The 144179-nt window shown below is 44.2% G+C and overlaps 1 protein-coding gene across 3 annotated transcripts; it reads left to right on the top strand.

Annotated features, from left to right (window-relative positions):
• The first annotated feature begins 26008 nt into the window (after positions 1-26008).
• On the top strand, positions 26009-141399 carry mtmr12 (myotubularin related protein 12). Of its 3 annotated transcripts, none has more exons than XM_085973703.1 (17): positions 26009-26276; positions 64646-64703; positions 70860-70999; positions 72856-72928; positions 75973-76109; positions 78258-78351; positions 86949-87090; positions 93192-93267; positions 101860-101966; positions 111594-111724; positions 114415-114493; positions 117325-117395; positions 117660-117829; positions 127271-127441; positions 133523-133681; positions 134478-134534; positions 136136-141399. In XM_085973703.1, the coding sequence occupies exons 1-17, from the start codon at positions 26208-26210 to the stop codon at positions 136715-136717; spliced, it is 2316 nt and encodes a 771-aa protein (XP_085829829.1). In that variant the 5' UTR covers positions 26009-26207; the 3' UTR covers positions 136718-141399. The 3 variants fall into 3 exon arrangements, with proteins under 3 accessions (XP_085829829.1, XP_085829834.1, XP_085829841.1); XM_085973715.1 differs by lacking the exon at positions 26009-26276 and adding an exon at positions 26278-26352; XM_085973708.1 differs by lacking the exon at positions 134478-134534 and having other exon boundaries at positions 26011-26276.
• Positions 141400-144179: the final 2780 nt, after the last annotated feature.

Below are 144179 nucleotides of genomic sequence, written 5' to 3'. Positions count from 1 at the left end.
TATCAAACACACAGCCGATTTTAGTATCATCTACAAACTTCTTAATCATACCCCCTATATTCAAGTCTAGATCATTGATATATACCACAAAAAGCAAGGGACCTAGTACTGAGCCCTGCGGAACCCCACTGGAAACAGCCTTCCAGTCACAAAAATACCCATCAACCATTACCCTCTGCTTCCTGTCTCCGAGCCAGTTTTGAATCCAACTTGACACTTTGCCCTGGATCCCATGGGCTTTTAACTTCATGACCAGTCTGCCATGTGCAACCTTGCTAAAGTCCATATAAACTACATCAAATGCACTACCCTCATCTACCCTCCTTGTTACCTCCTCAAAATATTCAATCAAGTTTGTCAGACACGACCTTCCCTTAACAAATCCGTGCTGTCTATCCTTGATTAATCTGTGTCTTTCTAAATGAAAATTTATCCTGTCCTTCAGAATTCTTTCCAATAATTTTCCCACCACCGAGGTTAGGCTGACTGGCCTGTAATTATTCGGTCTATCCTTTTCTCCCTTTTTAAATAAGGGTACCACATGTAAGATTCACAAAATTGAACATTGTCCTATAAGGGTCTATTGGCAGAAGAGGCCTTAATTTTAAAGACTGTTTTAAAAGAAGCCCAGAAAAAGGGGGCATACAAAATGGCCACCAGACCCCGTGACCAGCTTTTTGGACACTTTAAAATGGTTCCTGCAGTCCCCAGACAGCCTTTTGTGGATTCAGCCCACAGTAAGTTCTGGAAGGCCGTTTCGGCGAAAACGAAACCAGACAGAACCACATACATATGGATTGGATGCAGATCCAGTCAGATCGGCCTGTAGATAAAGGCCATCTATATGTTTACCCAGACAAAGGGAAACAGTTAAGACATTCAAAACAATACAGGGTCATTCCAGACCAGAGATGGCCGTTACTGGCCATCCCAAAGTAGTTTAAAACATAATAACTACCCCGTTGTGATACCAGCCCGCCAAAAGTTAAACAAAGACTAACCTTGATTTGGCGGGAGATAAAGGCCTCTTTTGTGAAGTATATCTGGGGACCCGTGGTAGCGATCGATGTGCGGAGAAAGTTTGAGGTGTGGAGAAAGTTCGAGGTGTTGAGAAAGTTAGAGGTTCTGAGGAGGTTCACAGGATCCGGGGCTTCAGCTGGGCTTCTACATCGGTACGGAGTTCAAGCGGAGACAACGGAGGATCGAGGTTCGAGATGGGAGGTTGAGTCAGCATCTAGCCCCGGGGTAACTGTCGGGAGATCATCGACCAACCCCGGGACGCTGACAAGTATAGGTGAAACCTATATGAAAACGGTGAACCAACTGGGCTGTGCGACAAAACCCATACGAAAATGGTAAAACAGTTGGTCTCTCCCCGCACAGACTTCCAGGCCTGCTGACATCCAGCCTGTCTGTGACCTTCACCTCGAGGAAGAAGAGAGAGTGTCGCAGCCCGCAGCGCTGACCACGTGGAGACAGGACGCCTGAAAGTATCAAAACGCAGACCTGTTTCAAAACTCTATACTTTCCAACTGGATTGGTGAACATGTTTCTGGCCCCTCACAATCTGATCTAGATAGGCTTGGGGGTGGGCATTTAAGGGGTAATTTTAACAATGAGTTGTTGTCCCTCGATGTTCCGTGTATTTCCCCATTTCATGATGACTTTTGTAAAGTATAATATGCCTGTATATATCTTAGCCAGTACTGTATTATGATTTGTTTTTCCCTCCCATGTACCTTATTGGTTTGCAGTTTGATTTGTTCCTTTATGCAATAAAGTTTCATTTCATTTCCATTAAACCTGGCCTATAGAGTATTCTCTACATTGTAGTTCCTGCCTCAAAGTCCAGTGTCTAGAACCTAAGGGGCGAGTGGGTCGAACCACTCAAGGTTTTACTGTGCAAGAGGGAGAGGCCTCTAGAGAGAGAAACCTCTGCGATCTAAAACCCCTTACACACATTAGCAGTCCTCCAGGCCTCCGGCACCACACCTGAAGCCAGAGAGGATTGAAAAATGATGGTCAGGGCCTCTGCTATTTCCTCTTTTGCTTCGCTTAACAGCCTGGGATACATTTCATCTGGGCCTGGGGATTTATCCACTTTTAAAGCTGCTAAACCCCTTAATACTTCCTCTCTCACTATGTTTATTTCATCTAATATTTCACACTCCTCCCCCCTGATAGCAATGTCTGCTTCGCCCCTCTCCTTTGTGAGATGGTTGGTAGTTGATTCAAAAAAAAGCCTGGGGTTATCTTTGTCCTCCAGGTTGATCCTGGAGTACTGAAAGAAGTGCTTGATGTGGTCCAGCCAGATCTGGTGATCCATGGCTCAACCAGTTATGCACTAGATACACTTAAGTTTGTGCCCCTTAGACATGAGGGAGCAAAGATGAGGACCATACCAGGAGAATGAGCAGGATGGGAGAGAGCGTAAGCGTTTTACTGGGGACAAAGACATCAAAGATGAAGGTGTGGGAGTGGTTGAGCATATCAACAGCTGCAGAAATATCGTGGTGAATGAAGTCTCAAAGGCTAGACAGGTGAAACTTGAAAAGTGCTGGTGTAAGTGACTTAGGGGAGAGTTTATGGGTGGATACAGAAATGGGATTGGAAGGGAATAGAATGTGGCTGGTGAGGGATACAAAAAGGTGTTCAGAGATGGCGGTTTCTGTGATTAGACGATCGGAGTAGAGAGGCCACGTGGGATGGCAAGGTCATGTGGTTGGCTGTGATTATGGGTAGGAGAGCTTATATGGAAGGAAAGTTTAAATGAGATCCCCTCTCATTCTTCTAAACACTAGCAAATACAAGCCCAATCGACCCAATCTCTCTTCATACGTCATTCCTGCCATCCCAGGTATCAGTCTGGTGAATCTTCGCTGCACTCCCTCCATGGCAAGAACATCCTTCCTCAGATAAGGCAACCAAAACTGCACACAATGCTCAAGGTGTAGTCTCACCAAGGCCCCGTACAACTGCAGCAAGACATCCATCCTTGCTCCTGTACTCGAATCCTCTCGCTATGAAGGCCAACATACCATTTGCCTTCTTAACCGCCTGCTGCACCTGCATGCTTACCTTCAGTGACTGGTGCACAAGGACTCCCAGGTCTCGTTGCACTTCCCCTTTTCCCAATCTATTGCCGTTCAGATAATAATCTGCCTTCCTGTTTTTGACACCAAAGTTGATAACCTCACATTTATCCACATTATACTGCATCTGCCATGCATCTGCCCAATCACCCAACCTGTCCAAATCATACTGGAGTTTCTCTGCATCCTCCTCACAGCACACACGCCCACCCAACTTTGTGTCGTCTGCAAACTTGGAGATATTACATCTAGTTCCCTCGTCTAGATCGTTAATATATTGTGAATAACTGGGGTCCTAGCACCGATCTCTGCGGTATCCCACTAGTCACTGCCTGCCACTCGGAAAAAGACCGGTTTATTCCAACTCTTTGCTTCCTGTCTGCCAACCAGTTCTTTATCCAAGTCAGTACCTTACCCCCAATCCCATGTGCCTTAACTTTGCACGCTAATCTCTTATGCGGGACCTTATCGAAAGCCTTCTGAAAGTCCAAATACACCACATCCACTGGTTCTCCCTTATCTATTCTACCAGTTACATCCTCAAAAAATTCCAGTAGATTAGTCAAGCATGATTTACCGTTTGTAAATCCATGTTGACTTTGTCCGATCCTGCCACTGTTTTCCAAGTGCTCTGCTATTACATCTTTTATAATGGACTCTAGCATTTTCCCCACTACCGATGTCAGGCTTACTGGTCTATATTTCCCCGTTTTCTCTCTACCACCTTTTTTAAATAGTGGGGTTACATTAGCTACCCTCCAATCCATGGGGGCTGTTCCAGAGTCTATAGAATTTTGGAAGATGACCAGCAATGCATCTACTATTTCTAGGGCCACTTCCTTAAGTACCCTAGGATGTAGATTATCAGGCCCTGGGGATTTATCGGCCTTCAATCCTGTCAATTTCCCCAACACCATTTCCCTACAAATACTGATTTCATTCAGTTCCTCCCTCTCATTAGACCCTATGATCCCCTACATCTCTGGGAGGTTATTTGTGTCCTTTGTGAAGACAGAACCAAAGTATGTATTTAATTGCGCACATTTTTGGCACTCAGTTGGATAAATCATGATCTCAGGCACATCGCATGATCACAGGCATGCTGCATGCATACCCCTTAAACTACACCTGCCAAGTGCCAACCTTCTGAGTGTCACAGTTATTATTTTTGGCATATGCATGCAGTCACTGGGTGCTATTCGCAATTCTCTAATGGGCTGAGTGAGACTGTTATGTGATATACTCTGCATTTCTTTTGCAGGGGAAGATGGTCCATAATGCAAAAGAGAGAAGCATCATAGGGGAAGGAGTGACAAATATACAGGAACAAAAAGCAAAATACGGGAGTTAACTCTCCATGAGAAACAGGCATTCAGCATAATGGGGTGCCCGGTGGGCGAATGTGTAGGAGGTAGAGAGACTGGTGGGCAGGTGGAACAGCCAGGTTTGTGCATGGATGGATTCTGCTTCCTGAATCTTATACAGCCATAATAAACACACAGGCACCATAACAATATAAGTGCACCATTAAATATGAAAGGGAGCTTACTGGTAAGAGACTACATACTACTTCTTGCTATTCTGTACTCCCAATCGATGGTACACCTTCAGATGTGGGTGATGAAATAGAGGTAGAAGAGTCATCTCACCCTGGCTGCCATCCTGCCAGAACGCTTTCACCCACATTCATTCCCTCACTTTCTAGCACCAACCCAGATACTATCACCCTGGGGGGGGGGGGGGGGTGCATAAGACTAGCAATAGGGAGATTAATGCACTGGATGAAAAACAATTCAAAAGGGGCCAGGCAGAAGAGGGACGGAGGATGAGCAAAATTGCATCTCTGAACAAAAGGTCCAGAGGATTTAGTACCTGGCTGTGGAGCCTAGGGACTGTGATCGTACAGCCCCTGCTTTCAGACGAAGGATGATGGTGAAACATTGAGGCCATGTGCAGGCATCGTAGGATGCCTTCTAGAATATGCTTCATATGGTTGGTTTGCTGGAGGAAATCCGTCATGATCGGAGGGGTTTCTTCTCACTTCAGCATTCCCTGGACAGGGTGGTAGCCCCAGGGAAGTTCTGCAGAGGACGCCACTGTTAAATGAGACCTTTGTAGGAATGTTTGCTTCATGAGAGGATGAATGCTGCCATGAAGGACTTGGGCGCCTGTATTCGGACAAGCATAGATAGTGGTTTTTGCAGCTCTGATATAATCAATTGAGTCAGCATCAGCGCGCCAGCCGATCACTGGCCCATCAGAGAATCCACCCAGCACCAGCAACTTAGCAGGCGTGGCTTCACAGGAAGTAGCTTTCTCTTCAGTGAGACAATTTGTGAAATTTGGAGATGCGACCTGCAGGACAGTAGCTGCCAGAAAGTTCTAATAAAGAGAGAGCAGCCAATCATCCCCTCGGGAACACAGAGAGCACCTAGAAGTTTACAATTAGCGAAAGGTTTTAAGGCAACACAAATCACAAAGGAAAGGCACTGTGGTGATGATTGAGCCTATTCTGTAGTGTCAAACAGATGTCATTGTAATACATTGGTGTGATATTATCTTTGTGTTTTTAATTCATGCATCATAAGTCTTGAGAAAAAGGGGGGTGTTTTGAGTGTTGAGTGTCTGGGGAATTCTCATTAAAGGTAGGGTGCATCATCATTCAATATAGTGGAAAGGTGTAGTCATGAACTGATGTGGGGTTCCGGACTTTTCCGTGATAAAGTCAATCAGAATATTAGTTCTCATGAGAAGGTGTCTCTTTTAAGAACTTTTCTAACGTTTGTCAGCCAAGGCACAGAACCATTCCCAGGATGTTTATTATTTATTATTTCCCCTACATGACAACAGTGACTACATTTAAAAAGTACTTCATTGGGTGTGAAGCACTTTGGCAAATCTGAGACATAAAATGTGCAATATAAATCTTTCTTCTATCCCTCCATTCACCATGACATTTCTGCAGCTACCGATCTGCTCAACCACACCCTCACCACCACCTTTGATACCCTAGTCCCTACTAAAACAATTACTCTCTCTCACCCTGGCCGCTCCCCCTGGTACGGCCCTCATCTCCGCTCCCTTAAGTCCAAGGGACACAGACTTGAACAGATATGGCAGACAACTTGTTTAGCCATTCACCGCCAGATCTGGCTGGACCACATAAAACAGTATCGGGTCCTGCTCTCATCTGCCAAAATTGCTCACTATTCCAGAATCATTCTGGAGTGCAAAGATAAACCCCGGCTCCTATTCTCTACTACTAACCGTCTTCTTAAACCCCTCTCCCCTGTCTTCTCCACCCTCACCTCCGATAACAAGTGGGATGAGCTCATGGACTTCTTTGTCTCTAAGATAGAGACCATCCATTCAGCTGCCTCTGCCACTTCCCTTCCTTCCCCTAGCCCACTGGGCCAAACTTCCTCTAAGGTTCCCCCCTGCCCTAGCCCTGAACTAACACCTTTCCCCAGGTTCTTTCCGATCTCGCCTCATTATCTCTCCGCGCTCATCTTGTCCATGAGACCCACCTCCTGCTCCCTCGACCCTATTCCCACCAAACTGCTGACCACCCAACTTCCTCTTCTGGCTCCCATGTTAGTTGACATTGTTAATGGTTCTCTCTCCTCAGGTACTGTCCCCCTCTCCCTCAAATCTGCCGTCATCACCCCCTCCTCAAAAAAACCCTTGACCCCTCTGTCCTTGCAAACTACCACCCCATCTCCAACCTCCCTTTGCTCTCCAAAGTCCTTGAACATGTTGTCGCCTCCCAAATCCGTGCACATCTTTCCCGCAATTCCATGTTTGAATCCCTTCAATCAGGTTTCACGCCCTTGCCACAGTACCGAAATGGCTCTCATCAAAGTCACAGATAACATCCTTTGTGACTGTGACAAAGGTAAACTATCCACCTCGTCCTTCTTGACTTGTCTGCAGCCTTTGACACGATTGACCACTCCATCCTTCTCCAACACCTCTCCACCATTGTCTAGCTGGGTGGGACTGCACTCGCCTGGTTCCATTCTTATCTATCTAAGCGTAGCCAGAGAATCACCTGAAATGACTTCTTTTCCCGCTCCCACATCGTTACCCCTGGGGTCCCCCAAGGATCTATCCTTGGCCCCCTCCTATTTCTCATCTACATGTTGCCCCTTGGCGACCTCATCCGAAAACAAAGTATCAGTTTCCACATGTACGCTGACGACACCCAGCTCTACCTCACTACCTCTTCTCTCGACCCCTCCATGGTCTCTAAATTGTCAGACTGCTTGTCTGACATACAGTTCTGGGTGAGCAGAAATTTCATCCAATTAAATATTGGGAAGACCGAAGCCATTGTTTTCGGTCCCCGCCACAAACTCCGTTCCCTAGCCACTGACTCAATCCCTCTCCCTAACATCTGTCTGAGGCTGAACCACACTGTTCGCAACCTTGGTGTCATATTTGACCCTGAAATGAGCTTCCGACCACATATTCGCAGCATAACAAAGACTGCCTATTTCCACCTCCGTAATATCGCCTGTCTCCACCCTTGCCTCAGCTCATCTGCTGCTGAAACCCTTATCCATGCTTTTGTTACCTCTAGATTTGACTATTCCAATGCACTCCTGCCTGGCCTCCCACATTCTACCCTACGTAAACTTGAAGTCATCCAAAACTCGGCTGCCTGTGTCCTAACCCGCACCAAGTCCCATTCACCCATCACCCCTGTGCTCGCTGACCTACATTGGCTCCCGGGTAAGCAGCGCCTTGATTTCAAAATTCTAATCCTTGTTTTCAAATCCCTCCATGGCCTCGCCCCTCCCTATCTCTGTAATCTCCTTCAGCTCCACAACCCCCCAAGATATCTGCACTCCTCTAATTCAGCCCTCTTGAGCATCCCTGATTATAATCGCTCAACCATTGGTGGCCATGCCTTCTGTTGCCTAGACCCTAAGCTCTGGAATTCCCTGCCTAAACCTGTCCGCTTCACTACCTCTCTTTCCTCCTTTAAGACACTCCTTAAAACCTACTTCTTTGATCAAGCTTTTGGTCACTTGCCCTAATTTTTCCTTATGCGGCTCGGTGTCAAATTTTTTGTCTTATAATACTCCTGTACAACGCCTTGGGACATTTTACTACATTAAAGGCGCTATATAAATCCAATTGTTGTTGTAATGTAACGTGGCACATCTGTTTGAAAATAGCAGCATTTTTGGACAGTGTGATGAAGTACTTCGTATGCTATTCTTTTAATTCTAGTTGATGGGGTCACTCTCCTCTTTCTGCCTGCTGCAAGGATCTATACAGAATGAGTTTGTGCAAGATCTTAATCCACATCACAAAAGAGCACAGTGCTTATCCCAAGTATACAAAAACACAAAAAAAACCACTGTAAATAAACATCTGTGTGTCAAATGTACACATATTTTCCTGCCTGTTTTTGAGTTTCTGTGCTGATTTACATTAATGCTATAAGACACAATTGGGCTTCCTAACTGCAGGGCTATTTCATATGTCAATTTCATGAAGATATATTAAATCTATTATATCATCAAATTGGGTCCCAAAGATTCAATTTCAAAATGCTTTGAAAACTCCTATGTCTATGGCTATGGCAACATCCATTTAAAAAATGTCAACATGCATCACCTGTTGCGCTAGTGTACGTGGTGCTGAGATAGGTAATTTCTCTGTTAAATGCCACATAGGTTGAAAAGCAACAGCTGATACTGTACTGTAAATTAGTACGATAGCAAAATACTGCAGATGCTGGATATCCGAAATAACAACAGAAAATGCTGGAAAAACTCTCCCAGCCTGGCCTTTTAATCTATTTCATTTCCTGTGCTTTTCCAGTCTTGACAAAGGGTTTGACCCGAAATGCTGACTCTATTTTCTCTCCACAGATGTTGCCTGGCCTGCTGAGTTTTTCCAGCATTATCTGTTGTTATTTCTGTACTGTAAATTGTTAGTTTGTGCAGTTCCAAATCCTGGCCTCCAGATGGCTCTGTACCAGTACTTTAGTCTTTCTGGCAAATGTCAGAAATATTGGTCCAGATTTTGCAGTCAGTGGCGAAGGGACGGCACTTGCCGCGGGCCCACAAAGATTAAGCAGGCTCTAGAGTGTAGATTTCCTCTTTTCTGATGTCAGTTTCAATTTGCCATCTTCTACAGGGGATCTTCTACAAGGCTTCCACCAACAGGACAGGCAGCAGGCAGACTGATTAGCTAATCAGATTGAAGAATTCTCACAGACAGCAAAGCAGGAATTAAAAAGCAGGGGATATAATTCACATTTCAATCATTGTACAGAAAGTGAAATAAAGATTGGGACATACACATGGGGTTAAGGGAGAAATGTAAATATCAGAACAAAAACTTTAAAAAAATTATTAAAAATCTGCAATTTTTAAATGTTCTTCTGAGGGAATGAGACCCCACACTTGTAAAATTAGTTTATTAGGGCCAGAGAGGTTGTTCAGCGGTAATTATGACCAATGTTCCCTCTAATTTTTATTTGGGCCACGTGGCTCATTCAAAAATCCGTGCATACACGGTTTTTTCATTTGAAAGCTGGTAAGCCGGCTGTGTGGGAGCTCCAGAGCACTGCAGGTTGCGCGGCTTAAAGGGAACATTAATTATGACTTAGTACGCCGTTAAAAACTCAATTACTTATGATTGAACAAGGCTTAACATTTTCATTGGTTTTTACAGCGAGAATAGTGTGTAAATAGTTGAAGTTCACGACAACTCAGTGGTTTCTAATGATTCTATCTGTGAACAGCGCACCCTGTGGAGGAGTAGGGTATCACGGTCAGCAGCTTCCGGATTTCCACGTTTAACTGCACATGTGTGGATGCCAGAAGTTGCTGTCTGTTATTACTGTGTAAAACTGCGAGGCTGTCAGTAATAACAGCGAACGCTGACAGCCTCACCATTATTACTACAGCAAATACCGGGCCATTACTTTGAAGTGAAGTGATGGGATCATGGTAATACATCTGAATTAAGGTTTAAGCATACAATTCATGTCAAACCAACTTCCAGCCTGCTTATTTCCTTCCCCCGACCTTTGAAAACGGCCTATGCTGAATCTTCCTTCCTATCCGAACCCCATGCCCAATTTTAAACCTCGGGCTCAGAAGAATGGTCATTGAGGTGCAAAATATGGGGGAGGGCGAGGGCTAGTCATACCGACAGACATATTTAAAATGAGTAATTAAAAGTGAAATTATAACCAAAGAAAGAATTTGAATGTACTGTAAGAATGCGCAATAATTTACAGTTCTGAAGATTAATTTTTTTTTGATTAAAGAATCCCTGGGCGTTGTGCTTTTAAATTTCCAGGGATAAAAATGGCTGTCATACCACATTGCCGAAGACAAAGGGACTTGGAAAGCAGCTTTCTGTGTCTGGAAGTAAGGTTCAATGGAGACAAAACATTACCACAGGACAATGCTTTGTTTACAAAGCAATTGAATGCTATTAGCATTTGTTTGTATATCGAGTGGATACATCTAAACTGCAGAAGAGACTTTTGTATCTTGAATGGGAAACGTTTAAGAACTGAATGGGCTTAAATCACCTAGCATTCTGGACAATAGAGCAGTTGTATTTCCCTTTTGTTTCAGCCCAGGGAGCTCCGGAAGACACATTAACCCAGTCCAACCACTCTGAGTTAGCCAATCACAGCTTTCTCTTGTGTATTGGACCCTTTGGGCGGGAATTTTGCACACAGCCCTTGCAGGGCAGAACGGCAGGACCTCACCAGGTATATAAGATAGCTGCTGAGAAGCTATCGCTCTCTTTTTACTTCGCTGGACCACAGGTGAGCAGGGTGTTCTGACTCCTCAACAAGGCAACCTAGCAGGAGTTAGGGGTGGTGATTTAAGGGAATTGCTAAGATTGTTTAAGTAACATTGTAGCCATTTTATCCCTAGTGAAGTAAGATTTAAAAATGAGCGTAACAGGGCACGCTTAGTAGAACGCAATTGCGCGGCAAAATGTTTAAAGATGAAATGTACTAATTACTCGTATGTTTAATTGCAGAAATGACCATACCAGTTTAGAGAGATGAAACTTACAAAAAGAGACAATGACATAACCCTTTTCTGGAAAAACGAAACTTAGTAGTGGTCAAGAGAGAGAGGGTCTCGTTTCTCAGAAATCACATGACCTGATGACTCATTTCCAAGAAATCAGAGGGGCCACAGGCCCATACAGTGAAAAGTGAAACTTATGTTATTGGTTACCTTGTAGAAGTTAGGCACACCTAGTTAGTGATTAATGTATAGACTTTTAAATCGATTGGACCTCTGGAGTAGGAGGTCTCGGAATATGTGTATAACTGTGTAAACCTCAAGAGATTCGGTGGAGTTGGAGCCTTGTGTTGGGACGCAAGAGCCATAGCTCCCCAGGCCTGAATAAACCGTTTTTACCTCAATTATTGGGTCTGTCTTTCTTACAACAAGCCAGTGTTGTCGACTTTGTATATCACTCAGTCCACACTTTGGGGGCTTACATCACCTGGTTTTCGCCGTCTGCAACCCCCTGTTATATAGTTTTACTGTAATTACTGTGTTCGTGTGGTATAGTTTATTCTTTTGATTGTAGTTTATTTAGGTAATAAAACTTGATTTTTCTCTCATCCAAACCACTTGTCCGTTTTAAAATCATTAATTATAAGTTCCTCCACTCAGAACTGAAGGAGGGGTAGCGATTCGAAACCACTGTTTGTAAATTGGTTTAGAGTGCAGCAGCAAAAGGCTGCTGACCAGGTGAATTACCATAAACCAGGTAAAAGGTTGGAATTGGTCAGAGCTCAGAGGCAAAGGCTGCTGGCCAGGTAATTGCCATAAACCAGTTAAAAGATGCCCCCCTTACAAATGGTGAGCCAGGTAGGAGTGGAGGCAGTTTTTGATTTAATAAGTGGTCTGGATCTGGAGGAAGCATCAGCTCTTGTTTCTCTCGTTGTTTTCAGTATGTGGGTAGCCCTGCAGATGTTAGCAGCAGCGTGTAGGCTGACCTATCTATCTATATATATAAACGGATACTTCTTTCTGTTTGTCCTTCTGTCTGTCTGTGCTTCTGTCTGTCTGTCCTTCTGTCTGTCTGTCCTCGGGTGTGCGTCTGTCCGGCTATGCGCTTGAAAGTTATATGGCGTACCTACGCGCGCGTTACCTCCGAAGAAAGCTTACGCTTCCGGGACGCTGGTAAACGTATTTACTTTTCGGTCGGACGAAAATTGTTCGCGCCTTATGCAAAAAACCTTCAAAATTAAACTCATTATCTGCTAGCATTGATTGACTGACGTCAAGGTTCGACCAATCCTGTGCCGTCACGATTGACCAATCCTACAGTACGGTCCCCTGATGGTTGGCCAATCGGTGTGTGTGTGTGTGGGCGGGACTAATCGTTTTCATCTCGGGGATCTGGCAGCCATTGTTTCAGTGCCATGACTTCAGCTTCCAGCTCAAACTACTTTGAAAGTTAGTATCTCTTTTAAAAATAACATAAGATTTACCAAAAACGTTTTATAAGTACTTTCACTTTCATCTTTCAAGGTATTAAAAGGTACAAATGTTGCCCGGCAGCAGATTCACACAGGGAGAGACAGGGCCTGAAAGCCCTTTGATCATCCAGCTTTGAAAAAGTTAGTTTCTCTTTTAAAAATAACATAAGATTTACCAAAAACCTTTTATAAGTACTTTCACTTTCATCTTTCAAGGTATTAAAAGGTAGAAATGTTGCCCGGCAGCAGATTCACAGAGGGACACAGACAGGGCCCAAAGCCTGGCACTCGATTTAAACCGCCCGGCCCAAAACAGCCCTGGCAAAGCCGGGCTCCCCCCAGCTAGTATATAATAAAACGGTATGTCTCTCTGTCTGTCTTTCTGTCTCTCTGTCCAGCTATACAATCAAAGGTTATAGAGCGTACCTACACGTGTGTTACATCAAAAGAAAGCTTACGATTCCAGAACGGTTGTAAGCATATTTAGGTTTCGGTGAGACAAAAAGTGTGCCCGCGGTATCCAAAAAACGTTCAAAATTCTGCTCATTATCTGCTCATTAGCATTGAGTGACGTTGAGGTCGACCAATCGTACAGTTGAGCGACCCGATGGTCGACCAATCGCTGCGTGGCGGGGGCGAGTTCCTGGTGCGTGCGGACGGGCCCTCCTAGAGTCGAGTGACGGGACGATTGACCAATCCTACACTTCGGTGACCTGACGGTCGACCAATCGGTGTGTGTGTGGGCGGGCCTTATCGTTCTGAACCGAGGTGAGTCGCCGCCATCTTGATTCCAAACTTTTCATTTCTTTTTCCCGCTTTCTGCATCTTTAAAAAAAAAGTTGCTTTTAAAACACATATTGTTTTTAAAAAAAGTTAATTACTTTCTAAATCTTTTATCTAATCTCATTAATTTTCCTACCTTTCCCCATTTTTGCAGGTAGGCCTCGAAGCCTGGGCGTCTGTTGCCAGCCATGCTGGACCCGAGGCAATTGTTTTGTGGCAAGCTCTTCCCACCCCTCACCCCCCACCCCCCCCCCCCGCTGGGCCCGATTCCGAACCAGCGGCCAGCCATCTTGGTAAAGGCTGGCTGGGCTCACGGCAAGCTCCTCGCGCTTGCGCTGCACGGCGCACGCGCACCTCCACACAGAGCGCGGCCAGAGGGAAGCGAGCAGGTTAGTGGGGGGGGGCGGGGCTCGGGAGGGGAGGGGGAGTGGAGAGGGTTACCACGGCAACCGGGCTCGCCAGCCGCAATCGGCCGTCTCAAGCCGCTCAGGCCCGGCCTCAGGAGGGCGGGGCTCGGTCTGACCGGGGCGCTGCGCTCGGCATGTCAGTGCGTGGGGCAGCACGGAGCTCAGCGGAGCCATCGCCGGCAGAGGGGAGAGGGTCTGCTGGCTCCCCCCTCCCTTTCTCCCCCCTCCTTCCCCCACCTCCCCCACCCCTCCCCTCCTCTCCCCCCTCCCTCCTCTCCCCCCTCTCCCCCTCCCCTCCTCTCCCCCCTCTCCCCCTCCCCTCCCCCTCCCCCCTCCCCTCCCCCCCTCTCCCCCTCCCCTCCTCTCCCGAGCCACCCCCCCTCCCCCTCCCCCCCTCCCCTCCCCATCTCCCCCTCCCCTCCTCCCCTCTCCCCTCCTCTCCCCCTCCCCTCCTCCCCCTCCCCGTCTCCCTCCCCCACCTCCCCCCTCCCCCCTCCTCCTCCCCCTCCTCCCCTTTCCCCTCCCCTTCCCCCCTCCCTCCCCTCTACCCCCCTCTTCCCCCTCCCCCCTTCCTCCTCCCCCTCCTCCCCTTTCCCCTCCCCTTCCCCCCCTCCCCTCCCCCCACCTTCCCCCCCTTCCCCCAGTCGTGCTCTCTCTTCCCCCCAGTCGCTCTCTCTCTTCCCCAGTCGCTCTCTCTCTTCCCCCCAGTTGCTCTCTCTCTTCCCTCCAGCCGCTCTCTCTCTTCCCCCCGTCGCTCTCTCTCTTCCCCCCAGTCGCTCTCTCTCTTCCCCCCATCGCGCTCTCTCTTCCCCCCAGTCGCGCTCTCTCTTCCCCCCAGTCTCTCTCTCTCTTCCAACAACAACATGCCCTCAAAAATCCCTTGGCACCGCCGGGCGCTTCAGCTAGTCATGGTATAGGTGGCTGGGTTAAGGAGGGTGAGAAGAGGGTGCAGGAGGAGGTTAAAGATGCCAAGAATCGGGAGTCCCAGCTTGAAAAATGCCAGGCGGAGGTAGAACGCCTCAGAGAGGTGTATGAGGCCAGAGCTAGTGGAATGAGGTTGCGGGAAGAGAATGCACGCCTCACACTAGAGGTCACGAAATGCCAGGCATTTATAGAGCGCCTTGTGCAGGAAGTCACAGGGGCAAGGGACTGTGAGATGAGGCTACGGGAGGAAATCGCACACCTCACCCAAGAAGCTAGCGAGGGAAAAAGCCATGCAAGGAACGAAATAGAATTCCTAAAGTACCAAATTATAGAAGTAAAGAGGAGCGAGATGAGACTGCGGGAAGAGAATGCCCGCCTCACCTCAGAAGAGACAGAGCAGGAGGAGAAGTTTAGGGAAGTAAGGGCAGCTTATAAGCTGGCCTGCGCCCTAAGGTTTGAGGAAGCAGATCATGGCCCCTGTAGGGCAGAGATAGAAAGCCTTAACATGGCTTTAAATGCATCAAAGGGGATGATTTGTCTGATCAGCCCGAAGGCAGGTCAGCTGGACTTTACTGGCAGCCCAAGTAGAACCATCCCACAGGCAGCACCCAGAATGGTGCTGGATTGGGAATTAGAGACCCCAAGACCGCAGCCCACAGCTCCGAGTCTTGAGGAGCTCTGGCAGCGAGGAGGGGTGGACAATGGGGTGGTAGGAGAACACCAGCAGGTCCCGCTAGGCAGGCGAGGACCAGGACCAGTGTACCCCCTCCAACAACAGAGGTACGGTCTGCCCGTGAGGAGTGAGCCTGGGAATAGGAATCCTCAGCCCACAGCAAGTTCGAGTTCACAGGCAAGCACTGTGGCTTGTGTGGGGGGAGGAGCCATTCATGTTCAGAGTAAGCTGTTTAAGCCAGGGAACAGGGAAGGAGAGTTCTGGGACCCCTGTAGAGCAGGTCCAGTAGCAGAAATCCGGGACAAGGGAGGCACACAGGGGATAGTTTTGGCCCCAGATGAAAGGCAGGTCCAAAATTCCCCATTTAAAGCCACCTGGGTGAAGGAACATGAGTTTGCTGTCCATGCAAGTTCAAGTTCACAGTCTGTAAAAACAGGCACTGTGACTTGTTTCCAGGGAAAAGTTGTCCAGCCCACCAATTGGAACACTTCACTACCCCAGTGGGACCCTAGTTTTGCCCAAAGTTCAAATTTAAAAGGATTATGTGGCTCAGAAATGGAGAAACAGCAGCCTGGGATTAGAAATCAGCAGGCTGCTGCCCATTCATTTACTGAAACTGCCCGCGCATGCGCAGGCGCTGGTCTGGAGACAGGAATCCCCCAGTCTTCTGAACAGCAGATTCACACAGGTGCAGTGGCCTGTTTAAAGGGACCAGCTTCCCAGCCCGCTTCTAGAGTGGTCCCCCCCATGATGTGAGACCCTGGGGGGGCAGGGATAGCGATCCCTCTTGCAGGAGACATAGGAGGGAGCTGACACCAGGTTTTAAACATGGGGGAGAAGGCTCCCAGCCAGCTGGGGCTGTGACCCAAGCTCAGGGTCCGCCAGCCAAAGTTTCCCCCATAGAGACACCCCTCAGAAGGTCTCAGCGGGTGCCCCAGCCTAAGAAAGCATGGTCACCCACTTTACAGTGGAGTAGGGCGGTCTCCCGAGCCAGGGAGAAGCCAGAGAACAGAGGCCCCCACTCAACAGCCATAAGTTGCGAGGGACCAGAGACAGGAGGCAGTCCAGCTTCGCTGCAGCCAGCAGCAATCTGCGACAGTGCCAGAGATTAGCCTGGCCGTCCGGAGATGGGCGGCATTTGTATTATAGCTTTGGTGTGAATATAGCATGCTTTTAAGGTGTATTTTAAGTTTTGTTGAAATAACTAGTTTTAAGTTTAAGTTTAAAGAGTTTAAGTTTACATGTGTGCCGAATGTTTGTATTTTTGGTCCGAGGTCGAGGGACCCGACTATGTCTCCACCTAAGGCAGCAGGTCAGTGAGACCTGGCTGCATGTCCTTTTAAGTTTTGCAGGAGATTGGAAAATGAAGCAGCCATGTTCGCCCAGCCCGAGCTGGGCATCGAATGAAGATATGGAGACAGAATGTTGGGGATCACCTTGCCACTGGACGAATCCAGGAGACCCCGCAGCGATCTTCGGGAAAAACCGGACAGGGTCCGGAGGAACTTGCCTACTCCTCCTACGGGGAGGAGATGGCCCCAGCTGGGTGGGGCACGGTCCCCAACCCAGCACTATCCTGACCGAAGTTCACTTGCGGGAGACCTCGCTGTTGAGGAGTCATGATGGGGAAGCGCGGGCGCGTTGTCTGATAGGGACGCGTTCCCCGGGGGTGGGTGGTGATGGCCCGGGAAAGATTGTATAGAGGAGGGGGAGACCCAAGAGTCGCATGGGTGCATTCGGGGAAGGGAGGGACTCACCCGGGGGCCCACGGGCAAAGAGGGTAAGTGTGGCTGGGAAGGATGAGTGGGTGGCCGGATCTGGGATCCAAGTTTGTGTGGGGCCAGGGAGAGCTGCCACACAGGCACCCATCATTTTTCTGCAGCCAGTCGAGGGAAGACGGGAGGGGGAGGGACTGGGAGTCATGGTCCCATACTCCCCGGTCTCGGTCTGTGCCAAGGTAATTTTAAACGTGAGGGGTACCCCGCCTCCACAAAAGGACAAGGGAACGGCTCGGGGCTGGCGGAGCAGGCTGGTCTGTAAATCCATTCTGCCTGTTTTAAAGTTTAAGACAATCAAAAGGGGGGTGGAAGGTACTTTTACTGCCCGGGTGGGAGGAGCAATACCCACTCGAATTTCGCGACCCATCATCGGCACGTGATGGTCAGGGTTTTATTTAAGCATGTTGTTTCAAATGTTTAATGTTTTTTTGTATCTTGTGTTACAGCCCCAAGTTGAGCAGAGGCGTAGGATCCTCTCCGTGCTTGGGATCATTTTGTGACAACGCCAAGTTGAGTAGAGGCATAGGACCCTCTCCGTGCTTGGGACCATTTTGATTACATTTTGTAATAAGTTATAATGTAAAAGGTGTTTGTAAATTTGGTTTACATTGTATAATTTTACAAGCGTGTAGGGTATGAGACCCCTTATTGAAAACTGAAGTATCTGTAAGATGCCTACTGTAATAATAATAAATAACTTCCGGATGAAGTTATGTGCACATCACTTCCTGTGAACTGTGAACTCTGTGCATACATCACTTCCTGTGCATACGTCACTTCCTGTGTTTGGACTAGTATAAATACTGAACTGCTCAGTATGGTAAAAGGGCTTCTCCTAGAGGCATGGTGAAGACTGCTCTTGTATATAGTATAATTATAAGTTGCTTAAAGCTTACTTTAAAGTTCCTTGATGTGTGAGACTCCTTTTTACATCAATTTAAGCAACTTAGTATTTACACTCACAAATACTAGACCTTCGGACAAACTCGGAGTTAAGGATCCAGGGAACCACCCATCATGGAAAACATCCTTAAACCTACTCGTCTGGACTTGGACCCAAACGCACCAGCAGCTGGCAGGGTATGGAAGCATTGGTACCGTACTTTTGAGAATTTTCTTGATGAATGTAAAGTGAATGCTTCTACTAAACTGAGGATACTTATCAACTATGTGACCCCAACAGTGTTTGAATATGTTGATGAATGGGATAATTACGATGAGGTGATCCGGGCACTTAAAAAACTATATGCCAAGACCGCAAATGAGGTCTATGCTAGACATCTGCTGGCCACAGCCCGACAAGGGCCAGGGGAATCGATTAGTGAATTCCTTCAAGAACTTCGCAGGCTCAGCATAGATTGTAACTTTCAGGCAGCCTCGGCTGAGCTGTACCGCGAAGAAATGATTCGTGACGCTTTCATCTGCGGGATTGCCTCTCCATTTATACGCCAGCGTCTACTAGAAAGTAAAACACTTGAGCTACAAAAGGCTTTTGACCTGGCTTGTTCTCTGGATTTGGCAAAGAAAAATGCAGACCTCTATCAGCTGCCCAGATCTCAATCTGCTGCAGTAACTGCAACCAGACGATTCAAGTGGCCTCAGGTGAACCCTATCATGGAGGAATCTAATCCTGATGATAATTCTGATGAAGAAGAGGAGGATGACCCCACTTTAGCAGCCTCTTGGCAATCTAGGAAGGAATGCTTCTTTTGTGGAGATTCTTTTCACCCTAGGAAATTCTGCCCTGCTCGCAATGCGATCTGCAGTCATTGCGATAAAAAGGGACACTTTGCAAAAGTTTGCCAATCAAGAGCCTCTACGAGGGCCTATCCAGCTAAGGCCTACCGAACTGCCCCAATTAGGGCCTATCAAGATGCTCCGGCTAGGACCTATCAAGCTTCCTCTCGAGCTCTCTCCCGAAGAAGCACACCTAGAGTTTCAGCCACTCTCTGTGCAACCACACCAATTACAGCTGCTTGCCCACAGAACCTGTTTCATGCAGCTACAAAAGTTTCAATTAATGGGCATACCTTAGATGCCTTAATTGACTCAGGAAGTACTGATAGTTTCATTAGAGAACAGATTGTTGCGAAATTGAAACTACATATCTTCCCATCGGACCAGGCAATTGCGATGGCTCAGTCATCACTTAATACCAGAATCTCCGGCTTTTGTATTATTGATATGACACTTAATGGTCGCATGTATCCCTCCACCCGACTTTCGGTGCTCAAGGACTTATGTAGTGATCTCATCTTAGGGCTGGATTTTCAAAAACAGCATAAGAAACTCACCATTTGAGTTCGGCGGATCCAAACCGGGACTTACTATTTCTAATATACAGTCTAAATTACCGTTTTGTGCATTATCAGCAGCTTCACTTGATGAATCCTCATTATTTGCCAGTATTCCTCCTCGATGCAAACCAATAATAACGAAATCGCGGCACTTTAGTCAGGAAGACCAATCTTTTATTGAGGCTGAAATCTCTCGACTTTTAGCAGAGGATATCATCGCACCATGTTCGTCGCCCTGGCGGGCTCAAGTCGTCATCGTCAAGAACCCTCTAAAACCTCACAAACAATGACTATGCATTGATTATTCGCAAACCATCAATCAATATACTGACTTGGACGCCTACCCATTGCCACGCATTGATGATATGGTTAATAAACTGGCCGAATACAAAGTGTTCTCAACTTACGATTTAAAAAGTGCCTATCATCAGGTACCCTTGAAGGTCTCAGATAAGCAGTACACGGCCTTTGAGGCTAATGGACGGCTGTACCAGTTTCGTCGCCTCCCATTCGGGGTTACTAATGGAGTAGCTGTCTTCCAACGGGCAATGGATGGCCTGGTTAAGCAGGAAAACTTAAGGGACACTTTTCCCTATCTTGATAACATTACTATTGCAGGTCACGATCAACAGGAACACGACACCAACCTCCAAAAATTTCGGGATGCCCTCCATCACCGTAACTTAACTTTGAATGAATCTAAATCTGTTGAGTCGCAACCGACCATCAACATCCTTGGCTACTGCGTAGGCAATGGTATCATTAAGCCAGACCCAGAAAGACTTCGCCCGCTCCAAGAGCTCCCGTCACCTAAGAATCCGGCTTCTTTACGTCGGGCTCTCGGTCTGTTTGCATACTACGCTAAATGGATTCCTCATTTTTCAGACAAAATCCAACCCTTGCTGCATGCTAGATCATTTCCATTGGAAACAGCGGCTGTTGCAGCCTTTAACCTTCTCAAAAAACAGTTGGAGAAAGCGGCTCTTCACTCCATCGATGAGAATTGGCTATCTAACAGAAGGCAGAGAGTTGGGATAAATGGTTCATTCTCAGACTGGCAATCAGTAACTAGTGGTGTTCCACAGGGGTCAGTGCTGGGTCCCCAACTCTTTACAATCTATATTAACGATTTGGAGGAGGGGACCGAGTGTAACATATCAAAGTTTGCAGATGATACTAAGATGGGAGGGAAAGTAGTGAGTGAGGAGGACATAAAAAACCTGCAAGGGGACATCGACAGGCTAAGTAAGTGGGCAGAGATTTGGCAGATGGAATACAATACTGGAAAGTGTGAGGTTATGCACTTTGGCAGGAAAAATCGTAGAGCAAGTTATTATCTTAATGGCAAGAAACTGGAAAGTACTGAAGTACAAAGGGATCTGGGGGTCCTGGTGCACGAAACTCAAAAGGTTAGTATGCAGGTGCAGCAAGTGATTAAGAAGGCCAATGGAATGTTGGCTTTCATTGCTAGGGGGATAGAATATAAAAATAGGGAGGTATTACTTCAGTTGTACAAGGTATTGGTGAGGCCGCACCTGGAATACTGCGTACAGTTTTGGTGTCCATACTTAAGAAAGGACATACTTGCTCTCGAGTCAGTACAAAGAAGGTTCACTCGGTTAATCCCGGGGATGAGGGGATGGACATATGAGGAGAGGTTGAGTAGATTGGGACTCTACTCATTGGAGTTCAGAAGAATGAGAGGCGATCTTATTGAAACATATAAGATTGTGAAGGGGTCGGATCGGGTGGATGCGGGGAAGATGTTCCCGATGATGGGTGAAACTAGAACTAGGGGGCATAGTCTTAGAATAAGGGGCTGCTCTTTCAAAACTGAGATGAGGAGGAACTACTTCACTCAGAGGTTGGTAGGTCCATGGAATATGCTGCCCCAAAAAGCTGTAGAAGCTACATCATTACATAAATTTAAAACAGAAATAGACAGTTTCCTAGAAGTAAAGGGAATTAAGGGTTACGGGGAGCGGGCAGGAATTTGGACATGAGTCTAGGTTCGGATCGGTCATGGCCCTGTGGGTAGCGGAGCGGGCCCAGGGGCCGTGTAGCCTGATCCTGCTCCTCCTTCGTGTGTCTAATTCTGTTAGATTCAGGAGATGGTTCTGTGATAGTGGATTGGCGGTTAGGATCAGATCAGCCATGATCTTATTGAATGGCGGAGCAGGCTCGAGGGGCCGATTGGCCTACTCCTGCTCCTATTTCTTATGTTCTTATGTTCTTATAGTCGAATGTGATGCCTCGGAGGTGGCGATCTCGGCTACTCTAAATCAGGAAGGTCGTCCTGTCGCATTTATGTCCAGGACCTTACAAGGTGCCGAGCTACATTATCCTCCGGTTGAGAAGGAAGCCACAGCCATCATAGAGGCGGTACGGAAGTGGAACCATTTCCTAGCTCGCCAGCACTTTACATTAATCACGGACCAGCGATCAGTCGCCTTCATGCTCGATAATCGAAAACGAACCAAAATTAAGAATAATAAAATACAGCTTTGGAGGATGGAACTGGCCTCTTTTGGTTACACCATTCACTATCGACCTGGCAAGGAGAATGTGGCCCCGGATACCCTCACACGAGCATTCTGCTCCACTATGTTGTCCTCTACTGTCATAGATGTCCATAATGGATTGTGTCATCCTGGCGTTACGCGCATGCTACATTTTGTACGATCACGGAATCTCCCTTTTTCTACTGGAGATGTAAAGAAAATGTGCTCAGAATGCCGGCTTTGTGCAGAATTAAAACCTCAGTTCTTCCGTCCCTCAGATGGTATGCTCATACACGCAACCCAACCGATGCAACGACTTAGCATCGATTTTAAGGGCCCAGTGCCCTCTTCAACTCGGAACACATATTTGCTCACCATGATTGATGAATATTCACGTTTTCCGTTTGCCTTCCCCTGCTCCAATATGCTGGCGTCCACAGTAATCTGCTGCCTTGAGCAGGTATTTTCTCTCTGTGGCATGGCGGCTTACATTCACTCAGATCGGGGTCCATCCTTTACGTCAAGGGAACTCAAGGACTACCTCTCAGAACGGGGAATTGCTACAAGCAAAACGACGCCATATCATCCCATCGGAAATGGGCAGGTAGAGAGGTATAACGGTATCATCTGGAATTCCGTACATCTTGCTTTAAGATCTCGGGGCCTACCAAGCCAGCAATGGGAAGCAGTGCTTCCGGATGCATTGCACTCTATACGGTCCCTTCTTTCTACAGCCACAAATACTACACCTCATGAGCAGTTCTTTGGATTCCAGCGTCGCTCATCTTATGGGACATCCCTCCCGTCATGGCTAACTACTCCTGGACCTGTACTACTCCGAAGATACGTTCGGACGTCTAAAAATGACCCTCTCGTAGACGAGGTCGAACTAACCGATGCCAACCCCACCTATGCATACATACGATATCCCGACGGCCGAGAATCTACCGTATCATTACGGGATCTGGCTCCCTGCCCCAGGACCTAGTGGGACATCGAGTGATGGTATTTTACCAGGAGCCTCTTGGAACCTACCGGGTACCCCTCTCCAGGATCCTGATCTGACACCAACTAGCTTGGTGCCGGTAGAACCCCGTACTCAAAGTTGCGACCCTCCCAGTACCGCGCACCAAAGTACTGATCCGCCACAGACCAACTCTGCACCTATTGGGGCTCGTACACGAAGCCATGATCTCCCCGACCCTTCACAGGGTAATCCAGGCCACACAGACTCTGACCAATGGCCAACAGCATGTAAGCGGACCAGAGACCCTCTACGACGGGAACCCAAACGGGTGCGACTCTTCCTCGTTTGGCGGCTGCGGAATAAAAGGAAGACCACAGCCTTCTAATCTCGCAGGAGGGAAGAATGTAATAATAATAAATAACTTCCAGATGAAGTTATGTGCACATCACTTCCTGTGAACTGTGAACTCTGTGCATACATCACTTCCTGTGCATACATCACTTCCTGTGTTTGGACTAGTATAAATACTGAACTGCTCAGTATGGTAAAAGGGCTTCTCCTAGAGGCATGGTGAAGACCGCTCTTGTATATAGTATAATTATAAGTTGCTTAAAGCTTACTTTAAAGTTCCTTGATGTGTGAGACTCCTTTTTACATCACCTACCGTATCATGTTTTTTTTTCCTTGAATTTAAGGGGAATAGACGGGACGGGGATCAGTGGCAGATAGCTATTAGGTAAATACAGGGGATGGTTGTTTGTGAGGGGTCAGAAATTATTGCTCATTTCTTCAAGAGGATACTACAAGCAAGCTGGAAGTATCCAAGGGCGGACTGTAAGAATTCGCAATAATTTACAGTTCTGAAGATTAATTTTTTTTTGATTAAAGAATCCCTGGGCGTTGTGCTTTTAAATTTCCAGGGATAAAAATGGCTGTCATACCACATTGCCGAAGACAAAGGGACTTGGAAAGCAGCTTTCTGTGTCTGGAAGTAAGGTTCAATGGAGACAAAACGTTACCACAGGACAATGCTTTGTTTACAAAGCAATTGAATGCTATTAGCATTTGTTTGTATATCGAGTGGATACATCTAAACTGCAGAAGAGACTTTTGTATCTTGAATGGGAAACGTTTAAGAACTGAATGGGCTTAAATCACCTAGCATTCTGGACAATAGAGCAGTTGTATTTCCCTTTTGTTTCAGCCCAGGGAGCTCCGGAAGACACATTAACCCAGTCCAACCACTCTGAGTTAGCCAATCACAGCTTTCTCTTGTGTATTGGACCCTTTGGGCGGGAATTTTGCACACAGCCCTTGCAGGGCAGAACGGCAGGACCTCACCAGGTATATAAGATAGCTGCTGAGAAGCTATCACTCTCTTACTTCGCTGGACCACAGGTGAGCAGGGTGTTCTGACTCCTCAACAAGGCAACCTAGCAGGAGTTAGGGGTGGTGATTTAAGGGAATTGCTAAGATTGTTTAAATAACATTATAGCCATTGTATCCCTCGTTTTCGCCATCTGCAACCCCCTGTTATATAGTTTTACTGTAATTACTGTGTTCGTGTGGTATAGTTTATTCTTTTGATTGTAGTTTATTTAGGTAATAAAACTTGATTTTTCTCTCATCCAAACCACTTGTCCGTTTTAAAATCATTAATTATAAGTTCCTCCACTCAGAACTGAGGGAGGGGTAGCGATTCGAAACCGCTGTTTGTAAATTGGTTTAGAGTGCAGCAGCAAAAGGCTGCTGACCAGGTGAATTACCGTAAACCAGGTAAAAGGTTGGAATTGGTCAGAGCTCAGAGGCAAAGGCTGCTGGCCAGGTAATTGCCATAAATCAGTTAAAAGATGCCCCCCTTACAGTACTTCAGGATGCAAAATAATTTAGCACAACGAAATTGATATACACACATTATTGGCCAATATTTATCCCTTAACCAATAACAAGAAAACAGATTACCTGCTCATTATCACATTGCTGTTTGTGGGATCTTGCTGTGTGCATTTGGCTGCCGCCTTTCCAACATTACAACAGTGACTACACTTCTAAAAGTACTTAATTGGCTGTAAAGTGCTTTGGGACGTCCGGTGGTCGTGAAAGGCGCTATATAAATGCAAGTCTTTCTTGTTCTTTCATTCATTGTAAAGCGCTTTGGAACGTCCTGAGGTCGTGAAAGGAACTATATAAAATCCATATATATACATTTTTATATATATTTTTTATCCACACCTTTGTTTTGTGCCCTTCCCCCTTTTTCTCTCCCACATGGCAGCTGTCTCTCATTCTGCCAGCGCATTTCACACCTAATCTAGAGCCATCTTTTGTCTCTTTACTAGTCCTATCACCATCTCGTCTCGTTTTGAATACCTCTTAATGTCTCTTCACTTCTCTTTTGTTCTCTCATCCCCATTTCCCAGACCCCAAACTGGCCTTTCAATCTGTTTCATTTCCTGTGTTTTTTCAGTCCTGATGAAGGGTTTCAACCTGTTGACTCTATTTCTCTCTCCACGGATGTTGCTTGCCCTGCTGAGTTTTTCCAGCATTTTCTGTTGTTATTTTATATAAAATCCAAGTCTTTCTCTCATACATCACCCAGTACTCGCTGATTTACATTGGCTCCTGGCTTCCAATTCAAAACTCTCCTTCTGGTATTTAAATCCCTTCCATAAACTCACCCCTCCTTACAACAGGTCGTGAAAGGCGCTCTTCATTTACTTATCATGAAATGTGATTTCAGATACACCACAGACTGAGATTCTTCACTGGTGACTGGGAGCATTTACACTGCAGCTACCAAACTGTCCTAGCTCATTGCAAGATTAGCGAGAGTGCGAAGGCGAAGTGCTTTGCACCTGCCCTGAACTGCAATGGTGCAGCCTTAGCAGAGAGGAAAAAGTTTACATGCTGCTTTTAATTGTTTTCAAAGCAGATACTGTACAGAGCCATGCAGCGATTGGCAGTTCAACTAACCAATAAATAGAGAGGCCGCCGCTTTACAAGCCCTTAAATGGAGAGCACAGAAGGAGAGGGGAACAAATGGCACGCGACGGGGGCGGGGCATTTGGAGCGGCGGCGGCGGCTGGACGGGGAACGCTCACTATGATTGACACAGCTATTAACCAATCAAACACCGCATAGCCCTGACCGACGTTCCGCGATCTGAACCTCTAGTGCGAGCGCAGAGCCAATCAGCGCCGCGTAGAAGGCGGGCTGGAGACGGATACAAGTTTCATCTGTGGCTGCAGCACCTGGGCAAACAGCAACAAAGTAACCCGGAAAAACCCCAAAGAAAATGTTGAGTTTAGGGTCGGGAGGCGGAAAAACGGCGAAACCGTCCTTTGTGTCTTACGTTTCACCAGAGGTGGGTTTTCATCCTTTTATTTCTTAATTCACGAAAAACCAGGACATGGATACTCCGGTTCAATCTCATGCTGGTGGTAAGTGATTGAAAGGAACCTGCGGAATGGGCGCGGTGGTTGTTTATTTCTGTAGCTGCAGTTCAAACTATGACTGTAGGCCTGGCATAGGAAGCTTCTAGCTTTGCAGAGCTGTGTCTGTGATTTCGGTGTTCTTCCTCCTCCCCTCCCTATCTTTAAATTAGGTCAGGAAAATCAGGACCAGTAAGAGTCAAACATGTCACACTGTATATTGTAATACATGCAGTCACTCGGACTTGGTCGCACTCTGCATGGAGTGTGGGACCGAGCTACGTTGGCTTCTCCAGTCAGGAGGCATTTAATATTATCCTTTGATCAAGGTTATTATACTGCAAGGAAGTTGGAGACTCCTTGGCATCACAGGAAAGCAGAGTGGCGGAGTCTCAGGGGGGGTTTCCGTGGATCGGCCTCTTGGGGAGGACGTGCAGCACGAAAGAAAATAGCAATTGCATTAAAGTGAATCGGGTGTGCAGTTACATTTCGGTAAACTCAACAACTGCTATACCCTGGCGACATCTATTAAATTGTTTAAAATCCAGCATATTTCCCAGTACAGTAAAGAAAATTATTTTTTTCCAAAGCTTGTATAATTTGACTTGTGCTTTTATTTATAAAAACAAAAGACTTGTATGTATCTTGAAAGAAAAAGAGACTTTCTTTTCTGTACTGGCTTTCCTGACCTCAAGATGTCCCAAAGTGCTTTTCAGCCCACCTGAGCATTCCTGATTATAATCGCTCAACCATTGGCGGCGGTGCCTTCTGTTGCCTCGGTCCTAAGCTCTGGAATTCCCTGCCTAAATCTCTGCCCCTTTTTCCTCCTTTTAAGACACTCCTTAAAACCTACCTCATTGACCAAGCTTTTGGTCACCTGCCCTAATTTCTCCTTATAGAAACATAGAAGATAGGAGCAGGAGTAGGCCAGTCAGCCCCTTGAGCCTGTTCTGCCATTTAATGAGATCATGGCTGATCATCCAAATTCAGTACCCTGTCCCTGCTTCCTCCCCATATCCCTTGATCCCTTTAGCCTTAAGAAATATATCCAACTCCTTCTTCTTGAATATATTTAATGAATTGGCCTCTACTGCCTTGTGTGGTAGAGAATTCCACAGGTTCACCACTCTCTGGGTGAAGAAATTCCTCCTCATCTCTGTCCTAAATGTCTTACCCCTTATCCTTAGACTGTGACCCCTGGTTCAGGACTCCCCCGCCATCGGGAACATCCTTCCTGCATCTAGTCTGTCTAGTTCTGTTAGAATTTTGTAAGTTTCAATGAGATGCTCTCTCATTCTTCTAAACTCTAGCGAATATAAGCCTAATCGACCCAACCTCTCTTCATACGTCATTCCTACCATCCCAGGTATCAGTCTGGTGAATCTTCGCTGCACTCCCTGCATGGCAAGAACATCCTTCCTCAGATAAGGTGACCAAAACTGTACACAATACTCAAGGTGTGGTCTCACCAAGGCCCTGTACAACTGCAGCAAGACATCCTTGCTCCTGTACTCGAATCTTCTCGCTATGAAGGCCAGCATACCATTTGTCATCTTAACTGCCTGCTTCACCTGCATGCTTACCTTCAGCGACTGGTGCACAAGGACACCCAGGTCTCGTTGCACTTCCCCTTTTCCCAATCTTTTGCCATTCAGACAATCTGCCTTCCTGTTTTTTGCCACTAAAGTGGATAACCTCGCATTTATCCACATTGGGCAGATGCATGGCAGATGCAGTATAATCACCCAACCTGTCCAAATCATACTTGAGTTTCTCTGCATCCTCCTCACAGCACACGCCCACCCAGTTTGTGTTGTCTGCAAACTTGGAGATATTACATCTAGTTCCCTCGTCTAGATCATTAATATATATTGTGAATAACTGGGGTCCTAGCACCGATCTCTGCGGTACCCCACTAGTCACTGCCTGCCACTTGGAAAAATGCCCATTTATTCCAACTCTTTGCTTCCTGTCTGCCAACCAGTTCTCTATCCAAGTCGGTACCTTACCCCCAATCCCATGTGCTTTAACTTTGCACGCTAATCTCTTATGCAGGACCTTATCGAAAGCCTTCTGAAAGTCCAAATACACCACATCCACTGGTTCTCCCATATCTATTCTACCAGTTACATCCTCAAAAAATTCCAGTAGATTAGTCAAGCACGATTTGCCTTTTGTAAATCCATGTTGACTTTGTCTGATCCTGTCACTGTTTTCCAAGTGCTCTGCTATTACATCTTTTATAATGGACTCTAGCATTTTCCCCACTACTGATGTCATGCTTACCGGTCTATAATTCCCTGTTTTCTCTCTACCACCTTTTTTTGAATAGTGGGGTAACATTAGCTACCCTCCAATCCATGGGAATTGTTCCAGAGTCTATCGAATGTTGGAAGATGACTAGCAATGCAGCTACTATTTCTAGGGCCAATTCCTTTAAGTACCCTAGGATGTAGATTATCAGGCCCTGGGGATTTATCGGCCTTCAATCCCATCAATTTCTCTAACACCATTTCCCTACAAATACTGATTTCTATCAGTTTATCCCTTTCATTAGACCCTATGTTCCCCGACATCTCTGGGAGGTTATTTGTGTCCTCCTTTGTGAAGGCAGAACCAAAGTATGTATTTAATTGGTCTGCCATTTCTTTGTTCCCCATTATAAATTCCCCTGATTCTGACTGCAAGGGACCTACGCTTGACTTCACCAATCTTTTTCTCTTCACATATCTCTATCACCTTTTTTGAATAGTGGGGTTACATTAGCTACCCTCCAATCCATGGGAACTGTTCCCGAGTCTATAGAATTTTGGAAGATTATGTGGCTCGGTGTCAAATTCTTTGTCTTATAATATTCTTGTGAAACACCTTGGGATGTTTTACTATGTTAAAGGTGCTCTCTAAATCCAAGTTCTTTTAGAAGTGCATTCAATGTAGGAAACTTGGTCTGTTAAAATATTTTTTGCAGTCCATTTTAAACAGTGGTGTTCTGGGGGAATTTGATTCAGTTTTTCATTTTGTGCAGCTTTAGAGTAATGGGGATATATGACGATGTCTCTATCTTATGATATAATTTATCATCAAAGAACAATTATGTGGAATACACTGGATAGGTGTCCTAACAAATGTAAGCCACTTGCCTCACTCAGTTATGGTGTGAAATGAGCTCCTTGATTCAATTAATTGCTTATGATTGACAGTAGAAAAATAGAAACATTGAAAAATAGGAGCAGGAGTAGCCCATTCGGCCCTTCGAGCCTGCTTCGCCATTCAATATGATAATGGCTGATCCTCTATCTCAATACCATATTCCCGCTCTCTTCCCATACCCCTTGATGCCATTTGTGTCTAGAAATCCTTCTTGAATATATTCAATGCCTTGGCCTCTACAGCCTTCTGTGGTAAAGAATTTCACAGGTTCACCACCCTCTGAGTGAAGAAATTTCTCATCATCTCAGTCCTAAATGCCCTACCCTGTATCCTGAGACTGTGAGCCCTCATTCTAGATTCCCCCCCCCCCCCCCCCCCCCCCCCAGCCAGGGGAAACATCCTCCCTGCATCCAGTCTGTCTAGCCCTGTCAGAATTTTAAATGTTTCAATGAGATCCCCTCTCATTCTTCAAAACTCTAGTGAATACAGGCCTAGTTGACCCAATCTCTCTCCATACGACAGTCCTGCCATCCCAGGAGTCAGTCTGGTGAACCTTCGTTGCACTCCCTCTATGGCAAGTATATAATTTCTTAGGTAAGGAGACCAAAACTGCACACAGTATTCCAGGTGTGGTCTCACCAAGACCCTGTGCAACTGTAGCAAGACATCCTTGCTCCTGTACTCAAATCCTCTTGCAATGAAGGCCAACATACCATTTGCCTTCCTAACTGCTGCACCTGCATGTTTGCTTTCAGTGACTGGTGTACAAGGACACCCAGGTCCCTTTTGTACATCAGCATTTCCCAATCTATTATCATTTAAATAATACTCTGCCTTTCTGTTTTTCCTACCAAAGTGGATAACTTCACATTTATCCACGTTATACTGCATCTGCCATGTATTTGCCCACTTGCTCAACTTGTCTAAATCGCCTTGAAGCCTCTTTGCATCCCTCTCACAACTCACAATCCCACCTAGTTTTGTGCCGTCAGCATACTTGGCAATATTACATTTGGTTCCCTCATCCAAATTATTGATTAGATTGTGAATAGCTGGGGTCCAAGCACTGATCCCTGCGGTACCCCACTAGTCACCGCCTGCCACCTCTCAAAAGACCCATTTATTCCTACTCTGTTTCCTGTCTGTTAACCAATTTTCAATCCATGCTAGTATATTACCTCCAATCCCATGTGCTTTAATTTTGCGCACTAACCTCTTATGTGGGACTTTATCAAAGGCCTTCTGAAAATCCAAATACACCACATCCACTGGTTCTCCTTTATCTATTCTATCAGTTACATCCTCAAAAAAACTTCATTAGGTTTGTCAAACACGATTTCCCTTTCATAAATCCATGTTGACTTTGTCTAATCCTGTTGATATTTTCTAAGTGTCCTGTTATCACATCCTTTATAATAGACTCTAGCATTTTCCCTACCACTGATATTCGGCTAACAGTCTGTAGTTCCCTGTTTTCTCTCCCTCCTTTATTAAATAGTGGGGTTACATTTGCCACCCTCCAATCTGCAGGAACTGTTCTATAATCTATAGAATTTTGGAAGATGACAACCAATGCATCCACTATTTCCATGGGATGCAGATTATTAGGCCCTGGGGATTTATCAGCTTTCAGTCCCATTAATTTCTCCAGCACTTTTTTTTACTAATTTCCTTTAATTCCTCCTTCTCACTAGACCCTTGGTTCCCTAGCATTTCTGGGAAGTTATTTGTGTCCTCTTCCATGAAGACAGAACCGAAGTATTTGTTTAATTGCTCCGCCATTTCCTTGTTCCCCATTATAAATTCTCCTGTTTCTGACTGTAAGGGACCTACATTTGTCCTCACTAATCATTTTATATACTTGTAGAAGCTTTTACAATCCGCTTTATGTTCCTTGCAAGTTTACTCTCGTACTCCATTTTTCCCCTCTTAATCAATCCCTTGGTCCTTTTCTTCTGAACTCTAAACTGCTCCCAATCCTCAGGCTTGCTACTTTTTCTGGCAACTTTATATGACTCCTCTTTGGATCTAATACTATCCTTAATTTCTTTTGTTAGCCATGGTTGGGCAGCTTTTCCTTTTTGTGTTTTTGCGCCAGAAAGGCGCGACAACAGTAGTTGTTCAGTATTAGCTGTTATCAGTGGAGATCTTTTATTAAAAAAATTGTGTTGATGGCAGCAAGTTTGTCAAAATTGTCTTCGATAGTGTTACTTCCTGATATGGAGATTGTGCCGTAATTCAAGATTGTACAGCATAAGGCTCAGGCGATCCCTGCTTGTATTGCTTTAGTTGATTTATTTTGTAATGTTTTCAACCTAGTGCCTTGTGAACCACTTGAAGCTGGAAGTTATATCTATCTATCTATCATCTCTATTGATAACTTCAACAATGATATGTTGGATGGCATCATGAGAGAGAATGTATAATTACAGTGAGTGGTTTGCCTGTCCCAGTGACTAAGCTTGAGTGCCTTAGTCAAGATAGAACAAGTTGATTTTGCTATAATTATTGTACTTAAAGAAAGAGCAAACTTGCAATTATGTTTAGTGTTTCATGACCTTGGGGTGTCCCAAAGTGCTTTACAGCCAATGAAGTACTTTTGAAGTGTCGTCACTGTTGTTATGTTGGCAAGTGCACCAGCCAGTTTGCACACAGCGAGATCCCACAAAGAGCAATGGTTTTTTTTTTTTTAAAAGTGTTGTTGGTCGAGGAATAAATAGTGACTGGGATGCTAGGAGAACGCTCCAGCTCCTCTTCAAATAGTGCCATACGATCTTTTACATCCAGCTGAGAGGACAGACAGGGCCTCTGTTCAACATCTCATCCAAAAGACAGCACTTCCAACAGTGCAGTGCAACACTCAATCTAGGGTCCTGAATTTAAATAAAGGAAACTACGATGGTCTGATGCGTGAATTGGGTAGGATTGATTTGGGAATGTCACTCAAAGGGTTAATGGTGGATAGGCAATGGCAAACATTCAAAGACCGCATGGATGAACTACAGAATTTGTTCATCCCAGTTTGGCATAAAAATAAAAAAAAGGTGACTCAACCGTGGCCAACGAGGGAAATTAGGGATAGCATAAGATCCAAGGAGAGGACATATAAATTGGCCAGAAAAAGCAGTAATCCAGAGGATTGGGAGCAGTTTAGGATTCAACAAAGGAGGACAAAGGGATTAATTAAGAAAGGGAAAATAGAATGAGAGTAAGCATGCAGGGAACATTAAAAACTGACTAAAAGCTTTTATAGATTGTGAAGAGAAAAAGATGGTGAAGTCAAGCGTAGGTCCCTTGCAGTCAGAATCAGGGGAATTTATAATGGGGAACAAAGAAATGGCAGACCAATTAAATACATATTTTGGTTCTGTCATCACAAAGGAGGACACAAATAACCTCCCAGAAATGTCAGGGAACATAGGGTCTGATGAAAGGGAGAAACTGAAAGAAATCAGTATTTGTAGGGAAATGGTGTTAGGGAAATTGATGGGATTGAAGGCCGATAAATCCCCAGGGCCTGATAATCTACATCCTAGGGTACTTAAGGAAGTGGTCCTAGAAATAGTAGATGCATTGCTGATCATCTTCCAACATTCGATGGAATCTGGAACAGTACCCATGGATTGGAGGGTAGCTAATGTTACCCCACTATTCAAAAAACGTAGTAGAGAGAAAACGGGGAATTACAGACCAGTAAGCCTGACATCGGTAGTGGGGAAAATGCTAGAGTCCTTTATAAAAGATGTAATAGCAGAGCACTTGGAAAACAGTGACAGGATCGGACAAAGTCAATATGGATTTACAAAAGGTAAATTGTGCTTGACTAATCAACTGGAATTTTTTGAGGACGTAACTAGTAAAATAGATAAGGGAGAACCAGTGGATGTGGTGTATTTGGACTTTCAGAAGGCTTTCGATAAGGTCCCACATAAGAGATTAGCGTGTAAAGTTAAGGCACATGGGATTGGGGGCAAGGCATTGACTTGGATAGAGAACTGGTTGGCAGATAGAAAGCAGAGTTGGAATAAACGGGTGTTTTTCTGAGTGGCAGGCAGTGACTAGTGGGGTACCGCAGGGATCGGTCCTTGGACCCCAGCTATTCACAATATATATTAATGATCTAGACAAGGGAACTAGATGTAATATCTCCAAATTTGCAGACGACACAAAGCTGGGTGGGCGTGTGTGCTGTGAGGAGGATGCCGAGAAACTACAGGATGATTTGGACAGGTTGGGTGATTGGGCAGAAGCATGGCAGATGCAATATAACGTGGATAAATGAGAGTTATCCACTTTGGTGTCAAAAACAGGAAGGCAGATTATCTGAATGGCAATAGATTGGGAGAAGGGGAAGTGGAACGAGACCTGGGTGTCCTTGTGCACCAGTCGCTGAAGGTAAGCATGCAGGTGCAGCAGCCGGTTAAGAAGGCAAGTGGTATGTTGGCCTTCGTAGTGAGAGGTTTGAGTACAGGAACAAGGATGTCTTGCTGCAGTTGTACAGGGCCTTGGTGAGACCACACCTTGAGTATTGTGTACAGTTTTGGTCGCCTTATCTGAGGAAGGATATTCTTGCCATGGAAGGAGTTTAGTGAAGATTCACCAGGCTGATACCTGGGATGGCAGGAATGACGTATGAGGAGAGATTGGGTCGATTGGGCTTGTACTCGCTGGAGTTTAGAAGAATGAGAGGGGATCTCATTGAAACTTATAAAATTCTGGCAGGACTGGACAGACTAGATGCAGGGAGGATGTTCCCGATGGTCGGGGAATCCAGAACCAGGGGTCAGAGTCTAAGGATAAGGGAGAGGCCGTTTAGGACAGAAATGAGGAGGAATTTCTTCACCCAGAGAGTGGTGAACCTGTGGAATTCTCTACCACAGAAGGCAGTTGAGGTCAATTCATTAAATATATTCAAGAAGGAGTTGGATATATTTCTTAAGGCTAAGGGGATCAAGGGGTATGGGGAGAAAGCAGGGACAGGGTACTGAATTTGGATGATCAGCCATGATCGCATTGAATGGCCTACTCCTGCTCCTATCTTCTATGTTTCTATGTATCAGTACTGTGCTCAAATGCCAGCCTAGATTATGTATGGCTGCAATCCTACAGTCCCTTCATAAGACTTATCTAAAGGGATCTAGACATTGGACACTTTTTTCTAGTTTTTAAAAATTCATTTATGGGATGTGGGCGTCGCTGGCAAGGCCAGCATTTATTGCCCATCCCTAATTGCCCTTGAGAAGGTGGTGGTGAGCCGCCGCCTTGAATTGCTGCAGTCCGTGTAGTGTCTTACTTTTCATGAAGTTCTAGCTTGTGTCTTGCTGGTACATACAGTTGCTGCACACATGAAAGGTGTATTTACACTCTTAACTGTCGTGTCTGTGCAAAGCACTGCAGATATAGCGTAAATGCAGCTTGCATCCAGTGTCTGGTTTGACCTGACGCCAGGTGAACTGGAGTGAGGCTCCCTGGCTGCAGGCATGTTCACTTTGTCAAGTTTATGCCTTGACACCCAACTCTAACTTCAAGCTTAATTTGCATGAAGCTGTATTGCTTTGCAACAATGCTAAACTTGTGCAGTGTGAGTATGCCATTATAAAGTAGAGATGTATTGTAGACGCTGGTACCCTAATGGAATGTATGCTCTTGATCATGTGAGCAGTAACATATTGCATTGTGGAAAAATGTTATTCATTGACAACTGCATATTATATGGGAACATATGCTGCTAATTATTTTAGGGACTCGGATGACCATTTGTGCTTTTATAGGTTATAAGAATTGTGCTTTTAGCCCTACCCTGTGCTACTCTGACCTGCTTAGCAGTTGGGGGTGGGATCTATAAGTAAAACATGTTGACCTCTTGTCTGAGATGTATAATTTCTCACTTACGTAAAACTGATGCAGTGAATGTGGAACAATAGAATCGGGCACCAGCAGCATTCCATTACTACAGGAAACTCTCGTTTAAACGGCACCTAAATATCTGGAATTCTCTTAACCGGCAAAATTCTCGCTCCGAAAACAGCATCTCCATAACCGGCAGTGTTGCCGAGTCCGAGTCTCCCGCGGTGGCTGAGTTAGTCAGTGGGGGTAGTTCTCCAAACTGCCACTACTCGGCTTCTTGGCGCTGTCGGAAGTTGGAACACCTCAAAACCCCTGTAACAGGAGTCTGACTCTCCCGCGTTGCCGGTAGTCTCTCTTCTGATCTGCCATTTTACAGGGGTACTGTGTGTCTCCCACGCTGTTGGTTGTCATTACATTGCATTATGGAAATCCCAAAAGTTGGTCCAAGCAAAAGGAAGAGAGTGGTAACTTTAAAACAGAAAATCGACATATGCCAACGACTAGAAAGGGGAGAGAAGCGTATCAACATTATGAATAAATTCAAAATCGGTTGTCAACAATCTACGACATCAAATCGCAGAAGGATAAGCTGCTCAAGTTTTATTCAAGCTCGGCGACATCCAAGAGTGTAGAGAAACAGCGTACGCTTCGTAATCCTAAGCTTGAAGAGCTGGATACTGTGCTTTGAGTGGTTTTCTCTTAAGCGTTCAGAGGGTATTCCGATTTCCGGACCCATGCTAATCAAAAAAGCGAAGGATTTTTACGCAAAGATGGAGCTCACTGACAAGTGTGCTTTCTCTGAGGGATGGCTAATGTGCTTCAAGGTACGGCACGGGATACGACGACTCGATATTTCCGGGGAGAAGAAATCAGCTGATCACGACGCCGCAGAAGAATACTGCGATTATTTAAATCGGATTGTGCAGCAACATGATTTGTCGCCAGCACAGCTATACAATGTCGATGAAACTGGCTTATTTTGGAGGTTTTTGCCAGAATTGACACTTGCTGGGGCTAGTGAGGCTAATGCTTCAGGTTACAAGAAAAATAAAGATCGTGTAACTGTGCTAACATGTGCGAACGCTGCTGGATCACACCGGGTTAAACTTCTTGTCATTGGGAAGTATAAAAATCCCCGTGCATTTAAAAATGTGAAGCACTTACCTGTTGAGTACAAAGCTCAAAGAAATGCTTGGATGGATAAGGAAATCATTTCGAATTGGTTCCATCATATTTTTGTTCCATCTGTGAGGGAACATTTCCATAGAATAGGGAAACCTGAAGATAGCAAATGCATTTTATTGCTTGATAATTGTAGAGCCCATCCGCATGAATCCGAGTTGGTTTCGGGAAATATTTTCACCATTTATTTGCCACCAAATGTAACTTCTCTCATACAACCCATGGACCAGGGTGTTATCCAAAATCTCAAGTGTCATTACAAGAAAGACTTCCTACGTAAACTGATAAACCAAGATGACAATATTCAGGCATTTCAGAAGGAATACAATAGAGTCATAGCGTCATAGAGTTTTACAGCACAGAAAGAGGCCCTTCGGCACATCGTGTCTGCGCCGTCCATCAATCCCTGTCCAGTCTAATCCCATTTTCCAGCATTTGGTCCATAGCCTTGTATGCAATGGCATTTCAAGTGCTCATCCAAATGCTTCTTGAATGTTGTGAGGGTTCCTGCCTCTACCACCCTTTCAGGCAGAGAGTTCCAGATTCCAACCACCCTCTGGGTGAAAAAGTTCCTCCTCAAATCCCCTCTAAATCTCCTGCCCCTTACCTTGAATCTATGCCCCCTTGTTATTGACCCCCCTACTAAGGGGAAAAGTTCCTCTTTATCTACCCTATCTATGCCCCTCATCATTTTGTACACCTCAATCAGGTCCCCCCTCAGCCTTCTTTGCTCCAAGGAAAACAACCCCAGCCTGTTTAGTCTTTCTTCATAGCTGAGGCGCTCCATCCCAGGTAATATCCTGGTGAATCTTCTCTGCACCCTCTCTAAAGCAATCACATCCTTCCTATAGTGTGGTGACCAGAACTGCACACAGTACTCCAGCTGTGGCCTCACCAGCGTTTTGTACAGCTCCATCATAACCTCCCTGCTCTTATATTCTATGCCTCGGCTAATGAAGGCAAGTATCCCATATGCCTTTTTAACCACCTTATCTACCTGTTCCGCTGCCTTCAGGGATCTATGTACATGCACACCAAGGTCCCTCTGACCCTCTGTACTTCCTAGGGTCCTACCACTCATTGTGTACTCCCTTGCCTTATTTGTCCGTCCAAAATGCATCACCTCGCACTTTTCAGGGTTAAATTCCATTTGCCACTTTTCCGCCCATCTGACCAACTCGTTTATATCTTCCTGTAGCCTGAGGCTTTCCTCCTCACAATTTACCACCCCACCAATTTTTGTGTCATCTGCGAACTTACTGATCATACCTTTTACATTCTCGTCCAAATCATTTATGTAGATCACAAACAGCAAGGGACCCAGCACCGATCCCTGAGGTACCCCACTGGACACAGGCTTCCAGTCACAAAAGCAACCTTCGACCATCACCCTCTGCCTCCTGCCACTCAGCCAGTTTAGGATCCAACGCGCCAAGGCACCCTGGATCCCATGGGCTCTTACCTTCTTGACCAGTCTCCTATGCATGACTTTGTCAAAAGCTTTACTGAAGTCCATGTAAACCACATCCACAGCATTTCCCTCATCCACACACCTAGTCACCCCCTCGAAAAATTCAATCAGATTTGTCAGACATGATTTACCCTTGACAAAGCCATGCTGACTATCCCCGATTAATCCTTGCCTCTCCAAGTGGAGACTAATTTTGTCCCTCAGAATTTTTTCCAATAATTTCCCTACCACAGATGTTAGGCTCACTGGCCTGTAATTCCCTGGTTTATCCCTGCTACCCTTCTTGAATAATGGTACTACGTTAGCTGTTCTCCAGTCCTCTGGTACATCCCCTGTGGCCAGAGAGGTTCTGAAAATTTGTGTCAGAGCCCCTGTAATCTCCTCCCTTGCCTCACACAACAGCCTGGGATACATCTCGTCCGGGCCTGGGGATTTATCCACTTTTTGGCCTGCTAAAACCGCTAGTACCTCCTCCCTCTCGATGCTAATATGTTCCAAGTATGTCACAGTCCCCTTGCCCGATTTCTATGTCTACATCATCTTTCTCCATAGTGAACACAGATGCAAAAAATTCATTTAAAACCCCGCCTACATCATCTGGCTCTACACACAGATTGCCACTTTGGTCCCTAATGGGCCCTACCCTTTCCCTGGTTATCCTCTTGCCCTTAATATACTTATAAAACATCTTAGGATTTTCCTTTATTTTGCTCGCCAGTGTTATTTCATGGCCCCTCCTCGCCCTCCTAATTTCTTTTTTAAGTATGCCCCTGCACTTTTTATACTCCTAGGGCTTCCTCCGTCTTTAGTCTTTTGTAACTGCCAAAAGCCCCCCTTTTTTTCCTAATGCATTTTTGTATATCCCTTGTCATCCAAGGTTCCCTTTGCTTGTTGGTCCCACCTTTGACCTTTACAGGAACATGTTGGCGTTGTACTCTCTCTCTTTCCCCTCTGAAAGCCTCCCACTGCTTTGATGTGGATTTTCCTATAAGTAGCTGCTCCCAGTCCACTTTGGCCAGATCCTGCCTTATCATATTAAAATCGGCCATCCCCCAATTTAGAACCCTTATTTCCGGGCCGTCATTGTCTTTTTCCATGGCCACCTTAAATCTCACCGAATTATGCTCACTGTTGCCAAAATGCTCTCCTACTGACACTTCCACCACTTGCCCGGCTACATTCCCTAGAATTAGGTCCAGTACCGCCCCCTCTCTCTTGTAGGACTTTCTACATGTTGGCTCAAAAAGCTCTCCTGGATGCACTTTAAGAATTCTGCACCCTCTAAGCCTTTCACACTCTGACTATCCCAATTAATATTGGGGAAGTTGAAATCCCCCACTATTATTACCCTATTATTTTCGCACTTCTCTGAGATTTGCCTACATATCTGTTCCTCTATCTCCCCCTGACTGTTTGGGGGCCAAAATACACTCCCAGCAAGGTGCTTGCCCCCTTTTTGTTTTTAAGTTCTACCCATATGGCCTCATTAGAGGAACCCGCTAATATATCATCCCTCCTTACAGCAGTAATCGACTCCTTAATTAATATTGCAACACCCCCTCCCCTTCTACAACCCCCTCTGTCTCTCCTGAAGATTCTATACCCCGGAATATTGAGCTGCCAGTCCTGACCCTCCCTCAACCATGCCTCCGTGATAGCAACAATATCGTACTCCCATGTGTTCAACAACAACTTCAGTTCATCCACCTTATTTGCAAGACTCCTTGCATTAAAATAAATGCCTTCCAGCCTTGCCATATTCCCTTTTGCCCTCACATATTTTCTCTGCCTTCCCAGCTGACTTGTTTTTTCCTCTGTATTTGGCTGTAAATCACCCCCTACTATAGCTCCACTCTGTATCCCATCCCCCTGCCAAGTTAGTTTAAACCCGCCTCCCCCCCCCCCCCCCCCCCCAGCAGTGCTAGCAAACCTCCCCGCAAGGACATTGGTCCCCCTCTGGTTCAGGTGTCGACTGTCCGACTTGTACAAGTCCCACCTTTCCCAGAAGCAGGCCCAGTGATCCAGGAAACTAAAGCCCTCCCCCCTGCACCATCCCTTTGGCCACGCATTCATCTGTTCTATCTTCCTATTCCTATACTCACTAGCACGTGGCACCGGGAGTAATCCAGAGATTACAACCTTTGAGGTCCTGCTCTTTAATCTTCCACCTAGCTCCCTAAATTCTTGCTGCAGGACCTCATCCCTCTTTTTACCTATGTCGTTGGTACCAATGTGGACCACGACCTCTGCCTGTTCACCCTCCCCCTCCAGAATGCCCTGCAGCCGCTCAGTGACATCCTTGACCCTGGCACCAGGGAGGCAACAAACCATCCTGGATTCACGTCTACGGCCACAGAAACGCCTATCTGTTCCCCTTACTATAGAATCCCCTACCACTATTGCTCCCCCACTCTTTTTCCTCCCTTCCTGGGCAGCAGGAGCACCCCCAGTGCCAGGAAGTTGGCTGCTGCTGCCTTCCCCTGGTGAGTCATCCCCCTCAACAGTATGCAAATCGGTATACCTGTTTGAGAGGGGAATGGTCACAGGGGTCTCCTGCACTACCTGCCTGCTTCTATTGCTCCGCCTGGTGGTCACCCATTTCCTTTCTTCCTGTGCAACCCTTCCCTGCGGTGTGACCAACTCACTAAACGTGCTATCCACGACCCTCTCGGCATCGTGAATGCTCAACAACCCATCCACCCGCAGCTCCAGCACCTCAATGCGGTCTGCTAGTAGCTGCAGATGGATGCATTTCCTGCACATGTGGTCATCAGGGGCAGTGTCCCTGAATTCCCACATAGAGCAAGAGGAGCACATCACGGGGCTGGGCTCTCCTGGCATGACTTACCCTTTAATTAATTTAAATTAAATTCACTAACACCAATTAAAGATATCTCTAAGGCGCTTGTATAGTCTACCTACAGTCCCTGCTACACCAGAAAAGACCCTAGTCACTATAAACTACAGAGTTAAAGTTTAAAAAAGAGAAATACTCACCAACCAATCACTTACCTGCTCCCTGGTGACGTCACACACTGATTACTTTTTACCTCTCTCCCCGCTGCTGAGTTGGTAAGCCTCGCTGCTTGCGCCGGCTTTTCTCCCGAGCTCCTCGCCTCGCTGCCGCCCCCGAACTGGTCGGGCCTCGCTGCTTGCGCCGGCTTTTCTCCCGAGCTCCTCCTCGCCTCGCTGCCGCCCCCGAACTGGTTGGGCCTCGCTGCTTGCGCCGGCTTTTTTCCCGAGCTCCTCCTCGCCTCGCTGCCGCCCCCGAACTGGTCGGGCCTCGCTGCTTGCGCCGGCTTTTCTCCCGAGCTCCTCCTCGCTGCCGCCCCCGAACTGGTCGGACCTCGCTGCTTGCGCCGGCTTTTCTCCGTTAAAGATGCCATCTTTAATGCTGCATGTTTCTGGAACTTGGTGAAAGGTCACACTTTGAGACAAGCCTGGCGCAAATTCTGTAATGTTTGCTGAAGGTGGTTCTTCAGAGGAGGAATTTCATGGGTTCAATGTTCGTCCCAAGAGGAGTACAGTAATGGAAATGGCTGGCATGGTGAAAAATGTAGGCCCAGCAAACCCTCTACGTCACCAGTGAAAGTGATATTGAGCAGTGGGTTGATGCAGATAGAGAAGTTGCTGTTGTGCATATGCTAAGTGATGATGAAATAATGGAGAATGTTTTGAATCCAAAGAAAGAAAAGGAAAGTGAGATGGAAAGTGAAGAGGATGAGATTTCTGAAGAGATGATTTCTTGGGCTAAAGTTGCAGAAGGATTTGCTTCATTCCTCAAATTTGCTGAAAGCTATTCTGCCCAAGAAGTTATGCACCTCCATATTCTGCATTCCACCTTTCTACAAAAAAGGCAAGAGTCCAATAAGCAAGCAGACATCCGGGACATATTTGGGAAAGCTTCCAAAAGAGTTGAAGCAGTGGAAGTGCCTGAAGAATCTGTTAAAGTGCATGATCCTGATGACCCAGCTGACAGGGATATTCCTGATGAACCAGTTGATTTGGAATAAGTGTACAGTCAACCACAGTACTTTATACTGTACGGTACAGTCGTTATAAGTTTTGTTTTACTGTTAAGTAATTAAAGAGTTATGGATTACCCTCAACTGGCAGTACTGTACTTAATCAAGCATCTTCCACCATCCATTTAACACAACATTCTGTAGGTGAGTACCCAATTACTGTATACTGCACATTTCTTGATTTAAATAAAAATTTTCTTTGTTAAAAATAGCCTCGGTAGATAACCCTCTCCGTCATCCGGAAATTTTGATAAATTTATCCGGCACGTTGGTGCCGGATAAAAAAGAGTTTCCTGTACTTGTGGAAGAACGACCTCTGCTCACTTCTTTTCCTTGCTGCAGAAGCTTGAATTTAAAGCAGAGGTTTTCAAACTTTTCATAGAATCACAGAATCCCCACAGTGCAGATAGAGGCCATTTCGGCCCATCGAGCCTGCACCGACACATATCCCACCCTACCCCCGTAACCCCACGTATTTAATCCCCTAACACTAAGGGTCAATTTATCATAGCCAAATCAACCTAACCTGCACATCTTTGGACTGTGGGAGGAAACTGGAGCACCCGGAGGAAACCCACGCAGACACAGGGAGAATGTCTGTGTGGAGTTTGCACAGTCGCCCGAGGCCGGATTTGAACCCGGGTCCCTGGTGCTGAGAGGCAACAGTGCTAACCACTATGCCACCGTGCCTCCCTCCTTTTCTACAATAATAACACCCAGCAAATGTTGACGCACTCCAGGGGCCTGCTTACCTGACCTGGTTGGGGGAAGATCTAATTGAGGTGTTTAGATCTGCACTATTAAATCCCCGCATCATATTAGGGAAACTATTTCCTCTGGTGGGGGAAATCCAGAAAGAGGGGGCACAATGTTAAAATTAGAACTAGGCCATTTGGGAGTGAAATCAGGGAGCACTTTTTCACAGAAAGGGTAGTGGAAATCTGGCAGACCCCCCCCCCCCCCCCCCCCCCCCCGCCCCAAAGGCAGTGGACGTTGGGTCAACTCAAATTTTCAAGACAGATCGCTAGATTTTGCTGGATAAGGGTATCGAGGAAAATGGAGATCAGTCATGAACTAATTGAATGGTGGAACAATCTAAAGGGGCTGAATGGCTTATTCCTGTTCATGTGTTTCAAAGCTATCCAGTGGAAAACTGTGCTATTATTGTAGAATATATTAAAAAAAAAAAAAAAAAATATATAGTCCACAAATACAAACTAAATATTTTTGGGCTCTCTAGTGTCCTATGACCTTAATTTTTAAAACCTGAGTTAAAGGTCTGTCATACATAAAATAAAAGTGATAATTCATGGGCACAATATTCAGTATATTTTAAAATAAAAATTAGGTTTGAAAGATGTTTGACGTGTTTCATGATAACTGTAGAATGCATTTTTAGGGATTCTGTAGATATTTAGTTTCTCTTTTGTGTAATGTGCTATTACATCTCTTGTATAATGCAAATGATTTCATTAAATGGTAATTCACAATCTCTTGCTTTCTTTTGATATCTTTGCACAGGAGGATGATTGGCCTTGAATCTCCTGTCAGGGTGCATTTAAGGATTACAGAGCAGCATTAGTGTATAATTCAATGGCAAAATACTGCGGATGCTGGAAATCTGAAATAACAACAGAAACATAGAAACATAGAAGATAGGAGCAGGAGTAGGCCATTCGGCCCCTCGAGCCTGCTCTGCCATTTAATGAGATCATGGCTGATCATCCAAATTCAGTACCCTGTCACTGCTTTCTCCCCATATCCCTTGATCCCTTTAGCCTCAAGAAACATATCGAACTCCTTCTTGAATATATTTGAATTGGCCTCAACTGCCTTTTGTGGTAGAGAATTCCACCGGTTCACCACTCTCTGGGTGAAGAAATTCCTCCTCATCTCTGTCCTAAATGGCTTACCCCTTATCCTTGGACTGTGACCCCTGGTTCTGGACTCCCCTGCCATCGAGAACATCCTTCCTGCATCTAGTCTGTCTAGTCCTGTTAGAATTCTATAAGTTTCAATGAGATCCCCTCTCATTCTTCTAAACTCCAGCGAATATAAGCCCAATTGACCCAATCTCTCCTCATACGTCATTCCTGCCATCCCAGGTATCAGTCTAGTGACTCTTCGCTGCACTCCCTGCATGGCAAGAACATCCTTCCTCAGATAAGGTGACCAAAACTGCACACAATACTCAAGATGTGGTCTCACCAAGGCCCTGTACAACTGCAGCAAGACATCCTTGCTCCTGTACTCTAATCCTCTCGCTACGAAGGCCAACATACCATTTGCCTTCTTAACCGCCTGTTGCACCTGCATGCTTACCTTCAGCGACTGGTGCACAAGGACACCCAGGTCTCGTTGCACTTCCCCTTCTCCCAATCTATTGCTGTTCAGATAATCTGCCTTCCTGTTTTTGCCACCAAAATGGATAACCTCACATTTATCCACATTATACTGCATCTGCCCAATCACCCAACCTGTCCAAATCATACTGAAGTTTCTCGGCATCCTCCTCACAGCACACACGCCCACCCAGCTTTGTGTCATCTGCAAACTTGGAGATATTACATCTAGTTCCCTCGTCTAGATCATTAATATATATTGTGAATAGCTGGGAAAAACTAAGCAGGCCAGGCAGCATCCGTGGAGAGAGAAACAGAGTTAATGCTTCAGGTCTGGGACCCTTCATCAGAACTGGAAAAACCTGCTTAATATCTGTTACATCTCCAGCTTTTTCCAGTTCTGATGAAGAGTCCCAGACCTGAAACGTTAACTCTGTTTCTCTCTCCATGGATGCTGCCTGGCCTGCTGAGTTTTTCCAGCGTTTTCTGTTATTAGTGTATAATTGTTTGCGGTTTTATTTGGGTGGAGATGGTTCAGGCTGTTCCTTGCACAAGTAATCAGTTGATTTGTGTGCATTTTTAGGAGTCTTTTACAAATTTGGGTCTGCTATCACTACCTCCTTGCGTTTAATGGCTTCAGTTACTCCCCTACATAGTCCAAGTGTCTTACTTTCATGGGAGTTGACTCGCACTGCCCTATATCTACTTATACAATAACGTAATCCAGGGATGTAACAGTAACATTTAACAGCAACACCTTGCATTTATATAGCACCTTTAACATCGCATTAATGGCAAGCTAAATAACAAAATATGAGGTGTGAGTAAAAGCTTGGTCAAATAGGTGGCTTTTAAGGAGGGGATCCTAGAGCTCCGGGCTCAGATGGATGAAGACACAGCTGCTAATGGAGCAAAGGAAATAGGGATGCACACGAGGCCAGACTCTGAGGAACGCTGAGACTGGGGGTTGTGGTGAGCAATGTAACTATTTTTGGGTGTGTGGCCCAGTCACGATTCTGCACATGCACGAAACTTAACATTGGAAAAATCCGCAGAGAGCTGTGCAGCTTATAGGGAACGTTGGTGGTGAGGGTATGGAGTTTGTGGCTTGGGCCAAAGCTGATGGCTTCATCCATTCCAGTGTTTAACTGGAGGCCATTGCAGCTCGTCCAAGACTAGATGTTGGACAAGTAGCCTGACAACACAAAGGCAGTAGAGAGGTTGAGAAAGGTGGTGGCGAGGTAGAACTGGGTGTTGTCAGTGTACATGACCCCATGTCTTTGGATGAAGTTGCCAAGGGACAGCATGTAGATGAGGAAGGGGGGGGCCAAAGAGAGATCCTTTGGGGACTCCAGAAGTAATGGTGCAGAGGCAGAAAGAGAAGGCATTGCTGGAGATGTTTTAGCTACAATGGGATAGGCCAGTGTGGAACCACACGAGGGCAGACCCACACTGCTGGACAATGAGGGAGAGGTGTTGAAGGGGGATACAAAGCTGGGTGGGCGTGTGTGCTGTGAGGAGGATGCTGAGAAACTCCAGGATGATTTGGACAGGTTGGGTGATTGGGCAGAAGCATTGCAGATGCAGTATAATGTGGATAAATGTGAGGTTATCCACTTTGGTGGCAAAAACAGGAAGGTAGATTATTATCTGAATGGCAATAGATTGGGAGAAGGGGAAGTGCAATGAGACCTGGGTGTCCTTGTGCACCAGTCGCTGAAGGTAAGCATGCAGGTGCAGCAGGCGGTTAAGAAGGCAAATGGTATGTTGGCCTTCATAGCGAGAGGATTCGAGTATAGGAGCAAGGATGTCTTGCTGCAGTTGTACAGGGCCTTGGTGAGACCACACCTTGAGCATTGTGTGCAGTTTTGGTCGCCTTATCTGAGGAAGGATGTTCTTGCCATGGAGGGAGTGCAGCGAAGATTCGCCAGACTGATACCTGGGATGGCAGGAATGACGTATGAGGAGAGATTGGGTCGATTGGGCTTATACTCGCTGGAGTTTAGAAGAATGAGAGGGGATCTCATTGAAACTTATAAAATTCTGACAGGACTGGACAGACTAGATGCAGGAAGGATGTTCCCGATGGTCGGGGAGTCCAGAATCAGGGGTCACAGTCTAAGGATAAGGGGTAAGCCATTTAGGACAGAAATGAGGAGGAATTTCTTCACCCAGAGAGTGGTGAACCTGTGGAATTCTCTACCACAGAAGGCAGTAGAGGCCAATTCATTAAATATAGTCAAGAAGGAGTTGGATATATTTCTTAAGGCTAAGGGGATCAAGGGATATGGGGAGAAAGCAGTGACAGGGTACTGAATTTGGATGATCAGCCATGATCGCATTGAATGGCGGAGCAGGCTTGAGGGGCCGAATGGCCTACTCCTGCTCCTATCTTCTATGTTTCTAATATTGTGGTTGACCGTGTAGAAGACTGCAGAGAGGTTGAGGTGGGATAGTCCACAACAGTCACAATGGATGCCACTTGTGGCTTTAAATAGAGCCGTTTCAGTGCTGTGACCATGGAAACTGGGCTGCAAGGAAGATGGCCATGGATTTGGGAGGAGAAGTTCAAGGACTTTGGAGAGGAAAAGGAGATTGGGGATGGAGCAGGAATTTGCAAGGACAGTGGAGATAAGGGTGGTTTCTTTGAGAAGTGGGGTGATAATGGTGATTTTTGAAAGGGAAGGGGACAATAACCTGCAGAGAGGGAACCATTTACAATGTCAGTTAGCATGGGGGTAAGGAAGAGGTGATCTGGATATTTGTGCTTTTTACATGTACTTCTCAATCTCTCAAAGTGGACCAAGTAAACATTTGGTGAGATGAGGCACGATATGAATAGATGAGCTGTTTTATTTCATAGTAAAATGAACGTTTTATAGCAGCAGTTATGATCAGAATCACTTAATCAACCTTCATGTAACAATACAAAATAAAGAACATGCCACATTTCCCCCACATAGGTGGGCTGTCTTGCTTGACTTAAACAAAATATCTCACCAGATTTGTAACTTTCCTGCAGCCTTTTGCTAGGTATCGGCTTTCTCTTGTGCAGCATTCTTTCAGAAAGTCTCTGCCAGCTTGTGTTCCTCAATTCGCAGCCAAAAAAAATCAAAGAATTTCTGTTTTGTTTCTCCTCCCCCCCACCCCCCCCAAATTTCTGAGGTAGGGTTAAAAAGTGCTTATTTATCTTCTACGGAGAGGTGACATCAAAGCTAACTCATTAGAATATAATTTTGGCACTTTTTAAAAATAACTTGCATGATCAGAGAATGTGCTAAAACACAATATTTGAAGTTACTTTATTCAAATCCTTTCTGTGGAAAAATAAATGGTAAAAAATCCCAAAATATGACTGGGCTTATTGATGGCTTTTAAGAGGACTGTGTTGTAAATGAATACCACCAATTTGCTGTTTATGTAGCAAATGACCAAAGTGCTTTATTTTATCGGGGAAGGGAGGGATGGGGAAGAAAGGAAAGAAACATAGATGGATAAGGCAACAGATGGTAGGAGAGGTGAGCAAAAGCTTGATTTTGAAAAGATGAATTTTGAGCGAGCTTTAGAGGAGAAGGGCTTGGGGAGGGCAGCTGAAGGCTCTGCACCAATGGTGGGCAAAGGGAAAATTTTAGATTGATTTTTCAGACGGAGCCTGTGCAGTTAATTCTTTTAATTTTAAAAGTTCAGTTGTAGTATATTGCACTGTTCTGCCTCTAATTCTGCCTGGGCAATTCTTTTGGAACCTAGGTAAGAACAGGTCAACTGTCTCAAGATGCATTTGCTATACTTGCCTCAGTTATCTCTTTTTTCAGCTTTTCTTCAAATGTCATTCTCTGAGCTGTTTTCAGAATTTTATTCTGTAACATTACTAATGAATGCTTTTCATTATTCACAAATACATTAATTTTAAAACAAGTTGTGCATAATAATTCTTCTCTTTCCTGCCCTCCCCAGTCTGCTTAAAATGGCATTATCATTTTGAGAGTTTTCATGCTGAAATGCTCCACACTGTTGAGGATGCCAAATTACCCATATCTGGCGTTTGTGCTACTGTGTTAACTCAAATTGTAGAGATGAGATCAGTGATACAAATGGCATCACTGCATCACCGTTTATATTGCACATTTCCAAATGTTGCCGAACTTTTCAACGATAAGGAGGACAGGAAGCATTATTAATATGATGAAATAGGTTTTGTCCATCTCAGAATGCCATAACTTTGTACAGTTTCTTTCACCGATATTTGACACAAATAGCTGTAGCGCAAAGCACAACATTTTGCATAAGCTTCTAAATGTATCTTAAAAGTTGCTGATTGAATTATGAGGAAAAATAGAATCATTTGGCCTGCTGGGTAGAAGATTGTGCGTATGCAAGCCATAAACCGCTACATACAGTATAACATTTCCTTCCTGTGTTGCTGGATTGTGATGGAGTAATGCAGCTAGTTGGATGAGCAATAAATGAGCAGAAGTTGCTTTATTTTATTACAATCTTTTTCATCTGACCAGCTTGTAGTTTTACAAAAAAAGCAGAAAGGTTTATTTTACTATTATCTTTATTAGAACATTTTTAAAAAAGGATGCAAAACAGGCCATTCAGTCCATTGAAGGCAAGTACATGTAAATATTTTGTAAATAACCCTAATTTTTGTTTGTCTTCTGTACTTTTAAATAGTAGTCCATTCCCTTTACATAGAAACATAGAAGATAGGAGCAGGAGTAGGCCATTCGGCCCCTCGAGCCTGCTCCGCCATTCGATGAGATCATGGCTGATCATCCAAACTCAGTACCCCGTACCTGCCTTCTCACCATATCCCTTGATACCTTTAGCTCTAAGAAATATATCTAACTCCTTCTTGAATATAGTTAAAGACTTGGCCTCAACTGCCTTCTGTGGTAGAGAATTCCACAGGTTCACCACTCTCTGGGTGAAGAAATTCTTCCTCATCTCTGTCCTAAATGGCTTACCCCTTATCCTTAGACTACGACCCCTGGTTCTGGACTCTCTGACCATTGGGAACATTCTAACTGCATCTAGTTTGTCCAGACCTGTCAGAATTTTATAAGTTTCGATGCGATTCCCCTCTCATTCTTCTAAACTCCAGCGAGTATAAGCCCAATCTCTCCTCATATGTCATTCCTGCCATCCCAGGGATCAGCCTTGTGAATCTTCGCTGAACTCCTTCCATGGCAAGAACATCCTTCCTCAGATAAGGCGACCAAAACTACACACAGTACTCAAGGTGTGGTCTCACCAAGGCCCTGTACAACTGCAGCAGGACATCCTTGCTCCTGTACTCAAACTCTTTCGCTATGAAGGCCAACATACCATTTGCCTTCACCGCCTGCTGCACCTGCATGCTTACCTTCAGCGACTGGTGCACAAGGACACCCAGGTCTCGTTGCACTTCCCCTTCTCCCAATCTATTGCCATTCAGATAATAGTCTGCCTTTCTGTTTTTGGCACCAAAGTGGATAACCTCGCATTTATCCACGTTATATTGCATCTGCCACGCTTATGCCCAATCACCCAACCTGTCCAAATCATACTGGAGTTTCTCGGTATCCTCCTCACAGCACACACACCCACCCAGATTTGTCGTCTGCAAACTTGGAGATATTACATCTAGTTCCCTTATCTAGATCATTAATGTATATTGTGAATAGCTGGGGTCCAAGGACCGATCCCTGCGGTACCCCACTAGTCACTGCCTGCCACTCGGCAAAAGACCCGTTAATTCCTACTCTCTCTGCTTTCTGTCCGCCAACCAGTTCTCTATCCAAGTCAATACCTTGCCTCCAATCCCATGTGCCTTAACTTTACACGCTAATCTCTTATGCGGGACCTTATCGAAAGCCTTTTGAAAGTCCAAATACACCACATCTACTGGTTCTCCCTTATCTATTTTTCCAGTTACATCCTCAAAAAATTCCCGTAGATTAGCCAAGCACGATTTACCTTTTGTAAACCCATGTTGACTTTGTCCGATCCTGTCACTGTTTTCCAAGTGCTCCGCTGTTACATCCTTTATAATGGACTCTAGCATTTTCCCCACTACCGATGTCAAGCTTACCGGTCTGTAATTCCCCGCTTTCTCTCTACCACCCTTTTTGAATAGTGGGGTAACATTAGCTGCCCTCCAATCCATGGGTACAGTTCCAGATTCCAGCGAATTTTGGAAGATGATCAGCAATGCATCTACTATTTCTAGGGCCACCTCCTTAAGTACCCTAGGATGTAGATTATCGGGCCCTGGGGATTTATCAGCCTTCAATCCCGTCAATTTCCCTAACACCATTTCCCTACAAATACTGATTTCTTTCAGTTCCTCCCTATGTTCTCCAACATCTCTGGGAGGTTATTTGTGTCCTCCTTTTGTGAAGACAGAACCAAAATATGCATTTAATTGGTCTGCCATTTCTTTGTTCCCCATTATAATTTCCCCTGCTTCTGACTGCAAGGGACCTACACTTGATTTCACTAATCTTTTTCTCTTCACATATCTATAATAAAAGCTCTTAGTCAGTTTTTATGTTCCCTGGAAGCTTACTTTCATATTCTATTTTCCCCCTCTTAATTAATCCCTTTGTCCTCCTTTGTTGAATCCTAAACTGCTCCCAATCCTCAGGGTTACCGCTTTTTCTGGCCAATTTATATGCCCTCTCCTTGGATCTTATGCTATCCCTAATTTCCCTTGTTAGCCACGGTTGAGTCACCCTTTTTTATTCTTATCCCAAACTGGGATGAACAACTTCTGTAGTTCATCCATGCTGTCTTTGAATGTTTGCCTATCCACCGTCAACCCTCTGAGTGACATTCCCCAATCAATCCTACCCAATTTGCGCCTCATACCATCGTAGTTTCCTTTATTTAAATTCAGGATCTAGTCTCCGAGTCAACTACTTCACTCTCCATCCTAATGAAGAATTCTATCATATTATGATCGCTCTGACCCAAGGGGTCTCGTACAACAAGATTGCTAATTAATCTTCTCTCATTACATAATACCCAGTCTAAGATGGCCTGATCTCTGGTTGGTTCCTCGACATATTGTTCCAGAAAACCATCCCGTAAACATTCTAGGAATTCCTCCTCCACAGTATTTTTACTAATTTGGTTAGCCCAATCTATATGTAAATTAAAGTCACCCATGATGACTGCTGTACCCATACTGCATGCTTCTCTAATTTCCCTTTTAATGCCATCCCCAACCTCTATTACTGTTTGGAGGTCTATATACCACTCCCACTAATGTTTTCTGCCCCTTGATATTTCTCAGTTCTACCCATACAGATTCCGCATCATCTGAGTTCATATCCTTCCTTTCAATTGTGTTAATCCCCTCTTTAACCAGCAATGCTACCCCACCTCCCTTTCTTTTTTGCCTATCCTTCTTAAATATTGAATACCCCTGGATGTTGAGTTCCCAGCCTTGGCCACCCTGGAGCCATGTTTCTGTAATCCCAATCAAATCATATTCGTTTACTTCTAATGCTCCTTGCATTAAGACACAAAGCCTTCAGACTTGTTTTTTTAATGCTCTTAGACCTATTAGAATTATTATTTACTGTGATCATGTTTGATTTAAACCGTTGAGTTCTTTGCCTTCTAATTTTGTTTTTCTCCTTCCTGTCTTTTGCTTTTTTCCTTGTTTCCCTTTCCTCTGTCTCCCTGCTCAGGTTCCCAACCCCCTGCCACTTTAGTTTAAACCCTCCCCAACAGCACTAGCAAACACTCCCCCTAGGACATCGGTCCCGGCCCTGCCCAGGTGCAAACCGTCCTGTTTGTACTGGTCCCACCTCTCCCAGAACCGGTTCCAATGTCCAAGGAATTTGAATCCCTCCCCCTTGCACCATTCTTCTAGCCACTTATTCATTTGAAATATCCTCCTATTTCTACTCTGACTAGCACGCGGCACTAGTAGCAATCCTGAGATTACTACCTTTGAGGTGCTGTTTTTTAATTTACCTCCTAACTCCCTATATTCTGCTTTTAGGACCTCATCCCGTTTTTTACCTATATCGTTGGTGCCTATGTGCACCACGACAACTGGCTGTTCGCCCTCCCCCTCCAAAATGTTCTGCAGCCGCTCCGAGATGTCCTTGACCCTTGCACCAGGGAGGCAACACACCATCCTGGAGTCTCGATTGTGGCTGCAAAAACGCCTATCTATTCCCCTTGCAATTGAGTCCCCTATCACTATAGCTCTTCCACTCTTTTTCCTCCCAGCCTGTGTAGCAGAGCCACCCATGGTGCCAGGAAGTTGGCGGCTGCTGCTGCCTTTCCCTGATGAGTCACCCCCCCCCCCCCCCCCCCCCAACAGTATTCAAAGTGGTATATCTGTTTGAGAGGGGGATGGCCACAGGGGATTCCTGCACTACCTGCCTGCGCCTGTTACTCTGCCTGCTGGTCACCCATTCCCTTCCTGCCTGTACACCCTTTACCTGCGGTGTGATGAACTCGCTAAATGTGATATTCACGACGTCCTCAGCATCGCAAATGCTCCAAAATGAATCCATCCACAGCTCCAGTGCTGCAATGCGGTCTGTCAGTAGCTGCAGCTGGACACACTTCCCGCACACATGGTCATCAGGGACGCAGGAAGCGTCCCTGATTTCCCACATAGAGCAGGAGGAGCATACTACGGGGCTGGGCTGTCCTGCCATGACTTACCCTTAAACAAACGAATCCCACCAATTTCACTTCAATTAAATGATATACTCAAAGGCCCTTGCTTAATAGTAGTCCCCGCTACACAAGAGACCATAGAAACCACAAAATTTAAGTTCAGAAAAAACTGATCACTCGCTGTGAAGATCCTGATATCCATCCTTAATTTGCATTTTACTGATTTGAATCTGTAATTCCTTGCCCTACTCGAGCAAATTATTAAAAATTTTCTGGATTTACTTTTTCCATACTGTTAACTATCTTGTATATCTCCAAGATGTATCCTTTCCAAACTGACGAGCCCAAGTTTATCTAATCTTTGCTCATAACTCGGACTCTTTGGCTGTATAATCCCACATTCTATTAGCATTGATTGCTGCTCTGCATTGGTTGGACTAGTTGAGTGTTAATCTGGTAAGATTTTCAACTTTGGTCTATTCCTATATTCTTCAATATTTTGTGTACTTTAGTGAGGTTTTTTTGTGGACTAAAGCTTAACCTTCTATAATCTTTCTGCCTAGCTCATCTACTTCACACTCAGTCTTGCTTTTTCTAATGCAAAGATGCAGATGCATATCTCTGTATGACTGGATTATAAAACCTTGGCATAACTTCTGTAGATTTCTGCTCTACTGTTTTGGTTGTCCTATTTTCTTTAGTTGTATATCCTAGATTTCTATTAGCTTTTCTAAATTGCTCCAGCTTGGCTCAGTTGGCAGCATTCTTGCCTCTGAGTCAGAAGGTTGTGGCTGAAGCCCTACTTCAGAGCTTGACCACCTGAAACTAGGCTGACACTCCCATGCAGCGCCAAGGGAATGTTGCATTTTTGGAAATGCCATCCTTCTGATATGTTAAGCCAAGGTCTATCTAATTAGGTAAATATTGAAGATCCCATGGTACTATTTGAGGAGGAGCAAAGAGTTCTTTCTGTGACCTGACCCAAGTTCTTCCCTCAATTTTAGTGAACTCATTGTGTGCAACGATTGTTTCATTTCCTTACATAAATGACCACATTTTAAAACCTCGATGCCCTGGGTGCTTTCACTTCCTTCCCCACTTTTCACTCAACATTTCCAGTGTTCGTTAATCTGTTAAGAGAAGTGACTAGCTGGCAAAACTCCCAAGAAAAGGAAAGTAACATTTCTCCCACACCCCCAAAATGATTGCAGCAACAATGATGTAATTTGACTTAGATCTAAGAATTTGGCACTACGACTTGTTCTTGTGTAGCTTTGGTACTCACTTGAAGTTACGGGTGAGTGCGAGTGCAGACTGAACCTATTGGTAAGATGGGTTTCAGTATTTTTGTCCATATAGGTTATATTAGAAACTAAGTAACTCATTAGGTTTCTCTCAAATGTGTTACTAGCCAATGAAATCAGTCAGAGAATACTTTGAACAGTGTATATAAAATGATAGTTAATAAATCTGTATAATTCAGTCATTTGCATTAGAAAGCCATGTTGAACCAATCTATTAATGCACTTATTTTAGGGGAAATTGTTTTTTCCTTATTTGAATACTCTAAGGAATGGGATGAAAATAACAACTTGCATTTAGAAACACACTTTTAATGTAGGAAAATGTCCCAAGGCACTTCAGAGGCGTAATCGGACAAAAATTGATGCTGATCCAAAGAAGACATTGGGTTGGATTTTGCCAGCTGAGACGAGTTGGGGGCGGGACTGCTGCCTTCCGGGTTCTAGTCCCGCCCCCAGCGACGTTTAATGAACCCACGCTATTTTCCCTTGATTGGCCTTGGGAAGCTGTCAAACACTGACAATCTCTGTTCTAAGGTGAGCCCTTGCACAAAGGTTCACCAAGACCCCCCTCATCAGCAGAAAGCAGATGGCTGCTGCATCTGAGAGTGCAGCAGCCATTCTGTCATCTCTGCCGTTGAGATGAGGCACCTCCGGATCCTCAAAGGTTGAAGCCTGCAGAAAGAAGCAAAGGTAAGGAAACTTTTTCCAGCACTTTACACTCCCCTCTCATACTTACCTTTCCACACTTGCAACCATCACTCACCTCTACAGCTGACATTTCAACCCCTCTCACCCCTGCAGACCCACTGCTCGCCTCGCTGATGCTGGCGAGGTTCACCGCTGTCGGGAAGCTGGCAATTGCAGGTGTAACGGGCAGTTAATTGGCTTTAATCCCCTTCCCACCTCGGAGACGGGTCCTTGCGTGACTCGATGACCCGCCTCCTGGGAAGATGGCACGGAGGTGGGTTGGGAGCCTGGTTGGTACCCACTCCCAGTTTCTGCCATTTTCCCGGCAGTCCCACATCCTCGGGGCTGGTAAACATAGACATGGAAACATAGAAGATAGGAGCAGGAGTCGGCCATTCGGCCCCTCGAGCCTGCTCTGCCATTCAATGCGATCATGGCTGATCATCCAAATTCAGTACCCTGTCCCTGCTTTCTCCCCATATCCCTTGATCCCCTTAGCCTTAAATATATCTAACTCCTGCTTGAATATATTTAATGAATTGGCCTCAACTGCCTTCTGTGGTAGAGAATTCCACAGGTTCACCACTCTCTGGGTGAAGAAATTCCTCCTCATCTCAGTCCTAAATGGCTTACCCCTTATCCTTAGACTGTGACCCCTGGTTCTGGACTACCCCGCCATTGGGAACATCCTTCCTGCATCTAGTCTGTCTAGTCCTGTTAGAATTTTACAAGTTTCAATGAGATCCCCTCTCATTCTTCTAAACTCTCACGAATATAAGCCTAATCGACCCAATCTCTCTCCATACATCATTCCTGCCATCCCAGGTATCAGTCTGGTGAATCTTCGCTCCACTCCCTCCATGGCAAGAACATCCTTCCTCAGATAAGGTGACCAAAACTGCACACAATACTCAAGGTGCGGTCTCACCAAGGCCCTGTACAACTGCAGCAAGACATCTTTGCTCCTGTACTCGAACCCTCTCGCTATGAAGGCCAGCATACCATTTGCCGCCTTAATCGCCTGCTGCACCTGCATGCTTAACTTCAGCGACTGGTGCACAAGGACACCCAGGTCTCGTTGCACTTCCCCTTTTCCCAATCTACAGGAAACTTTCGATTTACCGGCACCTAAATAACCGCAAATCTCGGTTAACCGGCAAAATTCAGGAGTAGGTTCAGGTAAGTTTTATTTCTTGCCTTCCTCGATCTGTTGCTGTGCAAGGGTGTGGCTGCAGCTGTTGCTAAGCTACAGATATGCTTGGAACTTGTGGCCATTGTTCTGAACCTGTTGCTAAGCAACAGGGTTTGTTGCTTTATACGGAGCTCTCAGCTCCGGATCTTTTCCGGAATTTTTGATGAACCGGCACCACGTCGGTGCCGGATAAAAAAAGGTTTCCTGTATTGTCGTTCAGATGATAATCTGCCTTCTGTTTTTGCCACCAAAGTGGATAACCTTGCATTTATCCACATTGTACTGCATCTGCCATACATCTGCCTAATCGCCCAACCTGTCCAAATCGTACTGGAGTTTCTCTGCATCCTCCTCACAGCGCACACGCCCACCCAGCTTTGTGTCATCTGCAAACTTGGAGATATTACATCTAGTTCCCGCAGCTAGATCATTAATTAATATATATTGTGAATAACTGGGGTCCTAGCACCGATCCCTGCGGTACCCCACTAGTCACTGCCTTCCACTCGGAAAAAGACCGGTTTATTCCAACTCTTTGCTTCCTGTCTGCCAACCAGTTTTCTATCCAAGTCAGTATCTTACCCCCAATCCCATGTGCTTTTACTTTGCACGCTAGTCACTTATGCGGGACCTTATCGAAAGCCTTCTGAAAGTCCAAATGCACCACATCCACTGGTTCTCCCTTATCTATTCTACCAGTTACATCCTCAAAAAATTCCAGTAGATTAGTCAAGCATGATTTACCTTTTTGTAAATCCATGTTGACTTTGTCCGATCCTGTCACTGTTTTCCAAGTGCTCTGCTATTACATCTTTTATAATGGACTCTAGCATTTTCCCCACTACCGATGTCAGGCTTACCGGTCTATAATTCCCTGTTTTCTCTACCACCTTTTTTAAATAGTGGGGTTACATTAGCTACCCTCCAATCCATGGGAACTGTTCCAGAGTCTATAGAATTTTGGAAGATGACCAGCAATGCATCTGCTATTTCTAGGGCCACTTCCTTAACTACCCTAGGGTGTAGATTATCAGACCCTGGGGATTTATCGGCCTTCAATCCGGTCCATTTCCCTACAAATACTGATTTCATTCAGTTCCTCCCTCTCATTAGACCCTATGTTCCCGACATCTCTTATTTGTATCCTCCTTTTGTGAAGACAGAACCAAAGTATATATTTAATTGGTCTGCCATGTCTTGTTCCCCATTATAAATTCCCCTGATTCTGACTGCAAGGGACTTTACCAATCTTTTTCTCATCACATATCTATAGATAATCCAGCCCATTAAGTGGGGAGACACAAAGCTTGGGTTTGAAGGCAGCTTTAAAGAGGGTGGAGGGGGTTAGATTTGTCTTTCTTGGTGCAGTTAATATGATTACAATGTAAATGTTAAGTGAAATGATTATTTTTACTGCTCCCCCTGCACCCCTCCATGTATTCCAGCTACAAAAATTAGGTATAGCAGTACCTTAATTTCAGGATATTAAATGTTAATATCAAAAAATAAAGCTTTGACATCTATTATAAATTACAGAATCCTGATGATTACAACAACTTGCACTTGTATAGCAACTAATGTAGCAAAATATCCCAAAGGAGAAGGGTGGGACACACAGCAGGGGCAAGGGGGAGGGTTAGGGAAGGTGGTCAGAAGTGGAGTTGAAATGCAGGCTTTGAGGAGGATTGTGGGATGTAGCACGATGTCCTCTGGGTTGCTAGTCCAAAACCATAATTGCTAGGCTACCAGGGCAACTTTTTTTTAAATTTGATGAACATGTTACCAGGGAGGTTGGCATGTGCAGGATGACAGGTGAGTGGAACTTAGTAAGAAATTGGAAATAGGCAGTGAACTTATGAGTTGGAGTTTGCCTGGTGGAGCGCTATAGTCTGAGGAGAGTGTTAGAAGAAATTGAGACTGAAGGTGGTTTCGGGAGAGCGGGTTTGGAGTTGAGTTGTGTGAAATTGATTGGCTAGAATTAGACAGTCTTGGTAATTTTTTTAATCGTTCATGGGATGTGGGCGTCACTGGCAAGGCCAGCATTTATTGCCCATCCCTAGTTGCCCTTGAGAAGGTGGTGGTGAGCCTCCTTCATGAACCGCTGCAGTCGTGTGGTCAAGGTACTCCCACAGTGCTGTTTGGGAGGGAGTGCCAGGATTTTGACCCAGCGACTATGAAGGAACGGCGATATATTTCCCAGTCAGGATGGTGTGTGACTTGGAGGGGAACTTGGAGGTGGTGGTGTTCCCTACTCCTGCTGCCCTTGTCCTTCTAGGCGGTAGAGGTCACGGGTTTGGAAGTTGCTGCCGAAGAAGCCTTGGCGAGTTGCTGCAGTGCATCTTGTAGATGGTACACACTGCAGCCATGATATGCCAGTGGTGGAGGGAGTGAATGTTTACGGTGGTGGATGGGGTGCCAATCAAGCGGGCTGCTTTGCTTTGGATGGTGTCTAGCTTCTTGAGTGTTGTTGGAGCTGCACTCATCCAGGCAAGTGGAGAGTATTCCATCACACTCCTGACTTGTGGCTTGCAGAAGGTGGAAAGCTTTGGGGAGTCAGGAGGTGAGAATACCTAGCCTCTGACCTGCTCTTGTAGCCACAGTATTTGTGTGGCTGGTCCAGTTAAGTCCAGGCTTGCAAGTAAGGTTTGAAACTCTCCTCCGGTCATGCAGACCCTGAGATGAAGTTTCATTGGGTTTACCCTGTGAGCATCCGGGTAAGGGGATGGAATTTTGGGGGTGGGGAGGGGGGTGCGATGAGCAGTTTCTGATGGAGACCAAGCAGGATGACTTTGGTCTTTCTGATGTTTAGTTGGAGAAAGTTCATTCTCCCCAGTTAATTAATATTGGGCAGCATAGCAACAACTGGAGTTAAGGAAAATGAATAGATAAAGTTGGCTGTCCTCTGCATATGTGAAAGCTGACCTCATGCTAATGAATATTTGATAAAGATGTCAGCCTTGGCTCAGACGCAGCATTCTTGCCTCTGGGTCAGAAAGTTGTGGGTTCAAGTCCCACTCCAGAGACTTGAGCACATAATCCAGGTTGACACTCCAGTGCATTACTTGGGGAGTGATGTCTTTTGGAAATGTCTGCTCTCCTGGGTCCCATGGCAATTTTTGAAGAACAACAGAGGAGTTCTTGGTTTCCTGGTCGATATTGATCCCTCAACCAACATCACTTAACAGATTATCTAGTCATTTATCTCCATTTTCGTTTTGTGGGACCTTCCTGTGTGAAGATTGAGTGTTTCCTACATTACAAAAAGTGACACACTTAAAGTACATCATTGGCTATAAAGTGCTTTGGGATGTCATGAGGTTGTGAAAGGTGCTACATAAATGCAAGCTCATTGACCCTACAACTACCAGGAACAGTCTGCTATCTACCCTGTCCCTTCCATTCATACAGCTATCATGTCGCCCTGTAATCTGCATAAGCCTCAAGTTATCAAATAAAATCAGAAGTGTTAGAAATGCTCAGGTCCAGCAGCATCTGTGGAGAGAGGATGGTAGGGTTAACGTTTCAGGTTGTCCAAACCGGGAGATGTTACAAATGAACAACTGATGAGGAACACAGCCAGAAAAAAGGTGAGTGGTGGAAAAGAAGAGGTCTGTGATTAGGTGTAGGATGGCAGAAGTGATAATGGTGTGACCAAAGGAGGCAATAATGACAGAAATTAGAGAAATAAAAGATGTATCCAAGACCCAGAGAATATACGAATGGTTCCAGCACAATAGTAGAGGGTGAGGGAAGCGTGGAAAATCTCGCAAAACAGAAAGAAAGACTTGCATTTATATAGTGCCTTTCACAACCACCGGATGTCTCAAAGTGCTTTACAGCCAATGAAGTATTTTTGAAGTGGAGTCACTGTTGTAATGTAGGAAATGCTCCCATGGTCTGGAAGCGTGGCAGAAGGAAAAGGCATGTGACACCAGAGGTGCAGACCGCCCTGCCGGCCATATACCGGGGATTCCCCATCCTAATTATCAGCCACAACCTCCCTCATTCCTGGAAGCGCTAGTCCACTCATCCTTGGCATTAAACATTACATTACCAGCACCTGCTGTCAGAGCTGTGGTTAAGGTCTAATGTCAATTTTTCAATTCTTTGTCTTCTTTGAAATAGTCCAAGGTGGGTGAAGGGATATGGCAACAGGGCAGGGAAATGTTATCAGAATATTTGCTCATATGGAGTGTAAATGCTGACCTGGATTGTTTGGACCAAATGAACGGTTTCCATGTTGTAACTTCTGTGTAGTTCTAGGGAATAAGGGATCATGTGTTGTAATGTGGAGTGCATGAGGCCTGAACTCAACCATAACATCACTAGAGAAAGTGGGAATTAAAAAAAAAAAAATGCTTGATTTGGGCACATTCCTAGTTCTGGGTAGCAAATGTTTTTACAGCCAAGTGGCTTCAGAGGGTTTGGAATCGCGTGTAAGCCAGACGGGTTAGGGGTGGCAAGTTTTCCACTTGAAAGACATTATTGAACCAGTTGAGTTTTTGTAATAATCTGGCAACTTTCATGTTCAGCTTCTGGTGATCTGCAGAGAGAGAGAAACAGAGTTAACGTTTCAGGTCGATGACCTTTTGTCAGAACTGGATAAAGTTAGAGATGTAACAGATACTTAAGCAAGTGTAGGGGCAGGGAAAGGGAGGAGGGGAGGAAAGAACAAAGGGAAAGTCTGATAGGATGGAAAGCAGGAGAGATTGAAAGACAAAAGGGATGATTGTGCAAAGCAAAAGGAGATGGTGATGGGACAAGTTAAGAAACAAAAGATGGCTCTAGATGAGGTGTAAATGGCTGCAGCAGAATTATCAACAGCTGCCATGAGAGAAGAGGAAAAAAAAACAAGGGCCAAGGTTATAGTCTGAAATTGTTGAACTCTAATTTGAGTCCAGAAGGCTGTGAAGTGCCTAATTGAAAGATGAGGTGCTGTTCTTCGAGCTTGCGTTGAGCTTTGTTGGAACAGTGCAAGAGGCCGAGGACGAGGATGGAGAGGTCCGAGTGGGAGTGGAGCGGAGAATTAAAGTGACAGGCGACCGGAAGCTCGGGGTCACCCTTATAGACTGAACAGAGGTGTTCCGCAAGGCGGTCACCCAATCTGCATGTGGTCTCCCCAATGTAGAGGAGACCGCATCGTGAGCAGCGAATACAGTATACTAAATTGCAACAAGTACAAGTAAATCGCTGTTTCACCTGGAGCATAACTAATACACTCGCTTACCTGTTACTGCTGTAAGCCTCGGCCTGAAACTGGTTGGCCAAAAATGTTGGAGGCTTTCAAACTAGCGAGAGCTCTTGGGTCCCTCGTTAATTGAGTTTTAATCACCCAAAAGTCCGAGTTGGGAGGCAGAGTTGAAGAAACTGAGACTCTTGTCATAGTGCCATATAATGGTCATAGTGTGCATTACTTGTGCAGCAACAATTTACATAGGAATGTTGACATACAAGTTCCATTTTAAATATTGACCTGAGCGGTTTGAATGTTAAATGTTGACATACAAACATGACTTGATCATGAAGTGAGGTTTGTGTGCAGGAAGTTTGCACTATACACAAGATTTTTAGTAATATAAGTATTAGTCCACTGCTTTACTGGAGCTATGAGAGTGTACCAGGAAGGTTCTGGTTTCATACATGCCTCCATTGTAAATTCCCCTCAAACCTGATGCTGTGGAGAAATTGTGAGCAGAAGCTAAGTGTTTTTCCCCAAAAAGGGCCAGTCACTGTACACAACTACCATGTCCAGTCGTGACTGGCTATAGAAACAGTGTGGACAGAGGCCTGGAATCAGGACTGTAGCTTCTTGCCTTTGCTGGAGATGGTGCATAGCAGAGAATTGGGAGAGGTGGGAAGGAAAAATAAGTTAGAAGGGAATCTTTAACCAAAACTGTGGATTTAAAAAAAGTGCAAATTTATAGATTTGTTGGTTGACTTTACCCCAAGATATTTGCATGTCAAGAAAGTAGTAAATTTAGCAGTTGGGTAGAGGCAACCATGATGGATGTCATGAATAACATGCAGATGTAATCCAACCTTCTTGCTGTATGTTACCCACCCAAGACACTCATCACCAGAAATGTTCAACTTTCTTTCAGGGGAGAAAGGGGGTTGGGCACAGAACTCATTTTAAACTTTGTAGGGCGAGGTGTACAGAGGGACTGTAATTTCACAGAATCTAAGTTTATCTGTGAAAGTGGTTTAAGGTTTGAAGAAAGTGTGTACGGGGATGTACTTTGAGGGTAATCACAGAAATCTTTTTAAAACTTTAGAACCTCTGTGATCCTCGGAGCTCAGTAATCTTATGTAGTGAGTAGTTGAACTGTGCAGACTAAGAAGGTCACACGCATGGGCTGAACTCCGCCAGGATGGCAGTAGCCGTGCCACTGTTAACCTGGGGCAAGGAGGAGAAAATCTTCCAGGATTCTCGTTTCTGCCGAGTGCATGCGTGTGGGTGTTGGGGAAGGTCCGAATTGGACTTGGCTGTGATGCTCCTTCAGTTGGAATAGCATGCTAGCATTTGCTGTGAAGAGTTGCACATTAATAATGACCACTTGAGCAAGATGCTAGAGGGTGCTTGTTGAAATGCTGTACCATAGAAAAGAAGAAAGAAAGACTTGCATTTATATAGCACCTTTCACAACCACCGGACATCTCAGAACGGTTTATAGCCAATGAAGTGCTTTTTGAAGTGTAGTCACTGTTGTAATGTGGGAAACGCGGCAGCCAATTTGCGCATAAGCAAGCTCCCACAAACAGCAATGTGAAAATGACCAGATAATCTGTTTTTGTTATGTTGGTTGAGGAAGAAATATTGGCCAGGACACTGGGGATAACTCCCCTACTCTTCGAAATAGTGCCATGGGATCTTTTACGTCTACCTGAGAGAGCAGACGGGACCTCTGTTTAACGTCTCATCCGAAAGACGGCACCTCTGACAGTGCAGCACTCCCTCAGCACTACACTAGCGTATCAGCCTAGCTTTATGTGCTCCAGTCCCTGGAGAGGGACTTGAACCCACAACCTTCTGATTCGGAGGCGAATGTGCTACCAATTGAGCCACAGCTGACTTGATTGATTGATTTATTTGAGGGGAGGAAAAAGGTGTTTTTTCCTGACTTGTATTTGATGTAGCAAATGGACTTGCAGGATTTTTTGTATATATTAATTGGCTGGAAAATAGTTTCAAAAACATGTTCACATTACCGAGCTTCAGAGTTTTTCATTCTGCACCATGGACAGTAAAATGACCCAGAATTCCAATCCTTGCTGTTATCTCACTCTTCACTTTCAATAAAACCTAATCAGTAAGGATGAGAGATGTCTTCAAGTTGTATGCTGGATTCATATGATCTTTCTAAGTACATGCAATTTTCTCATATTTTTGGTAAATTTATGTGCCCATCAAGGTGAAGAATACCAGTGACGGGCAATGGAACACTTTCTCATTCCAAGCACCCAGCATCTACACCACTGATTATTTTCATTTCTCACACTTGTGGTTTCATGAAGCCCCCACAAGAGGGAGGGGGGGGGTGGGGGGGTGTGGAAAGACCAAATTTTAGTGGTGAATTGGGTCAGTTATGTGCTGGGACCTGTGACCCACAAGGAATTGAGTAGAGCTCGACCAAAATTCATTCTAAATTGGACTCTAATAGCCAGCAGAGAGGCTAATCACTCAGTTAGTCTGGGATAGGTGAGAGCCAGTGTCACACACAGTGAAAGAACCGCATAGCATTCCGTCTCCAGACTGATTTCACTCCAGTGTGGAATTGTTCCTGCCTTTACAGAGAAGAATTGGTCTCCACACCTCCGAGCTTGGATAGGGAAAATTATCCAGAGTCCATGCTTCAGTTAATTATCCAGAAAATAACTGCATGTGTAATGTTTGAAGGATGGGATTGGGTTTGTCTGATGTCTCTGAAATCAAATAGCCTAGCTAGGCTAACCCATTATGAATGGCCACTTCAAAATGATAAAGGGTGTCCAATACCAGTGAAAGTGACATTACAGCAAGGATTCCATGCCTTCAGGGGAGGGGAGGGGAGGGGGGGGGGGGGGAATTGTCAGAGCAAAAGTACCTAGAAAGAAAATTGTTCTCCTTTCTCTCACTCACACTCACACTCCATAATTAGGCAACTGTCCATTTTACTTCCTAAATTGGCCATCCAAGAATGATCGTTGATGCCAACATTGGGAAGAGGATGTTCCAAATGTTCTGTTAATTTGTTAGTGATACTTTTGTAACTGTCATCATATTGTTATTCATGTTGGAGAAACTTGGTAATTTTGTGGGGCACATACTCTAGCACAATTTGTGCCATTTGATGCCATATATAATCTGAATTGAGATTATGTTTCAGGCTTAATCCGGATCTCCTTTTTCTTAAACTCCAGTTCACTATTATGTTCCTTAATCATGGATTCGCATAAAGCATGTCTTGAAAGTGTCTCTCTCTTTATTTCAGGAAATTAAAAAAAAAGAAAAAGAAGTTAATGATGAACTGAAGCCACACTTATTACCAGGTAAAAAATTTCTTCCAAAACATTTTTGAAGTAAACGTTTTTCTCCTGTGTTTGCTGAGGGCAAGGAAGGAGAAAGTCAGCCAGATCATTATCCTGTGATTCCTGTTGAAAAGTGGACTTGAGGATCTGATTGGGTATAGCTGTGATGCCCACCCAGTTGAATAGTCTGGCGGATCATACATGAAAAATGGTTGTCGGCGTGACTAACATGAATTAGTGCCTACAGTAGAGGGCAAGTGGGAAAAAAATGAAAGGCCACTGAGCATGCTGTATTATCTAAGAATATGGGCTTGCTGTTTTCTTTGTGCCAAACTCTTGTCCTTGTGCTCTTTGCTGGGTCAAGAATTTAATCCCGGTTTCCTTTTCAATACTTCAATTTGTCAGTATTACCTACACTGACTGGCAGTCAATTCAATCAAGTGTTCTGAAATTACAATGGTACAGATTTGCTTAAACAAATAATCCTGTTCTCTGCTCCTGAATGTAGCATTCCACTAATGAACCACAGAAGCTAACTTTGGTTCCCCACCATAATTTAAAATCTAGTATTTAACCAGCGTATCTTGTTTTAACTGGTTAAAAATGACAGGTGATCCAAAAATCTAACTAAGTTTAATCTCTTTATTGTAAATCAACATTTGCAAAGAACGGAAACTTAGATTTGGGACAGTCCATCTGCATAATGCATGTTGCTGTATTAAAATTTTAATATTGCTATGAAGAAATTGAATTCCAAACAAAATGTTTGGACCTTTGTCCTATTGGCCACTTATTTCATACCAGATGCGCAGTAGAAAATTTTGGCTTTTAACAAAAGTTGAACCCCTTGGTGCTATTTTGTTGAAACAAAAATTAAAACTAGACATGGTATTTTAACTCCAGCTGGAGCTGCTGTGACTTTTTTAAAGTTGCAATTTAAAGTTTTTTTTTTACAACAGTGGCATCTTTTCTCCATGTCTAATAAGGAAATCAAACTTGGAAACTGCAATAAAATGACTGAACATCTTTCTCATGAAGCTTAAAAGCCCAAACTCTGGGCAATCACTGCGGCATGTGTCGGCCTTGGCTCAGTGGTAGCACTCTTGCCTAAGTCAGGCGGTCTTGAGCACATAATCTAGACTAACATTTCAGTGCAGTAGTGAAGGAGTGCTGTATTGTTGAAGTGCCATCTTTAATGTTCAACTCGGGTCACATTTGCCCTTTTGGGTGGACAACAACAACAACTTCATTTATGTAGCACCTTTTTATCTTGTTAGGGGGGGGAGAAATGTCAAGGTGCTTCTTGGAAGCATAATCAGGAAAAAATGGGTGCCAAGCCAAAGAAGGGATATTGGGGTGACTAAGAGCTTGGTCAAAGAGGTGGGTTTTAAGGAAGGCCTTCATGAAGGAGATGGAAATACAGAGGTGGCAAGGTTTAGGGATGGAATTCCAGACCATAGGGTCCAGATGGTTGAAGGCACAGCCACTATGGTGTGGTGAAAGGACTCTGGTATGCACAAGAGGCCAGAGGCAAAGTATGTAGAGCTGAGGGTTGTCGGGCCAGAGGAGGTTACAGAGGAATTTAAAGGAAATTAAAAGTATGAGAATTTTAATTTTGAGGTGTTGGAGAATTGAGAGCCAATGTAGATCAGTGAGCACAGGGGTAATGGGTGAGCGAAACATAGTGCGGGATAGAATACGAGGAGAAAAGTTTTTTGAATGAGCTGAAGTTTATGGAGGATGGGAGGCTGGCCTGGAGAACATTGGAATTGTTGAGTGTGAAGGTGACAAAGGCATGAATAAGGGTTTCATCAGTAGCTAGGCATGGGTGGAAGTAGGTGCTCTTTGACAGAAGGGGTGTAGGGTTAGAAGATAAATTTGAGGTCAGATAAAACTGAGGTTGCAAACCATCTGGTTAAATCCAAGATAGTGGCCAGGAAGGGACTTGAAATTGGTGGCAAGGGCACAGATTTTCTGGTTACAACCAAAAATGATGACTCGGTCTTCCCAGTGTTTAACTGGAGGAAATTGCGGCTCATCCAGGACTGGATGTCTGACAACACCAAGGCAGTGGAGGGTTTGAGAACAGTGGTGGAGAGGTAGAGCTGGGTGTCGTCAGTGTACATGTGGAACTTGATTTTGTGTCTTCAGTTGATGTTGCCAAAGGGCAGAACGTAGCTGAGGAAGAGGAGGGAGCCAAGGATAGTTCCTTGGGTGGGGGCTCCAGCGGTAACTGCGTGGGGATGGGAAGAGAAGCCATTTCAAGAAAAGCTCTGGCTACAATTGGATTTGAATTGGAGGTAACCTTGTGACGTGGGTCGGTAGTTGGTTGGGCGGTAGGAGACGAGTAGGGATAATGGGATCGTTCTCTGTTTGGGATGTGACGATTGGTGTTCCCCAGAGATCTTTACTGGGGCCTCGGCTTTTCACGTTGAATATCCAAGTCTGCAGATGAAACTAAGTTGGGAGGCACAGTAAGTTGTATGGATGGGAGCAGGAAGTTACAAATGGACATAGACTAAGTGAATGAGCAAAACTGTATCCAATGAAGTTCAGTGTGGGGGAAGTGTGAGGTTGTCCACTTTGGATCTGAGGAAGACAAATTGGAATATTTTTTTAATGGTGAGAGACCAGGAACTGCGGAGGAGCAAAGGGATTTGGGTGTCCAGGTATACACATCACTAAAAACTACTGCACATATAAGAACATAAGAAATAGGAGCGGGAGTAGGCCAATCGGCCCCTCGAGCCTGCTCCGCCATTCAATAAGATCATGGCTGATCTGATCCTAACCGCCAATCTACTATCACAGAACCATCTCCTGAATCTAACAGAATTAGACATACGAAATAGGAGCAGGATCAGGCTACACGGCCCCTGGGCCCGCTCCGCTACCCACAGGGCCATGACCGATCCGAACCTAGACTCATGTCCAAATTCCTGCCCGCTCCCCGTAACCCTTAATTCCCTTTTACTTCTCGGAAACTGTCTATTTCTGTTTTAAATTTATGTAATGATGTAGCTTCTACAGCTTTTTGGGGCAGCATATTCCATGGACCTACCACCCTCTGAGTGAAGTAGTTCCTCCTCATCTCAGTTTTGAAAGACCAGCCCCTTATTCTAAGACTATGCCCCCTAGTTCTAGTTTCACCCATCATCGGGAACATCCTCCCCGCATCCACCCGATCCAACCCCTTCACAATCTTATATGTTTCAATAAGATCGCCCCTCATTCTTCTGAACTCCAATGAGTAGAGTCCCAATCTACTCAACCTCTCCTCATATGTCCATCCCCTCATCCCTGGGATTAACCGAGTGAACCTTCTTTGTACTGACTCGAGAGCAAGTATGTCCTTTCTTAAGTATGGACACCAAAACTGTACGCAGTATTCCAGGTGCGGTCTCACCAATACCTTGTACAACTGAAGCAATACCTCCCTATTTTTATATTCTATCCCCCCTAGCAATGAAAGCCAACATTCCATTGGCCTTCTTAATCACTTGCTGCACCTGCATACTAACCTTTTTGAGTTTCGTGCACCAGGACCCCCAGATCCCTTTGCACTTCAGTACTTTCCAGTTTCTTGCCATTAAGATAATAACTTGCTCTATGATTTTTCCTGCCAAAGTGCATAACCTCACACTTTCCAGTATTGTATTCCATCTGCCAAATCTCTGCCCACTTACTTAGCCTGTCGATGTCCCCTTGCAGGTTTTTTATGTCCTCCTCACTCACTACTTTCCCTCCCATCTTAGTATCATCTGCAAACTTTGATATGTTACACTCGGTCCCCTCCTCCAGATCGTTAATATAGATTGTAAAGAGTTGGGGACCCAGCACTGACCCCTGCGGAACACCACTAGTTACTGGAAAATTATTACCACTGCATCCACAATCCCTACCGCCACTTCCCTCAAGACCCTAGGATGTAAGCCATCCGGTCCAGGTGATTTATCCGCCTTGAGTCCCATTATTTTACCGAGTACCACTTCCTTAGTGATTTTGATCGTGTTTAGCTCCTCCCCCCCCCCCCCCCCCCCCCTTTAGCCCCCTGTTTGTCCAGTGTTGGGATATTCTTGATGTCTTCTACTGTAAAGACTGATACGAAATATTCATTCAGTGTTTTTGCCATCTCCATATTTCCCACCATTAATTTCCCGGTCTCATCCTCTAAGGGACCAACATTTTACTTTAGCCACCCTTTTTCTTTTTATATAACTATAAAAGCTCTTGTTATCTGTTTTTATATTTTTTGCTAATTTACTTTCATAATCTATCTTCGCTTTCTTAATCAATCTTTTTGTTATTTTTTGCTGTCATATGGGTATGATCTTGTGGCCATTACAGAAACATGGCTGCAGGGTGACAATGCCTGGGAATTAAACATACCAGGTTATTTAACGATCAGGAAGGACCGGCAGGAAGGAAGGGGAGGTGGGGTGGCTATGTTAATAAAGGAAGGAATCACTATAATACAGAGAAATGATATTGGGTCAAAAGATCAGGATAATGAAACAGTTTGGGTGGAGGTAAGGAATAATAAGGGGGAAAAAAACACTAGTGGGCGCAGTCTATAGGCCTCCGAACAGTGGCAACTCTGTTGGACGGAGTATCAATCAGGAAATAGTTGAGGCTTGTAATAAGGGAACATCTATAATTATGGGGGATTTTAACTATCGTATTAATTGGACAAATCAAATTGGGCAGGGCTGCCTTGAAGATGAGTTCATTGAGTGTATTAGGGATGGGTTTCTTGAGCAGTATGTAACTGAACCGACCAGGGGGCAAGCAACCTTAGATCTGGTCCTGTGTAATGAGACAGGATTAATTGAAAATGTCCTAGTAAAGGATCCCCTTGGAATGAGTGACCATAACATGGTTGAATTCCATATTCAATTAGAGGGTGAGAAGGTTGGATCTCAAACAAGCGTGCTAAGCTTGAATAAAGGAGACTATGAAGGTATGAGAGCGGAATTGAGTAGAGTGGATTGGGAAAATAGATTAAAGGGTAAGACGATACATGATCAGTGGTGTACATTTAAGGAGTTATTTTACAACTTCCAGGTGCACAGGTGCGAAAAGTAATCAAAAAGGCATAATGGGATGTTAATCTCAAGGGGGTGGGTTGATATTTATAAGTGTGGAAATGATGCTTCAGTTGCACAGAGCCTTGGTCAGACTCCATCTGGTGTACTCCATTCTGTTTTTGACCGAACCTCAGGAAAGATATTTTGGGTTTGGAGGGGTACACTGTAGATTCGCCAGAATGCTGTCTGGGCTTAAAGGGTAAAATTATGAGTGATTCAGTAGGGTAGATTGAGAAACTATTTCCACTGATGGGGAAATCCAAAACAAGGAGACATAATTTTAAAATTAGAGATCTGCCATTTAGGAGTGAAAATGGGAAGCACTTTTTCACATATGGTCCTGGAAATCTGGAACTCATTCCCCAAAAGGCTGTGGATGCTGGGTCAATTGAATTTTCGAGACTGAGATTGCCAGTTTTTTGTTAGGCAAGGGTATCAACGGATATGGAATAAAGACAAGTAAATGGAGTTGAGGTACAGATCAATCATGATCTGATTGAATAGCGGAACATACTCTGCTCTACGGCCCACTCTTCCCCTATGAATAGTTAACAGTAGAACCAAGCGAGGACTGTCCTTTTTGAGCTGGACAGTGGAAGAGATTCATTGGAGGAGAAGAATGATGTTGACAATGCTAAAGGCTGCAGAGGTCAAGAAGGATGAGGAAGAATAGTGCTCCAGTCAGTCGCAAAGGATGTTGTTTGTGACTTTTGATTAGGGCCGTTGGTGCTGTGGCAGGTGTGGAAACCTGATTGGAGAGATTCAAACATGGAGTTGTGGGAAAGATGTAAATGTGCACTATTTGAAGAAGTGCTAAACCTTTATGAACTGGTTAGGCCTCAGCTGGAGTATTGTGTCCAGTTCTGGGCACCACACGTTTTAGGAAGCATGTCAAGGCCTTGGAGAGGGCGCAGAGGAGATTTACTAGAATGGTACCAGGGATGAGTGACTTCAGTTATGTGGAGAGACTAGAGAAGCTGGGATAAATACTAGTTTTTGTCCTTCCATGTTTCACACAATAATAGGATTAATTGGTTTGACTAGTTCTCAATTTTTCTTCCCACTTCCTTTTTCTTTCTGTCTCACACAGGGGAACTTGTAATCTGTGAAGCAAACACTGTAGTGAAATACAGTCGAGAAGATTCTTTACAACGGGGCTTTTATGGAAAGCTTGTCTGTACGAATTTCAAGATTTCCTTTCTAAGTGCCGAGCAGTTGTTGGATGACGTGGTAAGCATCAGCAAGAACATTCTGCATGTGGGCGGTGAATGTGGATTTTTTTGTTTTGTTTTGTAGAGGGTTTCTGATCTTTTCGCATTGAAGGGCAGGAGACTGTTCTGCTCCCAGGCCAGTGCCTGTGCAACTGAGCGAGCCTCGAGGAGACCCTCCACCACTGGCGTACCATGGCTGCAGTGTGTACCATCTACAAGATGCACTGCAGCAACTCGCCAAGGCTTCTTCGGCAGCACCTCCCAAACCCGCAACCTCTTCCACCTAGAAGGACAAGGGCAGCAGGCACATGGGAATACCATCACTTCCAACTTCCCCTCTAAGTCACACACCATCCTGACTTGGAAATATGTCACCGTTCCTTCATCGTCGCTGGGTCAAAATCCTGGAACTCCCTACCTAACAGCACTGTGGCAGTACCTTCACCACACGGACTGCAACAGTTCAAGAAGGGGGCTCACCGCCACCTTTTCAAGGGCAATTAGGGATGGGCAATAAATGGTGGCCTTGCCAGCAACGCCCACAACTGATAATCGCCATCTTTTTTTAAATTATTCGTTTATGTATAATGCTCACTCCAGTTTGCTTAAAGAAGCTAGAATGCTTCCACTTCTGTTTTCTGGAGATTGTGGGATTGAAGCCAGAATTATGTTGGCAACTGGCATCAGCAGTTGGCTGGAACACAGTGATTGAAATGAAATAGTAGTTTTGAAGAGCAGAAGCAGGTGGCGAATGGGTGCATGGTTTGGAGCCAGGGGCACCTGGAGGCAGGAGTTTTGAGAATCCAAGAGCTGGGAAAGAAAGAAACTGATGCTGTGTATTAGAATGATTGCTTAAGAGAAAATGAGAAACTATATCTAAACGTTACTTTATATTTGGCTAGGAGAAAGTTGTTTAAACTGTTCTTGTCAGACAGTAATTGAGGTACAGTGTCCATTTTTGGAAAGCTGATCCCCAGTATCAGAGATCTGGGCTATGAGGAAAGACTGGAGAGCTTGGGCTTTTCTGCCTGAGATGGAGGTGATCTTGTATACCGAGAGAGTGGAATAGAGAGACCAATTCAAACTAGTAAAAGTTAAATTTAAAACTGATTTCAGGAAGATTCTTCTTTACATGAGTGATCAGTGTATGGCATGGAGTTCTAGGAAGAATTGTGGCGGTGAAAATCCTGGAATATTTCAAAAAGTCATTGGCTGCTTTAGGTTTTCCTGGGTGGATGAACTAAGATGGGGTGAATTATCCGTAACTGTCTTGTAAATGATAATCCTGCAAAGGCCAACCGAGGATTTTTGAGGCCTTCAGATGCTGAGATTGGTCATTGCATTTGAAGTCAGTTATACTTGCACCACCTGATCAAGGTGTTGACCATTGGAGATGATGGGGGGTGGAGAACCTTGGTAGAGTGCTATGCCAACGGTATCTACAGTAAATTCTACAAATCCACTAGAGGATGAAGTGGAGGAAAAACTCCTTTTTAATAATCTTTTAAATAATTGAGAATAATAGAAGGCCTTGGGCAGGGAGGAGTGAAGAGTGAGCAACTTTCACATTGTGCAAGCACTGCAAATTAATTGAGAATAAGAGGCAAGTTTAATGGAATAAATGGTACTACAAATCATTTCATTATCGGCTATGCATTCCCTTTCTCAGACTACCTAAAAGCAATGTCATGAGCAATCTACAAATTTGTTTCATGTAACTTGAAGTGCTTGTAGAAATTACCTAGGATCATGAAGACCTACACTTTAGGTTGCTGTGATTATAGATCTGATCTAGGCATTGGCTTTAAATGAGTGATCTGTTGTCCTTGTTGTATATTTATTTGGATTTCTTTTTTCCTATAATTTACATTTAAGGAACAATCCTATAGGAATAAACTGATGGGTGAAAATGACATATCCTTGCATTGCGTGGACCAGCTCTTTGGAGGTAATGTAATGAGTAAAACCACATGGAGCCTTTGATTTTTCTAGTTTTGCTTCTGTTATTGCTGTATACACTGAATATGATTGCAGTAGATGTAGACTATAACTACAGGAAACTTCGGTTTATCCGGAGGTTGTATGTCTGGAATATGCGATCTAACGGCAAAAATCAGGAGCCGTTTTTTTAGTTTTTGTTCTTTTTTTCCCCCAGTCAGGCACTGCAAGGTCTGTAGCTATAGCAACAACTTCAGCTAGAGATGTTTGCAGCTGCAGCCGACTCTTTAGAAGCTGTTGCTAAGCAACAGTGTTTGTTGTCAGATACGGAGATGAAAACCTCTGTATGCTTCAACATTAACTTTGTATGTCCGGCAGTTTTGATAGATCAGCAACCCGTCGGTGCCGGATATCACAAAGTTTCCTGTACTACAATGTTTGTGTGAGATGAAGATTGGGCTCAGGAGTAGGCCATTCAGCCCCTTGAGTCTGTTCTGCCATTCAGTTACATCACTGCTGATTTGTATCTTAACTCTATATTTAATCGCCTTGGTTCAGTAACCCTTACTAACCTTAGTTACGATGATCCATGGTTGGCTTGCCTGCTGTCATTCCCTGCTGAGGTTCGTACATGTACAGCAGTCATTTTGGTGGCGATATTGCAGGGTGACTGCAAAGAGTAAATGCCTTCAGGGAATGGGGAAAGACTTTTTTGTGAAGGAAGGTTTTAAAAGAAAAAAGTCTACTATAATTGACTCCATCCCATTAAATTTGTTCATGTGCAACCTAAATAGAAATTTAACAATTTGCTATAAAAAAAAAGGATCAGTGGATTCTATTTTTAAATAGGCATATAAAAAATAGTGTCACTTGTGTCGTGCTACATATGTTCAGTTGGTGGCAATGCATCAGATGCCAAAACTACAATTTGTAAAAGATATCGATTGAAATATGGGAGAATATAGATTTTTCTTTTTATGTTGTAACTATTTGAGATGCAAGTAATAGGAGAGACTGCTTTACATCAGTAATGTGCGGCTCAGTCTTGCAGCTTCTGTAATTGTCTCAATCTCCAGAATCAATGAAGTAGTTTTGAAGTGTAGTCAATACTTTGAATAAACGAGTCTTTTTCCGAGTGGAAGGCAGTGACTAGTGGGGTACCGCAGGGATCGGTGCTAGGACCCCAGCTATTCACAAAATATATATTAATGATCTAGATGAGGGAACTAGATGTAATATCTCCAAGTTTGCAGACGACACAAAGCTGGGTGGGCATGTGTGCTGTGAGGAGGATGCCGAGAAACTCCAGTATGATTTGGACAAGTTTGGTGATCTGGCAGATGCAGTATAATGTGGATAAATGCGAGGTTATCCACTTTGGTGGCATAAACAGGAAGGCAGATTATTACCTGAACGGCAATAGATTGGGAGAAGGGGAAGTGCAACGAGACCTGGGTGTCCTTGTGCACCAGTCGCTGAAGGTATGCATGCAGGTGCAGCAGGCGGTTAAGAAGGCAAATGGTATGTTGGTCTTCGTAGCGAGAGGGTTGGAGTACAGGAACAAGGATGTCTTGCTGCAGTTGTACAGGGCCTTGGTGAGACCACACCTTGAGTATTGTGTGTAGTTTGGTCGCCTTATCTGAGGAAGGATGTTTTTGCCATGGAGGGAGTGCAGCGAAGATTCACCAGACTGATACCTGGGATGGTAGGAATGACGTATGAGGAGAGATTGGGTTGATTGGGCTTATATTCGCTGGAGTTTAGAAGAATGAGAGGGGATCTCATTGAAACTTATAAAACTCTAACAGGATTAGACAGACTAGATGCAGGAAGGATGTTCCCGATGGTGGGAGAGTCCAGAACCAGGGGTCACAGTCTAAGGATAAGGGGTAAGTCATTTAGGACTGAGATGAGGGGGAATTTCTTCACCCAGAGAGTGGTGAACCTGTGGAATTCTCTACCACAGGGCAGTTGAGGCCAATTCATTAAATATATTCAAGAAGGAGTTAGATATATTTCTTAAGGCTAAAGGGATCAAGGGATATGGGGAGAAAGCAGGAACAGGGTACTGAGTTTGGATGATCAACCATGATCTCATTAAATGGCGGAACAGGCTCGAGGGGCTGAATGGCCTACTCCTGCTCCTATCTTCTATGTTTCTAAACAATGTGGGAGCCAATTTTACACTGCAGGATCCCACAAAGAGCAAGTGAGGTGAATGATCAATTATTTTTTAGCTGTATTGGTTGAGGGAGGAGTGTTTGCCAAGACTTCAGCGGAACTTTCTGCTCCTTGAATAGTGCCAGGGGATCTTTTGTATCCACCTGAACAGATGTGGCCTTTGGTTAATGTCTCATTTAAAAGATACCACCTCTGGCAATAGAGGACTCTCGGTACAACGTTGAAGTGTCAGCCTAGATAAGTCTTTGAGGGGGCCTTAAAACCACAACCTTATGACTTGTGAGAGATGCAAATTGACATTTGGTAGTTATAATTAATATATAATTCATTAACTTCTCTGAAAATGATCATTTCTTAATTTGCTTCAATTTTAGTGAAGGAAATGTGTTTTGCTCTTTGCTCTTGTCCATTGACATGTAGATTCTTCTGCTGGGGCGTTCAGTTTGTGTGCTTGTCAGCCTGTGTTTTCTGCCCATTGGAGTGAATGGCAGCAAAACCATGAGCTGGGGAATTAAGTAATGACAAACCCCGGCCCTAAGATTTGTAGCTATTTGGAATGCATTTTTGAGTACTGGGGTAAGTGTGTGTCTCTTTGTTGTAATATGGGTATTTCCAAAAATATTGTCCATTTTTTAAAAATTGGACCTATTTTATGCAATCAAAAACTTCCAGTCTCTTGGCTTCCTGGCTATAGAATTGGTGGCTTAACTTCTTTGGGGGAGGTGGGGGGGGGGGCAGTAGTTGGTTGAGATGGGAAATTTGTATTTTACTGTTACTCTTGTCTAAAATAACTGCAGCTGAAATTCAGTCTTCCTATATTTCTATTGCTTCATGTGTAAGGATTTCATAACTTCTTTTGTGTTTTTTTTTAAGTGTATGATGATAAAAAGAAGCAGCTACTGCCTGGTGCTATAAAGAACAAAATTCCCGAGAAGCTTCTACTGTACTGTAAAGACTTCCGGGTCTTTCACTTTGGGTTAAGATACACCAAGGAAGAGGATGCTAGAAGGGTAAATGAGAACTAAAAATTAACAAAAATCTAATTTGCTGCCTCGCCTGTAGTTTCCACATTATTGACTCCTTGCACTTTTCTCCCCTCTTTCTTTCCAGTTGGGAAGTTACATGGTGTATATCCTTGGAGTCATGTTTGAAACTATTTAGTGCTATGTGGGAAACATAATGTGAATAAGCCCATGCCATTCTACCACATGTCACTGGACAGAGGATGGCTAGACTTGAACACTTCTACTTATTACAGAAGAAAAAAAAATATGTCGGGGATTTTTCACTATCTCACTCAGTCTCGTGTAACCTTTTTAAGGCCTTTCTACTTTTAAAGCAAAATTAGGAATGTAATGGAAATGGGTGCTTTGTTTTCCAAGGCATTACATAGTTTTGTCAATTTTTGCATTGTAAACTGATTTTGATGTGCTGAAACCTTCATCCCTACCTAACCGTATTGTGGGAGTACCATCACCACATGGACTGCAGCAGTTCAAGAAGTCAGCCCACCACCACCTCGGGGCAACTGGGAATGGTCAGTAAGTGACTGTTGACCAGTGACGCCCACATACTGAGATTTAAAAAAAAAAATGCCTATGTCACTTCCTGATTCAACTGTTCCACTGCTTTCCTGGTCAGCCTCCCATCCCCCACCCTCCATAAACTTCAGCTCATCCAAAACTCTGCTGCCAGTATCCTGTCCCACTAACCCATCACCCCTGTACCTGCTGATCTGCATTGGATCCCAGTCCTCAATCACTTTGAATTTAAAATCTCATCCTCGTGTATAAATCCCCTTCATGGACTACCCCTCCTTATCTCTGCAACCTCCATCTGGCCCTGCATCTCCTCCGAGATCTCTCTGCTCCTCCAATTCTGGCCTCTTGCGCATCCCTGATTTTTAATTGCTCCACCATTGGCGGCTGTACCTTCAGCTGCCTAGGCCATAAGCTCTGCAATTCCCTCCCTAAAGCTCTCCACCTCTCTACTTCTCTTTTCTCCTTTTAAGACACTCCTTAAAACCTACTTCTTTGTCACCTGTCCTAATACCTCCTTATGTGGCTCGGTGTCAAATGTTGTTTGATAATCGCTCCTGTGAAGCGCCTTAAGATATTTAACTATGTTAAAGGTGCTATATAAATGCAAGTTGTTGCAGTTAAAACCTTTCTGTTCTGGTATCATCCTTGTAAATCTTTTAGCACCTTCTCCAGTGCCTCTATGCTTTTTGTAATATGGAGACCAAAAGTGTGCACAGTACTCCAAGTGTGGTCTAACCAAGGTTCTATACAAGTTTAACATAACTTCCCTGCTTTTCAATTCTATTCCTCTCGAAATGAACTCCAGTGATTGGTTTGCATTTTTATGTCCTTGTTAACTTGTGTTGCTACTTTTAATGATTTGTGAATGTGTACCCCTAGGTCCCTTTGCTCCTCTACCCCGTTTACTCTTACTTTACAAGGAGTATGTGGCCTCCTTATTCCTCCTACTCAAATGCACCACCTCACACACATTTGCTGGGCTGATGTGATTTATGATGGATATACGTCAGGAGAGCTTTCTGTAGAACATCAAGAATTATAAATAATGAAGTGGGGCACTAAGGTATTGTTCCATGGAGGAGCAGGTCATGTTTACATGTTGATGATTTCCCTTAAATGAAATTGCTGGTTTCATCTGTGGGGCAGTGCCAAGGAGAGAACAGGTACTTTTCCTACAGGGACGGAGAGTTATCCTGGGCTTTGTGCAACTTTAAGCATTCTGTTTTGGAGCAGATTGGGCGAGACCTGAGAACAGGTTGGTTGTAGATGGGATCAGTGCCCAAAGAAGGGGTAAGGGAATAATTAGTAAGTTAATATATAGAAAGAGAGGCTTTTTTCAAGTTAGTAGACTGATTTATTTATTGTGAAAAGTATGTTGCATACTTTTTGGGGGAAAATATAGCCTTTTAAAAATAACATTTATTTTGGTCAGTTGAGCTTCTGATCTTTTTGTGTACTTTATTTTCTGACTGACGGATGTGGGAAACGATAAGCTAATCCATCTTTAACTCTCTTTTTCTCTCTCCTTCTCTTCCCCTCCCCAACGCCCCCCCCCCCCAAAAAAAAAGTAATTAAAATTTAATACATGTATTGACAACTCTTTTTTTTCCCCTTCAGCTGATCCGAGGGATAGTTCACCATTCTTTGAACACCACATCTTTAAAATGTTTGTTTGCTTTCTCCTACGTTGGTGCAGCAGGTGGTCTTAAAGGTAATGTCACACAAATCCTTCTTTTTCTGTTCCTCCTTTTTGCTTTGTGGATTATTGTAACTGACCTGAACTCGCTCACCTTGAAAGCATTCTTGTATGTTTAGGGCCATTGTCGCACTCAGTTTTTCCTGTCCTTTCATCTTTGTGGCCTGAGTTTGAATGCAGCCAGCCTGATTCTATAAAAATGACCTCTCCAATGACTAGGCTGGGACCAGGAATCTTCTGGGACAGACCACTTTGTTTTCCACTTTTATATAAATGATCTGAACATGGACACGAGGAACGTCGACAAATTAGGGGCATAGTGTGAGGGGAAAATAGAAGGTAACATCGCAAGCTTCATCAACTCTTGAACACCAATGCCCCTCTGGAACCACCTTCCCCATCACTTTCCTCTGGACCCCCCCCCCCCCCCTCTCCCAATCTCACCCCCTGCCACGTTTTCACTATCCCCTCTGACCTTCCCCTCTCTGACCCCGAACGATCAGTCCTCAGCAAAGGCCTGAGCTTCATCCCCTTACGGCACGATGTTGAACTCTTTTTTTTTTTTTCTTCCGCTGCCCACTTCTCTGCCAGGAGTCTTTCCCCCCACCCCCCCCCCCCCCCCCCCGCACTGCTGATCCTTTCTCCCGCTTTCACAATTCCTGTTCTACCTGGTCCCCTCCCCCTGGCCTCTTACCCTCTCTAGATCTTTTCATTGCTAACTGCTGCCGTGACATCAGCCGTCTCCATTTCTCTGCTCTCTCACTCACTCCAACCTACCTCCCTCTGAACTTGCAGCACTCCATTCTCTTAGATCCAACCCTAACATTGTCATTAAACCTGCTGATAAGGGTGGGGCTGTTGTTGTTTGGTGAACCGACCGCTACCTAGTGGAAGCTGAACCCCAACTCTCCAACACCTACCTCCACCTGGACCATGACCCCACTACCGAACATCAAACCACTGTTTCCAAGACTATCACTGACCTTATTTCCTCTGGAGATCTCCACCCCCGCCCCCCCCCCCCCCCCCCGCAGCCACCAACCTCATAGTTCCCCAACCCCGCACAGCCCACCTCTACCTCCTTCCCAAGAACCACAAACAGGACTGCCCTGGTAGACCCATCGTTTCAGCCTGTTCTTGCCCCACGGAACTTATCTTTTCCTATCTCGACTCTACCTTTTCTCCCCTTGTCCAGTCTCTTCCCACCTACATCCGTGACACTTCGGACGCCCTCCGCCACTTTAACAGTTTCCAGTTTCCTGGCCCCAACTGCCTCCTTTTCACCATGGACGTACAATCCCTCTACACCTCCATCCCCCGCCAGGATGGCCTGAGGGCGCTCCGTTTCTTCCTTGAACAGAGGCCCGACCAGTCCCCATCCACCACCACCCTCCTCCGCCTGGTTGAACTAGTTCTCACATTGAACAACTTCTCCTTTGACTCCACTCATTTCCTCCAAATCAAAGGTGTTGCTATGGGTACCCGCATGGGTCCTAGCAATGCCTGCCTATTTGTGGGATATGTGGAACACTCTTTGTTCCAGTCCTACTCGGGTCCCCTCCCTCGCCTCTTTTTCCGGTACATTGATGACTGTATCGGTGCCGTTTCCTGCTCTCACCCTGAACCAAACAATTTCATTCACTTTACCTCCAATTTCCACCCTTCCCTCACTTCACATGGTCCATCTCCGACTCTTCCCTTCCCTTCCTCGACTTCTCCACATCTGGGGATAGGTTATTGACCAACTTTCACTACAAGCCCACTGACTCCCACAGCGACCTGGACTACACTTCCTCCCACCCCGCCTCCTGTAGGGACTCTTCCATTCTCCCAGTTTCTCCGTCTCTGCCGCATCTGCTCCAACGATGCCACCTTCCACACCAGTGCTTCCGACATGTCTTCCTTTTTCTCCAACCGAAGATTCTCCTCTACCGTGATTGATACGGCCTTCGACCGTGTCATGTTCTATCTCCCACACTTCTGCCCTTACCCCTGCCCCTCCCTCCCCGGAACCACGATAGGGTTCCTCTTGTCCTCACCTTTCACCCCACCAGCCTCCACATTTAACGGATCATTTTCCGCCACCTCCAACGTGATCCCACCACCCAACGCATCTTCCCCTCCCTCTCCTTTCAGCATTCCGTAGAGACCGCTCCCTCCGAGACACCCTAGTCCACTCCTCTATCACCCCCAGCACCCCTTCCCTTCTCCTGGCACCATCCAGTGCAAGCGCAGGCGATGCAACACCTGCTCTTATACCTCCCCCCCCTTCCCACTATCCAGGGCCCCAAACACCCCTTCCAGGTGAAACAGCAATTTACTTGTACTTCTTGCAATCTAGTATACTGTATTCGCTGCTCATGATGTGGTCTCCTCTACATTGGGGAGACCAAACGCAGATTGGGTGACTGCTTTGCGGAACACCTCCGGTCAGTCAGTAGGGGTGACCCCGAGCTTCCGGTCGGCTGTCATTTTAATTCACCATTCCATTCCCACTCAGACCTCACCGTACTCTGGCTCTTGCATTGTTCCACGGAAACCCAGCGTAAGCTCGAGGAACAGCCCCATATCTTCCGATTAGGCACTTTGCAGCCTTCCGGACTCAATATTGAGTTCAACAATTTCAGATCATAACCTTGGCTCCTATTACATTTTTACATTTTTTATCCACACTTTTGTTTTGGCCCTCCCCCCTTTTTTTCTCTCCCACATGGCCGCTGTCTCTCATTCTGCCAGTGCATTTCACACCTAATCTAGAGCTGTCTTTTGTCTCTCCACTAGTCCTATCACCATCTTGTCTCGTTTTGAATACCTCTTAATGTCTCTTCACACCTCTCTTGTTCTCTCATCGCCATTTCCCAGCCCCCAAACTGGCCTTTTAATCTGTTTAATTTCCTGTGCTTTTTCAGTCCTGACGAAGGGTTTCGACCTGAAACATTGGCCCCGATTTTCTGGCAGCCGTCGGGCGGCTTTTCATGCGGCTGGGGTCCGAAAATCGTGGAAAAAGCGGGTCAGGACCCCCCCCCCCCCCACCCCGTCCGACTTTCGGATCGCCGTTTCTCCATCACCCGCTTCAGTCCCGGCTGCCGCTGGCGGGACTGCTCGTCGGAGCACTAATCACCAATGTTAAGGAAGATTTTCCGGGGCCGTTGCGACTTTGGGGCTTTCCCCACATGAAACACGCCTGCGGGGAACCCCGCCGATGAGAGCTGGCGTGAAAACAGCTGGCTTGCTTGCTTGCAGCAGCAGGTCGCTGAGGGCTGAAGAGATTTAAATAGGCAGCATTTGCAGGCTGCAGGACCTTGTTGATCAAGGCTTGGGGGAACTTTTTGAAGCCGTAGGAGCAGCTGTAGAAAGTTGGAGCCTCACACACTTCTCCAGTGTGAGCTCCTGGGAAGCCCCTTTCACCACTCTTAACTCGGCACCTCCTCAACGGAGGCATCTGCCAGAAGCATGGGAGGCCCTTGGTACCTTCCCTTCCTGGCATTAGAGGATCTCCAACAGCAGAGGCGGCAGCAGCAGAACCAGGAACAGCAGGATGAGCACCAGGCTGCTGCTCACTCACCTGAAGCTGCACAGGCCAGAAGGGGCCAGCGCTTGGAAGTGGCTTGAGAGCACCTTGCTGTGCTTTAGGGGGCCATGGGGACCCGTTTCTGCACTGGCAGTCCTACTCCGAAGGACTTCCATGAAGATCTGGTTTCTCTGTTCAACAGATGGCCAACGCTCCTCAAGAGATGTCATTCTCTTATGCGCACTCGCCATGTTTTCCGTACCCTGGCGAGTTATCTCCTGCATGGAGGTTGCCAACCTTTCCATGGTGATGCGTTCATGCGCCAATGACTCCACAAAGGCTCTGCTCATGGTCGCTCTGGACTACTCCATTCGCTCCACACTTGCAGCGACCCTAGAGACAAAACCTGCCAGAGACTCCTGCATCTGTGCATGGAGATCCATCACCTCTTCTCTTGCGGATGGACCCAGAGGGAGAGGGTCGACATGCAGCGCAGCTGAGCTGGCAGAGTCCTGCGCCCTCCAACGAGGACTCTCCACTGCTGTCCCTGTCTCCAGAATCTGCTGAGGCTCACTTGTGAGCTGTGAAACACCAGGTGACAACACTACTCTGTCCCGAAGGTCCCCCCCCCCCCCCCGAGGTGTGAGTGTCTGCGCTGGTGCTGGGTGTGCTTACTTCTGCTGACGCTGCGCCCTCAGAGGTTGGAGCTCCCTCTGAGGAGTCTGGCTGCACAGACTCTTCCTCCTCCACAGTGAGGATGGGGGCTCTGGATGGTACTGTGGGGGAGTAAAGGAAGGAGATAGAGATGTAATGCCAAGGTTCTTCTGGTGACTCCCAGCGAGTTGGCATCTGCTAACACCTGCATCCATGCAGCATTGGTCTCAGTGGGAGGCCTCTTCCTCCCTGACCTAGGGAAGAGGACCTCCCTGTGGGCCCTAACCCCATCCAATAATGCCTGCAGTGAAGCCTCGTCGAATTTGGATTGGGGTCTGGCACTGGTCACAGCTGCTGCAAGCTCCTCTGCCATCCTGTATGGTTCGTTTGGAAGCCTTCAGAGGATGCAATGCTTGCTATGGACCTTGAAAGCACCACGAATGATGACATCATACTGTGGGGATTTCTGACTTGAATTGGACAATTAGCAAGGCTTCCCACATGCTGGGAATTAATTGGCCACTTGAGGGAAAATTGCGTGGAGCTGGCTGACACTACTTTGTGTGTCAGAAACCCCACATTCGGGGAAGTCCGACCATTCCCCACACAAGCCGAAAATCGGGGCCATTGACTCTCTTTCTCTCTCCACGGATGTTGCCTGGTCTACTGAGTTTTTCCAGCATTTTCTATTTGGTTCGGATTTGCAGCATCCATAGTATTTTGCTATCGTAATAGTAACTGGGCAGGTGGAAGCCAGATGTAATTCGATGCAGCGAAAAGTGAAGTTGTGCATTTAGGGAGGAAACCGAGCAATGAAGGAACATCTAATCTAAATGGTAAAATCCTTGAGGTTGGAGGAACAGTGAAATCTAAGGGATGCAGGTACACAAATCTTTTCTAAAAGTAGGAGTCCAGGGAGAAAAGTTAATTAAAAGGCAATTGGAATTCTGAGTTTTATAAATAGAGGGTTTGACATTAAACCAGATAACTGACGTGTGATTTTGTACAAGGCATTGGTTAAGTCACAAATTGGTGTATTGCCTGCAGTTCTGGGTATCTCCTTATAGGAAGGATATTTGAACCAAGGAAAGGGTACATTTGGTAGAATGATATCAGAAATCATGAAGGACTGAAAATGTGGGCATTTTTTCAGAAACTGATATGTTTAAGGGGGTAACTAAGAGATGATCAAAATTGGTTGGTACATCGATAATGGGGGGACATGAGGAAATTTTAGAGAAAAACAATTCAGAAGGTTAATCGAACATGAATTGCTTTATCACGTGGTTATTGAGTCAAATTATTACCTCATTTACACAATGAATTGCATAAATATTTAGAAAAAGAATATAAGGATACAAGAAAGAGCTGGCACCAGCCAAATGGCTTCCATCTGTGCTTCAGTTTCTATGTCCATAATTCTCTACTAGTATAAGAGACTGTTAAGTAAGGTAGAAGCCCATGGAATTGAAGGCAAATTATTGACCTGGTTAGGAAATTGGCTGAGCGGCAGGAGTCCGGCAGTAGGGATAATGGATAGGTACTCAAATTGGCAGGATGTGACTAGTGGTGCCCCGCAGGGATCTGTGTTGGGGCCTCAACTATTCACAGTATTTATTAACGACTTAGGATAGAAAGTCATATATCCAAATTTGCTGATGACGCAAAGGTAGGTGGAATTGTAGGCAGTGTAGATGGAAGCACAAAATTACAAAGGGATATCGACCGATTAAGTGAATGGGCAAAACTGTGGCAAATGGATTTCAATGTAGGCAAATGTGAGGCCATCCACTTTGGACCTAGAACAGGGTACTTTCTAAATGGTGAAAGGCTAAAAAGTGGAGGTCCAAAGAGACTTGGGGTCCAGGTACATAGATCATTAAAAGTTCATGAACAGGAACAGAAAAGAATCAAAAGGGCTAATAGGATGCTGACCTTTTATATCTAGAGGATTAGAATGCAAGGGAGTAGAAGTTCTGCTGCAGCTATATAAAGCCCTGGTTAGGCCACTCCTGGAGTACTGTGAGCAGTTCTGGGCACCGCACCTTAGGAAGGATATATTGGCCAGCGTAGGTTTACCAGAATGATACCCGGACTTCAAGGGTTAAGTTATGAGAAAAGATTACACAAATTAGGGTTGTATTCCTTAGAATTTAGAAGGTTAAGGGGTGATCTGATTGAAGTTTTCAAGATATTAAGGGGAACAGATAGGGTGGATAGAGAGAAGCTATTTCCACTGGTTGGGGATTCTAGGGCGAGGAGGCATAGTCTAAAAATGAGAGCCAAACCTTTCAGGAGTGAAATTAGGAAACACTTCTACACATAAAGGGTGATAAAAGATTGGAACACTCTTTCGCAAACGGCAACTGATGCTAGATCAATTAATTTTAAATCTGAGATTGATAGCTCTCTGTTAATCAAAGGTATTAAGGGAAATGGGCCAAAGGCGGGTGTATGGAGTTAGATCGCAGATCAGCCATGATCACATTGAATGGCGGAGCAGGCTTGTGTGGCTGTATGGCCTACTCCTGTTCCTATGTTCCCAAGGTAATTTGGCGATCTCCCTCCACTGTCACCAGGGCGGCTGTTGTGGGAACTGGAAAATTCTCACTGGTGTAGTAAAGGATGTCCCTCATTACAAGGCACTTTACTTTTCTGACCTGACCTGAAAATGTTTGGTGCTGACTTTGGGTGCAAATGTGTGTGGGGGGAGAAATTATTCATATCCACAGTATAGATAACCCTTTTCTTGCGCAAAAAAAAACTATACTTCAGAAGCATGCTTTTTTAAAAAAAACTTATAATTTCATTGTATAAATGCATTTTCTTTTTTCCATCTTTCTCCACTCTCTTAAACATGGACTATTTACATAAGAGTGTACAAGACTAGAAAAGACTATTGTAGACCATTTGGCTGGTCCCAGTGTCTAGGAAATATCATACCCCCCACAGTGTCAAACTCCTAGCAATTTTTTTCTCTAAGTACTTATTCAATTTGCTGATGGAATCAGCCCCAGCCCCACTGCCTCCTGTAGCAGATCATTGCATGCACTCATCACCATCTGCATAAAGTAGTTAAATTGAAACTATCTTTTCACTCACCTTTTCTAGGTTTGAGACTATACCTCTTGTAGAATCTGTGACTATATGTTAAACACATTGATATTTACCCTTTAGGATCTTGAATACTTCTATAAGATCACCCTTAGGCCTCCTCCAGTGTAAAGGGTTCCAGCTTTGGCAGCCTTTCCTCATAACTTGGGTGCTATTAATTCTGTTGTCCTTCAATGCCCCCTCTCCAAAGCCTTACTTATAGTTATCAGAATTGTACACAATCCTCCAGGTAGTGCTGGACCAGCACTGTAAAAACTGAATGACTTCTTGAGATTTATGCTATCTTCCTCTGGTTATACAGCGCAACATCCTAGTTGCTGTCTTTACTGTTACTGCACAGCGTGTGGAAGACTTCAGTGATCTATCCACCAGCACCCCCAAATCATTCTCCTGTGTCATGTCCTATAGGTCTCATGGGTAGGCAGCGGTTACCTTGCAGTGAGTGTTGGCTGTCTGATCCTGTTCTCACTCACCGTCCCCATGCTCAACACTTCTGGCTCAGCTATGCATTGTCTTAACTATCTGAAGCCTCAGGGAATTTGTATCAAAATAGTGGAATAGAAAGTAGGATGATTCTTGGAATGTGCACAAAGTATGCAGTGAAAACATCCTAGAAGTTGAGCTAGAATATGTGGTGTTTCTGAGCAGTTAGTTTCACCAGCTTCTTGCAATATTTAAGCCTGTTCTGTGCATTATGCTTGTGTGGAGCATAAACACTGGCATAGACCTGTTGGGCCGATTGGCCTGTTTCTGTGCTGTAATTATTTTGTATTGACTAAGCTCTACTAGTTTGGTGTTTAAAAAGCTCTCTTTACACTAGGGAAGCATTATATTGAAAGAAATCTTGAAAGAATGTTGAGGAGAAGTGTTGAGATATTATGAAAAACTATTTGCATATGCACCATCAAAAATACTAAACTTTTGACATTTGAGGTGCACGGCTACAGTTCGATTTGCTAAATAACTGAGGGAAACTTGTTTTGGTGAACTGAAAATTAAATTGTTATTCAGTTGCAAATTACACTGGTGCATGTAGTTCCTCTGTATCCTTAACTGTTTCTTCCTTTGCATCTTGCCAAATCTAATGTTACTGCAGCCTTTTGGCTGCTGCAACCTCTTAAAATTCATTTAATCTGGTTAAAGTTTGAATCACTTCAGTGAAATTCTAACTTGAATTTTTTTTAAAGGCCTCCTGCACAAGTGGAATTCCAGTGCTAAAGTTTATCCATAACTTTCCATAGCAATTAAATTGTGCCAAGGGTAAATGATTATAGGTAGTGCACACGCAAAAGTGTGTGTCCCAGTCGGTGAAAAGTAAACATTTTTTTTTCAGTGGGTCCTGTAGGAATAGAAGAGGAACCTCCGACCGTAATGTTTGAAACTAAAACGGACTGGAAAGTGGAGCTGGAGCGCACAGGAGGTCTACTAACCTACAGAATAATTTCCATTAATGAAAATTACAAAATCAGCACCAGGTGAGTTGTCAACAGCTAGATATTGTAAGACATAACATAAAAATTAGGAGCAGGAGTAGGCCATATGGCCCCTTGAGCTTGCTCGGCCATTCAATAAGATCATGGTTGATCTTTGACCTCAATGCTATTTTCCCACTCGATCTCCATATCCCTTGATTTCCCTCAAGTCCAAATGTCTATCCATCTCAGTCTTGAATATACTCAACAACTGAACATCCACAGCCCTTTGAGGTGGAGAATTCCAAAGATTCACAACCCTCTGAATGAAGAAATTCCCCCTCATCTCTGCTTAAATGGCCGACGTCCTATCCTGAGACTATGCCCCCTAGTTCTAGACACTCCAGCCAGGGGAAACAACCTCTCAGCATCTACCCTGTCAATCCCCTTCAGAATCTTGAATGTTTCAATGAGATCATATCTCATTCTTCTAAACTCCAGAGAGTATAGGCCCAATCTACTCAATCTCTCGTCATAGAACAACCCTCTCATCCCAGGAATCAATCTAGTGAACCTTTGTTGCACCACCTCTAAGTATATCCTTCGTCAGATAAAGAGACCAAAACTCTGCACAGTACGCCAGGTGTGGTCTCATCAAAGCCCTGTCCAATTGTAGCAAGACTTCCTTACTGTTGTACTCCAACCTCCTTGCAATAAAGGCCAACATGCAATTCGTCTTCCTAATTGCTTGCTGTACCTGCGTGTTAACTCTGTTTCCTGTACGAGGACATCTAAATCTCTTTGAACACCAACATTTAATAGTTTCTCGCCATTTAAAAAAAAAAAAAAAAAATATATATATATATTCTATTCTTCCTACCAAAGTGAATAACCTCAGTTCCCCACATTATACTCCATCTGCCACCTTATTGCCCACTCACTTAACCTGTCTATATCACTTTGCAGGCTCTTTGTGTCCTCCTCACAGCATACTTTTCCATCTAGCTTTGTATCGTCAGCAAACTTGGATACATTACACTTAGTCCCTTCATCTAAGTCTTTATAAATAATTATAAATAGCTGAGGCCCAAGCACTGATCCTTGCAGCACCCCACTAATTATAGCCTGCCAACCTGAAAATGACCCGTTTATCCTTACACTCTGTTTTCTGTCCACCAACCAATCCTCTATCCATGCTAAAAAAAAAATTCCCCCAACCCCTTGAGCCCTTATCTTGCGTAGGCACCTTATCGAATGCCTTTTGGAAATCCAAATATACTACATCTACTGGTTCCCCTTTATATACCTTGTTAGTTACATCCTCAAAAAACTCTAAGTTTGTTAAACACGATTTCCCTTTCATAAGACCATGTTGACTCTGCCTAATTATATTATGATTTTTCTAAGTGCCCTGTTACCACTTCCTTAATAATGGATTCCAGCATTTTCCCAATGACTGATGTCAGGCTAACTGGCTTGTAGTTCCCTGTTTTCTCTCTCTCTCCTTTCTTGAATAGCGGGGTTACATTTGCTACCTTCCAATCTGCTGGGACCCTTCCAAAATTCCCTAGATTCTAGAAGATCACACCCAATGCAGCCACTATCTCTGCAGCCACCTCTTTTAGAGCCCTAGGATGTAGGCCATCATGTCCAGGGGATTTGTCAGCTTTTAGTCCCATTAGTTTCACTAGTACTATTTCTCTACTGATAATTAGTTTAAGTTCCTCACTCTTATTAGCTTTTTGGTATGCTTTTTGTGTCTTCTACTGTGAAGACAAATACAAAATATTTGTTTAAAGCCTCTGCCATTTCCTTGTTCCCCATTATAAGTTCTCCTGTCTGTCTCTAAGGGATCTAATGCTTACTTTTGCTACTCTCTTCCTTTTTACATATTTGTAGAAGCTCTTGCAATCTGTTTTTATATTTCGAGGCTTTTTATTAATTCACTGGATGTGGGCATCGCTAGCAAGGCCAGCATTTACTGCCCATCCCTAATTGCCCTTGAGAAGGTGGTGGTGAGCTGCTGCCTTGAACCGCTGCAGTCCTTGTGGTGAAGGTACTCCCACAGTGCTGTTGGGGAGGGAGTTCCAGGATTTTGACCCAATGACGATGAAGGAACGACAATATATTTCCAAGTCAGGATGGTGTGTAACTTGGAGGGGAGCTTGCAGGTGATGGTTTCCCATGTGCCTGCTGCCCGTGTCTTTCTAGGTGGTGGGAGGTGCTGTCGAAGAAGCCTTGGCGAGTGGCTGCAGTGCATCTTGTAGATGGTGTACACTGCAGCCGCTGTGCACCGGTGGTGGATGGGGTGCCAATCAAGTGGGCGGCTTTGTCCTGGGTGATGTTGAGCTTCTTGAATGTTGTTGGAGCTGCACTCATCCAGGCAAGTGGAGAGTATTCCATCACACTCCTGACCTGTGCCTTGTAGTTGGTGAAAAGGCTTTGGGCAGTCAGGAGCTATGTTCCCTCTAATTTTTTTTGGCCTGCACGGCCCCTTTTAACAGGCTGTGCGGGTCAATCAAAATTCCGTGCATGCGTGTTTTTTTTCCTATTTGAAAGCCAGCTCACCGGCTATGCGGGACCTGCAGAGCGCTGTGCAGTTGGTCAGGAGATGAGGCACTTGCTGCAGAATGCCCAGCTTCTGACCTGCTTTTGTAGTCTCAGTATTTGTGTGGCTGGTCCAGTTAAATTTCTGGTCAATGGTGACCCCCAAGATGTTGATTGTGGGGGATTCGACGATGGTAATGCTGTCAAAGGGAGGTGGCTAGACACTCTTGTTGGAGATGGTCATTGCCTGGCACTTGTGTGGGGCAAATATTACTTGCCACTTATCAACCCAAGCCTGAATGTTGGACAGATCTTGCTGCCTGCAGGCATGGACTGCTTCGTTATCCAAGGAGTTGCGAATGGAACTGAACTCTGTGCGATCATCCCCACTTCTGACCTTTATGATTGAGGGAAGGCTGAAAAGTCCCGATTTTTTCCAGTCTTTCCTCATGACAGTTAACACCAGGGATCAGCCTTTACGTCCTCTCTGCGCTGCCTCCAATACTTGAATTTTTCTCTTTGCGTCTCTGATCAGAACAGGACACCGTACTCGAGGTGTACTCCTCTGACTTGTATCTTGTAGGTTTTGGCTATGTAGTTCAAGTTTATATTGGCCATTTTGATTGCTGCTTTGCTTTGGTTGGACATATTAACTTTTTTTTTTTAAAAAGGAAGATTTTGAATGTTCTATTCATAAATGTTTAATAAGTTTGCTTGCTGAATGCATTTCTTGTCACTCGTAAGCAAAGAAAATAGAATGTCATAACTTGATACTCTGGAGCATGTGACCCAGCTGAGCTGCCAAACCAAGTATACAGTTTCTTAACATTCTGCTCGCAACATAAGTGTGCTGAAACACGCTGCACATTAATTTAATATAACATGGAAACACATAGTATAATTCAACATAAATGTAAATATTGAGGTAGACCCATAAGGCATTTAAGATTGACTGGACTCTCCAGCTCACTCACTGTTCCTCAGCTATATTTGTGTATTTGCTCTCTCCTTGAACTCACTGAGCCATGTACCAGCTGTGGCTGAGATATGGACTAAGTGCTCTGTCAGTGCTTTGCTTAAGCTGGTTTCTAGAATGGCTCCCCTTCCATTAATGTGTGAATCCTCCCTGCCCTCCTTTCTCTGACATGGGTTTCCTGTACAGTGTGGTTAAGATGAGCTCTGTAGTTCAGGAATCACACTTGGGTTCTTCTTTGTGGCATTGGTTTTCTCCACCTCATTGGTTGTTACTGGTACACTGCTCAAGTGTATTAAACATTGTAACCCTCTGCTCCATCTGGGGAATGAAAAAGCAGGGATTTGTGTTATGGCACTATTCCTGAGTACTGTACTAAATTATTAGTGTAAAATTCCTCATTTTTAAAATGTCACTTGCCTTTTGCCAATCTCCATTCCTTTTAAAATTTAAGCTGGTTACCGTTCTTGTTTGTTCATATACCTGTATTTGAAAAAGGAAACTTGTATCCTCAGTACTTTTTGACTTGTTGGATCTTAACTAAATTTCAAGTGTCTTCCTCACATCTGACACTGAAGCTTGCATGAAGGAGACTTTCGATTTGTGTAAGATGTTAAATTTGAACTGTACCAAATATGCCACTGCTGACCAAACTGTACTTTATGCAGTTTGTGCATATGTCATTAAAACAGTAACCATACTTTGTTCACAGACCAAAACCTAAAGTAGATTTAAAATAATCAATTGCTTGCCCATCTTTTTTCCTAAAGTGCTTTGAGTTCCAAATGTTTGATTTGGGTGCAGGACACTTTATCAATAAGCTTTGCTTAATTTCTTGCCATCCCCAATACAATCTTTTTTTTTTCTTTGGCAATCTTACAGAAGTGTTTCTAGTGATTGATTCTGCCCTGCTGAAATCAGAATTCTGAATCTTGCGAGGTAGTGGGAGCTTGACTTTGTTGTCTAAATTCAAATAAAAACACAAATTTGAGTGGTATGATTTCTGTTGTTTGAGATACTTTATGTTGTAATATCTGTAATATTCAAATAGAGATTTTAAAAAGTGGGAGGGGAAGTTGATCATGTGTTTTATTTTAAACATAGATTCCCAGGTTTTATAAATGTTGGGTGGGTGGCGAATTACAATTTTTTTTAAAAAAGCTAAGGGGTAATTCTAAACCTGTACAACATACTGGTTAGGCTATAGTTAGAATTTATATATAGTTTTGGGTGTCCTCCTTTTAGTCAAGATGCCAAGGCCATGGAAACCATGCAGAAGGTACACCCTAAGGCAGTGGTGGGCAAAATATGGCCTGCGGGCCATATGTGGCCCGCCAAGTCATTCTATCCGGTCCACTGGACAGGACAGACATAGAACACGAGCCGGAGCTCGAGCTGCCCATTAATCTATCCATTTTCACTTGTGGGTCAGAGACAGACCTGAACTGCATCCAAGGAAAAAAACATAGTAATACTTGATTCAAATTAATAATTCACAAAAGCGATTTTCCCCGGCAAATCTTAAAAGGATCCATTCCGCAGTTCTGGGCCCCAATGACAGACGTCCTCACCCAGAATGCACTGGGTACTCTTCATATCCCCTATCCATTTTAGAGTCGAATCATGGCTGCTCATCTCCACGACTCTTTTACCGAAAACGGTGCTGCATCTTTCCTCTCCCGGTACCCAGAGTTCGACGGCAGGGGAGTTCTCATCTGGCACCAGTTGGGACTGCATTAGTAATCTTTGCAGAGAAGCATAAGGGTGACTGAGGTGGGAAATTGATGCTGACACAAGCTCTGAAAAGATTACAGTTCTATTTCACAGCACTGATTTACAGAGACCAGAAGATACCACAACATTTTCAATTTTTACCTTTGATTCATTTCTAAGCAGTATCGAATACATTTTGTGTATTTATGCAATGTTCCCGCTAATTTTTTTTCGTGTGGCAGTTGCTGGAGAGTGGCCTGCGCAAGACCTTGCGATTGGTGCAAGGCTGCGCACCTTAGGGGGAACATTGTTGTGCGACCCTCAGCAGCTCACCAAAACTTGCTAAGTGGCCCTCCAGCCCAAATAATTGCTCACCCCTGCCCGAAGATGATATTGGGATGAGGGGCTTTAGTTATGAAGAGACTAGAGAAACGGGCTCTTTTCAGAGCAGGCTAAGAGGAGATCTGATGGAGATGTTCCAAATTGAGGGGTTTTAATTATTTCAATGGTGAAAAACTATTTCCACAGTTTGTCAATAGCTCATCACCAAAAGAACAAAGGGAGAAGTTGGGAGAAACTTTGTAAATCGAGGTTTGTTGGAATATGGATGCCCTCTCTCAAACAGTGATAGAAGCTGAATCCATGGTAGCTTTTAAAAGGAATGTGAAAAATAAATATGGGGAAAGGGCAGGGGACTAAGTGGATAGCTGAGAACTGTCTCCGATGCAGTGGGCTATACAATTCTATGATTGTATATATTTGGGGGAATGGGATATCAACAATGCTGAAGGGAAGGAAAGATGCTTCAACTTTGCAACATTTTCCAACTTCCTAAAGTAAAAAGATGACACAAAAATGCAACAAATTTGTTTGTCATTTGATCACTAAATTTTATGTTTTCAAAACATGCTGGGTTTTTTTTTGCTTCCAGACTTCCACCATTCTTTGCTGTTCCTTCATCTGTTGCGGATGATGACATTAAGAAATACAAAGGAAAAGGAATTCCTGTAAGTTTGCTTTTTTTCCCCCCTCTCCCTCCTTCATGCCACCAGTATCTTCCTACACGTAAAGTCTGTAAATTCCTTGACAATTGTCCCTTTTTCTCAAAGCCTTTGAGGAATTAAGTAGTTTGTACCCCTTGTGCTGCATGTACAAGGATTGTAGTTTGTATAGCACCTAAAATGTAAGAAATTAGTAGAATGGACAACATTGCCACAAGTCAGCTGTTAACTTGTACTTACTTTACCAAGAATCTCTTAAACTAATACTATAGTGTATATAGGCTTTGAGGGTGAAGTTCAACTTTGGCGGGGGTGCTGTTGGCTCCTAGTCTGGCAACGCCTCAATTTAAAAATTCTTTATCCTTGTTGTCAAATCCCTTCATGGCCTCACCCCTCCTCCTCTGTAACCTCCTCCAGCCCTACAACCCTCTGAGATCTCTGCACTCCTCCAATTCTGCCCTTTTACACATCCCCTATTTTAATCGCTCCACCTTTGGTAGCCATGCTTTGAGCTGCCTAGGCCCTAAACTCTGGAATTGGCTCCCTAAATCTTTCCGCGCCTCTACCTTTATCTCCTTTTAAGACGCTCCTTAAATCCTACCATCTGTCCTAATATCTCCTTATGTGGCCTGGTGTCAAATTTTGTTTGATAACCCTCTTGTGGAGTGCCTTGGAACGTTTTACTACGTTAAAGGTGCTATATGAATACAAGTTGTTCTACACCCAGCCTGATTTTCCTTTCCAAATAGGAAGGAAGAATGGGTGGGATGTACACGGGCAGCTGATCTACTGCTGCCCATTTTATGACCTGCCAAATATGAATTTTAACTGCCTAGAGTCTAAAGATGAAGTGTTTGCTTCTACAAGTAGAAACATGTTGTTCTCTGCTGTACGCAGCAGTACTAGTTTTATAATGTCACAACAATGATGTGCTGCTGCTTCCTCCTTGATTATATTTAATTATGTAGCTGAACAGATCCAAACTGCTCATACTTTTCCTGTGCTGAGCCATTTTTGCTGTTTAGCTAATCAGTCTTGTACTAACTTGGTTTTTCTCTTTGCAGTATTGATTTTAAATTTAGTTCCAAACAATTTTAGTTAAATGGAAACTTAAAATGTTGCCTAACCCGATAGGCTCCTAGTAGCTCATTCTATAGTAAAAATGGAGCAGTGTTGTATGAAGATTCTAGTGCTAAAATCTTCATACATGTTTGAAGTTCCTTCTCCACAGTGCCATTGCTTATAGCACTACCTGGTTATAAGGAAGGTATAAACGATAATTAGGAGTGATTACAACGTAGTAACTTGTGGTTTAGGACAAATCCGAAACCCTTGAGAACAAAGCTTAAGACATTACCTGAATGCAAGATTCGGATCCAACCTTAAAATCACCAGGGAATGCTTTATTTTATGTGTGTGGCTTCAAAATTGAAACACTTTGCCGTTGCTAGTGTAGGATCCTGACCAGGTTAATGATTGACCTCACTGTTGAAACGTATTGCGAAAACTCTAATTGATAGAATATTCAGTGTCTTCTAACAACTTTATGGCTTCCCTCTCCTTAAAAATTGGGGATTTCCAATGTAAGTTTTGCTCTACTTTAATGAAAAACAACTCCTTGATGTGTCATGACAGTTAATGGCCTATTTTGGACTGCCTATGAAAGTATAATGCTTGTTCTGGGCCATAATACTGTATAGACATTTAATATACCTGGCTTTCTTGCCTCTTTTAATAACAGCAGCTAATATTCATAGAAAAACAGGACCTGATCGGGTCCTTTAACAACAACGTTATATGGCGGTTACCTAACTTCCCATGCAGCCTCTTGTATCTCTTTTGATGGTCTCGGAAGGACTGGTAAATTGGTCGTGTGCATCTCGAGATGTATCCCTGGTACTCTTTGACGTTGGACCAGGAATGAAGTATAATTATGTACTATTAATTGCAACAAACAGCCATAGTATTTCAAACAAAATGTTTGGTGGGCTAGAATCCACATTTTGTGAGCCAGTATATCTCTGATCCTTCCCAGGATCAATTTAAACTGTCTCTTACACATTGAGTGGATTGAGGGGCAGAAATTCAGGTCGGGGGCTTGCCGCGCGTGCAAGCCCCCAATCTGCACTTACCCGACGCGCCTGCCGTTCACCTCCAGGGACGCCTGGAATTCCTGTTTGAAAGAGACGAATCCCGGGCAGCGTCTGACGTCACGCCGCCCAGGAGTGCAGCCAGCGCGAAGCCTGGAGCGCGCTGTGCAACTGAGACACGCCCCTTGAGGTCTCAGTTTAATAGGACACGCCCCCAATGTTTCTCACAAGCTGAAAAGCATTTTTACATGCAGAGCAGCATTTCAAATAGGTTTTTGGTATTTTTATGAAGCTTTTGGTAACTTTTATAAACTTTTAAAAACGTTTACATTATTTTGAAGAATCTGAAGTAGTTTTAAACAGAATTAAAGCAATTTAAAGGCCCTGAGAGAATTTCTTTCATTCCATTTATTTATTTAGCAACGTCGTCGTCATACGTGTCTTCACACTGTGTTTCCTTTGGGGAACTGTATGAAGTGGTGGAAGGATTTATGGCCGTGATTAACGCTCCTTCCGTGACCGTAACCATCTTTGTACCAGCCACCAGCCATTAGGGTGGTTAGTCCTATGGCAGGAGGGTTTTACGGGCTCCCACAAGCTATACGAGGAGGGGGGGCCACCCACACCCACGGACGCAAATATCCCACTGGATGTCAACCCAGAATTTAGAGCCGGAGCTCCGACTCCACTTGCCGGGACTGTCTGGAGCGGGGTTCGAAACCCTACCCCGTCTGGCCCAGCGGCGGGGATCCTACCGCTACGCCAAAGGCCCACTCCGATTAGCAGCGTGAAATGGCTGGAATGAGCACAATTCACGGCATTAAAAGAACTCTCAATTGAACTGATGATGACCTCAGCAATCTCCTCAACGAGGTGGAGGCACAGCGCCTGCTCATCATTGGTAATGAGAAGTCCAAGGCGCCGCAAAAAGGACAGATGATAGCTTGGTCTTTCAAGTGGCAGCATAGGGCTCCAGTCACGGGGAGGGAAAAGGCGCAGGAAATGTATGGGTGTCACCTTTTGCGCGGAGTGGGCCTTTTGCGTAGCGGTAAGCATCCCCGCCGCTGGGCCAGAAGGAGTAGGGTTTCGAACCCCGCTCCAGACAGTCCCGGCAAGTGGAGCCGGAGCTCCAACTATAAATTCTGGGTGGACATCCAGCGGGATACTTGCGTCCGCGGGTGTGGGTGGCCACCCCCCCCCCCCCTTTAGATGGGTTGTGGGAGCCCGTAAAACCCTCACGCCATAGGACTAACCACCCTAATGGCTGGTATGAAGATGGTTATGGTCACAGAAGGAGTGTTAACGTGGCCAGAAATCCTTCCACCACTTCATACAGTTCCCGAAAGGGAACAGTGTGAGGATACGTACGACGATGACCTCTTGCGCAATGCACCTCCTTGGACCCTCAGTCGCAGATGCGAGGGGGCAAATCGTGCAATTGTTAAATTTTTCATTTTATTGACATGTAAAATGTTGGCCCAGTAATTCCGCTCCAAACGCGTGAGTACGGTCGGGGTACTCATGCGTCTGGCCGGAGGAAATGCCGGTTTTCAGCATGCACAGCGCATGTGGGGAAAACCGGCATTTCCTGTCCTCTGAACGAAGGGGTTCAGAGGCAGAACGTGTGCGACTGCACAGGCAGCGCGTGCGCAGTAAAATACGTTGGTTTCATTCATGCTTTCAGTGAGGGTTAAGTCCTTACAACTTACACATGAAAAAAGCATGAGTACAGTTGCTCCAGAGGCTGCGGAGGAAGATATATTTTATCGTGGATCTTCTGAAAGGCAATATTTTTGTTTGGGAAAGGGAGGAAAGTTATTTTAAGAAATGCTGAGGTAAGTTTTAAAGTTTATTTTTGTTTTTTAAAACGGGTTTTCAGTACTGTAGGTAGAAGGAGCAATTGTGGCTATGTGAATTGAATTTGCTGTGTTTATTAAATGTGAAAATGACTCCAACATTTTTAAGAAAGAAACTTTTCATCAGTAATATATTCTTTTAAGTAATTATGTATGTATGTATGTCTGTATATATTCCTTTGCTTATGTGTATGAATGTATGTATTTAATTATGACTTTCAGAGAAAGTAACTTATTGGAAAATCATAATTAAATACATTTCATACACAAGTAAAGGAATATATACATACATACATATATGTAAAGGAATATATACGGACATACATACATAATTACTTAAAAGAATATATTACTGATGAAAAGTTTCTTTCTTAAAAATGTTGTAAATGTTACATTACTCATTTTAGAACAGTCATTTTCACATTTAATATACACAGCAAATTCAATTCACACAGCCACAATTGCTCCTTCTACCTACAGTACTGAAAACCCGTTTAATAAAAAATAAAATAAAAAATTAAACTTTAAAACTTACCTCAGCATTTCTTAAAATAACTTTCCTCCCCTTCCCAAACACAAATATTCCTTTCAGAAGCTCCACGATAAAATATATCTTCCTCCGCAGCCTCTGGAGCAACTTTACACATGCTTTTTTCATGTGTAAGTTGCAAGGACTTAACCTCACTGAATCCATGAATGAAATCGGCGAAGTTCACTGCGCACGCGCTGCCTGTGCAGTCGCACGCGCTGTGCCTCTGAACCCCTTCGTTCAGAGGACAGGAAATGCTGGTTTTCCCCGCATGCGCTGTGCATGCTGAAAACCGGCATTTCCTCCGGCCAGACGCGTGAGTACCCCGACTGTACTCACGCGTTTGGAACGGAATTACTATAGAACAATCTTCTGAATAGCCTACTTTTAGAACCGAGTGAGCAGCTATTGGGAACTGCTTCTAGGGAAATCCACCGAAAAAAGCTTTGGCCATTAAAATGTATGACTTGGCAGGGGGATGGGGTACAGAGTGGAGCTATAGTAGGGGGTGATTTACAGCCAAATACAGAGGGAAAAACAAGTCAGCTGGGAAGGCAGAGCAAATATGTGAAGGCAAAAGAGAATATGGCAGGGCTGGAAGGCATTTATTTTAATGCAAGGAGTCTTGCAAATAAGGTGGATGAACTGAAGTTGTTGTTGAACACATGGGAGTACGATATTGTTGCTATCACGGAGACATGGTTGAGGGAGGGTCAGGACTGGCAGCTCAATATTCCGGGGTATAGAATCTTCAGGAGAGACAGAGGGGGGTGTAAAAGGGGAGGGGGTGTTGCAATATTAATTAAGGAGTCAATTACTGCTGTAAGGAGGGATGATATATTAGCGGGTTCCTCTAATGAGGCCATATGGGTAGAACTTAAAAACAAAAAGGGGGCAAGCACTTTGCTGGGAGTGTACTATAGGCCCCCAAACAGTCAGGGGGAGATAGAGGAACAGATATGTAGGCAAATCTCAGAAAAGTGCGAAAATAATAGGGTAATAATAGTGGGGGATTTCAACTTCCCCAATATAAATTGGGATAGCCAGAGTGTGAAAGGCTTAGAGGGTGCAGAATTCTTAAAGTGCATCCAGGAGAGCTTTTTGAGCCAACATGTAGAAAGTCCTACAAGAGCGGGGGCGGTACTGGACCTAATTCTAGGGAATGTAGCCGGGCAAGTGGTGGAAGTGTCAGCAGGAGAGCATTTTGGCGACTGTGACCATAATTCGGTGAGATTTAAGGTGGTCATGGAAAAAGACAAAGACGGCCTGGAAATAAGGGTTCTAAATTGGGGGAGGGCCGATTTTAATATGATAAGGCAGGATCTGGCCAAAGTGGACTGGGAGCAGCTACTTATAGGAAAATCCACATCAAAACAGTGGGAGACTTTCAGAAGGGAAATAGAGAGAGTACAACGCCAACATGTTCCTGTAAAGGTCAAGGGTGGGACCAACAAGCAAAGGGAACCTTGGATGACAAGGGATATACAAAAATGCATTAGAAATAAAAGGGGGGCTTTTGGCAGTTACAAAAGACTAAAGATGGAAGAAGCCCTAGAGGAGTATAAAAAGTGCAGGGGCATACTTAAAAAAGAAATTAGGAGGGCGAGGAGGGGCCATGAAATAACACTGGCGAGCAAAATAAAGGAAAATCCTAAGATGTTTTATAAGTATATTAAGGGCAAGAGGATAACCAGGGAAAGGGTAGGGCCCATTAGGGACCAAAGTGGCAATCTGTGTGTAGAGCCAGATGATGTAGGCGGGGTTTTAAATGAATTTTTTGCATCTGTGTTCACTATGGAGAAAGACGATGCAGACATAGAAATCGGGCAAGGGGACTGTGACATACTTGAACATATTAGCATCGAGAGGGAGGAGGTGCTAGCGGTTTTAGCAGGCCAAAAAGTGGATACATCCCCAGGCCCGGACGAGATGTATCCCAGGCTGCTGTGGGAGGCAAAGGAGGAGATTGCAGGGGCTCTGACACAAATTTTCAGAACCTCTCTGGCCACAGGGGATGTACCAGAGGACTGGAGAACAGCTAACGTAGTACCATTATTCAAGAAGGGTAGCAGGGATAAACCAGGGAATTACAGGCCAGTGAGCCTAACATCTGTGGTAGGGAAATTATTGGAGAAAATTCTGAGGGACAAAATTAGTCTCCACTTGGAGAGGCAAGGATTAATCGGGGATAGTCAGCATGGCTTTGTCAAGGGTAAATCATGTCTGACAAATCTGATTGAATTTTTCGAGGGGGTGACGAGGGGGGTGGATGAGGGAAATGCTGTGGATGTGGTTTACATGGACTTCAGTAAAGCTTTTGACAAAGTCATGCATAGGAGACTGGTCAAGAAGGTAAGAGCCCATGGGATCCAGGGTGCCTTGGATCCTAAACTGGCTGAGTGGCAGGAGGCAGAGGGTGATGGTCGAAGGTTGCTTTTGTGACTGGAAGCCTGTGTCCAGTGGGGTACCTCAGGGATCGGTGCTGGGTCCCTTGTTGTTTGTGATCTACATAAATGACTTGGATGAGAATGTAAAAGGTATGATCAGTAAGTTCGCAGATGACACGAAAATTGGTGGGGTGGTAAATTGCGAGGAGGAAAGCCTCAGGCTACAGGACGATATAAACGGGTTGGTCAGATGGGCGGAAAAGTGGCAAATGGAATTTAACCCTGAAAAGTGCGAGGTGATGCATTTTGGACGGACAAATAAGGTAAGGGAATACACAATGAGTGGTAGGACCCTAGGAAGTACAGAGGGTCAGAGGGACCTTGGTGTACATGTACATAGATCCCTGAAGGCAGCGGAACAGGTAGATAAGGTGGTTAAAAAGGCATATGGGATACTTGCCTTCATTAGCCGAGGCATGGAATATAAGAGCAGGGAGGTTATGATGGAGCTGTACAAAACGCTGGTGAGGCCACAGCTGGAGTACTGTGTGCAGTTCTGGTCGCCTCACTATAGGAAGGATGTGATTGCTTTGGAGAGGGTGCAGAGAAGATTCACCAGGATGTTACCTGGGATGGAGCACCTCAGCTATGAAGAGAGGCTGGACAGGCTGGGGTTGTTTTCCTTGGAGCAATGAAGGCTGAGGGGGGACCTGATTGAGGTGTACAAAATGATGAGGGGCACAGATAGGGTAGATAAAGAGGAACTTTTCCCCTTAGTAGGGGGGGTCAATAACAAGGGGGCACAGATTCAGGGTAAGGGGCAGGAGATTTAGAGGGGATTTGAGGAGGAACTTTTTCACCCAGAGGGTGGTTGGAATCTGGAACTCACTGCCTGAAAGGGTGGTAGAGGCAGGAACCCTCACAACATTCAAGAAGCATTTGGATGAGCACTTGAAATGCCATTGCATACAAGGCTATGGACCAAATGCTGGAAAATGGGATTAGACTGGACAGGGATGGATGGGCGGCGCGGACACGATGGGCCGAAGGGCCTCTTTCTGTGCTGTAAAACTCTATGACTCTATGAACATACTGTCACGCTGCTGTCGACGCCTTGTCTATGCAATGCAATTTCAAAATTTCTATTAAGGAAATTAATTCTGCCACCCTCTGCAGTAACCACAATTTAAAGTGACCACCAGTTTCTTTTATATATAAACTCCTGGACTCGCTCACCTACATTGGCTCCCAGTTCCCCACCGTCTCGAATTTAAAATTCTTACCCTGGTATTTAAATCTCTCCATGGCCTTAACACACCCTATCTCTAACTTGCTGCTTGCAACCCCTTCCACCCTGAACTCTCCGTGCCTCTAATGCCAGGTTCTTGTGCATTGCCCCCTCCATTGTTAGCTGTGCCTACCAAGTCCTGGGCTCTGCAATTCGCTCCTTAAACCCATACCTCTTTGACCAACCTAATTTATCACTCTCTAGCTTAGTGTCTGTTTTCCTTATACCTATGATGAAGTGCTATGGGACATATTTCTGCAATAAAGGTCATGTATAAATGCAGGCCTCCTCCTGAGAATTGGGCTTCAGACACGTGCAATCCTGTTCTAGTGTGAGTGGCGCAGGTTGTCTCTCCCATCCTTTTTTTTCTTGATTCAATGCTTTTTTAAAAAAAGAGAAAAATATATATATTGCATTTTAAAAACTTTTCTAACTTCCCCCTGTGCAGCTTTGGTGCTGGTCTCACTCCAATGGTTGTGCATTGCTGAAGATGGCAGCTCTCCCTGAAACAGCTGATGACAACACTTCACAAATGGACAAAGGTTGGATAGAGGGGTTAGTAATCTTGTTAATGTGTCAATAAAGATATACAGCTGGACTTCAAATTGGAAAGGGTGCACTTCGCTGCACAACATTAATTTTTTTTTTTTGCTTTCTTCTTTCCTGCCCCGTAACCCACCATAATGCTCAGGAAAGTGTGACCAATTTTACATGGTATGCAAGAACAAACTAATAGTACATCATTTCCATGACTCCCCTCTGGCAGAAGAGAAGTCGGAACAAAATAAATCAAACACAAAAAAACATTCAATCTTTAACTTTCAAACCGTTTTCAGCTTATTATCGGCAACAACCTATGCCGCGTTAATGTCACATTGAGGTTAAGGTAACACTGATAATCTGCCAGAGCAAAGTTCTTGTAATTTGACATTTCAACCCCTTCGTGCATTACTGCTTTTTAATACATTTCATTTAGAAAAGGGAACGGAATCAAAATTGGCAAAATATAACTCTGCACTTTGAAGAAAGCCAATCTGCCTGTGAGCATTATCAAACAAATTTAAAATTTAATTCAATGTTCCATGCCTTTCGTTAAAACTGTTCTTGGGATGTCTGCAACTGCAATACTTGCAAGATCACATTTATTGCTGATCCCTAGTTGCTCCAAGAAGCTGGTGGTGGGTCTTTTTGAATTGCTGCAGTTCCTGAGCTGATAGTGCTCCCGTGATGGTGTTGGGAATTCCAAGGGTTTGACCCAGTGACCATGAATGAACAGTGATGTATGTCCAAGTCAGGATGGTGTGTGATTTGGAGGGCAACTTGGAGATGATAGTGTTCCCATGATCTTGCTACTCTTGTCCTCCTTCGTGGTAGAGGCCAGGGGATTCTGAGGAGCTGTCATAAGTAACCTTGCAAATTGCTGCAGTGCATCCTATAGCTTGTACATGCTGTAGCCACGGTGTACAACAACAACTTGTAATTATATAGTGCCTTTAACATAGTAAAACATCCCAAGGCGCTTCACAGGCGTATTATAAGACAAACAATTTGACACCGAGCCGCATAAGGAGAAATTAGGGCAGGTGACCAAAAGCTTGGTCGAAGAGGTAGGTTTTAAGGAGCGTCTTAAAGGAAGAAAGAAAGGCGGAGAGGTTTAGGCAGGGAATTCCAGAGCTTGGGGCCTAAGCACTTGAAGGCACGGCCACCAATGGTTGAACGATTATAATCAGGGATGCTCAAGAGGGCAGAATTTGAGGAGCGCAGATGTCTTGGGGTTGTGGGGCTGGAGGAGATTAGAGATTGGGAGGGGCGAGGCCATGGAGGGATTTTAAAATAAGGATGAGAATTTTGAAATCGAGGCATTGCTTAACCAGGAGCCAATGTAGGTCAGCGAGCATAGGGGTAATGGGGGAATGGGACTTGGTGTGAGTTAGGACATGGGCAGCTGAGTTTTGGATGATCTCAAGTTTACGTAGGGTAAAACATAGAAACATAGAAGATAGGAGCAGGAGTAGGCCATTCGGCCCCTTGAGCCTGTTCCGCCATTCAATGAGATCATGGCTGATCATCCAATTCAGTACCCTGTCCCTGCTTTCTCCCCATATCCCTTGATCCCTTTAGCCTTAAGAAATATATCTAACTCCTTCTTGAATATATTTAATGAATTGGCCTCAACTGCCTTGTGTGGTTGAGAATTCCACAGGTTCACCACTCTGGGTGAAGAAATTCCTCCTCATCTCAGTCCTAAATGACTTTCCCCTTATCCTTAGACTGTGACCCCCTGGTTCTGGACTCCCCCGCCATCGGGAGCATCCTTCCTGCATCTAGTCTGTCTAGTCCTGTTAGAATTTTATAAGTTTCAATGAGATCCTCTCCCATTCTTCTAAACTCTAGCGAATATAAGCCTAATCGACTCAATCGCTCCTCGTATGTCATTCCTGCCATCCCAGGTATCAGTCTGGTGAATATTCGGGTAGAGTGTGGGAGGCCAGCCAGGAGTGGTTTAGAATAGTCAAATCTAGAGGTAACAAAGGCATGGATGAGGGTTTCAGCAGTGGATGAGCTGAGGCAAGGCCGGAGACAGGTGATGTTATGGAGGTGGAAAGAGGCGGTTTTAGTTATGCCACGGATATGTGGTCGGAAGCTAATTTCAAGGTCAAATATGACACCCAGGTTGCGAACAGTGTGGTTCAGCCTCAGACAGAAGTTGGGGAGAGGGATGGAGTCAATGGCTAGGGAACGTAGTTTGTGGCGGGGACCAAAAACAATGGCTTCGGTATTTCCAATATTTAATTGGAGAAAATTTCTGCTCATTCAGAACTGGATGTTGGACAAGCAATCTGACAATTTAGGGATGGTGGAGGGATTGAGAAAAGTGATGGTGAGGTAGAGCTGGGTGTTGTCAGTGTACATGTGGAAACTGACGCTGTGTTTTTGCCAAGGAGCAACATGTAGATGAGAAATGGGAAGGGGCCAAGGATAGATCCTTGGGGAACCCCAGAGGTAACGATACAGGAATGGGAAGAGAAGCCATCGCCGGTGACTTTTCTGGCTACGATTAGATAAGAATGGAACCAGGCGAGTGCAGTCCCACCCAGCTGGACAATGGTGGAGAGGCGTTGGGGAAGGATGGAGTGGTTAACCGTGTCAAAGGCTGCAGATAAGTCAAAAAGGTCAAGGAGGGATAGTTTACCTTTGTCACAGTCACAAAGGATGTCATTTGTCACTTTTTGATGAGGCAGGGACAGAAACCTGATTGGAGAGTTTCAAACATGGAATTGCGGGAAAAATGGACATGGATTTGGGAGGTGACAACACGTTCAAGGACTTTGACGAGGAAAGGGAGGTTGGAGATGGGAGGGTAGTTTGCAAGGATGGAGGGGTTAAGGGTTGGATTTTTGAGGAGGGGTGATGACAGCAGATTTGAGGGAGAGGGGGACAGTACCTGAGGAGAGAGAACCTTTAACAATGTCCGCTAACATGGGAGCCAGAGAAGGAAGTTGGGTGGTCAGCAGTTTGGTGGGAATAAGGTCGAGGAAGCAGGTCTCATGGACAAGATGAGCACGGAGAGGTCATGAGGGGAGATCGGAGAGAAATTGGAGAAAGATGTGAGTTCAGGGCTAGGGCAGGGTGGAGGAGACAGGGGAGAGGGGTTTAAGAAGATGGTTAGCAGTGGAGAATAGAAGCCGGGGTTTATCTTTGCATTCCGAAATGATTCAGGAATAGTGATCAATTTTGGCAGATGCGAGCAGGACCCGCTAATGCGGTATGTGGTCCAGCCAGATCTGGTGGTAAATGGCTAAACCAGTTGTCCGCCATATCCGTTCAAGTCTGCGACTCTTGGACTTAAGGGAGTGTCGATGAGGGCCATACCAGGGGGAACGGCCAGGGTGCGAGAGAGTAATTGTTTTAATAGGGACTAGGGCATCAAAGGTGGTGGTAAGGGTGTGGTTGAGCAGATCGGTAGCTGCAGATATGTCGTGGTGAATGGAGGGCCAAAGACTGGACAGTTGGGATTTCATAAGTGCAGTTGTAAGAGAGTTGGGGGAATTTTTTTTCCAAGGGCGGACACAGAAGGAAGTAGGGTTTGGGGGGGGAGGGGTGCGGTGGAGGAAGTGGGGTGTGGGTGGAGAGGGATATGAGGAAGTAGTCAGAGATGGCCTTATCTACGATTGACACGATGGAAATAGAGAGGCCATGAGAGATGGCAAGGTCGAGGGGGTGGCTGTGAATATGGGTTTTTACATGGAGGGAGAGATGGCAGGATAGGAGTGCAGTGAACTCCGGAGAGAGAGCATGATGAACTGAGATGGAGGTTGAAATTTCCGAGGATGAGTAGTCGCTCGACCGAGGTTGAGGGAGGAAAGCAGTGAAGATGTCACGGTGATAACATTTTTATGGTACTTGGGTGAACGGTAGAGAACGAGAATTTAAATGAGAAGTCAGAGGGGTGGAATAAGGTGAGATGCTCAGAGGAGGAGTAGGGGGACAGACCAAGGTGTAATTTGGTGAGAGCCACACCGCCACCATGGCGGTCTGAGTGGGGCAATTAGAAGGTATAACCAGGCAGGGAGGCTTCATTTAAGGGTAAGGTGTCATCACTCCTCAACCAAGATTCCATCAGGGCCATGATGTTGATACAGTCATCCACGATAAGCTCATGGATGGTAAGGGCCTTCTTCGCAAGTGAACTGACATTCTGGAGGATCGGTGATGGCTGACCCACTGCCAGCGTCCACAGGGTCAGCGCTGGGAGGGGTCAGTTAAATGGGGAGGAGCCCCCAGTGGGTGTGCTGGGCGGGAAGGTCGGCAAGAGAGTAGGATGGGACAGTTGAGGTTGCTGCTTGTAAGGAGGCAGCGATGAGTGCCTCGATGGGCCTTTCATAGGATGCCAAGAGAGGCACAGCCGAAAGCTGTAGGCTTACCCAAGAGGGATTCAAGCCTGGGATGGTGGCAGGAGAGTTGGAAGGTCAAAGAGTAATGAAGGATGGGCTAGGGATTTGTGAGGGCAGAGTATCCGAGAGAGGAGAGATGAAAGGAGGCATGACGACAGGAGAGGGCGGTCAGGGAGCGATAGAGAGAAAAGGGAGGAGAAAAAAGTAGAAAAAGAAATCAATGGCAAGGGTCCAGAGTGGCAGCCAAAGTGCGCATGTGAAGGGACACGGAAAAGCTCAGGTTGCATAGGCCTGGTTATCTAGTAATTAATGGAATACATATTTTCTGGTAGCGGGAAATAGGTTGGAGACCACAGCCAAAGTCAGAGGTTCCATGGAGGGATGGAGTCGACACGGAGCATTGACGAACCGCTGTCCAAATTCAGAGACCAGTGTTGTAAGGCGTGGGTATTGAATCCAGTAGCAAGGGCGCCAATCAAGCAAACTGATCTGTTCTGAATTATACAGAAACAGAAAATGCTGGAATTACTCAGCAGGTCAGGCAGCATTTGTGGAGAGAGAAACAGAGTTGACGTTTCAGGTTGATGACCCTTCATCAGAACCATGTTCTGAATGATATTGAGGTTTCGAGTGGTGCAGCTACACCTATCCAACTGAGTGGTGAGCATTCCATCCGCTCCTGACTTGAGTCTGGTAGAAAGGATTTGTGGGGTCAGGAGGTGAGCCACTCTTTACAGTACCTCACCTCTGTCCTGCTTTAGCTATGGTGTTAATGTGGCTGGCCTAGGTCAACAACTGGTCAATGGTGACCCCTCTGGATATTAGTGGTAGGAAACTTGCTGATTGTGATGCTAAAGTTGAGGGGTGATATCTGTCACTTGTCAGACTAAGCTTGTATGTTACTCAGGTCCTGTTGTAAACTGGCATCAGATGCCTTATCAGAGAAGTTGTGAATGGTGTTCTAGTTATTTCTGGTGTGCAAGTCTTTCAGAATGTTGTCAGGGCCCATAGCCTTCACCTATGCCCAGTGCACTCCCAGCTGCTGCTTAATGTCACATGGAGTGAAACAAAATGGCTGGATATTGACATCTATGATGGTGGGGAACTTAGGAGGCCAAGTAGGATTGCTCGCTTAGCACTTTTGGGTGAAGGCATTCAACCTTGTCTCTTATGTGCTGGACTCCATTTGTAGTTGAGGATAGGGATGTTTATGGAGCCTCCTCCTCCCATTACTTGCCTGATTTGATCTACCACATGCAGTTGAGAATGGTGAACACAGAGCTTTGCTGTTTGCAATGGAGTTGCTTATAGCCTGGGTTTCTTTTTTAGCATGTAGATAGCCGTGTTGCCTCATTCTAAAGTATGCCTCATGCAGCTCCTGGAACACCCTTCTATTCTCTATATTGAATCAGAGCTGGTCTCCTGGCTTGGTGATGATCAACTAGTGAGTGATGTGTTAGGCCATGATGTTACAGACCATGGTAGTATAGAACTTCACTGCTGATAGCCCACAGTGTCTCTAGATGTCCAGTTTTATGCTGCTAGATCTATTGTTAGTCTCTCCCACTGGGCACATTGGTAGTGTCACAACTAGGATGGTGTTGGCACAGAGAAGATGAGATTTAGACTTCACAAGGGCTGTCCTACCAATGTGATCGTAGACCAACATGTTTATAACGGATGGGTTGGTGAGATAAAGGTCAAGTAGATAGCACACTCATGTTGATTCCCTTGCCGCCTGATGGAGGCCCAACCTGGCAGCTATATAATAGAATCATACAGCACAGGAGGAGGCCATTCGGTACGTCATGTCTGTGCCGGCTCTTTGAAAGAGCTATCCAATTAGTCCCACTCCGCTGCTCTTTCCCCATAAACCTGTAAATTTTTCCTTTAAGTATAAATCCATATCCCTTTTGAAAGTTAGTATTGAATCCGCTTTCACCACTTTTCAGGCGATGCATTCCAGATCATCGTAACTCGCTGTGTTTATAAAAGAAAAAATCTCCATCTTCCTCCTGGTTCTTTTGCCAATTACCTTAAATCTGTGTCCTCTGGTTACCGACCATCCTGCCAGTGGAAACCATTTCTCCTGATTTACTCCAGCTCAGATCTAACCAGTGATTTGTAGCTTACCATAACTTCCTTGGTGTTGTACTCTGCCTCTTTTTTTATAAAGCTAAGGATCCCGTATACTTTTTTAAGCTTTATCAACTTGTCCTGCCACCTTCAAAGATTTGTATATGTCTCTGTTGCTGCATCCCCTTTGAAATTGTACCATTTAGTTAATACTATCACTCCTCATTTTTCCTTCCAAACATATGAACATTTATGGGAACAAGTTTAAAATTGAACTTTAGTTGGTAGATGGATGTTTAGTTCCACAATTCTACTGGCGGCAGATTTACCCTGCATCCATGCTATATTTGACCTGGGAGTGCTTTATGTTGACACTGGGTGCAAAACTTGGGAGAAATGTATTTGTTACTGCAATGGCATTGGTCAGTTTGATAAACACCAACAGGTTATCACAATTTAACCCCCTTTCCACCCCACTCCCCAAAAAACGATTAAAGGGATTAGGATAAAATTGTTACTTCCAGGACTTGGACAGTTTGGTTAGAGCCACTCTTTGTGCTGGGCACTTGAAGTCCCTTAACACCTTGCCCGCTGCACCTTCGAGGAATACACTCTGTGCCTTTGCTTCTCCCAGTGGTGGTCAACATAGAGTCATAGAGTTTTACAGCACAGAAAGAGGCCCTTCGGCCCATCGTGTCTGCGCCGCCCATCCATCCCTGTCCAGTCTAATCCCATTTTCCAGCATTTGGTCCATAGCCTTGTATGCAATGGCATTTCAAGTGCTCATCCAAATGCTTCTTGAATGTTGTGAGGGTTCCTGCCTCCACCACTCTTTCAGGCATTGAGTTCCACATTCCAACCACCCTCTGGGTGAAAAAGTTCCTCCTCAAATCCCCTCTAAATCTCCTGCCCCTTACCCTGAATCTATGCCCCCTTGTTATTGACCCCCCCCACTAAGGGGAAAAGTTCCTCTTTATCTACCCTATCTATGCCCCTCATCATTTTGTACACCTCAATCAGGTCCCCCCTCAGCCTTCTCTGCTCCAAGGAAAACAACTCCAGCCTGTCCAGCCTCTCTTCATAGCTGAGGCGCTCCATCCCAGGTAACATCCTGGTGAATCTTCTCTGCACCCTCTCCAAAGCAATCACATCCTTCCTATAGTGAGGCGACCAGAACTGCACACAGTACTCCAGCTGTGGCCTCACCAGCGTTTTGTACAGCTCCATCATAACCTCCCTGCTCTTATATTCTATGCCTCGGCTAATGAAGGCAAGTATCCCATATGCCTTTTTAACCACCTTATCTACCTGCTCCGCTGCCTTCAGGGATCTATGTACATGTACACCAAGGTCCCTCTGACCCTCTGTACTTCCTAGGGTCCTACCACTCATTGTGTATTCCCTTGCCTTATTTGTCCGTCCAAAATGCATCACCTCTCACTTTTCAGGGTTAAATTCCATTTGCCACTTTTCCGCCCATCTGACCAACCCGTTTATATCGTCCTGTAGCCTGAGGCTTTCCTCCTCGCAATTTACCACCCCACCAATTTTCGTGTCATCTGCGAACTTACTGATCATACCTTTTACATTCTCATCCAAACCATTTATGTAGATCACAAACAACAAGGGACCCAGCACCGATCCCTGAGGTACCCCACTGGACACAGGCTTCCAGTCACAAAAGCAACCTTCGACCATCACCCTCTGCCTCCTGCCACTCAGCCAGTTTAGGATCCAACGCGCCAAGGCACCCTGGATCCCATGGGCTCTTACCTTCTTGACCAGTCTCCTATGCGGGACTTTGTCAAAAGCTTTACTGAAGTCCATGTAAACCACATCCACAGCATTTCCCTCATCCACCCCACTAGTCACCCCCTCGAAAAATTCGATCAGATTTGTTAGACATGATTTACCCTTGACAAAGCCATGCTGACTATCCCCGATTAATCCTTGCCTCTCCAAGTGGAGATTAATTTTGTCCCTCAGAATTTTTTCCAATAATTTCCCCACCACAGATGTTAGACTCACTGGCCTGTAATTCCCTGGTTTATCCCTGCTACCCTTCTTGAATAATGGTACTACGTTAGCTGTTCTCCAGTCCTCTGGTACATCCCCTGTGGCCAGAGAGGTTCTGAAAATTAGTGTCAGAGCCCCTGCAATCTCCTCCCTTGCCTCCCACAGCAGCCTGGGATACATCTCGTCCGGGCCTGGGGATTTATCCACTTTTTGGCCTGCTAAAACCGCTAGCACCTCCTCCCTCTCGATGCTAATATGTTCGAGTATGTCACAGTCCCCTTGCCCGATTTCTATGTCTGCATCGTCTTTCTCCATAGTGAACACAGATGCAAAAAATTCATTTAAAACCCTGCCTACATCCTCTGGCTCTACACACAGATTGCCACTTTGGTCCCTAATGGACCCTACCCTTTCCCTGGTTATCCTCTTGCCCTTAATATACTTATAAAACATCTTAGGATTTTCCTTTATTTTGCTCGCCAGTGTTATTTCATGGCCCCTCCTCGCCCTCCTAATTTCTTTTTGAAGTATGCCCCTGCACTTTTTATACTCCTCTAGGGCTTCTTCTGTCTTTAGTCTTTTGTAACTGCCAAAAGCCCCCCTTTTATTTCTAATGCATTTTTGTATATCCCTTGTCATCCAAGGTTCCCTTTGCTTGTTGGTCCCACCCTTGACCTTTACAGGAACATGTTGGCGTTGTACTCTCTCTATTTCCCTTCTGAAAGTCTCCCACTGTTTTGATGTGGATTTTCCTATAAGCAGCTGCTCCCAGTCCACTTTGGCCAGATCCTGCCTTATCATATTAAAATCGGCCTTCCCCCAATTTAGAACCCTTATTTCCGGGCTGTCTTTGTCTTTTTCCATGACCACCTTAAATCTCACCGAATTATGGTCACTGTCGCCAAAATGCGACATGGAGTACTGATTTGCCAATTGAGAGGGACGGTACTTGATCAGGATTTTGATCTAAAGCCATGAAGCTTCAAATGGCACTTGTATTTCCTGTTGTGTTTTTTTTAAGATTAAAAATCTAATTAACTACGTAGTGTTTAAAAATGTTCCAGTGGCGCACTCCCTGCTCCTTTAGAAATGTGTACAGCATTTGGAAGAAGTGTGTACAACTTAAAATGTTCTGCCTGCACCTCTGGATTATGTAACTTACTAATCTAATGGTTATACTCCTTTTGACTTACAGGCTGCTCCAAGTTCTCGGAGAAACCCATCCCTTGAATCACACAGTCAGAACTGAGATCCTTTCAGCCACACTCCCAACTCTGCAGGAAATACAGACTTCTTACAGCAGATTTAAACAGCTGTTCCTGATGGGTAAACTCACTTTGTAGATTAAATTGTGTAGTTACTGGGGGTCTTAATGAGGAACAATGCAGCTGGGTTGAGAAGCATTCAGTCACGAGGGATCTTTTTATTGAAATGAGCCCTATAAATGTATTATTCTGAGCTTGAAAATGGTTTTTATCTTCAACTTTCTCATGGTTAACGTTTTTAAATTTTGAGCCTTAATGGATTTAGGTTTAATTTTACCTCATTTCTTCATGGAGTGATAGTAAATAGATATCTGAAGTGTTGATTGGTCTTAAACAAGTAAATTATATTGATCAGTTCACTGGCAGAATTATATAGGGTTTGAACCTTTTGGAGTGTGCTAATGGGTTGTTTCTTGAAGGAAACTAATATTTGGTTGTGAAATGTGTATAACCCACAACATTATTAGTTTGTAATTAGGGTATATTTGAACCATTCTAGAAATTAAAGCTACAGTTGACTCTAGGTAAATATATTGAACCTAATGTCTGGAATCCTTTTTACTCCAATGTGTAGAAACAATTACTTATGGAAAGATTCTGTTTTGCATTAGCATTTAAAATTTAAATTTAATTGCAGCATGTTTGATATTTAAATGGGCCGAGCCATAAATAATGCAGGTTTAACATTGTTTTATAAGCAGCCTGTAAAAATTATGATCCAAACTAGCTCTGTCTTTGGTGACAGTTATTGGGTTGGCAGGCTGTACCTAGTGGAATACCGCAAGGATCAGTGCTTGGGCCTCAGCTATTCACAATCTACATCAATGATTTGGATGAGGGGACCAAATGTAATATATCCAAATTTGCTGCTGATGCAAAGCTAGGTGGGAATGTAAGTTGTGAGGAGGATGCAAGGAGGCTTCAAGTGAATATAGACAGGCTAAGTGAGTGGGCAAGAACATGGCAAATGGAATATAATGTGGAGAAATGTGAAGTTATCCACTTTGGTAGAAAAAATAGAAAAGCAGAGTATTTTTTAAATGGTGAGAGATTTGGAAATGTTGGTGTTCAGAGGGATCTGGGTGTCCTTGTACACGAATCACTGAAAGTTAACATGCAGGTACAGCAAGCAATTAGGAAAGCAAATGGCCTTTATTACAAGAGGATTTGGGTATAAAGATGTCTTGCTGCAATTATATAAGGCCCTGGTGAGACCACACCTGGAGTATTGTGTACAGTTTTGGTCTCCTTACCTAAGGAAGGATATACTTGCCATAGAGGGAGTTCAACGAAGGTTCACGAGATTGGTTCCTGGGATGGGGGGATTGTCCTATGAAGAGAGTTTGCATAAACTAGGCCTATATTCTCTAGAGTTTAGTAGAGCGAGAGGTGATCTCATTGAAACATACAAAATTCTTACAGGACTTGACAGGGTAGATGCAGGGAGGGTGTTTCCCCTGGTTGGGGAGTCTAGAATCAGGAGTGGCAGTCTCCGAATAAGGGTCATCCATTTAGGACTGAGATGAGGAGAAATTTCTTTACTCCGAGGGTGGTGAATCTTTGGAATTCTCTTCCCCAGAGGGCTGTGGAGGCTCAGTCGTTGAGTATCTTCAAGACAGAGGTCGATTGATTTTTGAATATTAAGGGAATCAAGGGAAATGGGGATAGTGCAGGAAAGTGGAGATGAGGTACAAGATCAGCCATGATATTGAATGGCGGAGCAGGCTCGAAGGGCCAAATGGGCTGCTCCTGCTCCTATTTCTTATGTTCTTATGACAATTATTTTCCAAAAATTTAGACTTTTCAACTTTATGGCCCGGATTTTGCAGTCAGTGGCGAAGTGACGGCGCTTGCCGCTGACCTCGAGGAAAGCTGCCCACAAAGACCTAGCAATTTCTGTGGCATTGATTTCACCTTTCCTGAAGTCACTTTGATTCTTGACGCCCCTTTGATTCTGGCGCCAACTCTAGGGGATCTCCAGCATTCAGCAACATTGATGTCATCAAACAGGCTAAGCAGCCAATCACATTGAAGAATTCTCAGACAGCAAACCAGGAAGTAAAATACACTGATCATCCTTCACTTTTTTTTCCTTAAATTTTAGAGAGCGAAATAAAGATTGGGGTATACACATGGGATTAAGTTAGAAGCTGAGATTTCATAAACTTTTAAATAAAAAATTAATTTTTATTGTATTAAAAACCTGTGGATTTTTTATCGTGGAAAAAATTGACATTCCACAAATACAAAATTCGTTTTTCAGGGCTGAGAGGTTGTTCAGCAGTAGTTATGTTTTAGTACGCAGTTAAAAACCCAGTTACGCCTCATTCAAAAAGCTTAACCTTTTCGGGGTTTTTTTACAACAATATTACAGCATAAAGGGGAAGTTCTCGTCGGTTCAGTGATTTCTAAAGATTGCCGTTTGCGGGGACTTCAACCGTGCACCCTGTGGAGCAGCAAAGAATCACTGACGGCAACCTCTGGATTTCTGCATTTAACTGTGCAGATGCCAGAAGTTACTGTCAATTTCACAGAGTAATGACGGCGAACACTGACAGTTTCACCGTCATTACAACCGCAGAATCCGGGCCTGTGTACAGAACCCATGTATTTTCTTTAGCACATTTAGAAGGCATTCATATGAATGACGTCAAATTATAGTCTGAAACCAATGCTGGCCCAATTTGAAACTCATTGCGTATTGATCTAGATATATTCAGCTCTATGCTAATATTAATTGTTTTTGACCAGATAATGCTGCTGAATTCTGGGAGTCTGACATTAAATGGCTGTCTGCTTTAGAGAATGCAAACTGGTTGGAAGTTATCAGGTTTGTGCATCTTTCCTGTATTATTCTTGTTAAATCATGATTTATGTGCAGTTTGTTTCTTGACTCCATCAGGATATAGGGTTGAGGTGCTTGCAACAGAAATATTTAACACTGCAGCAATGAAATAGGCCCATTAACTCTGTTAATAATTAAAGCCAATATCAACTTTTTTTTAAATGTAGAGCATTTTTTTGGTCAACCATTTGCACATTTTTCTATAAATTCATAATCGTGAAAGTATAGTGCCATCAAACATAATTTCTGGTATTCAAGTAAGCAAAATTTTGAGATCTTTTTGCCTCTGCTGGAATGCTATAGGAATGTTTAAAGAGCTAAAGAGAATCCTCTGAAAATCATTTTTTGCAAATATACTGCTCCTAGCCCTGTGCTAGTATTCTGTGGCTGTCAGTTAGGAAAACTTTGAACTTGCTCCTGATTGATGGTGGTTTCATTTTGTGTTTTAATATTTGCAAATTTGTTCTTCCTTTTTTTCCCCCTTCCAAAAGAAGTAGTTGTAGAACATCCTTGCTCAGTGATCATTCAAATGATTCCAGAATGCCAACATACAAAATAAACATCACAATATTTGTACGGGTTCAATGCACTTGTGTTTTCAACAGTGTGCACTTAGCCTGTTGAATAATGAAATGCTGTGCCACGAAAATGAGGAACTTCCCACCATTTAATCTCTTGTAATGCAAAAAAACTGGTAAGAAGTGAAGCCATAAGCCAGTGCCGGATGCTTATCTGACTGCTCCAGAAGTGTATAGTATTTCAATCATTGCATACCAGAAAGAAAAAGCTTTTTTTTTTTAAGGGGATCCAGTGGCAGTATCTTTCAACACATTGCTTCAACTTCCTATTGAATTTTTGTTTAACCTTTCCTATTTTGTTTTAATGCTCATGCACTTATATTGCTTTTATGTGTTCATCGTTTGTGAAGTTGCAAAATGTGGTTTGAGGTTGAGGCTTGGATGGTACATTTCTTCACCAGTGCAAAACCTCCACACCATCAAAATGACAGTCCTGTGGCATAGTGGAGAGCAGGACTGAACCAATGGCTCTGGAAGCAAATTTTAATGCCATGTTTACAACTGTAGTGACATTACTGGATTATTAAAACTTTAAATAATGGGAATATTAATCTTGTGTTTCACTAATGGGACAGGAATCCTGGCCACCACTGATATTGGAATAGTGGAGATACTGTTCACAGCTCTACAGTTCCTAGAACACGGAAATGATGTATACTTCTCTACCATTTTCAGAAGTAACAAGTAGAGAGTTTAAATTGTATCCCTGGATAAATGGGTAGTTCATGGCAATTTATGTCCGTTAATCTAAAAAGCTAATGCATGGTTATCATTTTGATTTGTACAAGTTAATTAATGAGAGAACGAACTTTGATTAATCTAGTGCCTTTCACAACTTCAGGGCAGTACTTTTGCACTGTAGCCACTGTTCCAATGTAGTGAAAAACAAGTGTTAATTGGGAACATGAACCCCTAAATCTCTCTGCTCTGCCATATCACCCAGCTTTCTTCCATTCAAAATATAATTATTAACTTTTCAATAACCCACAACATGGAGGTTTCCAGTCATAAGGGCAGACTGATAACACAACTGAAAGATCACCTCCAAGATCGGAACAACTGTATGGAGGTGTACGTGAATAAGCCACATGATCTCTCAATTTTTCTATGATTTTCTCTTCACTCCTCCTGGCCTGAAGGTGTAGACTGGCACTAGGGTTGCACTTTTGTGGACACAACCAGTCCTCTTGCACCTAACTGAAATGGTAATTTTAATTTCTTAATGTTTAAACCCAGGAAGTAGAATTATTTTGTAAACTGGATGTGTTTTTTTTTAACTGATTCATTTTTTTGTTGTTAAAGTTTTATCTTTTTGTCTCTAAATCCAAATTGAGATTCTATTGACTTTTAGTTCTCTTCTCCCCCCCCACCCCCCTTACCTAATGGAGTAATTAAATCCTGTCTGCAAGAGCAAAATGCATTATTCTTGGCCTTTTATCAGTTTGTATCTCCTACTGGTAATCTACGGTAATTGTGCTTTTGTAAGGCGAAGTAAAATGTGTAGACGTTGGACCTCGTTGTGCCTAGTTTACAGGTACTGTATAAAGTGGCAGCAATGAGAGCCAATTCTGCGGACCAACATACTGCGCCCCAAGAATACCTGCAAAACGTCCGACATGAAATTGGGTCGGGCCATTTTTCAGGCGTCTCTGGTGGCCTCCTAAAATAGGCAGTGGGCCCTTGCATATGTAAATGAGGGGCCTACTGCCCGTTTTGGGTCCCCTCGCAGAAATTGGACAACGATGAGCAGAGCAGACATCAGGCCAGCGCCACTCAGGATTGGTTAGTTATCACAACTAAAAGTAAGGGCTTAATGCAAATTTTTAACGAAAACCTTTTTTATTTTATTTGTGGAGACAGGAGGAGCACCAATGGTCGCCCGACAACAGTCACCGCGATTTCCCCCTTCCCGGGACTTTCCTTCGGCACCGCTGGCCAGGCAAGCGGGCCGATATTCTTACTCTTCAAATGTGCGAGCTCCCTGTGGAGTTGTGGCAGACGTTGGCAGCTCGTGCAAAAAAAAAAAAAAAAAAAGAGGCCTGCTGCCCAATTTTGGGCCAGCTTTTGCCATCTGTTTGTTTGAAAACGGGACCCAGACAGATTTCTTCTTGCTGGTAAAAGAATTGAAGAATACATGGAAGAAGGCACTGATATTTTTAAGATCACTTCTGTTCATTTAAAAATAACTGACATAAGTGTTGTTGCAATGTATGAGATGTGGGCTGTGTTCCTTCACAGGCAATGTCTGAAGAAAGCCTTGGATATTGTTGAATGTCTGGAGCATTACAGCACATCTGTGGTGCTTGTGGGTAAGGAAGAGTTAGATTACTTTGTCTTTTGCATAATAGTGTGCTCATCCAAACAATATATAATCATGTGGTACATATGACCTTCACCATTTCTGTTGATCATTTTGTCAACTTTATTGAATCAGCCCTTTTTTGTTTAAAATAAAACTTTTAACTTGGGATGGTATTGAGGGATTCCCATTTTTCTTTTCCACTCCTTTCTCCACACCCAGCCAACGCTGCTTCTGCTCCATTTTAAGTGTGTTATGTTTTTTCCTCATACAGAAGAAAATTGCTCCGATCTATGCTGTCTAATAGCTAGTCTAGTCCAGTTGATCGTAGACCCACATTTTAGGACAATATCTGGCTTCCAGAGTTTAATTCAGAAGGAGTGGTTGATGGGCTGCCATTGCTTTCTGGATCGATGTAATCATCTGCGAAGCAATGATAAAGAGGTAAGGGTGAATCATTTAAAAGAAGTGAGTAATTGCTCTCCACTGCTAAATTTAAATTAGATAGCGGTGTCGAATGTTGATGTGCAACATGCCTTTGTAAAATCATATTTTATTAAATGGAATTTGCTCTTTTTCTATGCAAATTGTTTCCAGTAGATTTCTGTAACTCAGGCAAGACGTGGATTAGATAGTTTGAAATGTTGGTGTGTTGCTGCATCTCGGCTTTTTGTATTGAGTCAAGGGTTTGTCCAATGTTATGTGGACTAAACTAAGTGGAAAATTAATCCTCAGTATTACAGTGGCTACTTTGAGTACTGTCTGTGTCTAATTTAAGGTGACTTGCTAAATGGGGAAACAACTCAAGACTTAAATTGCATTACTCTGAACGTCAGCCTAGTGGTGTGAAGTGTTAGACCAATGTTGCCTCGTTTGGAGGAAAGATTTACTGATTCCAGCCAGCGTTCACTCCCTCTTCTTTCTCACACCACCCCCTCTCCCAAGCGTCGTGAGCTTGCAATCTCAGCTGGCATATATGGGGGAAGACACTGGGGAAGTAGGGGGAATACAGCCAGGCTGCTCGCACACCTGTGATATAGGCATTTTGATTTTTTTTAGATTTGCAGTAACCATTTCCTGTAGAGGGCAGTTTTCTGTATTACTGGAAGGAACTTAAATCATAACCTTCAGCCAAAGTAACAATGAGAATTTTTAATAACCAGAACAGGACAAATGACTCCACAGTGGTGTTTTGCTTTAATAAATGCTTTGTTTAAAGTACATTGTACAAAATACAAAAACACATTTAAAATAAAAACAGAAAATGCTGGAAACGCTCGGCAGGTCAAGCAGCATCTGTGAAGAGTGTAGTGTATGTACCTTTGAGAGAACTACTTTTACAGCTCCTGTATACTGTAGTACCGGCAGTGACCACACCTGTATATAAGCCTTGAGCATGCCTCTGTACCCCCAGTCGTGAGACTACCCTACTCCAGTAAACACCTGTTGATTGTTAAGTTACAGCATCCGTGTAGTTATTTGAAAACATCATACTCTCAGAATCACGGATCTAACAGTGGCGACGAGTGTCGATTCGAATCTACCTGCAACTCTACATTTCCCTTCAAGTATTCGCTCCGGGAGGGCAGTGGAAGAAAGTAGAGGCCAGAAGCACGGGCGTCGACCACGAGCAACCGCCCAGTCGTCCGGCAGAGAGTTAACATCGCAGGGGAGGCTGTTGAGAGCCGGGCTTGGTTCCCCAGCCACGACGATCCAGCAACAGACTGACAACAGGTACAGCACAGACCCTTCCCGGACAGCGGCGGCTGGAGCCGACCGACGGCAGAGAAAAAGCCGAGCAGCGTCGACGGGGTAAGAGAGAGGGTGAAGCGCACAGGGCGCAGCCAGGGGTTGAAAACCGAGCGGCGTCGAGGAAAAACAAAACGGAGATAGAGGGTAAAGCAGCAGCCGGGTTCAGGACCGAGCGGCGGAGAAGGGAGAGCGCGGGAGACGCCATTGAGCCGCGGAGAAGAAGGAAGAGCGCGGGAGACGCCATTTTTAGAAGCCACAGCGGAGAAGAAGGGTGAGCGTGGGAAGAAAGGGAAGCGCGGGAGATGCCATTTTGTGCCAGCGGAGAAGAAGGGAGAGCGCGGGAGACGCCATTGTTGACAGTTAAATCACACCCAGGGATGCCGAAGAGTGGCAGTATCTCTACGTTCGACAATGAAGTCGAAGATTGGGCGACATATGTGGAACGTATTGAGGTGTACTGCAGGGCGAATGAAGTGCCAGATGCTAGGAAAGCACTGGTTTTGTTAAATTCCATGGGTGCAAAAACTTATGGCTTACTGCGAAACCTAATAACCCCAGAGAAGCCCGTGAATAAGAATTTCGAAAGCATAGTGTCAATCCTACAGGACCACTTAAACCCCACACCGCTGCTGATAGCAGAAAGGTTTAAGTTCCACAAAAGGAACCAGCATAAAGACGAAAGTAATGCTGAGTACTTAACGGAACTGCGCAAGCTATCGAAACACTGCCAGTTTGGAGTGGGACTAGCAGATACGTTAAGGGACAAGTTTGTGTGTGGGCTTCAAAGTGAAAGAAGCCATTTCTGGGTTCCATCAGAAAAGGATCTTACGCTGGACAAGGCTTTCAGCATGGCAGTATCACACGAAGCAGCCGCAAGGGGCGCTGCAGAGATACAACGGAGACCACAAGAATATGGCACCAATGAAATGTCATATGGAACAGGGAAGTGTTATCGCTGCGGCAGAACAACATACGACCAGAAGGATTGTTGGTTCAAGGACCAAGTGTGCAGACAGTGTGGAAAAGCAGGACACATAGCAAGAGTCTGCAGGTCAGGGAAGAAAACCAACAGCAAAAAATGCTAACTGACGCAAAAGAAGTGTTCCAGGAGGGACTCTGAACACTAAAAGGCATAACAGCAACGATTAAAATAGAGGAAAATGCAAGCCCAAAGTTTCTTAAGGCCAGACCAGTGCCTTATGCGATCAGACCAGCCGTCGAAGCAGAGCTGGAAGGGTTGGAACGTTCAGGAGTACTGTCCAAAGTAGACACGAGCGAGTGGGCTACACCCATCGTTCCTGTAATGAAGAGGTCGTTGAGTAATACGCCTGGGGAACCAAAGAAGGTCCACATCTGTGGGGATTTTAAGGTGCCAGTGAACCCAGTCCTTCATACGGTACAATATCCGCTTCCACGGATTGAGGATATTTTCGCCTCGCTATCTGGAGGTAAACGCTTCACCAAAATTGATCTAGCCCAGGCGTACTTGCAAATGGAGGTAGAAGAAGCCTCGAAACAATACCACACGATCAACACTCATAAAGGTCTCTACCAATACAACCGGCTGGTGTTCAGGGTAGCATCGACTCCGGCTATTTTGCAAAGGGCGATGGATCAAGTCCTGCAAGGGATTCCAGGGACCCAGTGTTATTTGGACGACATTCTGGTCACGGGCGAAAATGACAGTGATCACCTCGCCAACCTGGAGAAGGTGCTCACTAGATTAAAGGAATATGGGCTACGAGCTAATCGCCACAAGTGCGAGTTTTTCCAGAAGCAGCTCTCGTATTGTGGCCACGTTATTGATGAAGAGGGGTTACATAAGTCCCCTGAAAAGATTGAGGCAGTAGTCAAGGCTCCAGCACTGGAAAATGTGTCACAACTGAGGTCGTTCCTCGCGCTGGTGAACTACTACCATAAGTTCTTGCCAAATTTGTCTACGGTATTACACCCACTGAACACCCTACTGCAAACGGGTACCATGGAAGTGGAATGACGAATGTAAACGAGCTTTCCAGAAGTGCAAAGAATTGATCACATCAAAAGAGGTGTTGGCCCATTTCAACCCAGCACTACCAATTCGTTTGGCATGTGATGCATCACCCTACGGTATTGGAGCGGTGCTGTCGCACAAATTCCCTGACGGGTTGGAGAGGCCAGTAGCCTTTGCGTCTCGGTCACTAACCTCAGCCGAGCGCAACTACGCCCAGATTGACGGAGGCCCTCAGCCTAGTATGGGGAGTAAAAAAATTCAACCACTATCTGCATGGGCAGAAGTTCACCTTGCTGACTGACCACCAACCACTTGTCTCCATCTTTAATCCAAAGAAGGGCGTTCCGGTGATGACTGCACAACGGTTACAAAGATGGTCCCTTTTTCTAGGGGCGAACCAATATGAAATAGTATATAAAGGCACGAAACAGCATGGAAACGCTGATGGGCTATCACGCTTGCCACTGCCTACTGTGGAGGAAGCACCAGCAGTGGACCCTATCGAGATATTTTATTCATCAATAATTGAACGATTGCCAGTAACTAACACGGATATAGAGAAGGAGACCCGCAATGATCCGACACTGTCTCGGGTATATGATTTGACGGTGAGGGGATGGCCAGCACATGGCGACTCACTGTTGCCAGCATTCTCATCCAGAAGAAAACAGCTGTCAGTATGCCAGGGGACAGTGATGTGTGGATCCCGAGTGGTGATTCCACCCAAGTTAAGGGGGAGAGTGCTAAATGAGCTTCATGAAGGTCATCTGGGAGGGGTGAAAATGAAAAGCCTTGCTAGGGCTTATGTGTGGTGGCTGGGGATCGATCAACAAATCGAGGACCTAACCAAGAGCTGCTCAGGTTGCCAGAAGGTCCAAAATGCACCACCACATGCCCCTCTACACCCATGGGAGTGGCCCTCCTCTCCATGGCAACGGGTGCATATTGATTTTGCTGGTCCATTCATGGACTCAATGTTCTTAATAGCAGTGGATGCTCACTCGAAATGGCCTGAGGTGATAAAAATGTCCTCAACCACTACAGAGAAAACGATTGCAGTCCTACGGACCATATTTGCCAGGAACGGCTTGCCAGAGCAGATTTGCTCTGATAATGGACCACAGTTTGTGTCCGAAGAGTTTCGGAAATTTATGAGAAGGAATGGGGTACGGCATTACACATCCGCCCCGTATCATCCAGCCACAAATGGATTGGCTGAGAGGTTCGTACAAACCTTTAAAAAGGCGATAAAAGCCATGTGCGACGATGAAATTCCACTACAGCATAAGGTGAACAATTTCCTATTCGCCTACAGAAATGCGACACATGCAGTTACCAACCAGACCCCGGCCATGATGTTCTTTAACCGAAGGTTGAGCTCTCGTCTGGATTTGCTCAGACCAAATGTGCGAAGAAATGTTGAGGATAAACAATTCCAGCACATCAATGAGAAGCCGACAAGGAGCTTCAATGTAGGACAACCAGTCTTGGCCCGTGACTACCGAACAGAGAAATGGCAACCCGGAACGATATGCACAAGGCAGGGGCCATTAATGTACACAGTAGATGTCGGGGAGAACATTGTGAGACGCCACGTCGATCAGATCTTAGCGTCACAGGAACGAGTCAACCCCATATCTCGAGTACCTGGGGATGAACCCAACATACCGGTCGCGTCTACCTCAGAACCAGTAGCAGTGGAAACTGATGAACTAACCGACGAAAAGGGGCCAGAATCGCCTCCGCACCAAGAACAAGAACCTCAGGAAAGGCGCTATCCAGAAAGGATCAGGAAGCCGCCCCAAAGACTGAATCTATAAATGAACTATTTTTGTTTAATGTGCATGTTAGTGTTAATTGTTATTTGAATATTATGGGTACTGCTAATCTAAAAGGGGAGGAATTGTAGTGTATGTACCTTTTAAGAGAGAACTACTTTTACAGCTCCTGTATACTGTAGTACCGGCAGTGACCACACCTGTATATAAGCCTTGAGCATGCCTCTGTACCCCCAGTCTTGAGACTACCCTACTCCAGTAAACACCTGTTGATTGTTAAGTTACAGCATCCGTGTAGTTATTTGAAAACATCATACTCTCAGAATCACGGATCTAACAGAGAGGGAGAAACTGGAGTTAACATTTCAAGTTTCTGACCTTTTCATCAGAACTGGAAGAAGCTAGAGAAACAGTTTTTAAGCAAGTACAGAACTGGGGAATAGGGACAGGAAAAGAACAAGAGAGGTCTGATGGGGTGGGGAGCAGGAATGATTAGTGATGGTGCAAAGCAAAATGAGGTGATAATGAGACAAGTATAGAAGCAAAAGATGGGTCCAGAGGAGATGTAAATGGTTACAGGACAATAGCAGTAAGGAGGGAAGCATAGCAGAGAAGGCATCTGTGGCCTGGGAATGTGGCGGAAGAAAAGCGTGCAGACGACCTGGCCAAGTACTGATGGGGGATTTCTACCCCAATTTCGAGCCCACATCATTTCCACTCCCAGTGGTTCTGGTGCAGCCATCCTCTATTACCGGTATCTGGTGTCCAAAAGAAAATGGGAGCGGTGGTTAAGGTCTAAAATTGTTAACCTCCACGCCAGAAGGCTGTGACGTGCCTAGTAGAAAGATGAGGTGCTGTACCTTGAGCTTGGGTTGTGCTTTATTGGAACAGTGTAGGAAGCTGAGGACAGAGGTTTGATTGGGATGAAGAATTAAAGTGGCAAGCGACTGGAAGCTTGGTCATGCTTGTGGACTGAACGGAGGTGTTCAGCAGAGACCACTCGATCTGTGTTTTGTCTCCTCACATCGTGAGCAGCGAATACAGTATACGAAGTTGGAAGAAGTACAAGTAAATTGCTGTTTCACCCAGGAGGGGTATTTAGGGCCCTGGAGTTGGCTATGGGGAGCTTCATTAAAAGGCATGACAGTGGATAGGCAATGGCTAACATTTAAGGAACGAATGCGTGAATTGCAACAGTTATACGTTCCTTTCTGGCACAAAAACACAAAAGGAAAAGCGGCCCAACCATGGCTAACAAAAGAAATTAAGGATAGTATTCGATCCAAAGAGGAGTCATATAAAGTTGGCAGAAAAAGTAGCAAGCCTGAGGACTGGGAGCAATTTAGAGTTCAGCAAAAAAGGACCAAGAGATTGATTAAGAGGGGAAAAATAGAGTATGAGAGTAAACTTGCAAGGAACATAAAGCGGATTGTAAAAACTTCTACAAGTGTATATAAAAAGAAAAAGATTAGTGAAGACAAATGTAGGTCCCTTACAGTCAGAAACGGGAGAATTTATAATGGGGAACAAGGAAATGGCAGAGCAATTAAACAAATACTTTGGTTCCGTCTTCACGCAAGAGGACACAAATAACTTCCCAGAAATGCTAGGGAACAAAGGGTCTAGTGAGAAGGAGGAATTAAAGGAAATGTAATATTAGATGCAGGGATGATGTGGGGGGAGTCGAGAACAAGGAGAAATTAATGGGACTGAAAGCTGATAAATCCCCAGGGCCTGATAATCTGCATCCCAGAGTACTAAAAGAGGTAGCCATGGAAATAGTGGATGCATTGGTTGTCATCTTTCAAAATTCTATAGATTATGGAACCGTTCCTGCAGACTGAAGGGTGGCAAATGTAACCCCACTATTTAAAAAAAGGAGGGAGTGAGAAAATGGGGAACTACAGACCGGTTAGCCTAACATCAGTAATAGGGAAAATGCTAGAGTCTATTATAAAGGATGTGATAACAGGACACTTAGAAAATATCAACAGGATTAGACAAAGTCAACATGGATTTATGAAAGGGAAATCCTGTTTGACAAACCTAATGGAGTTTTTTGAGGATGTAACTGGTAGAATAGATAAGGGAGAACCAGTGGATGTGGTGTATTTGGATTTTCAGAAGGCCTTTGATAAAGTCCCACATAAGAGGTTAGTGTGCAAAATTAAAGCACATGGGATTGGGGGTAATATACTGGCATGGATTGAAAATTGGTTAACAGACAGGAAACAGAGTAGGAATAAATGGGTCTTTTTCGGGGTGGCAGGCGGTGACTAATGAGGTACCGCAGGGATCAGTGCTTGGGCCCCAGCTATTCACAATATATATCAATGATTTGGATGAGGGAACCAAATGTAATATTTCCAAGTTTGCTGACAACATGACACAAAACTAGGTGGGATTGTGAGTTGTGAGGAGGATGCAAAGCGGCTTCAAGGCGATTTAGACAAGTTGAGTGAGTGGGCAAATACATGGCAGATGCAGTATAATGTGGATAAATGAGAAGTTATCCACTTTGGTAGGAAAAACAAAGGCAGAGTATTATTTAAATGGTGATAGATTGGGAAATGTTGGGACTTGGGTGTCCTTGTACACCAGTCACTGAAAGCAAACATGTAGGTGCAGCAAGCAGTTAGGAAGGCAAATGGTATGTTGACCTTCATTGCAAAAGGATTTGAGTACAGGAGCAAGGATGTCTTACTACAATTATACAGGGCCTTGGTGAGACCACACCTGGAATACTGTGTGCAGTTTTGGTCTCCTTACCCGAGAGAGGATATACATGCCATAGAGGGAGTGCAGCGAAGGTTCACCAGACCGATCCCTGGGATGGCAGAACTGTCATATGAGGAGAGATTGGGTCGACTAGGCCTGTATTCACTAGACTTTAGAAGAATGAGAGGGGATCTCATTGAAACATATAAAATTCTGACAGGGCTAGACAGACTGGATGCAGGGAGGATGTTTCCCCTGGCTTTGGGGGGGGGGGGGGGTCCAGAACGAGGGGTCACGGTCTCAGGATACGGGGTAGGACATTTAGGACCGAGATGAGGAGAAATTTCTTCACTCAGAGGGTGGTGAACCTGTGGAATTCTCTACCACAGAAGGCTGTGGAGGCCAAGTCACTGAAAATATTTGAGGAGATATAGATTTCTAGACACAAAAGGCATCAAGGGTATTGGGAGAGAGCGGAAATATGGTATTGAGATAGAGGATCAGCCATGATCATATTGAATGGCGGAGCAGGCTCGAATGGCCTACTCCTGCTCCTATTTTTCTATGTTCTATGCTTCTATGACTGGGGGAAGGGAGGTGGTGAAAGGGCAGGTGTTGCATCACCTGCGCTTGCATGGGTTGGGGGTGATTGAAGAGTGGATCAGGGTATCGCGGAGTGAACGGTCCCTTCGGATTGCTGAAAGGGGAGAAGATGTTTGGTGGTGGAGGTTGCGGACATGGCAGAGGATGATCTGTTGAATGTGGAGGCTGGTGGGGTGGAGGGTGAGGACAAAAGGGACCTGATCATGGTTCTGGGAGGTGGGGGAGAAGGGTTTAGGGCAGAAGCAATGTTCCAGTTTAGCTGCGCACGCCACTCAACAGTGTTCTAATGGCAAAAATGGGTGGTAATTTGAATGGGCCACACAGCCCCTTAAAGTGGCCGTGCGCCCAAAATAATTGGCGCAAATATTGGGCGGAAATACGGTAAATGGGACAGACACGGTTGATGACCCTGTCTTCCACAGAGGGGAATCCTCGGCTGAGGAAAATGGAAGATATTTTGGAAGTTCTGGTGTGGAAGGTGGTATTGTTGGAACAGATGCAATGGAGAAACTGGGAGAATAAAAGAGTGTCCTTGCAGAAATCAAGGTGGGAGGAAGTATAATCACAGTAGCTGTGGGTGGGCTTGTAGTAGACAATGGTGGACAGCCCATCTCCAGAAATGGAGATGGAGACATTGAAGAAGGGAAGAGTCTAAGAGGGATCATGTAATGGTAAGGGAGGGGTAGAAGTTCGAAGCAAAGTTGAAGAAAACGTTTCCAGTTCAGGGCGAGCAGGAAGTGGCACCGATAAGTCATCATTGTACCAGAAAAAGAGGTCAGGGAGGGGACATGAGTAGGACCGGAACACAAAATGTTCTACGTATCATGAAAAACCCATACGTGTTCCCATAGCGACACCCTTTATTTGGAAGAAGTGAGTAGAGTTAAAGGATGAGAGATGCAAGATCAAGTTTGGTCAGGCCAGGCTTCTGCTAAAGTGAGTTTATAATGACCAAAAATAGTAAGTCATTGCATCATTATTTTAAATTTTGTTTGTTGACAGAAGTAATACAATTTTTACAACTCTCTCTTTAATTTGAAGGCGCCGATATTTCTTCTCTTCTTGGAATGCGTGTGGCAGTTGCTTCAGCAATATCCACCAGCCTTTGAGTTTACAGAGACCTACGTGACTATATTGTCAGACAGCATGTACATCCCCATCTTTAGCACCTTCCTGTTCAATTCGCCACACCAAAAGGATAATAACCAAATGGTAGGTGTCCTAATTTGTTACAAAATTTCTTTAGATCCTTTGTATTCATTTTGCTTTTGTTACCTGATCACCATTGATGATTTGCCATAATTTGTGGTGCCTGTGATGCTTGATGTGGCTTCTTAACTTGTAAAGTACATTTTCTAATGCCTGGGGGAGAAAAAGAAGTATTGGGTGGAACTAAGAAACAAGGGGCAGAAAACATTGGTGGGAGTTGTTTAGAGGCCCCCAAACAGTAGTTGTAATGTAGGGCAGAGTAAAAATCAGGAAATTAGAGGCACATGTAACAAGGGTAGTAAGTAATCATGGGGGACTTTAATCTACATATAGACTGGGCAAACTAATTTGCAGTAATAGTGTGGAGGACGAATTCGTGGAATGTATGCAAGATAGTTTTCTAGATCAGTATGTTGAGGAACCAACATGGGAACAGGCTATTTTAGATCTAGTATTGTGCAACGAGAAAGGGTTAATTAATAACCTTGTAGTAAAGGGGCCTTTAGGGAAGCGTGACCATAATAATAGAATTTTATATTAAGTTTGAAAGTGACTTGGTTAAATCCGAAACTAGGGTCTTAAATCTGGCTAAGGCAGATTGGGGAAACTACATTAAAAGGTATGACAGGGAACAAGCAATGGCTAGCATTTAAAGAATTAATATATAATTTACAACAAATATACATTTGTTATCGTATCATAAGATTTAGATTAGCAATGGAGAGGAGCGTGGAACTTCTAAACTGGAATAGGGCTAACTTCAATGGGATGCGAAAGGATGTAGCCAGGGTAAAATGGAACCAAAGGCTGACAGGAAAAATTGTAATGGAATAATGGGTGATCTTTTAAGGCAGAGATGTTCCAAGTACAGGCTAAGTACATTCCAACAAGAGGGAAGGGTAAGGGAACCAAAGCAAGGGCTCCTTGGATGACGAGGGAGATTGAGAAGATGATGAAACAGAAAAAAGAGGGTGTATGATGAATGTCAGGTGAATTCTTCAAGGGAGAACCAGGCCAAATACAATAAGTTGAGAGGGAAAGTGAAGATGAAAATAAGATTGGTAAAGAGAGAATGTGGCAGGTTAACATAAAAGGGAACCCAAAAATCTTCTACCAGCATGTAAACAATAAGCGGGTCGAAAGAGGCAGGGTGGGGCCTATTGGGGACAAAAGGTGATATATGCTTAGAGGTGCAGGGCAAGGCTAGAATACGCCATGAGTACTTTGTATTGGTGTTTACTAAGGAGGTGGATGCTGACAAAATATCGGTAGAAATGGAAAAGGTAGAAGCAATGAAAGGGGTGAAAATTAATAGACAGGATGTACTAAAAAGGCTGGGTATGCTTAGAGTGGATAAGTCGCCTGGTCCAGATGGCTTGCATCCCAGGTTGCTAAGGGAATTGGGGGAGGAGATAGTGGAAGGGCTTGCCATAATTTTCCAATCTTCCCTCGATGCGAGGGAGGTGCCTGAGGATTGGAAAGTGGCAAATGTGATGCCATTGTTCAAGAAAGGGTGTAAGGACAATCCTAGTAACTACAGGCCGGTCAGTTTAACATCAGTGGTGGGTAAAGTTTTAGAAACAATAATCAAGGAAAAAGTTAATGGGCACTTGGAGAGGATTAAGCTAATTTTAGGAGGGCCAACACTGATTTGTAAAAGGCAGATTGTGTTTGACTAATTGAATTTTTTGATGAAGTAATAGGGAGGATTGATAAAGGGAATGCACTGGATATTGTCTACATGGATTTGAGGAAAGCATTTAACAAAGTACCACATAGAAGGCTGGTTAACAAAATTGAGGCTCATGGAATAGGTGGGACAGAGTCGAATTTCTAAATTTGCCGATGACCCCAAACTTGGGGATGTGGCAAACAGTGAGAATGATACCAATCGACTGCAGAAGGACATAGAAAGGCTAGCAGAATGGGCAGACAAGTGGCAGATGGAATTTAATAGAGAAGTGTGAGGTGATGCATTTTGGCAGAAGGAACAGGGAGAGACAATATACACTTAATAGCACAGTTTTAAAGAGTGCTGGGACAAAGGGACCTGGGAGTTAATGTGCATTAGTCCCTGAAGGTGGCAGGACATATTGAGAGAGTGGTTAGCAAAGCATATGGGATCTTGGGCTTCATAAATAGAGGTATTGAGTACAAAAGTAGAGAAATTCTACTGAACCTTTATAAAGCGCTGGTTAGGCCACAACTGGAGTATTGCGTCCAGTTCTGGTCGTCGCACTTTAGGAAGGATGTGAAGGCACTTGTGAGAGTGCAGAGGAGATTTACCAGAAATTTTTTTTTTTTTAAATTTGTTTATGGGATGTGGGAGTCACTGGCAAGGCCACCATTTATTGCCCATCCCTAATTGCCCTTGAGACGGTGATGGTGAGCCGTCTTCTTGAACCGCTGCAGTCCGTGTAGTGAAGGTACTCCCATAGTGCTGTTCGGTAGGGAGTTCCAGGATTTTGACCCAGCGACGATGAAGGATCAGTGATATACTTCTAAGTCAGGATGGTGTGTGACTGGGACGGCAACTTGGAGGTGGTGTTGTTCCCATGCGTCTGCTGCCCTTGTCCTTCTTGGTGGAAGAGGTTGCGGGTTTGAGAGGTGCTGCTGAAGAAGCCTTGGCAAGTTGCTGCGGTGCATCTTGTAGATGGTACACACTGCAGCCACAGTATGCTGGTGGTGGAGCAAGTGAATGTTTAAGGTGGTGGATGGGGTGCTAATCAAACGGGCTGCTTTGTCCTGGATGGTGTCGAGCTTCTTGAGTGTTGTTGGATTGCACTCATGCAGGCAAGTGGAGAGTATTCTATCACACTCCTTGTGCCTTGTAGATGGTGGAAAGGCTTTGGGGAGTCGGGAGGTGAGACGCTTACCGCAGAATAACTAGACTCTGACCTGTTCTTGTTGCCACAGTATTTATGTGGCTGGTCCAGTTAAGTTTCTGGTCAATGGTAACCCCCAGGATGTTGATGGTGGAGGATTCGGCGATGGTAATGCCATTGAATGTCAAGGGGCGGTGGTTAGACTCTCCATTGCTAATCTAAATCTTATGATACGATAAATGTATATTTGTTGTAAATTATATATTAATTCTTTAAATGCTAGCCATTGCTTGTTCCCTGTCATACCTTTTAATGTAGTTTCCCCAATCTGCCTTAGCCAGATTTAAGACCCTAGTTTCGGATTTAACCAAGTCACTTTCAAACTTTGTTGGAGATAGTCATTGCCTGGCACTTCTGTGGCGCGAATGTTACCTGCCACTTATCAGCCCAAGCCTGAACATCATTCAGGTCTTGCTGCATGTGGACATGGACTGCTTCATTATCTGAGGAGTTGTGAATGACACGGAACACTGTGCAGTTATCAGCGACCATCCTGATTTCTGACCTTATGTTGGAGGGAAGGTTATTGATGAAGCAGCTGATGATGGTTGGGCCTAGGACACTGCCCTGAGGAACTCCTGCAGCGATGTCCTGGGGCTGTGATGATTGACCTTCAACCACCACAACCATCTTCCTTTGTGCTAGGTATGACTCCAGCCAGTGGAAAGTTTTGCCCCCTGATTCCCATTGACTTCAGTTTTACTAGGGCTCCTTGATGCCACACTCTGTCAAATGCTGCCTTGATGTCAAGGGCAGTCACCCTCACTACTTCTCCTCTGGAATTCGGCTCCTTTGTCCATGTTTGGATGAAGGCTGTACTGAGGTCTGGAGCCGAGTGGTCTTGGGGGAACCCAAACTGGGTATCAATGAGAAGGTTATTGGTGAGTAACTGCCGCTTGATAGCACCGTCGATGACCCCTTCCATCACTTTGCTGATGATTGAGAGTGGACTGATGGGGCGGTAATTGGCCGGATTGGATTTGTCCTGCTTTTTGTGGACAGGACATACCTGGGCAGTTTTCCACATTGTCTGATAGATGCCAGTGTTGAAGCTGTACTGGAACAGCTTGGCTAGAGGCGCGGCTAGTTCTGGAGCACAAATCTTCACCACGATAACCGGGATGTTGTCAGGGCCCATAGCCTTTGCTGTATCCAGTGCGCTCAACCATTTCTTGATATCACGTGGAGTGAATCGAATTGGCTGAAGTCTGGCTTCTGTGATGGTGGGGACCTCAGGAGGAGGCCGATATGGATCATCCACGCGGCACTTCTGGCTAAAGATGGTTGCAAACGCTTCAGCCTTGTCTTTTGCACTCGCCATCATTGAGGATGGGGGTATTCATGGAGCCTTCTCCTCCTGTTAGTTGTTTAATGGTCCACCACCATTCATGACTGGATGTGGCAGGACTGCAGAGCTTTGATCTGATCCGTTGATTGTGGGATCGCTTAGCCCTGTCTGTAGCATGCTGCTTATGCTTTTTAGCATGCAGGTTGTCCTGTGTTGCAGCTTCCCCAGGTTGGCACCTCATTTTTAGGTACACCTGGTGCTGCTGGCATGCTCTTCTGCACTCCTTATTGAACCAGGGTTGGTCACTTGGCTTGATGGTAATGGTAGAGTGAGGGATATGCCGGGCCATAAGGTTACAGATTGTGGTGTAATACAATTCTGCTGCTGCTGATGGCCCACAGCAACTCCACCTTCCTGCACTATCCCCAGGTTCCCTTAGAATCCAAAAATCTATTGATCTCTGTCTTTAATATACTTAACGACTGAGTATCCATAGCCTTCTGGGGTCGGGAATTCCACAAATTCTTGGAAGTGCCTTGGGACATTTTCCTACGTTAAAGATGCTATATAAATTAAAATTGTTGTTGCCCTTTTATTGGCCTCCCTACAAAGCAACTGCAGGGATGCCAGACTCCTACTTGAGATGCTGTTACCACCCCAGCCATAACACAGCCGCACTAACTTGTCCACAGGGGACAGAATCTTTAATGTGAAAACCACCAATGTGCAATTTACAGCTTTTTTGCATGTGTTAATTTAAAAACTTGCCACAAATTATCAGATGTCCAAATCAAAATCATGATCCATTACATACAAAAAAAAATCAGTCCTTCTGGTTCTCTTGTGGGACTTTAACTGTACCTGCTCCTTTAATGGTATTGTTGCCTTTTAAGGCCTATCTTGCTCATGATCTTCCTTTCCTGATGCCAACACCACTAAATCTGCCCTCTTCATGTTGAAAACTACCAGGAACTCCAGGTATTCTGTTGCTTTCCGGTGTGCTCTGCTGCTCAACAGTACCTGCTCAGGAAAATTGTCCAAAGATTTCCGTCGTTCTGTTGAAGGAAAACATTAAAATATCATGATTCAGCTATTGCAGTGTGAGAGAGAGGGAGAACTGGAGGTTGGGAACTCCGAGGGTGTGCAATCTGGTTAAAGTCAATGATTCTACTCTAGAGTAACTGAGTGGATAGAGTTGGATGTAACCTTTTTTAAAGATGGTTATGTGCACTGAGGGCACGACAGCTGGCTTCACTATCTCCAGGCTTCCAAGGAGAAATGACGTAGATATTGTGTGCAGAACTGGATTGGGCTCGGCTGTGATGTTACACACAGTTGAATAGTTTGCCAACACTGTCTACCTAGGCTTATGTGAAAAATTATCACTCTGATTAGGTACCAGGAGAGTGCCCATAAGAGAATCCATAATAGCTTTGAAAGAGGGAGTGGAAAAATATTAAAAGGGTGTAGGGATGGGCAAGTGAATGGGAGTTAGGTGGATAGCTGTGTTCTCTCTTAGGGCTGGAAAATTTCTTGATTCTACAAAAAAAAAATTCACAACATTAAAAACATCTTCCCCTCCTATCCACAACTATAGTTATGAACTTCAATGCTTTATTCATGAACGTTTTCAACGAGTGATATTAAAAATTGCATTATTTATAATTCCTGATTTTGCTATGTTGTGTTAGACAGAACACACATTAACATTGAGAATTTGGGAGCTATGTTTAGCACAAATCGCAATGTTTTGTGCCTTTTATTTTGCTCATACCTTTGTGCTGCAGAGTAGTATAAAGAGATACTGTCTTGACAGAAACAAGATTTCAAACCTTAACCAAATAGGTTGTTAGTGTTGAAGATGTGCTATTTTGCCAACCAGGTCTCACATTTTTAAATTTGTTTTGGCAGCTTGGTGAAGATTGGCGAATGCTAAGCAGGTCATTGAAACTTCCCAGTGTGTGGGAATGGTCTGTGCAGTTTGAGAACTCTGTTCAAGCACTCTTTTATAATCCTCTTTACATTGGAAAGCCAAAAACTGATCAGGTTAGAAGAACCCAACGCTTTAAGGTAATTGTTTTAAATTTTATTTCTGGCTTGTATGTCTTAAAATCTACATATTCTTTGTATATGCACACAGAAAAAGATCTAGATACTGTAATGTGTATATCCTGTAGTTCTTGCTCAGTGCTGTAGAAAAGTTTTGTTGGTGATTGACCTAGTCTAAAGTCACTATTTGCTTTGGTGGGGGTGCTCACTGAGGACAACTCCATCTACTTGGCTACTGCTAATGCCTGCAGTTTACAAACGAACACTTGGTTAATATTTCTTTCTGTAAAGTGTGGTTTACAAGGATTCATTTGTCACCCATCCATCTGAGGTCTTGTCTGAGACCAGGATCAATTCAGACTCTTGAAACAAAAGCACGTGCCAACTCTACTTTCAAATTATGTCTATTTTATTTTTTTAAATGACTACACCTGCCTTCTCATAGTCAGTTTGTTCACAAGTGCAGCTCTTTCTCTAATGTGGCTGCAACAGAGGGCTTGCCCGGATAAATTGCAAGTGTAAACAAAAAGCCAGAGTTTTGAAAAGAAAATCAAAAGCACACTGGCTAAAGTAGATGGGATAAATATTGAAGAATTGAGCAGTGGTGGTTAATTTATTTTTGTGAGAGAAACCATACCTACTGTAAATGGCATAACAAAAAGAGCCCGCATCAAGTATATCTAATTAAGAAGCAGCAATATACCTGTGGTAATGTTTTCTCCCTACAATAATGCTCTGCCATAAAGTAGCCATGTATGGATTAACAGAAGCTATATTTGTCATCTTTGAGTAAATTGCCTTATTCATATCATCAAAGGACTCTGCACTGAACTACTTGGAGATTGTCCATGAAAATTTTCTGGATATACCAGAGGTATTTTAAGGTCTTCAATTTTTGATTAAAACCATCTACTAACTTAATTGGGAGGGTGCATGTGGGGTAAACTTGCATTCCGGTTACATGTAGAGTGGTACCTAAATTCTAAGAAAGCCATTGTTCAGATATGAAATCATCCTATTTAAAGCTGTAATTTTGGCAGTGGATGCCAATAACTATGCCTAGACAGTTAGACAGCATGAAGCCACCTTTAAAACCCCTTCCGTAGAAGCTTACAGGACAGAAGGCCATTCAGCCATTATTCAGTGCCAGCTCTCCATCGCCAGCTTCCCACCAGAGAAAGTAAACTTTCTTTATTTACCTTCTAAAATTATTTCATAATTTTAAAAAATCTCTGAAATTCTTAGCTTTCTTTGTTCCAGTGGAAATAGTCCCAGTATCTCAAGTCTCATTCCTTGATATCATCCTGGTGTATTTACACTGTACACTCTCCATGGCTTTTATGCCCTTTCTATAGTGGGATGCCTGAAACTGCATACATTACTCTAACTGTGGCCTAATGACTGCCATGTACACATTTACCATGGTCTATTTGGTCTTGTACTCTGTGCTCCTATTTATAAAACTCAAAACAATATTGCCTTTGTACAAGATCAGTTGATGAAGAGAAATGTAGGGCCAAAATTAGATTGCTTAGAATAAACATTTTACATCTTCCTATAGAATTTATCATATTATGGATCCCCCCCCCCCCCCTTCCTCCCTTAAGTTCAATGAATAAATGTGGAACTTGGCCAAAAGGACCTGAAAACTTCTAGGCTGTCCTGTGATCTGAACTGATTAGCTGACCACGGATGGGGTGACGAGGGGAACAATCTTAACTGCTTTTCTCTCCTCCCAGTTAAATAGCTTACCAACACTCTAGTCTAGGCTCACACATAGAGAATGGCCACTTAGCATTCGGACAAGTTACTGGAGGCTGTGCGTGTTCATGGAACCAGATCCCAGAAAAATGTTGGAGTCTTCTGGTGGAGGGAAGGAAAGCATCATTTTGATCCTGCAAAATATATACACTTGCTGCAATGTGGTTTCAGTGTAACTTCAGTTTTGTCCTTTCCCCCCCCCCCCCCCCCCCCCCCCCCAGTTCAGTAATAATGTAGTTGTCCATAGCTTTCTGAACTACTTAATGGGAGAAGATTTTGGGAAGAAATGGAAAGCATTTGTTTGATTTTTTTTTTTTAAGACAACCAGGGGGTTAATATTGTGATTTGCCACATCTACTTGAAAGTGAAAATTACCCCCTTGAAATTTGCTTGTGTGCATGCCATGCTGATTCATTGGCTGATTTGCTTGAAAGGAAAAAATTCAAATACCTGTTCTGCTATCGAATGGCTCACCAGCTTAAATTATATCATGCCATATTTCTGTACACCATACAATTCTAGAAATTCTGTACCTCCGTCATCTCTACTATCCATGCATGTGGATCTTGCTATTTGGTATTGTTACTGTCCATTTCCAAGAGTAGAAGTCTATTCAGTTATACTTTCTTGGAGCAAAGCAACAATGTTGTTTGTAGATTAAATATTTGTATAGATAATGCGATTTTCATTAATATGCTTTTTTTCTTTCCTCAGCCGCAGCGCCAGATGTCCCTGCCATCAAGTCCATCATATCACTCTAGGCCTTCCCCCAAAAAAGGGTTTTTGCGGGAGGAGACAGATAACTTGATAAAAGCTTTTCTAGGAAAAAAGATAAGCAGGTGGACATTCACAGCTGAAGACACGTCCGTTAACTACAGACCGTTTTATGAAAATTGGCGCAATAAACCAATTGATCATCACGGACTGCTGCTTCCTCTGCATGATGGTCCTGCTTTAAAGCTCTGGGGCCAGCGATACCTGCGCTGGATTCCAGAGGTTCAAATACTAGGTGGTGGTTCCACAAACGCTCTGAACAAAGCCTGCGAAATTATAGACGAGATAAAAACCTTACAGACAAAAGTATCAGAGAGGATGCTCAAAAGGCAGCCCAGCTCTCCAAACACTGATGCCTCCGTACCATTTCATCAGAGCAGCCGTCTTTCTTCAACTTTTCCATTTGGCACGTTACGTAGGCAGTCTATAAAGCCCCGCATTCCCGCCTCTACAAATCTCTCAATGAGCTTTGGGTCAATGGAGAACTTGCCAGATGACGAGGAAGAACTAGGTTTGTTATAGTGTAGCTCTTTTGTATTTTCTTCCCCCTTAACATTTTGTTTCTGGCCATGGGGCTTTACCAAAATGTTGCAAAAGTTTATTTTGAAAGTTTGCATGACTATGACACCGGCTTGGTGTGTTTCATGAGTTTGAGTTGCTTTGTTTTCTGTACGCCTGTTTTAGAATTTTGTTCAGCAAAGGTTTGAAGCTGCTATCAGTCTTTTAACCAAAAAGACTCTGCCTATGTTGGGAGGGCTAAAGTCCAAACTAAACCAAACCTCTGGTTCAGTGACCTCATGATTTCCTGAACTGTTTTGGCCTAAAGTTGGCTTATGGGCATTTGTGTACTTGTTTTGTGCCAACTATCCTGCTAACAGTTCCAACACCAAGTACCAGTGCTGATTCTTGCCAAAATGTATAGTAAAGACAAACCATCTCCTTCATTACTGGTACAGGTACTGTTTATTTTATAGGAGGCTTACACAGTGGAGGGAAATGACATGACTCATTTCGGGAGAATTCATTTTAGATTTTTTTCCCAGGCAGTTTAAACCCACCTTTAGGATTACCCTTACTTTAATTATATATGTTTGACTAAAGTTTCTCAGCAATAGTGAAAATTTATATTTGGGTTTGCATCTACAATGGATGTTCCCCCTGCCCCCCCCCCCCCCATTTAATAATTCAAATGCTAAGAATTGGAAGAGGGGTAAGATTTAAAGTTTTTCAATAAATGACCAATAGTACAAGCTTTTAAATAGTTTTGCATTTCACTGGAGAAAAATGGAGTGTTCAGTGGATATTCAAATGATAGTTGCTGATCTCTGGTGTAATAAAATTCACTTAAACACAGACTGATAGCTTCTTGGATGGTCCACTGCAGTGTTAACCAAACTGCAACCCTAGAGCTTCTTGCAGCCACTGAACCCTGGATATCCAGCCCTTGAAGCCTTGGCAACTTCATCCTATTTGTGCGTATTTCTTCGCTTGTTTTTTATGTTTAAATTTTGTGGGCACTTTTTTTTAGCTCTATTGCCTCATTGTAATCTCCCATCAGCACACCATGATCTATTAGTTTCAGCAGCTTGTGATGTACGTACATGTATGAGAATATAGATGTTAAACTTTATACAGGGTCCCCAAAATGTCTGGCACACACCTAGGTCACCCACTAAAACAAAGGCTTGTATACCCCTGGCCTAGTAGGTACTTGCATGACTTTTGCAGCAGTAGATCCTACAGACCAAATGTTATTGTCAGTCTGTGTTGAGCTAGCTGATATCAGCTAAAGCACCAGTTGGTGCTATAATTGGCATTGCTGATATCGGGTGTCTGAAATGGAAAACATATTTCCCCATTACCAGCATCTCATCTTTAACACCAAATTATCAAAATCCAAAATAAACTAAACAAAATAAATCAAGTGATGCAAAATCTTTGATTATGGAGAAGGTGTGTTGTATTCTCTTGGCATTGCAAACCTTGTGGTGTGATGAGAGCATTCTAACTTCATGTATTTCTAATGTATTTAAGACCAATGCCTGGGTACGTCTGCAACACAACCAGTTGAGTTTAGTTGCGGATTATGGTATTTATTCCATACTGCGTTCTAATTCTGAATGTCTTCTGCTTTATTGTAGATCGTGTACTTTTTTAAATCATTCTCTACCCCCTCCCCCCTCCAAGTTTAAATGAACGAGACATTTGGTGTGATAGTTCAGTGAATCAAATTGCTTTAAATCAAAGAAATAATGCACCCACATTCATAGTTTGTCGTGTTACAACCCCAAGGCAGGAACATAGTGAATTAAAGTCCTAAGTGCCCTCGTGGCTTACCAGTGCCATCTCGGTCCTGAAATGTTACTGCCAAAGAGTACACCGAAGAGCCTCTGATTTTTTTAAAGCACAAACAGGTGATTTAGTGATTTAACTTGTTAATTTTTTTTGTGCTGGCCAATCTGCAGCCGATAGTGCCATGTGATTAAATGTTGTTTATTGTATTGCTGTTGCCAGGAAATAGATGTAGCCCCCATCTAGGATAAGCCCATGTTGCCTGAAGAGTAGTTTTTTCTCAATATCATAATAGAATAAATCCCATTTTTGTACTTGAATGGTATCCAATGTGGTTGGTAAATATTTCAGATCAAGTACATTTATTCCATTCCTGTTGTCCATCACCCTTTTTGGATCTGCTGTGGCTAACTAGCTGTGCTTTAATTTCCAGTTTTGCTCTTCTGTTTTTTTTACCACATTTCACCACCTGTACCACACACTCCTGAAATTAATTTGTTTGTTACATTTACATATTCTGGATTCAAAGCAGTTTATTGGCTAGAACAAATTTTCTATATGATCCTGAATAGCTTTAAATGATGGGCAGAATCTTACTACTGACTTGTATTCTCTTGTGCCATATAGTTATGATATTAAAAGTTGCAATAAGCCTATTGTACTGTAAAATATTATCGTTGGGTTACTGTAATATTCTAAGTTGAATACTTTTGCTGTTGGTCCAATTTCTAAATTGGCCTGATCCCTAGAAGCCACTGAAGCTATTAAATTTTTAATTTAAAAAAACCCACGGTGATTTATAGTTTTAAATTTGGCCTGTAGTTACCTTGAGAGATAAAACATTGAATAGTCCATATCTCACTACCATCAACTACTCATAAAGGTTATATGTACAATGAATATTAATTGGCTTGCTCGGAAGTTGCAACATTGTAGATATTAGCAAAATATGCTATTTAATGGCCCCTGAGGTCTGAGAGAAACAAAATAAATGGTACACCTGCATTTAACACTGTACCTACTTTGTTTTGATTTCAGGGTATGTCTTGATTAAGGGTATATTTTTCTCTTAGTCAAGACGGTAACCTCCTCCCAGGCCTTTTGACTATCTGTATACACTGTTACAACCCACCACTAGGAGGCATGTGGGAGCTTTATTTTCAAAGCTGCAGTTTTCTTTAAATTTCCAAACCACTTCATAACTATAGATTAAAAACTGTTTTAATGTATTTTAACAATTCTTCTTTTCCATCACTTTTGTATCTATTACACTATCTGCATTCCCCCGTCTAAATTGTAGACTAGGCACGCAGGAAAACGTGAAGTAGATTTTTTGTTGTGCATTAACTGTGGTGGAAGGACACGGATCTAGTACTTATTGCTCAGATTTTGTCTTTGACAGATTAGATTGAAGTTACCAGGAGTGTTTTTGGGAGCCTGCTTTGTTAACATTTGAATATTAAATCTCAATATACATTAATATTTTTGTGAAACCAGGAAAGTAAGCAGAAATGTTAACCCAAAATTGTTTTGGAAACTGGAAACTTTAGATTTTTTGCAATGTATATCACTTTTTTCCTTAATTTATTTGCTGTTTGTTCCCTCTGCCAGTTTTTGCCAAATGAAGACCTGTTTGTTTCGCCTTTTCTCAAAGATGTGCTTTTGAATATTATTGTACACTGGAAAAGTTACACAACTTTGCATGGAAACATTCAAATTTGTAAGGCCAAAATCTACCTTTGGCAAGCTTTCCTTGTATCTGAATACAAAGTATTTTTGGTAGCAATATCTTCCGTCTTTCAGTTGAATCCGATGAATACGCACAGTTTGAACTTTGTATAAATGCAAATAAAGTGGTCTGTCATCAGAAAATCACTCATCAAAAAGCTAAACATCTTTTTATACAAATGGTGCTTCGACTATGTTGCTGCTTTTGGTAGAATTTGACAGTGCATTGAATGGATTTAGTATGCTGATATAATGTTCCGAAAATTACCATTCAAGATTTTTTAGGGTTTGGGGGGCGCTTATACAATAGAAGTGAATGGAGGAAATAGGTTAACTGGAGCTCATCGGCTGTGTTTATTCAACTGTGCCAATATATTGCAATACCTGGAGCAAAATGAAAGATTGGATGGTTGTCCTATTTATTTTGTTTCTCAGAAGAAAACCGTAAACCTGCTGTAATTTATATGGGTGAGCACTGAGCTTCAGCTTCAAATACCACGTGAATACAGACCAGAGAACCAAGAACATTTGTTTGTTTTTCTTTAGAAATGGAGGACTTCTGAGACTAACTCTTTCTTTCCCCCCCCCCCACACACACACACCTTTATCTGTTTGCAGGAACTATAATGAGCCCTTGCCTTTTTTTAATTCTCCTCTATTTCAGTTGTCCTACATCATATACAAGCCTGTCATTGGAAAATTTTATATACTACAAAAGCTTATTTTTTTGGATACTCGTTGTAATTGGTGTCTCATTGGCTGCAAGGGGTGTATGGTAGTTCTGAATGTGCAACTTGTGTGTTTCCATACGTTGATGAGCCTTTCAATCTTTGACTTTTTAAAATTGAGATTTTGACTACTGAGTTGGTTCATGAACAGCCTTAACCATACTGTACAATACTGTAAATTGTATCAAATTGCTTCATTGTGCCTTGTTAATATAACTGAGTTGCAAATTATAGTTTAAGCACACTGCAAAGTGAGCTGTACTTTATATTGTACTTTTTATATTGTGGCACTGATATCAGAACTAAATGTATATAATGGGTGTTACTGTATCTAGTGTATTTTGGTGGAAACATTACTATCTTTGCTACCATAGTCATTTTAATCTTGAGGTCCTGTTGCCTTTAGAAGATTGTTGAAAATTAATGTTTTCCCAATTAAAACATTTAAAAAATCAACATTTCAATATTTCTTTTGCATAATCTAAATGCTACTCATTGTTGCATCTAGAAATTGTTTTTATTACAAATAATGTGCATTATCACTCATTCTAAAACAAATCTGTGTTAACTAAGTATTTGATTTCATTGAGGCTTCAGGTAGCCTCTTACACCCTAGTATTAAGCACACCAACCATTTAGGTTCATGTTGTGGATGATTAAAATCAAGTTACTGGTTGTTTCATTTATTTTCCTTAAACTAGCAGATTTTCTGTGGGATTACTCATGGTTTTGAGCACAGTTGAGATGTCCTGTAGTCTTAAACCACTGCTCTCCATAGGCAATTACTACTGCTGAAATGCAGATCTAATGGCTTTTTTGGTTTCAGGCTCCAGGTCAGTGACCACCTAATTTTTTTGAAAGAGGAAATTTTGCATTTGTAACATGTGCCACTTGCTGTGTATCAGATGCAGGACTGTGTGTTTATGTATAATAATGATACATACTAGAATCATAGAAATTACAGCCAAGGAGGGTGACATTTGGCCCATTGTGCCTTGTGTTGTGAGTGAATTAATGAGAATGAATAGCTAGATCATGCCAGTTTGTGAAAATGGATATCTTTTAACATGAACAGTAAAAGGAAAGTAGGTGATGCAGTAGATTAGCATGCTATTCTTTTGTCTCTGCTACTTAGCTTCAAATCCAGCCAGTCTGATGGGATGAAAGTGGCCATTTCTCTGCTGGCTGGAAGAGCCCGTGTGACAGGAGTTTGGGCTGTCTTTAAGCAGTTCTTACAAGCACAAAGCCGCCCCTAATTTGGCAGTAATCGGTCATCTTGCCAAGAAGCCATAAGGCGGACTGCTGTGGGAAATAGAAATGTCACATTGGGAAGTAGAGGCTACTTTTAAGGTTGGGGCTGGTAATCTATGAACTCTGAAACTACCAAGCAGGCTAGAATCCCTTCCTGGAAGCCTAAATAACTAGGCTTCTTTTCTCTCTCTTTCCACCCCCCCCCCCCCCCCCCACCCCCAAAGTAAGAACAGACCCATTTGGAGTGCAGCCACAAGCTAATGAAGCTTTTCTTCTACTTGGACATCTTGCTGGAAATCCCAGCCTCATGCCAAATTGTCATGACCCTCTAAAAAAAAATCTATTCCCAGCATGTGTTCAACTGTACTAACAACCCGTGTGGCAGCACAATCTGTAGGTCAATGAATGCTTCCTTCACTGCCTTGATTTAAAGCAATCACCTGTGGTGCCATTTTCCCTACTGTGGACAGAAGCAGAGCAAAAGCTTGTGCTATGAAAATTATGAAACATAGCACCAGGATCATAAAGCAGTGTTTCCGATCGCTTGTGGGTTTTCTGAATCAAGCAGCTGCATATTCCATAACTGCACTCTACAAAGAGACAGGTTGAACAGGATGCCGAAATCGAAGAAGATGGTCACAGGAAGGATGAGGAATTAGCTGTGGAATCAACCATATAGTAAGGAGTAAGGAAGACTGTTGTACAAAACACTGCACAATGATACATTAAACATGAACACCATTTCTTAACGCTGTACTCTACATTTGCAAAGTACCCATGTCCTCCCCCCCCCTCCCAACTTGATCTTACACTAATGGTTTTTAAAACTTGTGTGGGGATCTCCTGCAAATACTGATGTCAATGGATGGTGTGTTCCCACTGCCCCCCCCCTCTCCCCGGGCCCTCAATCCTAACTTCAGAAAGATAGTGCCAGCTAACTGCAGAAGATACTTGATAGTGACAAATGCTGTGCTACTAAATCACCACATATAGAAACCTGATGATAGACCCACAGCATCTAATTTCCAGGATCCCAGTTTGAAAGCTGATGTCCCAAACAGTTCCTAAAAAGACTATGTAGTCCCATCTTTTACTAGGTTCATGCATTATTCTGAACAACTACAAAAAAATGCTCAATGTTGTGTTTAAATCTGAAGGAATTCATTTATTAAATTCATTGTGTTGTGTGAATGTTGCTGGTGACTTGCCACAATGATTCCTCTTTGTGTGCGTGTGTGTTTTTGTTTAGACATTTAGCTGCTAAATTAGTGTTCCTAAGTGGAAGGAGGAATTATACTGGCTGAGTACAGTATGGACAGCTACTTCAGATTTTAGTAACCTTGTATGAAAGCTCTTTCGACATAAGGCTGTCTGATGAGTGTGGCATACATCCCAAGTATCCCCATTGGAAAAACCTAAATGTCGATTATTTCAATGGATAGCCCATAAACCTCTTTCCTAACTGGTGTACTCATTACACAATTTTGCAAAGTTGACATTTGTTCTGCCCTCCATAGTTTACCTATTTAAATGCAGCTTGCAAATCATTGAGGATTATTGTTTCTTCTGTTCCATTTGCTGGCCCTGTGTATGGTGTTCAAGTATGGTTTTTTAGTGTGCAACAAAAACAACTGCACAATGCATTTATATAGTGTCGTTAATGTAGAAAAATGTCCCAAAGTGCTTCACAGTGGCGTAATCAGGAAAAAATGGACACTGAGCCAAAGGAGGAGAAATTAGGAGAGGTGACCAAAAGCTTGGTCAAAGCAGTGACATTTAAGGAGGTGGAGAAATGGAAGGGTTTTAGGAGGGGATTTCAGAATATGGGGCTTTCATGGCTGGGCAAAGGAAGGGGGTTGCACACAATGCCAGAGTCTGAAAAATGCAAAATCTTGGTTGGGGGAGGTGGGTGTAAGTTACAGAAATAAGGATGGGGCAAGTCTATGAAGGAATATAAAGATGAGGATGAGAATTTTAAATTTGAG

The sequence above is a fragment of the Somniosus microcephalus genome, chromosome 2, assembly GCF_052327205.1.
Source record: "Somniosus microcephalus isolate GS21.2 chromosome 2, FLI_Smic_1.0, whole genome shotgun sequence".
Classification (NCBI taxonomy): domain Eukaryota; kingdom Metazoa; phylum Chordata; class Chondrichthyes; order Squaliformes; family Somniosidae; genus Somniosus; species Somniosus microcephalus.
Note: the sequence above shows the minus strand (reverse complement) of the source record. Positions and strands in the feature narration are given on the sequence as shown.

Coding starts and splice junctions, on each gene's coding strand:
- mtmr12 (XM_085973703.1), top strand. CDS start 26,208: ATGTTGAGTTTAGGGTCGGGAGGCGGAAAAACGGCGAAACCGTCCTTT. Junction 78,352..86,948: donor TGCAGCAGGTGGTCTTAAAG/GTAATGTCACAC, acceptor TTTTTTTTTCAG/TGGGTCCTGTAGGAATAGAA. Junction 127,442..133,522: donor AAAAGGATAATAACCAAATG/GTAGGTGTCCTA, acceptor TTGTTTTGGCAG/CTTGGTGAAGATTGGCGAAT.